This window comes from Pinus tabuliformis, chromosome 4_1, assembly GCF_031772625.1.
Source record: "Pinus tabuliformis cultivar Carrire ecotype Pingquan chromosome 4_1, CPIR1, whole genome shotgun sequence".
Taxonomy (NCBI): Eukaryota; Viridiplantae; Streptophyta; class Pinopsida; order Pinales; family Pinaceae; genus Pinus; species Pinus tabuliformis.
In genome coordinates this window covers 167632131-167776309 of record NC_142303.1, presented here as the reverse complement: position 1 = coordinate 167776309, position 144179 = coordinate 167632131, and positions in this window count along the sequence as shown.

Genomic DNA, 144179 nt, shown 5'->3' with positions numbered 1-144179 from the left:
GAGGACTTATAGGAGGGAATCCCCCTCATTTATTACTCCTCACTTCGGATTCCCCTTCATTCAGCTCGGAGTACAAGCAGCCGAATCATGCACTAGAAGGCAGCCGAGCAAGTGAAAGATGATTGATAGTTATCTTGAGTTTCGGGAGCCAAGCATCCCTGATTTTAAGGAATTTATCGGTAGCTTCATTTGTATAAGTAGAGAGGCCTAGGGCCTCATTAGGGTCAGATTTTTGAGCTTGTGTAAACTCTGCTCAAATTTTGAGCTTATTATTTTGTGATAGCTTCATGTAATCTTGCTATTATTTTCATAATGAAGATGGAATCCTTTTTGAGCTAGCACTGATTTATCACAGAGGGCTGAAGCTCTTCGGTTAGGGCCCAATCCAAGTAGCTCAACTTCTCTTTACTTATATTTGTATGCTTTACTTCAGTTTGTAGATTAATTTGCTATTAGATGTATTTCTTTTATGGTTAAGAATAGGTTGCTTTTGATGATTTAGTAGCTTGATGTCATTTGTGCTTTCTGCAGCAGATTAAGTAGTGATCAGAGAAGATTCAAAAGGCTAGCAACAATGCCTTGGCCTCTCTTCCTCCCTTTGTGACCATGATTTGAGGAAAAGACTCTCTTGTTGCCCCAAAAAACAGATTTTCCTCATTCCTAGGACTTCTAGTGTTTGCAGCGCTTTAGTATATTCATAGTCCAGTTTTTCTTTTCTTTAGATCTTCTTCATCATGTTCAATTCTTGCTTTACAATAGTCCTTTTGCATGCTTTCATTTCTTACAACATTTTCCATCATTTCCTTCTATGCATCATAGTTTAGACGATTTTAATGCAAAACTCTGTTTTTCCTAGGATGCACTCATTTCATTGGTTTCTTGATTTTCTTGGTTGACTATCAGTTTCTATGTAGCGGATCTCTTCCAACGATAGGCCAGCTTACCAGAAATCACACCCTCCATTTGATCCATGCCCTATAGGTCTCCCAAACCTCACTTCAATTCTACCCTAGTTTCTTTCATTTTTCATAGAACTTCTTCATCTCTCCTTGAGAAAACCCAATCATATTTCCCTCTCCTGGTGACTCATGGTAGACTGTAGGCACCCTAACACGTCACTCCAACCTTCACCCACCTTTTCCACCCACTATCACACCCTTAAAACAGTGAAAATTTCTCTCGGCCTCCTCCTGTAGGCCTCTTGTAGTTTCCCTGTTTTCCTACTATAGTTTTCCTATGTCCTCTTGTAGTTTTTCCTGTAGACTTTCTTTTGAAGGTTAAGTGTGGGAAAAGCCTCTAGAAGGCCACCTAAGACCTCCTAGGACCCATCCACACAATCCTACATCCTCCCAAGCTCCAAACCCACCCTCTAACACCACCTGTTCGCTGCCACATTCACACATAATAAATTAGATGCATGTTGAATTCACATAAAAACACATAAAAATCCAAAAATATGTTTCTTTCTTATTTACTTCTAGAAATAGCATGGTTAGATGTTGTTTACTTCCTTGAGTAGGTAATGGAATTTCTTTCATGGTTTTCATAGTATTTTTGGCAAAAGTAGAAATAGCTTGTTAGTTATGGTTTACTAGGTTTTGATTTACATTCCAGTCTTTCTCCTTTCTGCAGTTAGAATAGCATCTGTAGAGTAATATTTCTCTCCTTTCATCACACATAGAGCTTCTTTTGAAATCTATAGAAGTTTCCTTGAGCTCCTAGTTATCTTGCGTCAACTGACCAAGTGACAACTTGCAGTGAAAACTAGCACTTGTGCATACAACACCGACGCTTCCAAGTTTGTTATGAACTACCGCGTTGATAAAAGTAAAGTTGGAAACCTAGGAGTTGCAGCATTCTTGCTGCAATAATGTGCTCACCACAGGTGTCATGTCCATCATTAATTCGTACCTCCGGCAACTACACCCATCATGACCCACTGATTGACAGAAGTTGCAAAAGAGTTGTTGCCGTGTCTATACGAATTTTTACAACAAATGGCAATTGTCTGTCGCATGTTTCCCAGTGCCCTGACAGATAGCACATCATAGTGTGGGCCCTGTACTTAGCCCTGCTGTAGCTTATGGCCTCACACTCATTGTTCACCCTATTGCAATATAACTTGTAAAAACTAGATAGTGATATTTGTCATGCCCCTGGCTTTTTCATTTCAGGCACCAATCTTCTTCACGTGCCTCAGGCCAAGATGTTCTATCTTTCTTCAAACTCTACATTTTGAGGCAAAGCTTCTAGAACTGTGCATGAATCTATTGAACACCTAGATTAGAATCTTGCACTTGCGTCTCATGCAATCTCATCATGATTTCTATAGCTTCCGCCTGGGTCCCAATCTTGCTATGATAGTGTAGGAGCGAGGCCACAAACCATTTACAGTGCTACCCATCAGTCAGATTCATGTTAGCCTCACAGATCATACACTTCAATCTCTGATCCAAATCCCAGGGTCTCTCACTAGGCTTCATCATGATCTCTCTGAATCCCACAATTTATTGCACTTCAAACTTAGGTCTACTGAATTCCTTATTCAGCGCAGTTTGGATATCTGCCAATGTGGACATCGGGTTATTCATGTGGTACTAAATGTACCACGTTAGTGTGCAATCCTGAAAAGCACTAACCAATGTTGCTTTCTTCATTTGATCATACATGATACACTGATCTTCCCATACAACATTCGTAACAAATGAAAACGGGTCTAGATCTTCATTTCCCATGCCCTTGAACATAGGTAGCTTTACGGAGTTTTCCATATTGAATGGTGGCAGAGGTGGTGGTGGTGTAGGCGAAGGCATATGTAGCAGAGATAAAGATGGAGGTGGTGTGGGTGGATGAGGTATTCGCAGGAACCCTTGCTTTATCAACTAAACATCACTCTGCAGAGATGCATGTGCTGCTTCCTCATCATCACTCAGAGGGGGTTCAATTAGCGAGCTATATTCAGGGCCTGTTCTTCCCTTGTTCCTGAATTTCCTTCCACTTCGCATAGCCCCAAACATCAAGGTAGTTGCATAACCCACTTTTCACACAAGAGAATCTTAATCCAAGTATTTAACCATTTTAAATACTTACCTCGCGACTCCTTGAAGAAGCGACACTCTGCTTTGTTGTAACTAATCGAGGTATTGACCGCAAACTCTGTCACAAACCCTCCTTTGATACAATCAAGCCAATGGTTGACACTGCAGACAATATTATCCTCAAAGGTTTCTAATCCTCACACTAACTCCAAGGTCGACACTATTGGACCTTCAAGCCTCCACCTCCCTTGGCCGTCTGCCAACTTCACAATCCACTCATATAATTAAACTAGGAAGGAACATAAGAATATTTCATGTATCTCTGTGTACAGATATACATCCAACCACTATTCTTTCGTCAATCACAGATTCCTATTTTCTTACGTTGCAAACTCATGAATCTTTCTATCCAACCAGTCTTCGATCTCTTTCTTAGTTGGATTCCAATGATGCGACATCACACATCTCATTATGTAGATCCTAGTCCTAGCAATGGAACCATTTGTTGGCTTGATGGGCCCTGACCTAGGTTCAACGTTAAGTAGCCAAGAAAATCCCTACACTACTGGCCCTTTCGGCATCAATTCACGGAGCATGGACTAAAGTCTCACCCGAAGCAGTATGGGGGGAATACAGGAACTAAGTTTCCACACCCTTAGATGGTAGCGATGTCGCTTTTAGACTTGTTGAGGCCACGAAAATCGCTGCAACAACATAGGGGAAACCACCCGGTCCGGACCTTAGTACAGCTCCTTTTCCGTTTGGAATAGTGGCTCCGACTGGGGATAATGGGACCAGTTTCCCAAAAATGGATAAAAGTGGGATGGATGAGTGACTTATGATGTATGATGGTGATAAGAGAACAACTAAAACTATCGGCGAAATATACTAACTATAATCTAATCCCGGGACTTATCAATTTTTAAAGCGTAGCGTTTGATAATCTGTGCTTTAAGGCAGGCATATAGATGACTCTAATGCTAAAGCATAGATGTTTAAACCATTTAAGATTGCTCTGCATAATTAGTTATGCAGAGCGATAATAGCGAATTACTACACTTTTTCATTCATATCATTGCTACATGCATGATTAAAAGAGAGGGCATATCACAAAACATCCAATAGTGGAACGAAATGAAGATTTGTTGTTAAAGCGCATACATGTATTCAACAATAGCAAAAATAATAACACAGCAATTCATATAAGAGGAAAGACACAGATGCAGATAAAAGTACCATGTAAGCTGCTTATCAATCCAGTATATTAATCGCTATGTCGCAGTCCTTCCTTCAAACCAGAAAGCATTCCAAACAAGAGACAATAGTTCGCAATTGTATAAAACAACCTTCTCGTTAAATTAAGAACTATCGGTCGAGTTTCACAAAAGAATATAGGCTGAAGCACAGTAGTGCAAACTTCAGCCTTTAAGTCTATTACAAAATTTTACGACCCTTTCCAAAACAATGAAAGGGTCTATAAATACTAAGCTAATCTAAATATCTAAGAAACTGAAAAGCTATTAAATTGGCATTAATAAATATTTCTTCCATCTTTCTTGGTGATCTGGCAGTCGGCAGCAATGCTTCATCAGGTGGCCTCTTTGCCTTTAAACCTTAGCTGACATATCGCCAGCATTGGCTCTACTTCTGGTGGAGTGTTGAGACGCGAAGTGAGCTGGGCATCATATGTGGCGTCCTGAATGTCGGGGATCAGGCATCCGAGAGCATCTGTTAAACATTTGAGAGCTGATCTTTGAGTGTGTGGCTTGATTAGAAAGAGCCAATATGCCTCGGAGGTTAAAGTATTTACTCCAGCGATTAACCTTCCCTTTTCCTCCAAGTCATGATAACTTGTTTGTTCAATCATGTTTGCTGTTGTTATGCTTCCAGGTGTGCACTGGGAAATCATGTTTGCCAAATAGAGTGTGTTGTTGACTAAATCAATCATATTGTTGGAAATCATTTTACACCTTGAAGCTGCCCTTTCCGCTTTCATCATCTGAGTGTTCCATTCCATGAAGAGTATGTCCTTGTACGTCTCATAGATTCTGGGCAAGTTCGCTGCCTTCCCCACATCAGTATCTTGCCACTCAAGATATCCGGTTATGGTTTCTTCGGCCTGATCTAGCTCATTTCTAGCTTGCTCTATCCGCTGACATACTGTTGTAGATATTTCGCATAATGGCTCAGCCTCAGTAAGTTGCTGGCATAGGAGTCTAATCTGAGATATTAATGCGCCATTTATTTGAGCTGCTTCTGCTCTGAAATCCTCCACTTTCTGGGTGCCCTTGATGTCTTCGAGCTGTGCTAATAGTTTGGCTATTTGCTCGTCTTTTGATTTCATCATCAGCTCATTCGCCGCTCTCAACTGTGCTAATGCTTCCGACAATTCTTTCTGCTTCTGGATTGCGCTCTGGTCGATTCTCTGTTTTTCAGTCTGCAGTTGCTGGGTTAATACATTGTTTTCTTGCTGTTGCGCCAGCAACTGTTCCTCTACCTGCGCTGCCTTGTTTTTTGCCTCGGTTACTTCTGCCTGTAATGCACAAATCTCCTGGTCCTTAGTCTTCAACAGAAAACTTACCTCCGATGCCTTGTCAATAGTCGCTGCAGAATAAGCTCCCGCATACTGCGACAGCTTTGTTAGATCATCGGAGGGGTCCAATTCCTCCTTCCAGACTACATTGCCCGTGACTGTTTGCTCAGGAAAGATAGAAGGTTGATCAAGCCTTCGTCTCTTCCTTGAGCGCTTAACAACGGCTTTATGCTTTGGGCTGTAGAAAACATCCAGGGGAGGAATATCTTCCACCTGGAGAACAATTTGATCGGAAGGGTCTTTAGTAATTACTTCGACATCCTTTGAAATGGGTGGGCCGCTGGTTCCGCTTAGAACCTAAGAAGAAGTGGTATCTGGTGCATCGCTTGTCTTAGAGGTGTCTGTATCTTTGGAGCCTTCCTTTCCACTGATAATGGAATCGAATTGGTTCCATTGTTTAAGCAATTCAAGATCAATGGAGGTCTGTTTATGTTGCTCTGTCTGGGATTTGCTCCGCTCTTTTTCTTGTTCTAACCTCTGCTGCTCCTCTAGTCCTTTTCGCTGCTGCTCCTCTAACTCTTTTCTTTGTCTCTCTTCTTGCTCCCTTTTCTGCCTATCTGCCAATTCCTTTTTCTGCCTATCATCCAGTTCTTTCTTATGTTTCTCCTCTTCTTCCTTCTTTCTCTGTTCCTCTATCTCTTTCTTCTTTCTCTGTTCTTGATCCTTCTGCGCCTTTTGCTGTTTTTCTATCTGCTCCTTCTTCTGCCTCTCAGCTTTCTCTTTTCTTTGCTTTTCTGCCTGCAGCTTCTTTTGCCTTTCCTCCTGTTGTTTCTTTTGTTCCTTAGTTGTAACAGGAGGTTGGCTCGTCTGTTGCCGACCAGGCTCGCTTGAGGAAGACGCTGGGGTTGTTGTCAATAAATCTAGAGGCAGAGTTTGCAACCTCTGCTCTCTAAGTTTATTGAACTCAGTTAACGTCTCATCATTGTATTTCATTCTAGCAAGCTCTTTGGCACCGCCTATTGTTTCGGCGGCGATGAACATGTCATCAAACATATCCTCTTGATGGTCAACTTTTGTTAATTTGGCCTGTTCTAGGGCAGTGTAGGCAGTTTTATGTGGATCATAGAGTCTGCTTGGGATAGTGGCCAGGGATAAAGCTTGCATCTTTGTTGCCTCTTTTTCTGCATGCTTGAGATCATGCAGAGTAAAAACACCAATTCTCAAGGGAAAAGAGGGCCAGCCCCTCTTCTTTTCTTTCTTGAGAGTTTGTGTGACACTCTCGGCCATAATCTGGTAGGAGATTTCTCGGGCCAACAATTTGTCTGGAACATATAAAGGGAGAACATGCGGCTTGGCCTGGCTCCCAAAAACCCTAATATAGGTAAAACGCTCTTCTCCGAACCAACTTGCTACAGCTGGTAAGTCGAAGGAAGCCAGATAGGAGATTTTGGGAATAGGCCGATCAAAAATGGAATAATGAATGGGAACCATAAAACCATTGCAAATTTGATACAAATGGTCCTTGTAAAAGGACTTCCACAATTTCTGATGGTACAAATGAATGGGTGAAGGGTCTTGGGTGGTCCACCTCCAACCGAGGATAGGAAACTCAGAATTAAAGCACAAGGTATCCATAATGTAAGCACTATAATAAAATGGTGGGATTTTCCTTTCGGTAACTCTGGATTTGGCTCTAAAGTCACGAACAGCTACGGCCAACTTATCGAAAAGAATGGTGGCCCAATCCATGATTATACTATTAACAGCTGCTTCCATCAGGGGAACCATTTCTATGTCGAAATTAGCAGAGTCATGTAACCCCCATAGTCTACACATCATAATCCCTGCATAGCAATAGGGAGAAGCCAAAGAATCGACGGAGTACTTACCCGAGCTTTCGTGCTTGTGTTTGGCCGGATTCTGCCTCCAATCCCGGATGGGTTTAGATTGTACTTCATTTTCGGCTGCAAATTTCTCCACGAAGGCTTTGTTATAGATTTTCTCCGGCTCGGGCAAATGATACATTTGCCTTAGGTGCTCTGGCTTGAACGACCCGAAAATCCTTCCATCCCTTGTGTGAAACGTTCTATCGACGATTGGAATTTCCTCGATTGCCCAGCGCACTACATCAGTGTAGGGAAGGACCTTCTCTCTGGCTGCTATCCTGTGAAGAAAGGAGTCGGCCAAGTCTTTGAGAGTAGCATCGGACTTCTTTAGTACATCCACACTAGCCTCTGTCACTGTCACTTCTGGTTGCTCAGCCTCTAATAGATTATATGTGCCCTGCCATGAAGTCCTAGTGAGACCAGTGCACGTAGTGTCTGAAATTAGGCCTTTCTTCTTATCTGCGACAGCTTTTCCTGCAACAAATATAGCAGCGGAGCCCGCGGTCCTCTTGGATTTCTTCCCCATCATGCTCAGGCTTCTCTCAACAGATGAATTCTACACAAATGCAAGAGAAATCGTAACAAGGAAATAACAATGACAATCCATAACGGGAAAGATATATCATTTGAAGCGTGGTGAAATTAATTCTCAAAAGTGGCTGCGGATCCAATCACTCGGAAGATATTGCAGATGCATTAATGGTGATTTAAGGCCTTCTACCCATTAAATGACTATTACACCATTATCCGGCTGAATGACCCCCTTAAGCGTGCAACAGATATTTTGGCAGTTAAACGCAAGTGTTTGTTAATCGAAGGGGCAAAGTTTTAAATACACATGCATTACCTTATCCCTGCATTTAACGGCATTTTGAAATTTGCGCTTTATCAACCGGATATCAATATAACTTTAAGGCTTCAAGCGATGACTTTTTGAGAATGCCGACCGCCGATGAGCGATATCGCATCGGACTAGCATGTGGAAACATTACAAAGTGCATATAAAGTGATTTGCCAATTTCCGATTGCGATATCGCATCGCATCGGGGGTAAGACCTGAGCGCCTTATCAAAGTGCAAAGGATTTTGCCGACGGCCGATAGCGATATCGCATCGGGTCGGGATTTATAACTTAAATCATTTTTTTCCCGCATGAGGTAGCGCCGATAGCCGATCGCCGATATCGCGTCGCGTTGGGGCGTGAGTTATGTGCCCTTATTAGGTGTGCATGGAATATCGCCGATCGCCGATAGCGATATCGCATCGGCGGAGAACAAGGTGCCGTTTTAATATATTTCTCATGTCATTGCGATATGCGATCTTGCGATCGCTTTATCGCAATGACAAAAGATTGTTTTATTATTGGAACACTATTATTCAAAAAGGCTTAAATACATAAACTCATTTGATTATCATACCTTTTTGAACACAAAAGCATTGATGCCAATTAAATTTTAAAAGGGACCCATTCCATATATTAATTTTTTGTGTGAATGAAAATGTTATGAAATGGGGGGTTGTTATAGAGCACAACAATTGGCGATTCGCTGGAAGAACCAGTTATCTCTGAAATTAATACAAACACTTAAGCTTTTCCAAAATAGAAACTCAATCAGAAGGGGAAACTTTTAATATAACTGGATATTCATACGTTCTGAACAAAGTGAACATATTCTGTTAACTTCTTCCCATTTAGTTTCAAGAAAATAAATACATTCTAAGTTTTTAAAATAGGCCTTTATTGGTTTATAATGATAAAACAGAAAACTTTCCCAAATCAGCTTTTATAATTAACCCCTCTGTCATAGGTAGAGCCTCTGTTGCCAGCAAACGTTTATAGTCTCGACAGGGATACCTTTTAACCATAGTATTGTCCACTTTTCCATTCACATAAGAGTGTGATTAACAGAATGAATCCAAAACATGTTCTCATATTTTATTTTTCATCTGTTTTTGATAAGATAAAAAGCCATTGTCCTGGTTTGGTGGCCAGCTGTTGACAATGCCATTCACTGGTAATAATTTAACTGAACAAGCTGGCTCGTGATGAGACCTCTTGTCTTGAAATTTCAAGCCATTACCCTGTTTTGGTAGGCAGTATTGGTAATGTCAGTCAAACTATTTTCCTATGAACATGGTAAGCAGGCTTGTAATAAGACCTCTTATCTTTAATCTTTTATATTTTAGAATTACACTCTGAGTAACCATAAACTTTAGTGAATGGGGTGAACAATCTTCTCCTTAAGAGCAAATGGATGACAGGTGAAGAGTTGAAGATGCTGAAAATGGGTTAGTTTCTATCTTAGAATGGATAACCTTTGGAGACCAGTTTTGAAAACAGAAAATGATTCACAGAACTTTTACTTCTTGAGAAGAGTCTTCAAAAGTTAGATTGTAGTTTCAGAACACAAGGATATCTAATTTCCTAAAAATTATTCCTTTTGATTGAGGGTTCTAGTATCTAAAAGCAAATATTCTTATTATTTTTGTGAGACAGCTTCTTCAAACACAGCAAAAGGTCAATGGGGATACTCTATAGTTTTATTTCCTACCGATCCTACAAACTACGCAAATCTACAAAGAGGAGAAGGGATTACCTTCTCAATTAAAGAATTTCTTCAGGATCAGGCCATTAACAGGGAGAGAATCTCTCAACCCTGATAAGTCTTGCAATATAAAGGTTGACTGGCCTATCTTCTCACAGATCTGAAATGGTCCAAGCCACATTTTCTGAAATTTGGTATGCTTACCTTTATCTTCATGGGCCTTGTCCCATTTGAGAACTAAGTCACCAACTTGAAACTGTTTGGAAACGGATGAGGCTGAGTCAAAGGATGCTTTGATGATTTGTTGATGTTTGGCATGAGTGATTCTGGCTTTTTCCCTTTCTTCTTCTAATTTGAGAATTTGGTCATGTCTAAATTGGATAGAAGAAGAAGGGGTCTCTTCAATGTACTGTACTAGGGCTAAAGAGGGTAGAACAAGATTCGTAGGCAATACTGCTTCTTTTCCATATACCAGATTAAATGGGGAGGAACCTATAGAAGCCTTTTGTGTTATTCTATCAGCCCATAATGCAAACACTAAAGATTTGTGCCAGTTTCTATGATTCTGTTCAACAGTTCGCTTTATGATTTTGATGAGATTCTTATTAGTAGATTCGGCTAAACCATTTCCCTGGGGATAATAATTAGCAGAATACTTCAGTTTAAACCCCCTCTTAATAGCGAAATCATATATAGCATTTCCTGAGAAATAGGAAGCATTATCAAAAACGAGAGCGTTTGGGACACCAAACCTGGTAATGATGAATTGGTCTATGAACTCGATGATTGCCTCTGAATTCGCTGCCTTCAAAGGAATAGCCTCTACCCATTTAGTAAAATAATCGGTAGCAGTGAGGATATACCTATGTTGTTTGGAAGATGGTGGAGTAATTTCCCCGATGATATCTAATCCCCATTGTTCAAATGGCTGTTCAATGTTGACAGGTTGCAGAGGGAAAGCTGATTTCCGTTGTCTTCCACTAGAAGTTTGGCAATTGAAACATTTTCTTACGTATTCATGAGCATCTCTAAACAGAGTAGGCCAATAATATCCAGCATGAATAACTTTGTGAGCAGTTGTGTCTACTCCAAAATGTCCTCCTGCTGGTCCATCATGTAGCTCCTGCAAAACCTTTTGATCTTCAGGTTTCTCAAGACATCTTAACAGGATAGAATCATAATTTTGTCTAAAAAGCACATCATCAATGAGAGTGAAATTCTTTGCTTTTAACCTAATGGCCCTTTTATTTTTGTAAGATAAATTTGGAGGAGCATAACCGTTCTTCAAATAAAATATTAAATCTGCATATTGAGATTCAGAATCAGTAACACTTATCTGATTGATTGATTCAGTCTGATCCATATCGCTTGATTCAGGAATGTTTGATGCTCCTACTAATATCCTGCAAAAACCTTGGCCCCTAACAATCTTTGCTGGCTTTATTTCTAAGTCATACTCTTGAAGTGCGGTGACCCAATTTGCCCTTTTTTTCACCCAGCTCTTTTTGAATTAATAGTTGCCTTACCGCTGGGAAAGGGACTATAACTTTTGTGTGAGTTTTCAAAAGGAAGGGTCTGTAATGTTTGACTGCTTTGAATACAGCAAAGGCTTGTTTCTCCACATCGGAATAATTTAATTGGGCACCCTGAATATTTGAGCTAAAAAATGAAATGGGTGCTTCTAAGTTGTGAGCATTTGGCTGCGTGAGAACTGCAGCATAAGATACATCGGACGCGACGGTATACAATGTAAAATGATTAGAAAAATTTGGAGTATTCAAGGCTGGGGCATTGATTATTGATTGCTTGATAACATCAAAAGCTTGCTTTTCTTCTGATCCCCACTTGAAGACCAAATTCTTCTTGATCATTGTCTGAAGTGGTAATACAATTTGAGAAAAATCTGGAACAAATCGTTTGACAAAATTAATCTGACCCAAAAATGACTGCATCGATTTTTTATTGTGTGGGAAAGGGATTTCAGAAATTTCCTTGATCCGATCAGGATCAATATAAATGCCATCTTTGGATACTATAAAGCCTAAGAGTTTTCCTTGATCAAGAGCAAAGAAAGACTTCTTTGGATTTAGAGAAATACCATATCTTTTGCATCGCTGAAAGATTTGATTTAAGTCATGCAAATGATTATATCTCTTCTTAGAATATACAGTAATATCGTCTAGATAGACGACTGCTGATCGATTAATCAACCCTTTAAAGGCTATATCCATGGCTCTCTGGAATGTCATTCCCGCATTTATGAGTCCAAAAGGCATTTTCTGATATGCATAGGTTCCCCATTTTGTTCTGAATGTGGTTTTAAGTTGGTCGTCAGGATGAACCAAAACTTGGTTATATCCTGAGAATCCATAAAGAAAGGACATCAATTCAGAGCCTGCTACTGATTGGAGGATTTGCTCCATAGTAGGTAATGGGAAATTATCTTTCAAGCTCGCTTTATTCAGGTTCCTGAAATCAATACAGATTCGAATGTCGCCATTTTTCTTCCTGACTGGCACCATATTAGAGACCCAGTTTGAATGTCGGACCGGAAAAATAATCTTGGCTTTCAAGAGCTTGTTAAGCTCTGACTTTATCTGGCTCTCCAAATTTGGATGTATTTTTCTTAACTTTTGCTGAATCGGTTTCTGATCAGGAAGCATAGGAATGGTATGCTGGATAATAGATGTATCATATGTCTTCAAGTCATCATATTTCCAAGCAAAGACCTGTTTGTTTTTTCTTAATAGTTTAATAAATGCTTCCTTTTCTTCCTGAGAAAGTCCTAATCCTAAGTTGATGTTTTGAGGAGCATCGTCAGTGCCTAGATTTATCAATTCAAACCTAAGGGTAGAACTTTGAAGCTTTGGATTAATTAGAGGTTTAAATCTGTCTTTGATATCATAAAGGTCTTCAAGATTCACCACTGGTTTGGGAATTGAATTTTCTTGAGGCATTTGTTTCATCTGTAGATCATGATCATCTTCCTCAATAACTTGATTGTCATAGGATTTTTCCGAAGTTAGAAACTGCAAGATATCTTCGTCATGGTTAAATACTCTCCAATTAGTGACATTGTCAGGAATTGAAGGCCTAAAAAGTAATTCTACAGAAAATCTATCAAGGCTGTAGTCTTCAGAAGGTAGAAGATTAGAAGCTACATTGGCTAGTAGGTCGGCTGTTGAATTTTGTGACCTAGGAATGGAAGAAATGTTGAATGCGGAAAAGTGTGAGGAAAGATCCTGTACTAGCGATTGATAATGCTTGAGGTGACTTGAAAGACAATGAATTGCATTCCTCACCTATTTGACAATGATTTCCGAATCGCCGAACACTTTTAGATATCGCACTTCAAGGCCGATTGCTTTATATAATCCCTGGACTAAAGCTTCATATTCGGCTGTGTTATTAGTGCACTCAAATTCTAACCTACAAGACAGCATTGTCTTATCTCCTTGCGGACTAACCAAAATGCAACCTGCTCCTGAGCCTTCGCTGGACTTAGAGCCATCATAATATAAAGACCAAAATAAAGGAGTATTAACAAAAATATTTACATTTTTCTCAGCATCATTAAAACATCTGGACTTATCAGTTTGTGAAAAATTTTCAATCTAAGATGTAAAATGATTGACTGAAAAAGGAGATGGTTGGGCAACAAAGTTGCCAAAAAATGATTCTGACGAATAGTTCCCCAAAATGTTGTTGTTGAATGCCACAGGTTGGTTTTCTTGCTCAAATTCAGTAACTGTGTGGGTCATATGCTTCTCTCGATCGATCCTTATTTGATTTGGCTTTCCCTTGTAGGGAAGCCACATATGTGACCAATCTGTGGAAATATACCCATGCAGTTTTTCGGACCAATCTCTGCTCAAAATTAAACCATAAAATTCAGGTATGTCTGCAATTAAGATGTCAATCCTCTGTACAATCCTGGGGTCGGCAGACAACCTAATGGTTACAGAATTAATTTCTCCCACAACCTGCACTTTAGTCCTATCCAACTGTATAATATGAATGGCAGACTTCTGGGGTTCAATGTTCAGCTTAGAGCAAACTGAAGCTGGCATTATATTAGATGAGGCCCCTGAATCAATTAAACAGTTGTGCAGGTTTCTATTATAAATCTCATAAGTCAGCAGGAAGGGTGGAGTGTGAGAATTTGATTTATCTCTAATTAGAACTGAATCGGTAGCTTCAACCATACCTGCAGGAGGTTGGCCTGAATCGTTGGCAGCTCTTGCACTGGGAAGGGGAGTAGAGGGAACAACATTCAATTCTTTAAGAAGTAACTTTTGTTGATGCTTTAATTTGCTAAGCTCAAACATGGTTATATTTGCCTTAGTTTTCTTCATGTCATCAACAATGTTATATTCCATTGAATCAGATACCACTAATGTCTTGGATGTTGAAGGAGAATTAGAAGTTGAAGGCTGGTTTTGGGGAACTACTACAGGCGACTTCTTTGGGGGGATTTTTTCCTTTGCTGTAGCAGCATCTGCGCTCCTCTTCTTTGAAGTTGCCTGGGCAGGTTCAGAAGTACTTTTACTTCTTGTAGTGACCGGAAAGGCTTCTTCTTCATTCTCGATATCAGAGTTTGGGAGTATAAAATCCCACATTCCGTGGCATTCAGCTATTTCTTCTTCATCATCGGTTTGTGAAGTTGTTTCCTCTTCCTCTTCTTCTTGCTCTGAATCTGCGTTAGATATAACATTGGGCGGCTTTGATTCAGTTTTCTTATAAGTTCTAAATGGTCTTTTGTTTGAGGTTTTAGCCACCTGCTTCTTTATCTCGACCATTTCGTTAGACAATGTTTTAAGGACCTTTTGCAAACCTTCCATGTCATACGGGTCCTTTGGGGTTTTCTTCTTGGAATCTTCTTTAAATGAGACTTTTTTAGCTTTTCTATCTTCCAAAGCAGCTTTCTTTTCTAGAGCATTGATGCGCTTTTCAATAGCAAGTGCTTCTCTCATGTTTTCAGCTAAGGTAGGTTTCCCAGCCCTGTCTACAAAAATAGCTATGTTGGCAGGTAGGGCAGTAATATACCATTCGCTTCGGATTTGTTCACTTGGTTTAGAAGCGGTAGGGATTTTATTCAGGAGTTTATTAAATCTTGCATTAAACTACTTTATTGGTTCCCTGTGCTCTATTCTCAGATTGGAGAGGTTGTTTATTAAAGTGGCTAAGGACCTATCATCTCCATATTTGGTAAGAAACTGCTCTTGGCATGTGTTCCAACTGGTAATTGAACCAGAAGGTAAGGAAAAATACCAGGATCCTGCTGATCCTTGTAAGGTGTAGGGGAAGAGTCTTACAACAACATCTTGCTCTGTCACTCCTTTTAAGTTAACTGCTAACATAAAATTGTTAATGTTTTCTTCAGCCTGGGTTCCGTCATCTGGATTAAATTTAGGCAGCCATTTTTCGGGAGCATCTGGTAGATCATGCAATGGTGCAGGCATGTTGACTGCACCTGGCCTAGTCCATGGGTCTGCCATTATGATAGCGACAGTGGTTGACACTACTGTTGGGATTCCAGATGTATGGGAAGGGATCAAAGATGAGGAGTGAATAGGTTGGGATATTGAGGCTTCTGATCCCTGATGAACGACAATTTGTAACGGGGGAGTGGATGGTTGACCTCGCAGGGGAGAAAATGCAATGGACGACGTGGATGAAAGCTCTTCACTATCAGATCCTTCAGTAATTTTCTTCGCCTTTTTCCTTTTAGGTAAAGGAAACTCAGTGGGTTCAATACCGATTTTTTCGCTCTGAAGTCTAGTGAGAGGGTGAGTGAGGTTGAACTGCGAAGTCGCACTGCTTTCTGATACCTCAGATTTCTGTGGTGAAATCGAGAAGCTATGAAGTTTATGGATTAGAGACTGGACTTCAGGTGATTCAAGACTTAATTGTTCTGTGGTATGATGGGTTTGAGCAGTGGTAGTTGATTCCCCTTCTCCTTGTTTGGATACCGGCGAACCAGTATGCAAATGGGAAGGTCGAGGGGATTCGGAGGGGGAAATACTCTTGGAACGGCTTATAGGTTTGGACTTATGTGCCATTCACAGTTGAGGTCCTCCTTCTAGCGCCAATTATGTTGAGGCCACGAAAATCGCTGCAACAACATAGGGGAAACCACCCGGTCCGGACCTTAGTACAGCTCCTTTTCCGTTTGGAATAGTGGCTCCGACTGGGGATAATGGGACCAGTTTCCCAAAAATGGATAAAAGTGGGATGGATGAGTGACTTATGATGTATGATGGTGATAAGCGAACAACTAAAACTATCGGCGAAATATACTAACTATAATCTAATCCCGGGACTTATCAATTTTTAAAGCGTAGCGTTTGATAATCTGTGCTTTAAGGCAGGCATATAGATGACTCTAACGCTAAAGCATAGATGTTTAAACCATTTAAGATTGCTCTGCATAATTAGTTATGCAAAGCGATAATAGTGAATTACTACACTTTGTCATTCATATCATTGCTACATGCATGATTAAAAGAGAGGGCATATCACAAAACATCCAATAGTGGAACGAAATGAAGATTTGCTGGTACAGCGCATACATGTATTCAACAATAGAAAAAATAATAACACAGCAATTCATATAAGAGGAAAGACACAGATGTAGATAAAAGTACCATGTAAGCTGCTTATCAATCTAGTATATTAATCGCTATGTCGCAGTCCTTCCTTCAAACCAGAAAGCATTCCAAACAAGAGACAATAGTGCGCAATTGTATAAAACAGCCTTCTCGTTAAATTAAGAACTATCGGTCGAGTTTCACAAAAGAATATAGGCTGAAGCACAGTAGTGCAAACTTCAGCCTTTAAGTCTATTACAAAATTTTACGACCCTTTCCAAAACAATGAAAGGGTCTATAAATACTAAGCTAATCTAAATATCTAAGAAACTGAAAAGCTATTAAATTGGCATTAATAAATATTTCTTCCATCTTTCTTGGTGATCTGGCAGTCGGCGGCAATGCTTCATCAGGTGGCCTCTTTGCCTTTAAACCTTAGCTGACATATCGCCAGCATTGGCTCTACTTCTGGTGGAGTGTTGAGACGCGAAGTGAGCTGGGCATCATATGTGGCGTCCTGAATGTCGGGGATCAGGCATCCGAGAGCATCTGTTAAACATTTGAGAGCCGACCTTTGAGTGTGTGGCTTGATTAGAAAGAGCCAATATGCCTCGGAGGTTAAAGTATTTACTCCAGCGATTAACCTTCCCTTTTCCTCCAAGTCATGATAGCTTGTTTGTTCAATCATGTTTGATGTTGTTATGCTTCCAGGTGTGCACTGGGAAATCATGTTTGCCAAATAGAGTGTGTTGTTGACTAAATCAATCATATTGCTGGCAATCATTTTACACCTTGAAGCTTCCCTTTCCGCTTTCATCATCTGAGTGTTCCATTCCATGAAGAGTATGTCCTTGTACGTCTCATAGATTCTGGGCAAGTTCGCTACCTTCCCCACATCAGTATCTTGCCACTCAAGATATCCAGTTATGGTTTCTTCGGCCTGATCTAGCTCATTTCTAGCTTGCTCTATCCGCTGACATACTGTTGTAGATATTTCGCATAATGGCTCAGCCTCAGTAAGTTGCTGGCATAGGAGTCTAATCTGAGATATTAATGCGCCATTTATTTGAGCTGCTTCTGCTCTGAAATCCTCCACTTTCTGGGTGCCCTTGATGTCTTCGAGCTGTGCTAATAGTTTGGCTATTTGCTCGTCTTTTGATTTCATCATCAGCTCATTCGCCGCTCTCAACTGTGCTAATGCTTCCGACAATTCTTTCTGCTTCTAGATTGCGCTCTGGTCGATTCTCTGTTTTTCAGTCTGCAGTTGCTGGGTTAATACATTGTTTTCTTGCTGTTGCGCCAGCAACTGTTCCTCTACCTGCGCTGCCTTGTTTTTTGCCTCGGTTACTTCTACCTGTAATGCACAAATCTCCTGGTCCTTAGTCTTCAACATAAAACTTACCTCTGATGCCTTGTCAATAGTCGCTGCAGAATAAGCTCCTGCATACTGCGACAACTTTGTTAGATCATCGGAGGGGTCCAATTCCTCCTTCCAGACTACATTGCCCGTGACTGTTTGCTCAGGAAAGATAGAAGGTTGATCAAGCCTTCGTCTCTTCCTTGAGCGCTTAACAACGGCTTTATGCTTTGGGCTGTAGAAAACATCTAGGGGAGGAATATCTTCCACCTGGAGAACAATTTGATCGGAAGGGTCTTTAGTAATTACTTCGACATCCTTTGAAATGGGTGGGTCGCTGGTTCCGCTTAGAACCTGAGAAGAAGTGGTATCTGGTGCATCGCTTGTCTTAGAGGTGTCTGTATCTTTGGAGCCTTCCTTTCCACTGATAATGGAATCGAATTGGTTCCATTGTTTAAGCAATTCAGGATCAATGGAGGTCTGTTTATGTTGCTCTGTCTGGGATTTTCTCCGCTCTTTTTCTTGTTCTAACCTCTGCTGCTCCTCTAGTCCTTTTCGCTGCTGCTCCTCTAACTCTTTTCTTTGTCTCTCTTCTTGCTCCCTTTTCTGCCTATCTGCCAATTCCTTTTTCTGCCTATCATCCAGTTCTTTCTTATGTTTCTCCTCTTCTTCCTTCTTTCTCTGTTCCTCTATCTCTTTCTGCTTTCTCTGTTCTTGATCCTTCTGTGCCTTTTGCTGTTTTTCTATCTGCTCCTTCTTCTGCCTCTCAGCTTGCTCTTTTCTTTGCTTTTCTGCCTGCAGCTTCTTTTGCCTTTCCTCCTGTTGTTTCTTTTGTTCCTTAGTTGTAACAGGAGGTTGGCTCGTCTGTTGCCGACCAGGCTCGCTTGAGGAAGACGCTGGGGTTGTTGTCAATAAATCTAGAGGCAGAGTTTGCAACCTCTGCTCTCTAAGTTTATTGAACTCAGTTAACGTCTCATCATTGTATTTCATTCTAGCAAGCTCTTTGGCACCGCCTATTGTTTCGGCGGCGATGAACAGGTCATCAAACATATCCTCTTGATGGTCAACTTTTGTTAATTTGGCCTGTTCTAGGGCAGTGTAGGCAGTTTTATGTGGATCATAGAGTCTGCTTGGGATAGTGGCCAGGGATAAAGCTTGCATCTTTGTTGCCTCTTTTTCTGCATGCTTGAGATCATGCAGAGTAAAAACACCAATTCTCAAGGGAAAAGAGGGCCAGCCCCTCTTCTTTTCTTTCTTGAGAGTTTGTGTGACACTCTCGGCCATAATCTGGTAGGAGATTTCTCGGGCCAACAATTTGTCTGGAACATATAAAGGGAGAACATGCGGCTTGGCCTGGCTCCCAAAAACCCTAATATAGGTAAAACCCTCTTCTCCGAACCAACTTGCTACAGCTGGTAAGTCAAAGGAAGCGAGATAGGAGATTTTGGGAATAGGCCGATCAAAAATGGAATAATGAATGGGAACCATAAAACCATTGCAAATTTGATACAAATGGTCCTTGTAAAAGGACTTCCACAATTTCTGATGGTACAAATGAATGGGTGAAGGGTCTTGGGTGGTCCACCTCCAACCGAGGATAGGAAACTCAGAATTAAAGCACAAGGTATCCATAATGTAAGCACTATAATAAAATGGTGGGATTTTCCTTTCGGTAACTCTGGATTTGGCTCTAAAGTCACGAACAGCTACGGCCAACTTATCGGAAAGAATGGTGGCCCAATCCATGATTATACTATTAACAGCTGCTTCCATCAGGGGAACCATTTCTATGTTGAAATTAGCAGAGTCATGTAACCCCCATAGTCTACACATCATAATCCCCGCATAGCAATAGGGAGAAGCCAAAGAATCGACGGAGTACTTACCCGAGCTTTCGTGCTTGTGTTTGGCCGGATTCTGCCTCCAATCCCGGATGGGTTCAGATTGTACTTCATTTTCGGCTGCAAATTTCTCCACGAAGGCTTTGTTATAGATTTTCTCCGGCTCGGGCAAATGATACATTTGCCTTAGGTGCTCTGGCTTGAACGACCTGAAAATCCCTCCATCCCTTGTTTGAAGCGTTCTATCGACGATTGGAATTTCCTCGATTGCCCAGCGCACTACATCAGTGTAGGGAAGGACCTTCTCTCTGGCTGCTATCCTGTGAAGAAAGGAGTCAGCCAAGTCTTTGAAAGTAGCATCGGACTTCTTTAGTACATCCACACTAGCCTCTGTCACTGTCACTTCTGGTTGCTCAGCCTCTAATAGATTATATGTGCCCTGCCATGAAGTCCTAGTGAGACCAGTGCACGTAGTGTCTGAAATTAGGCCTTTCTTCTTATCTGCGACAGCTTGTCCTGCAACAGATATAGCAGCGGAGCCCGCGGTCCTCTTGGATTTCTTCCCCATCATGCTCAGGCTTCTCTCAACAGATGAATTCTACACAAATGCAAGAGAAATCGTAACAAGGAAATAACAATGACAATCCATAACGGGAAAGATATATCATTTGAAGCGTGGTGAAATTAATTCTGAAAAGTGGCTATGGATCCAATCACTGGGAAGATATTGCAGATGCATTAATGGTGATTTAAGGCCTGCTACCCATTAAATGACTATTACACGGTTATCCGGCTGAATGACCCCCTTAAGCGTGCAACAGATATTTTGGCGGTTAAACGCAAGTGTTCGTTAATCGAAGGGGCAAAGTTTTAAATACACATGCATTACCTTATCCCTGCATTTAACGGCATTTTGAAATTTTCTCTTTATCAACCGGATATCAATATAAATTTAAGGCTTCAAGCGATGACTTTTTGAGAATGCCGACCGCCGATGAGTGATATCGCATCGCATCGGGGAATAGATGCTACACAATCATTAGAAAAATATCCTGCCGAGTGCCGATAGTGACATCGCATCGGACTAGCGCGTGGAAACATTACAAAGTGCATATAAAGTGATTTGCCAATTTCCGATTGCGATATCGCATCGCATCGGGGGTAAGACCCGAGCGCCTTATCAAAGTACAAAGGACTCTGCCGACGGCCGATAGCGATATCGCATCGGGTCGGGATTTATAACTTAAAGCGTTTTTTTCCCGCATGAGGCAGCGCCGATAGCCGATTGTCGATATCACGTCGCGTCGGGGCATGAGTTATGTGCCCTTATTAGGTGTGCATGGAATATCGCCGATCGCCGACAACGATATCACATCGGCGGAGAACAAGGTGTCGTTTTAATATATTTCTCATGTCATTGCGATATGCGATCTTGCGATCGCTTTATCGCAATGACAAAAGATTGTTTTATTATTGGAACACTATTATTCAAAAAGGCTTAAATACATAAACTCATTTGATTATCATACCTTTTTGAACACAAAAGCATTGATGCCAATTAAATTTTAAAAGGGACCCATTCCATATATTAATTTTTTGTGTGAATGAAAATGTTATGAAATGGGGGGTTGTTGTAGAGCACAACAAGACCTTCACTTTGCCTTCATGTAGATCAATAATCCCTTTGGGGTTTATCAATGTACTTCTCTCATTCGTCCTTGAAGCCCCCACGAAAGTCTCTGATTGTCCTTGATGGACCCTAAATAGCCAATTTAGACGTTTACGTGCCTCTTTAATTACTCTTACTTTTGTATTTACTTCATATTATCTTAATTTCGTACAGTCTTAACATGTAATTATGATTATCTTTGCGTAAACAAATATTCTTACTTGTGTTCATATGACAAAGAGAAAAATATAGATTCGTGCATCATAATAGCATTAAAACATAAACCCAGTGTTCAACATAACATAATTGTAACATTCATAACAGAAGTAAAACTACTCATACACAGATATCTATAGAATAATTCTCTTTATTGATGGTTCAGATCTCTAGTACAGACTCTAACTTCCCTGCAAACACAGTTGCAAGGGTCCGCGCACTCAGCTACAGAGCCTGTTCCTACACTAATATTCTTCAATCTTAGCTCACACAGACCAAAAAATTACTTAGAAATCTCCCAAAAACTTCTTAAACACTTCTAAGACTCCCTTTTTATACATTCCCATGGCCCGCGGACCAAGGGCAGATCTCATCAAGCTGACACAAACTATCTGAACGAAGGGCGGAAACCCTTTCTAACTGTTTACATCTTTGTGCTCTGTAACCACAAAATGTAGAGAATTTACATTATTTATACAAAACTTGGGCCTTTAGCCCCAAAACTTGGGCTTTTAACCCCAAAATTGACCCCAGGGACCTGTTCCCAACACGGGGTCGCAAATTTGGCATACGATCTTTGTTTGATGCCCATAATACCTCATTAGAAAGATCTATCCAAGCACTACAACTTTCGAGTAGCCAACATCGGTTGATGACCGATGTTGGCCCCCATTTTCCCAAAATAAGTTCGTTTAGGGCCTCAAAATGGCTCCGAAAGTTCAGGGCCCAGAAAAAATACGAAAACTACGAAATTGTGCTATAATTAAGGAAACGGAAAAAATAAAAGAGACAGTTGTGGGGGCCCAAGTGCGATAGGTGGGTGGCCACCAACGTCCACCTAGATCATTGCTCCCCCCTTAGGAAGCAATGGTTCCCATTGTGTTGAGTGCCTCCATGAGATGGGGAAACTTCTGTTGAACTTGGTCCCTGGTGAGTTGTTCTGCAATCTCTGGTGTGTCCAGTAATGCTGGGAAGCATGGTCAAGGGTGGTCCAAATTGAGCACTCGGCACAAGCAAAGGAATGGGGGAATGTTTTTCTCCAAAGAATTGTTTCCCACAGCCTTGGTAATGGTGCAAGACCTATCAGAGTCGTCTGAGCTTCCGATGGACTCTTGTAAGGCATTCTTTCTACAAATGCAACCAGGCTTTGCCACCCACCTAAAACTTGTGTGGCACCCAATGTTGATCATGTTGCTACTTGTACTTGGAATTTTCCAGAATGGAGAAGCGATATATTGACAAGTTGGCTAGAGGTGCTCTGGGAGTCAGATCAAATGAATGCTTGACCTGACAGTGTAACTGTGCCCCTGTGGGTGAGGAGAAGATGTCCATGTATTCTTTCATGACCGTATCCACCTACTTTTGCTATGTGGAGGAACCCTTCCCAGGGTCCATGGATGTGGCTATGATATTCCCCTTACATTGAGAGCGAGCCAAAAAGAAAATAAATTTCCTAGTCTTGGAGATGATCTTGCTGCATTTCTTAGCAGAGATCAAAGAGTTGGCGATAGGTGGGGCTACCTCTAGTATTCTATATAATGTATTACCCAAAGAAATAATAAGAGAGTGAGGTCTCAACTCATATACATCATGTCAATTCCACAAGTATGGTTGTCCTAATAATACATCACAAACTTCAAGAGGTGCAACATCACACAATACCTCATTTGTGAAGGGCTTCATGTTGTAGGGAAGGCGACACTACCGGCGGACTTGGACATCTCATCCTTCGTGAAGCCACCAGATGATGTATGGATGTGGGTGTGGTATGGTCAGTAAGCGCAGTGACTTCATGACCTCTGCTGAATTGAGGTTCTTTTGGCTGCCACTGTTGAAAATGAATTGTAGCGGCAAACCCTTCACCCACATTTGTAAGTGGAAAAGATTCTCCCCCTCCTCTAGATCTTCGAGCTCATTCTTCTGGATCTTGGTGGTGGAAACGGTGGCGCTGGGCTCCACATTAATGATATGCTTCCCTTTTTCAATCCTCTTATCAGGTATTGACTCAGGGTTGGAACATGAATCTGATTGTGAAGCCTTCAACTTGGCCACTAGTGACTGCTTGGCCCGACACTCACTTGTGTTATGAGTGGGGCTCTTATGGAACTCACACCACTTTACTATGTTATTCTTTGACTTCATGGTGTTTTTATTTTCTTGCGGCTTCTACAGGTTGTCTTGGGTCACACCGTCTTGGATTTTTCCTTTGTTCTATGGTTTGGGGAAGCCTTTCCCTTGCTTCGGATTCATGGATCCTGTTGTAGCTTCCATTGTTATTTTCTTCTCATTTTCATTTTTATCACAAAAAGAAATAAAAATCAAAAGAGAAGAAAAATAAAACCTTTGTTTAAAGGTGCATTGCGGGAAAACAATAAGTTTGAAGGTTAATTAAGTCTCAACCTCGCAGTTGACCGCGATATGAGCATGGTTGACCACAACGTGTGGCCTAGAATCATTTTGGGGGTTCGTTCTCAATGTAGTTCCTTTATATGCTTTACACCCACAAAGTCTAAGAGAATTTTGTTTGATTTCACATAAATTAATTTGAACGGGTTTTCTTTCAGAAATACGATGCGTTGATGTACCTAGGTCAGCTAGAATGGTAATCGCATAAGTCATCTAGAATGGTTTTGTTTAAGAAATTTGATACGAAGGTATATTTGTGAGAAGATTTGGGTCATTGATCGACAAGCCACTGATCCAATAGTAATCAAGCGAAAACTTATCAGATGCAACAGTAAATCAAATATAATTCAAGCATGTTGAAGTCCAAGTTAATCACAGCCATCCATCCAAAAAGACGAGATCCAATGGATATCGGGCAAAGAAATGATCAAGTTTTAGCCCTAAATTCAGACCCGATAGATTGTAAATTGGTGATATATATTTCCCATCAGGTCTGTATGGCAGTCAACGGAGCATTGAACAAGCAGACTCGATAGGATTTATTTCAAATGAGTTTAAAGTTTGATGAGGTCCAGAAGATCAGACCGTTGATTGAGCGAATGATTAGATGGCTCACGTATAGCAAAGACAGACCTGACGGGTTTATGAATCAAATTGTTAAATCTTTTTAGCTCCGTGGAAAAATAATATTTCGCGTAAAATGGCCAATTCTGTTATTTAAGTGAGATAATCAGAATTAGCGGTGGATGATTAAAACTTCAAAGGAAGGTGATTGGTTGGGTTTTCTTGTGTTTTGGCCAATCAAAACGCACCTAATACATATGCAAGCCCAAGTTCATGCACGGGGTTTTGTCAAAGTTTATAATAATTAAAATGGTTTAATCATTATTAAGCTTCTACAGAGAAACTCAGTATCCGAACAACAGAGCCGAAAATCTAGCAGTTATCATTATTGTCTAACTTCTGTTACTTCCTGTTATTCTATATTCTTTAGAAGGAGGTGGCTTATATCATCTGTGTAATGTTTTGTAATAGTTTTTTGATCCAGGTGGATGTTGGTGGCCACCCACCTATCCCATTTGGACCCCCACGACTGTCTCTTTTAGTTTTTTAGTTTCCATCATTGTAGAACAATTTACTATTTTTTGCAGTTTTTCACGTCCTGAACTTCCAGAGCCGTTGTGAGGCCCTAAACGAAGTTTTTTGGGAAATCTAGGACCAACATCGATTCTCTAATAGATATTTATAACGAGTTATTGTACGCATCAAACGGAGATCAAGTGCCAAAGTTACGACCCTGGGAAATTGATGTACCAATTTACCCAAACGGGGCCCACAATTTGGCGTTTCATCTTCTAGGGTTAGCTTTTGGGATGTTAAGGGTTTTCCATTGTTTCTCAACAATAAATAGGCCTTCGAGCCTCATTGTAACACAGTTTAGAGGCATGCAGCCGCCACATCTCTTCTCAAAGATAAGCTACCATCGCCCTAGCTAGTTTATTTCCATTGTTGTTTGTAAGCATATTTCAGTATTTTACATTAATGAAATGAAGTATTATTTCTGCTACATCTCTGTGTTTATGGTTATCTCTATAATTTGTTGCATTCCTGTTTAAATCTGGATCATTTTTACTCTAGACAGTTAGGAAAATAATTAAGCAATTTGACAGTTTTGGTGATCACCAACTGTCTTGTAATGTATTAAAAGAGGTAAATTTAGAAAGAAGGGGTTGGAATTTTGGAGAACCTAGAGACTAAGCTACTAAATTCCTAATACAACTGTTGATTAATGAAGAATCAAAAGTTTTCCATACGTTGTTGGGTATGATTTTGTATTTTATCTTTTATGTGTCATCTTATGTTTTCTTCCTTTGAGTATAGTAATTGAAGTTGTAGGTCTTTATTTGCCTATGTAAATAAAGTTAAATTCCTTAAAGAGCTCTCCTATACTTGAAGTTCCCATCTCTGCAATTCTTCTAAGTTACAGATAGTAGTTTATGCATAAAAAAGAATATTATCTATAACTTCTCCTAGTGTCACAGATAATAGATCATGTGTTAAACAACATATTGTTTATGACTTATTCAATCTTTCTTCATTCATCATTTATATTCCAAAATCAAATGGCATTTTGATGTTATCATGTCACCTAAGTATTGAGGATCGAGAACCAAATTTCCCAGGTCCTTCATCTGAGAACGCAATATATAATTGAGTGAAAAACAAGTGACAATCTTTGTAATTATTAATGTCCTAAGCACAATTTCTATACAGCAAGGAAATTGGTTTCTTAAGGTACAACATTAATTAGCGACATTGCCGAGGAGAGAAGACAAGAACACTTTTCCCTGGGTTTTCAATATTTTCCTCTCGTTGTTTAGTGAACATGAAATATTTTGATGTTGTGAATAAAACCAATATCTCTGGCTCTAAGGAGACCCCATAAAAGGTCAGATACTTCACAGCAGAAAGTTCAAGCCCTTTCAGACCCTGAAAGGCTAGTTTCCAAGAGGGTTAGAAGGCCTAAAAATCCACCTACACCAAGTCCTACACTGTCTACACCAGGAAGCAGTTCATATATTTCGCATTAATCTTTTATTGGCCAAGAGTCACCTTTTACATCTAATTCATTTCAAGAGCCCATCTTTCAAGAACAGTCTTTAGAGTGCATTTCTTTTTCAGTATCTGCTATAGTTATTCAGCCCGAACCTATAACTTCATTATCACCTTGGCACACTTAATTTACTCCTCAGTCAGTTTCTACATCTACTGGTAATCACGATTCAGTAAAATTGGGAGAAAACATGGTAGCTCCTGCATTCTTGATGAATAGATATGCACCTCTTCAACTGCCACTGCCGTTGAATCAAATGCCACAACAATACCTCAAGATTCTTCCTCACTTGACAGGGGAAGATGTACAAACAACGAAGAATCATGTATCAGTATTTTGTGACTTTGTAGAAAACTGAAATGTTGAACATCTGGATGTTGTTCTAAGACTTTTTGTTCAATCCTTGGATGGAGAATAGAGAAAATGGTTTAAAGGGCTTCCTAATAACTCTATTCCTTATTGGGAAGAGATGGAGCACCTATTCACCCAAAGATGGGGAGATAAAAGAGACCATGGGTATTCATTAACAGAGTTTAACGCTATAAAGAAAAATTCTGATGAAACTATAGTTTAATTTGTTAGAAGAATTAACAAATTGTACAATAGCCTTCTAGTAGAGATTAAGCCCCCTCTTGCTGGTGCCAAAATGAATTTTGCAGGGGATTTTGAGTTAGATTTTGGATTTACATTGAGGGAAAGGAGATCCCCAACCCTTAATCAAATCCAAACAGATGCATTAGAGATTGAATAAAATCTGGTGGCTGCACGCAAAACACCCAAGACACAGCCTATCCAAGACAAGGGAAAGGCTAAAGTAGAATCCTCTCAAGATCAAAAATTAGAGGATATGAATAATGTAATTAGAAATTTGTCAAATAAATTGGTTAAATTAGAATTAGAGAGTAAGAGTTCTCAGAGACAAGTGCAGCAAAGTAGAAATTTTAATCCTCAATATAGAAGACAACCTCTACAAATTGTACAGAGGGAGAGAAAAGATCAAGATCAGATTCAAGCACCACTGTATATAGAGGCAGATCTTGATGGAATACCAGGGCATCCCAAGGATCATGATGACCATATTTTCACATTGTATGCAGAAGATGAAGATGAACTAGGTGTTGAGGGAGGAGAATGTAGTGAAACAGATGTCATATATGATGATAATGACATTGATGAATGTTGGAATTGGTTTTCTAATTTTATGCAGGTAGAACTACATAAAAAATATGACTTGAGATCAAGGAAAATATCTAGAGGTCAAGAAGATGAAGGTGAGCAGCAAGTTCCAGCTCCCTTACAAAAGGTGACTCCACAAAAAAAAGAATCACAACCTACTAAACAGTTGAATAAAGGAAAGTAGTAGCAGGATACAAGTAGCAAGACTCAAATGCTTCAAGGTGAGTCCTCTCAAGACAAAGGTGAAAAATTTCCTTTAGAGAAACTTGTTTCCATTCCACAAGAGATTTCAGTCATGACGAAAATTGAATATGAGAATGAAAGGAATACTAAACAGAGCCATGTGTTTAGTTTCACCAAAGAGTTAGAAAAGATCAGAATTCAAGTACCCCTCACAGAATTAGTCAAAACACCAGCCTATCAAAGAGAAATTACAGAGTTTATCAATCCATCTCAGAATGTGAATATAAACGACAATGTGAGTTTGCAAGAAGATAAACTAGTAGTGGTTTTTGGTTCACATGTGGAGGAGGTAAATTCTTCAACACCTCCTTTCTACATTTCTTTATTGTTCCATGATTTACTCTTGCACATTTGTATGTTTGATTCAGGAGCCTCACATAACCTTATGCCATTATCAGTGAAGAAACAACCAAACTTATAGGTTACTAAACCTTACAAAGACTTGTATTCTTTTGATTCACATAAAGTCAAGTGTCTGGGGAGCATTAAAGTTATGGTGGTGTCACTGGCCCGGATTCAAGCCAAAAGTTTGGTAATGGATGTAGTGGTAGCAAATATCCCTGCTAGGTTTGGAATGTTGCTATCTAGGTCATGGGGGGCTAAATTGGGTGGCGTTTTGAAACTAGATTCTTCTTATGATGTCATACCAATTTCAAATGGGGATGAAAGGATGCTATACAGAGAAACAAGATTTATTAGACCAATTACAGATAATGAAGCAAGTAATTCACCTATATATAACCAAGAGAAAGATGACTTTTCTTACTTCATGCTGCATGATAATGCGGAGTTGGCTGATAACCAGAGGCAATTTACTTCAACCTATGTAAATACAGAGTTACAAACTGAAGGAAGGTGGAAGTGCTTCTTTGGTGGATCCTATGTCAAAGAAGGAACAGGTGTTGGTTTCCTTTCAAGATGAACAGACTCAATATCATAACATTGGAATCTAGAAGGAGCCCAATCTGGTCAAATTGTTCAAGGAAATTTCACTCAATTATAAGGAGAGATATATTAAATTTTCCAGGCAATACACTAATGTTTTGGCTTGGTCTTACGAAGATCTCAAAACATATGAGGAAAACATGTTCAGTAGAATTAGATGCCCTATTGAAGTCATAACAGTCAATGCTCAAGTGTTTAGTTCAAAGAATCTTGATGGTGAAACTCTACATCTGCTTGTCAATGGGCAATACCTCAAGCATTTTTTCTAATTCAAAATCATAAGCATTTTATCATTATAAATATTGGAGTGCATTCAGTGTACAAATGCCATAGAATTTGAATTGTTTGCAATATATGAATCCATGCTCAAGGTGAAGGCACTAATCTATGGTTCTTAATGCTTTTGTGGCAAAAGCACTATCCCTAGGTGGAGCCAGATGTTGTAGCTTCAATTGTTATTTTCTTCTTATTTTCATTTTTATCACAAAAAGAAATAAAAATCAAAAGAGAAGAAAAATAAAACATTTGTTGAAAGGCATGCTGTGGGAAAACAATAAGTCTGAAGGTTAATTTAGGCTCAACCCCACAGTTGACCGTGATGTGAGCATGGTTGACCACAACGTGTGGCCTAGAATCATTGAAGGGGTTCATTCTCAATGTAGTTCCTTTATATGCTTTACCCCCGCAAAGTCTAAGAGAATTTTGTTTGATTTTGCATAAATTAACTTGAATGGGTTTTGTTTCAGAAATGCGATGTGATGGTGTACCTACGAGAATATCTGGGCCATTGATCGGCAAGCGAGATCCAACAGTAATCACACAAGTCAGCCATAATGGTTTTTCTCAGAAATCTAATGTGAAGGTATATTTGCAAGAAGATATGGGTTGTTGATCGACAAGCCACTGATCCAGCGACAATCAGGCAACAACTTATCAAACACGACATTATATCAAATATAATTCAAGCTTGTTGAAGTCCAGGTTAATCACAACCGTCCATCCAAAAAGATGGGATCCAACGGATATCGGGCAAAGAAATGATCATGTTTTAGCGCTAAAGTCAGACCCGATAGATTATAAATTGGTGATATATATTTCCCATAGGGTCCATATGGGAGTCAATAGAGTGTTGAATAGGCAGACTCGAAAAGATCTATCTCAAATGAGTTTAAAATTTCATGAGGTTCGGAAGATCAAACAGTTGATTGTGCGAATGATCAGATGGCTCACATATAGAAAAGGTAGACCCAATGGGTTTATGAATCAAATTGTTAAATCTTTTCAGTTCCATGGCAAACTAATGTTTCATGTAAAATGGCCAATTTCGTTATTTAAGTGAGATAATCAGAATTAGCAGTGGATGATTAAAACTTCAAAGGAAGGTGATTGGTCGGGTTTTCTTGTGTTTTGGCCAATCAAAACGTGCCCGATAGACACGCAAGCCGAGGTTCACGCACACGGTTTTGTCAAAGTTTATAATAATTAAAATGGTTTAATCATTATTAAGCTTCCACAGAGAAACGCAGTAGCCGAACAACAAAGCTAGAAAGATAGTAGTTATCATTGTTGTCTAATTTCCGTTACTTCCTGTTATTTTATATTCTTTAGAAGGAGGTGTATTTTACCATCTGTGTAATGTTTTGTAATAGTTTTTACTCTAGACATTTAGGAAAATAATTAAGCAGTTTGACAGTTTTGGTGATCACCAACTATCTTGTAATGTATAAAAATACTTAAATTTAGAAATAAGGGGTTGGAATTTTGGAAAACCTGGAGACTAAGCTACTGAATTCCTGATACAACTGTTGATTAATGAAGAATTAGAAGTTTTCCATACATTGTTGGGTATGATTTTGTCTTTTCTCTATTATGTGTCATCTTATGTTTTCTTCCTTTGAGTATAGTAATTGAAGTTGCAGGTCTTTATTTTCCTATGTAAATAAAGTTAAATTCCTTAAAGAGCGCTCCTATACTTGAAGTTCCCATCTCTGCAATTCTTCTAAGTTACAGATAGTAGTTTCTGTATAAAACAACATATTATCTATAACTTCTCCTAGTGTCACAAATAGTAGATCCTGTGTTAAACAACATATTGTCTATGACTTATTCAATCTTTCTTCATTCATCATTTATATTCAACAATCAAATGGCATTATGATGTTATCATGTCACCTAAGTATTGAGGATCAAGAACCAAATTTCCCAGGTCCTTCATTTGAGAACGCAATATATAATTGAGTGACAAACAAGTGACAATCTTTGTAATTATTAATGTCTTAAGCACAATTTCTATACAGCCAAGAAATTGGTTTCTTAAGGTACAACAGATCCAAAGTCTTGTTTCTTTTGCTTAAACTTCTGCTCAATTTTGATAGCGTATCAGTACGTCGTGCTGAGTGAGGAGATGTCCAGGAAATCCACATCATCCTGGATGTACCTATGTAGGTAGCCACGATATTTGAGTACCAAATGACGCTCAGAATCCTTGATACCCAACTTTGTGCGAAGGGTATGAAAAATATTGGTAAACTCTGGCACGTCTTGGTCCCTTCCCTACCACAACATGGTCCACTTTATGTATTTATCCACATAGCTTCTGACAGGGTAGTGCTTCTCCTTGATGGCATCTTGGAATGAATTTCAAGTGGGTGGGGCTAAAAATAGTGAGGTCGTACTTTCATCCTTCTGCCTGCAGTAGGTTTCCCACCAGACCTTGACATGGGGGGTGGCTTAGAGAAGAGCGAAAGTAATATTTTCTCGGCTGGAAAAATCATGAATAGAAAAATACCCTTCTATCATATTTAACCATTTATCTATAGCATCCACATCTATCTCACCCTCGAATAAGGGGATTTCAAACTTAACTTGTACCTTAAAGGGTGTGACATTTCTAGAGTAGCTTCTGGAAGTAGATGTGTTGCCCCTGGGTAGCCGCTAAAGGATCTGGGCAAAGTTGTCCATCATGGCATTCCTTTTTCACTCGAGGGCTTCTTTAAGCAAGGTTTTGATAGGATCTCCTCCCCCTCATATTTCGTGTTTTCTGCCATGGGAGGCCATTGGGATTTCCGAGGTTGGTCTTGCAAAGGTTCGACCAGTTGAAGCCCTAACTCCTTATAACTTGATCCTAATTGGATCCATGAAAATTATCAGAGTTCTATGACTATATCAAATCACGACAAACTTCCAAAACTTGTGAACAATGAGCTATCAGGAAGACCTTTGTCAGTGGCAGTTTCTAACTAGCATGGAACGACGAGGACCTCAGTCAAAGTGCGCTGACCGAGGCCCATGGAGACCGCGCAGTGGCACAAACTAGCAGTTAGGAAGTCCGGATCAGAAAACAAAGGCCGTTTCTGATGCATCAGTGGGAAAAAACCCTCGAGAAGGAGAAGCCCCGAGTGCACGGTCACAAGGGAAGCCAAAAACCGTGGGAAAAGCGCTAAACTGAAAGGCCGGTCCCGCACTCCAAAACCGGCAGAATATAATAGGCGTTTTGGGCAGTAAGCAGAATTGTCAGAGGACCCAATGATTCCATACGATGGATGACGCGTGTTTGGCAGATGAGAGAGAAAACTGCTCTCATTGTTGGCTAACATCCATGTAAGTCAACTGCGCGATAAGAGCCATAACCATCAGATCTGGAGGCCCCAAATCTAATGGAGGAGATTGTGCCCGATGGGAAATCGGATTTGACGGCAGAAATAAGTTATGACATATAAAGGTTGAAGTCCAATTGGGCCCCTGAGGTGGCGGATGAATAATTACACGGAGTAACCAAAATACTGAACCATTTGAGGAAAAGCTGGTGTTGTTCGTTAGAGGACAAGTGGCCACTTCCCTATGAGACATTACACAGTGCTGATGATGCAGAGGTAGGGAATTCCAAGCGGAGAGCAGCAGGCAAACCAAAGAGATGGAAGAGGAAGCGAAAAGTCATGAGACGGATTAACTTTAAGCCATGAACAGACAGAGAACAAGACAAGAGGAGACAAGAAGAAGAAGGAGAAAATGAGAAAAAAGAGATAGAAGCAAAGAACAGAGAGCCGAGCTGACCTTCAAAGTTAAGACAACATCGAGCAGATAGAACCAGGCTTGAGAGGTTCAAGCAATCCCTGTGAGGATATCTGTCGGGAACAGAGTACCAATTTGGACTCACCCCATTAAAGACCAAAGAGGTCGAGACTTGGTAAGGGAGAGTCTGTGCACTCTAGTGGCTTGGGGAATCCAAGAACCACCCTACTAAGCATCCTCTATTGCAGGAGACTCAAATTGAGCTCCTCATTGTAAAAACTCTTCTTAAAGACACAATAAAAGAAGGCCACCACTGAAAGCTGGACCAGAGACGTAGCCGAGGACGATTGGGTGAACTCCTTGTTAAATACTTTTGTGTTTTGTTTTTCTTGGTGTGTTTCTCTTATTGTTTTCCAGTGTATATTTATTTTGCAATCTTATCGATCCGTTTGTTGGGTGTGGAGCCTGATTATCTTCTATATTCAAAGGTATCGCCACATAAAACCCTAGTTCGTTGCCGCTCGTAAAATATTCGCTGCAAGGGGGGTCCAGGGGGGGGCGGCTGCGACCTTTGGGAGCCCCCCCCTGGTGGGGGGTTTTGGGGGTAGCACCCCCGAAGCTAAAAACAACTATAAAATTGCCTTGTAAAAGTATAGCAATTTGTAGTCAATCTGGGCCATTCATTAGGCAGATGATCTGATGGTAGAACTTATGTTTAGTTTAGGGTTTTTTTCCCTAGAAGGCAACCCCTCTCTTAGGGATGAGGGTATTGTATTTGAGGCTGTGTGATAGATGTGTATTCTATGAGTGAGAAACAGAGAGGTGAGACTGTGAGAGAAAACAAAGGATATTACATCGGATTTGCAGGTTGTGTCTCTTCATTTTGCTGGATAATAGAAAGGAAGGACTGGCTGTTCGGGTGGACGTAGCCCAAACTGGGTGAACCACGTATATCTATGTCTCTCTTGTTTTGTGCATTTTCTGTGTTTATATTTATGCAATATTTTATGTGTTCCATTGCTCCGTAATATATAATTTTCTAACAACTGGTATCAGAGCCGAAGGTCTATTTGGCTGATAAACTCGCAGGAAAGAAGGGTTCCTGGTTCAAGTGGGAGCAATGGCGGAAGATGGTAAGTTTAGGGTCAAGAAATTTAATGGCCAAAACTTCTCGCTGTGGAAGATGCAGATGGAAGATTATCTGTATCAGAAAGATCTGTACCTACCATTGGGCGGAAAAACAAAGATGCCGACGGGTATGACAGATGAAGAATGGAACCTTCTCGATAGAAAGGCACTCAGAACAATACGGTTGTGCCTCGCTGCATCAATCGCCTTCAACATCTCGAAGGAAACAACAACAGAGGATTTGATTCAGGCATTGTCGAAACTATACGAAAACCCTCGGCCTCAAACAAGGTATTTCTCATGAAATGGTTATTTAATATGAAGATGTCGGAAGGTGGATCTGTTGCAGACCATTTAAATGATTTTAATACTATTACAAGTCAGTTATGTTCTGTAGGGGTAAACTTTGATGATGAAGTTAGAGCTCTGTTATTCTTGTGCTCATTACGAGAAAGTTGGAATGGTTTAGTAATGGCCATTAGTAACTCTGTGTCTGGATCTAGTACTTTAAAGTTTTATGATGTTGCCGGTGCTATCCTTAGCGAGGAAATGCGACGGAAAAGCTCTGGTGAGACATCAGGTAATGCTTTAAGTGCAGAATCTAGGGGAAGAAAAATGGAAAGAGGAAAGAGCTCAGGATATCGCAGTAAATCAAGGAAAGGTAGATCCAAGTCCAGATCGGGGATAGTGTGCTAGAAATGTGGAAAGAAAGGACACCTAAAGAAAGACTGTAGATCTCGAAAGGGAAAAGAAGGAGATGCATAGTAAGAAAACAATCACGAAGCAAATGTGACAGGTGAGGTGTTACAAGATGCTTTGATTCTTTCTTTCGAAAATATTACTGATTCTTGGGTGGTAGATTCAGGGGCCTCATTCCATGCCACACCTGATAAGAAATACTTTCATGACTATGTTCAAGGAGATTTTGGAAAAGTTCGTTTGGGTGATGATAAACCCTGTAAAATTGTTGGAATGGGTAAGGTTCTTGTAAAATAGCATAATGGAAACCAATGGCTACTAAAGAAGGTAGGCATGTTCCAGATCTAAAGAAAAATCTGATTTCAACAGGGCAATTAGGCGGTGAAGGTTGTGTGACAATTTTCACAGATAAAGCTTGGAAGGTCACCAAAGGAGCCTTGGTAATAGCAAAAGGTGAAAAGGTTGGTACATTGTATATATGCAATGGTATTTCTAACTCTGTTAATGCTTTAACTTCCAAAGGAGCAGATGTAGCATTAAGGCATCATAGGCTCGGACACAGGAGTGAAAAGGGGATGAAGATTCTTCACTCAAGGAATTTGTTGCCAAGTTTGAAGAATGTTGATTTGGACTTCTGTGAGAATTGCATTTATGGAAAACAGAAGAGAGTCAGATTTCTCAGAGTTGGGAAAGAAAAGAAGAATGAAAATTAGAGCTTGTGCATATAGATGTATGGGGACCTGCTCAGTTATCATCTCTCAGTGGCTCTCGTTATTATGTTACTTTTATTGATGATGCAACTAGAAAAACTTGGATTTATTGTATTAAGAATAAATCTGATGTATTTGATACTTTCAAGAAATGGAAAGTTTTGGTTGAGATTGAGACAGGAAAGAAATTGAAGTGTCTTAGATCAGACAATGGAGGTGAATATTGCAGCAAAGAGTTTGATAGGTATTGTTCAGAGCATGGATTTCGCAGAGAGAAGAAAGTTCCAAGAACACCACAAGGAAATGGTGTGTCAGAAAGGATGAACAGAACAATCATGGAGCGTGCAAGGTGCATGAGATTGCATGTAGGATTGCCTTTACAGTTTTGGGCAGATGCTATAGATATTGTTGTCTATCTAATAAACAGAGGCCCTCCAAGTTCCTTACATGGTGGTGTTCCAGAGGAAGCATGGACAGGAGAAAAGGTAAACTACTCTATTTTAAAGCCTTTTGGTTGTGAGGCCTTTATCCATATTGATAAAGAAAATAGAACAAAGCTTGAGGCAAAGTCAAAGAAATGTACCTTTATTGGATATGGTGTTAATGATTTTGGTTATCACTTATATGATTACGAAAATCACAAAATCATTAGGAGCAGAGATGTAATATTCAATGAAAAGGTCTTGTATAAGAATTAGTTGCAGGAAAAGAAACTATAAAAAAAAACAAGGAATATGCAGTCCTTGATGAAATCACTAAAAAAGTAAAGGTGCTTGAAAATAACAATAATCAACAACCACAACAACAGTAACAACCACAACAGCAACAGGCACCCCAAACACCTGAAAGTGGTGTTAGAAGATCTACCAGGATAAGTAGACCCCCTGAACGATACTCTCCTTCATTATATTATTTATTGTTGACTGATTCTGGTGAACCTGAATGTTATGAAGAAGCAATGCAGGTTGAAAGCAAGAAGAAGTGGGAGGTAGCCATGGAAGAAGAGATGGACTCCTTAATGCATAACCAGACTTGGGACTTAGTCAAGTTGCCTGTAGGAAAAACTACATTGCAGAATAAATGGGTTTACAGGCCAAAGGAAGAAGATGGAGGAAAACAAAGGTACAAAGCTAGACTTGTGGTGAAGGGGTTTGCACAAAAGAAAGGAATTGATTTTGATGAAATATTTTCTCCTATTGTTAAAATGACTTCAATTAGAACTATTTTAAGTTTTGTAGCAGCTAAAAATTTGCATCTTGAGCAGTTAGATGTAAAGACAACCTTTCTCCCTGGGGATTTGGAGGAAGAGATATATATGCAGCAGACACAAGGATATGAGGTGAAAGGGAAGGAGAAACTAGTGTGCAGGTTGAAGAAGAGCTTGTATGGCTTAAAACAGGCTCCAAGGCAGTGGTATCTAAAATTTGACAAGTTTATGTCTAAACAAGGTTATACTAGATGTCACTCTGATCATTGTGTTTATTTGAAAAAGCAAAATGATGGCAGCTATATTATATTGTTATTGTATGTAGATGACATGCTTGTTGCAGGATCTAACATGCAGGAAATAAACGTGCTCAAAAGAAAATTGGCAAATTCATTTGCAATGAAGGAATTGGGAGCTGCAAAACAAATCCTTGGTATGAGAATAACTAGAGACAGGAAAAATCGCAAATTAACATTGTCTCAAAATGAGTACATACAAAAGGCGTTGAAAAGATTTAACATGCACAATGCAAAACCAGTTAGTACACCTTTTGCTAGCCATTTCAAAATTAGCAAGGAAGTGTGCCCAAAGGCCCAAGAAGACATGGATTATATGTCTAAAGTTCCATATGCATCAGCAGTTGGAAGCTTAATGTATGCAATGGTCTGCACAAGGCCTGATATTGCACATGCAGTGGGAGTTGTAAGTAGGTACATGAACAATCCAGGAAAGGAACATTGGATGGCAGTGAAATGGATTCTCAGATATTTGAAAGGTACCACAAATCAAGCATTATATTTTGGTGGTTCAAACATCTCCCTACAAGGATATGTTGATGCAGATATGGCAGGTGACAGAGATAACAGGAGGAGCACTACAGGATATGTATTTACTGTTGGAGGAACAGCTGTCAGTTGGGTTTCAAAAATCCAAAGTGTTGTTGCACTTTCAACAACAGAAGCAAAGTATGTTGCTGCTACAGAGGCTAGTAAAGAAATGATTTGGTTACAAAGGTTTATGGGTGAATTAGGTAAGGAGCATGATATGGGCACGTTATACAGTGATAGCCAAAATGCCATTCATCTTGAAAAGAACTCATCATTTCATTCCAGGACTAAACACATATAGCTCAAGTACCATTTCATACGATCAGTGTTGGAAGATGGAGAGTTGAAGCTGGAAAAGATACACACTAGCCAGAATCCTACAGATATGCTAACAAAAGTTGTAACCAGGGAGAAGCTGAGAATATGCTCAGCTTCAGTTGGTCTTCAAGGATGACGATGAAGATGAGAAACAGCCAGGTCCAAAGAGGAGTCATTTTCCAACAAATGGAGCAGCGGGGGAGTTGCTACAATCAGTCTCCAAGTGGGAGATTGTTGGGTGTGGAGCCTGATTATCTTCTATATTCAAAGGTATCGCCACATAGGACCCTAGTTCGAAATGGGGGTGGCAATGCCGCCCGTAAAATATTCGCTGCAAGGGGGGTCCAGGGGGGGCGGCTGCGACCTTTGGGAGCCCCCCCCTGGCGGGGGGTTTCGAGGGAAATGCCCTCGAAGCTAAAAACAACTGTAAAATTGCCTTGTAAAAGTATAGTAATTTCTAGTCAATCTGGGCCATTCATTAGGCGGATGATCTGACGGTAGAACTTATGTTTAGTTTAGGGTTTTTTTCCCTAGAAGGAAACCCCTCTCTTATGTATGAGGGTATTGTATTTGAGGCTGTGTGATAGATGTGTATTCTGTGAGCAAGAAACAAGGAGGTGAGACTGTGAGAGAAAACAGAGGATATTATAGCGGATTTGCTGTAGGTTGTGTCTCTTCATTTTGCTGGATAATAGAAAGGAAGGATTGGCTGTTCGGGGTGGATGTAGCCCAAACTGGGTGAACCACGTATATTTGTGTCTCTCTTGTTTTGTGCATTTTCTGTGTTTATATTTCTGCAATATTTTATGTGTTCCATTGCTCCGTAATATATAATTTTCTAACACTGTTGCCTAAGATAAGCTAGACACTCACACCAGCACATAAGTCTATAATACCTTCATTTATTAATTAATCAACTAAGATCACAGACAAGTGATTTTCAGATCAAGTGGTACCAGAGCTCTACGCTGTTAAGGTTAGACAAGCTTGTGCTGGATTTAGCTGTTGAATGCTAACTAGATCAAAGCTCAAATTAGGAGAAGGAGAGTTGGCCGAAACCAATCCTGAAATTCGGAGAGTCTATACTCGAAAGACAATGTCAGAGGAAGGTTCTATGGGGCCAAACCCTCAATTCATAGATAGTTTCCTAGCCATAAGGTCCATGGTAGAGGAAATGTATAAGGACTTTAGAAAACATAAAGATGAAGACTCATCAGGCTCCAAACAAGATAAAGGAGAAGAAGAGTCTCACTTCCATGACCACTCAAAAGGCAAAGGGAAAGGAGAAAGATTTCTCGCACCTCCTAAGAGCCCTGAACACAAAAATAAGGCATCTTTGATTAAACTAGATGTTAAATTTGATTTACCTATATATGATGGAGAGTTGAATGCAGAAAAGCTGGACAATTGGATTAGACAAATTGATGTTTATTGCAGAGTGCAGAGTATCGACTCAGACAAGAGCAAGATTTAGCTGGCCAGCCTATGCCTTGGAGGCATTGCCTTGGTTTGGTGCGAAGGTAGGACCCAAGCTGACATGAAGAGACATGGTAAGACTATTTCTTTCTGGAGTGAATTTGTTTCTGCAATCAAAAAGCAGTTCTATCCATTAGCCTACATGCAGCAAGCCATGATGAGCTGGAAAACTCTTCGACAGTTGAAAGGGAAAAGTGTGCAAGGATACACCCAAGAATTTAGAAAGAGAGCATTGATTCTAGGAATCTCATTAGACTCACCTGAGACTTTGTTGAAGTACATTGGTCGTCTACACAGCTACATGAGGCACGCTATCCTCATGTTTAATCTCACTAGTATAGATGAGGTATCTATACAAGCTACTCATCTAGAAGCTAGAGGAAAGAATGGAAGTCCAGAAGTTGGGGGATTATCCCAACCCACTGCAAGAAAGAATAAGGAGAAAAGAAAACAGAAGTGGAAAGCAAGGAAGGCTAACAATGCACAGAAAAGCAAGGCCTCATGCACTCACTATAAAAAGGATGGGCATGATGATGAGCACTATTAGATTCTGCATCCATAGCTAAGACCTAAGAAGTTCGAGGGCAAGAAGAAGAAGACTGCTTTAGCTATTCAAAAAGATTTGGGGTCAGACTCAGGAGATGAAACAACTATTGCAGCCACAGGTATAAAAGGTAAGAATTCTGAAGCATCTACTAGTAATTCTGCACAATCTACTATTGATGAAGAAAATGAGAGAGAACGACATGAGCTTTTCCATATTCGAGTTATTTTCAAACAACAAAAGATTGATACTTTTTTTGATAGTGGCTCACAAGTAAATTTAATTTCTAAAAAATTGTGAACAATTTGGGATTACTGACTACACCTCACAAGAAACCATACCCATTAGGATGGTTAAATGATAAAGCACAACTACAAGTGACTAGACAATGCAAACTCAAGTTTTCCTTTGTGTCAGCATTTGTAGATGAGGTTGAGTTAGACATAATCCCTTTGGATATATGTGGAATTTTGTAGTGGCATGATCCGGATTATCCATAGTTTTGTGTTCATTTTGTCAATGTTTCAAACCCCAAGGGGGTCCATCATTAAGACTTAAATTAGATAGAATATGAATGAAAGTTCTTTGAGAGAAGAGTCTTTCGAGTTGAGTATAAATAATTGCAGGTCTGCAGTTCTCCTCTCAATTTTTATCCTTAAGATTTCGAGAAGACGGATCTCTTTCCATGTATCCCCTACGTACAGGGAAGTTATGTTAGATTTTAAGCTTCTGTGGTAGTTTTTTGCCATGATCCAGATTATCCACAGTTTTGTGTTCATTCTGCCGACGTTTCAAACCCCAAAGGGGGTCCATCATTAGGACTTAAATTAGATAGAATATGAATGAAAGTTCTTTGAGAGAAAATTCTTTCGACCTGAGTATAAATAATTGCAGGTCTGCAGTTCTCCTCTCAATTTTTATCCTTAATATTTCGAGAAGACAGTTTTCCTTCCATGTATCCCCTCCGTAAAGGGAAGTTATGTTATATTTTAAGCTTCTGTGGTAGTTTTTTGCCATGATCCAGATTATCCACAGTTTTTTGTTCATTCTGTTGATGTTTCAAACCCCAAAGGGGGTCCATCATCAGGACTTAAATTAGATAGAATATGAATGAAAGTTCTTTGAGAGAAGAGTCTTTCGACCTCAGTATAAATAATTGTAGGTCTGCAGTTCTCCTCTCAATTTTTATCCTTAATATTTTGAGAATACAGATCTCCTTCCACGTATCCCCTCCGTACAGGGAAGTTATGTTAGATTTTAAGCTTCTGTGGTAGTTTTCTGCCATGATCTGGATTATCCACAGTTTTTTGTTCATTCTGTCGATGTTTCAAACCCTAAAGGGGGTCCATCATAAGGACTTAAATTAGATAGAATATGAATGAAAGTCCTTTCAGAGAAGAGTCTTTCGACCTGAGTATAAATAATTGCAGGTCTGCAGTTCTCCTCTCAATTTTTATCCTTAATATTTCGAGAAGACAGATCTCCTTCCATGTATCCCCTCTGTACAGGGAAGTTATGTTAGATTTTAAGCTTCTGAGGTAGTTTTTTGCCATGATCCGGATTATCCACAGTTTTTTGTTCATTATGTCGATGTTTCAAACCCCAAAGGGGGTCCATCATCAAGACTTAAATTAGATAGAATATGAATGAAAGTTCTTTGAGAGAAGAGTCTTTCGACCTGAGTATAAATTGCAGGTCTGCAGTTCTCCTCTCAATTTTTATCCTTAAGATTTCGAGAAGACAGATCTCCTTCCATGTATCCCCTCTGTACAGGGAAGTTATGTTAGATTTTAAGCTTCTGTGGTAGTTTTTTGCCATGATCTGGATTATCCACAATTTTGTGTTCATTCTGTCGACGTTTCAAACCCCAAAGGGGGTCCATCATCAAGACTTAAATTAGATAGAATATGTGGAATTGTTTTAGGAAGTCCTTACTTGTATGATAGAAAACTATTTTCTATAGAGCTGAGAACAAGTATCTACTCGTTAAAGATGGAATCGAATACTTTGTAAGAGCTCATAAGATCAAGAACAATTATACTCTCATAAACTAAGGGCAGATGAAACGAATGATAAATTCATGCAAACAATTCTTACTGATGGTTGTAAAGGAAAAAAAAAATTGATAAAACCAATGTATTTGAGGGCTGTGATGCTAAACAACAAGCTAATTTAGAAAAAGTTGTTTCAGAGTATGATATCTTGTTTCAAGAACCTAAAGGTCTGCCACCCAAAAAGGAAATAGTGCATGATATTATTTTGCAGCAATATGCTCCATTGCCTAACATTGGAATGTACAGGTTGTCTGCTTTAGAGAATGTAGAAATCAAGAAGCAAGTGCAAGAGTTGCTCGAGAAGGGGTTCATCAGACCTAGCACATCACCATGTGGGTCACCAATCATTTTGGTGAGAAAGAAAGATGGTTCGTAGAAAATGTGCATTGATTACCAAGCACTGAATAAGATAACAGTCAAAAATCATTATCCCCTTCCTCACATAGATGATCTGTTAGATCAATTGAAAGAAGTTGTTTATTTTTCCAAGTTATAATTGCATAGTGGATATAATCAGGTCAGAGTTACAGAACAAGATGCATGGAAGACTGCTTTCAAAACAAAGCAGGGATTGTATGAGTGGCTGGTTATGCCTTTTGGCTTAACTAATGCTTCTACTACTTTCATGACATTAATGAATGATGTACTCAGACATTTTCTTGATGATTTTGTTATTATGTATCTGGATGACATTCTGATATTTAGAAAAACATGGGAAGAACATTTAAAGCATGTTAAGCAGACACTAGATGTTTTGAAAAGAGAAAAACTTTATGTTAAACTCTCAAAATGTGAATTTGGCAAAACATCTTTGAATTATTTGGGACATATAGTAGGGGGTGGTGAATTGAAGATAGATCCCTCTAAAGTGGGAGTCATTGTGAATTGGCCTAAACCCAAATCTGCTACAGAATTTAGGGGCTTCTTAGGAGCAGCACAATACTGGAGAAAGTGCATTTCTAACTATTCCTTAGTTGCAATGCCCTTACATGCTTTAACAGGATTGAACAATGTGTTTCAGTGGGGAGGCAAATAGCAGAAAGCCTTCGACACCTTGAAAGAAAAGATTAGTACAACACCTGTACTAGAACTGCCTAATCTTCTAAGACCATTTGAGATCCAAACAGATGCCAATGACTATGCCATGGGAGTAGTGTTGACACAGCATGGTAAACCCATATGTTATCATTCTGAGACATTTAATTCTTGTAGTAGTTAACTATCCTACATATGATAAAGAATTGTATGCATTAGTACAGAGTGTGAAAAAGTGGAAACATTACTTAATGGGCAAAGAGACAGTAATACATACTGATCACCAACCACTTCAATATCTACACTTCCAAACTAAGTTGCAGCAATCAAGACACTATAGATGGATGGGTTTTCTACAACAGTTTCATTTGGTCATTAGATATAGAAAGGGCATACACAATAAAGTTGCAAACATGTTATATAGACCCATTATAAATGAATCTACTATACTTAAGCATAATTCTGTGTTACATGAGAGCTACATTGAACAATATGCTCAAGATATAGACTTTAAAGATGTATATGCAACTTTAAGTCAAGGAAAACGAGTAAAAGAATTGGACTATCATGTAAAGGACCGAATCCTATATCATTGTGGGAACTTATGCATTCCACCAACCGAAAGAGTAAAGATAATTTGAGAAGCACACACTTCTCTAATATCAGGTCACTTTGGGATAAGTAAAATAGTTTCATAGCTGCAAAGATTTTGTTATTGGCTGAAATGAATGAGACAGTTTCTAGATATGTAAGAGGGTGTACTATGTGTGCCAAAAGCAAGCCCAACAATAGAAAACTAGGCTTGTACACTCCATTACCAGTTCCTTCTCACCCTTGGGAAAGTGTTTCCATGGATTTTGTTAGCAACAGGAAGAGTGAGCAAAATTTTACGTAAAGAAAAGGGTGGATATGAGATAACTATCGATAATACATCAGATGGTGGGCAAGTGGTTGAAATTGTACCTCCAGGACTGGAGCTTCTTATTTTAGAAGGCGAATTGATCAAGGTCGATCAGCCATTAAGGAATAACCCTAATTTGGGTGGATTTGGTCAAGGAGATGTAGAGATAGTACTTCAAGATCCATTACGTGTTAAAGGTATTTTATTATTATTAGAATCTGAGGCTACCTAAATCTAGGAAAGGTCATGATTATCTGTATGTTGTTGTGGATAAGTTCAGCAAAATGTGTATTTTGATACCCTGTACTAAACAGATTACAGCTGAACAAACTGCAAAATTTTTCTTTCAACATGTATGGGTTCATTTTGGATTACCCACTTCCATTGTATCTGATCGAGACACCCGATTTGTGGGGAATTTTTGGTCAAGTCTATGGGAACTGATGGACACCAAACTAAAGAAAAGCACAGCTTTCCATCCACAAACTGATGGCCAGACAGAAGTAGTCAGCAGGACAGTGATCCAGTTGCTCAAGGGATATTGCAGTAAACTTCCCAAACTCTGGGATGAACATTTATGTTATGTACAACATGCTTACAACCGAGAAAAACATTCTTATACACAGAGATCTCCTTTTCAGACCTATTTTGGTTTCACACCAAGGTCTCCTTTAGATTTTGTCTTTGGTAAAGACACCACAGTTGAGGGACACAGTGATGTGGACAGGGCAACTAGGTTCATTGAACAAATCCAAGAGATCCACTAGGCAGTACAGGAACAGCTAGAAAAGAGCCAGGCCAAATACAAGGCAAGGCATGACAAGCATCGGATGGAGCCTAGTTTCCAAGTTGGTGACCAAGTCTGGCTGTATATCAGCAAGGATAGGATGCAAGGTGAAGGTAAAAATCTAAAGCCTATCAGGTATGGACCTTTCAAGATACTTGAGAAAATTGGTGCGAATGCTTTTCGCCTTGATTTACCAGCTTACATGCACATCTACTCAGTCTTGAATGCAGATTGCTTGATATTGTTTGAACCTTCACTAATTGAGGATCCCGAAGAGCAGAGTCAATTTCCTTCTATTGATGACCTGTTACCTGAATATATTAATGAGTTGCAGGAAGATAGAGTTATGGATAGGAAGGTGAGGATGATGTGCAAGGGAGATGTGGAGTACCTCAGAATTGGGCTCAAGGGTTCAAAGTCAAGCAGTGCAAAGTGGATAGAGATTGGACAAGTGAGACAATCGTACCCTCACTTAGTCGATGCTTGAAAACCAACTTTTGGTGGTCCAAAAGCTTTTTCAATGGGAAGGTTGTGATCCAAATTGGATTCATGAAAATTATCAGAGTTCTATGACTGCATCAAATCAGGATAGACTTCAAAAATGTGTGAACAATGAGCTATCAGGAAGACCTCTAGACAATGGTAGTTTGTAACTAGCATAGAACGATGAGGACCTCGGTCAAAGCGCGTTGACCGAGGCCCATGGAGACCGCACAGTGGTGCAAACTAGTAGTTAGGAACTCTGGATCAAGAAACAGAGGTTGTTTCTGATGTGCAAGGGAAAAACCCCTCGAGAAGGAGAAGCCCCAAGCACACGGTCACAACGGAAGCTGAAAACTGTGGGAAAAGCGCTAAACTAAAAGGCGGGTCCTGCGCTCCAAAATTGACGGAATATTAAAGGTGTTTTCGGTGGTAAGTGGAATTGTCAGAGGACTCAGCAATTCCATACGATGGATGACACATGTCCGGTAGATGAGAGAGAAAACCACTCTCATCGCTAGCTAACAATCGAGCAAGTCAACCGCACAATAAGAGTGATAACCATCAGATATGGAGGCCCCAGATCTAACGGTGGAGATTGCACCTGATGGGAAACTAGATTTGATGGCAGAAATAAGCTACGGCATATAAAGGTTGAAGTCCGATTGGACCGTTGAGTTGGCAGATGAATCATTACATAGAGTAACCAAAATACCAAACCGTTTGAGGAAAATTTGACGTAGTTCGTGAGAGGACAAGTGGCCACTTCCCTGTGAGACGTTACATAGTGGCGATGACGCAGAGGCAGGGAATTCCAAGCGGACAGCAGCAAGAAAACCAAAGAGATGGAAGAGGAAGCGAAAAATCATGAGACAAATTGGCTTTAATCCATGAACAGATAGAGAATATGACAAGAGGAGACAAGAAGAAGAAGGAGATAGTGAGACAGAAGAGACAGAAGTAGAGAACAGAGAGTCGAGTTGACTTGCAGAGTTAAGGCAGCATCGAGCAGACAGAACCAAGCTTGGGAGGTTCAAACAATCCCTATGAGGATATCTATCGGGAACTGAGTACCAATTTGGACTAACCCCATTAAAGACCATAGAGGTCGAGACATGGTAAGGGAGAGTCTGTGCACTCTAGTGGCTTGGGGAATCCAGGAACCACCCTATTAAGCATCCTATGTTCCAAGAGACTCAAATTGAGATCCTCATTGTAAAAACTCTGCTTAAAGACACAATAAAAGAAGGCCACCACTAAAAGCTAGACCAGAGACGTAGCCGAGGAGGATTGGGTGAAGTACTTATTAAATTTTGTTATGTTTTGTTTTTCTTACTGTGTTTTTCTTACTGTTTTCTAGTGTCCATTTATTTTACAATCTTATCGATCTGTTGCCTAAGATAAGCTAGACACTCACACCAACACATGAGTCTATAATACCTTCATTTATTAATTAATTAGTTGAGATCACACACAAGTGATTTTCAAATCATATCTCGACCTCGTTGGGGACATGCGAAGAAAAACAAAGAAAGAGAGGATCCCTCTGATACCACTGATCTAGACTGATAGAGAGATAACCATAAATATAGAGATACAATATAAATAACACTTCATTTCATTAATATCAAATACTAAAGTATTCTTACAAACAAAATGGAAATAAGACTAGCTCAGGCGATGGTATCTTATCTCTGAGAAGAGATGTGGTAGCTACATGCCTCTAAACTTTGTTACAATGAGGCTTGAAGGCCTATTTATTGTTGACAAACAATGGAAAACCCTAAACATCCCAAAACCTAACCATAGGAGATGAAGTGCCAAACTATGGGCCCCATTTGGGTAAATTGGTACATCAACTTCCCGGGGTCGTAAATTTGTCATATAATCTCTGTTTGATGCAAACAATACCTCGTTAGAAATATCTATTCGAGGGCTACAAATTTCGAATGGGCAACATTTGGTGATTACTCATGTTGGCAAGAATTTTCCCAAAAAACACCGTTTAGGGCCTCAAAATGGCTCTGGAAGTTCAAGACATGAAAAAGTTGCCTAAAATAGTAAATTGTGCTACAATTAAGGAAACTGAAAAACTGAAAAAGATAGTTGTGGGGTTCTAAGTGGGATAGGTGGGTGGCAACCAACATCCACCTGGCTCATCAAAGAACCCACGCACATGGGATGAGAGCCTCCCGTATGTCTAACACAGCTACAATATGGCTCTCTATAGTTCATCTAGCCATAGCGCCTTTCAAGTGTGACTAGGATTCTATCCACTATGTCCCATTGATGTTTCCATACCATTTTTAGACACTCAATAACTTTTTCTCATGTCCACTCTAAAGCTAACAGGGCTAAAAACTTCATTGAGCTCATTCAACACATTCACGTGGAGGTCCATGACATATTGGCCATAGAAAATTCTAAGTACAAGTAGCATCATGATTAGCATCGGGTGCGACACAAGTTCTAAGTGGGTGACAAAGTTTGGTTGCATTTGAAGAAGGATTTCCTCACTGGGCCCCATTTCAAGCTTCGCCCACTTTGATATGGGTCTTACACCATCATTAATACTATGGGGGACAATGCTTTCGAGCTCATCATTTCACCATTCCTTAGCCTGCACCCATTATTCAATGTGGACCGGTTGCAGCCATACATTGCCCCATTGTTGCACACATCCAACATTGTTGAGCATCTCACACTAACAATGCTCAACCCAAGCTATATTGAATAGGCCACAACTAATAGGATCATGGAAACACATATCAATAACACTCAGCAACAGAGGATCTAGCTATATTGACTTGTCAAAACAGGCCAACTCCTCCACCATCACAAGTGGCTCACTAGGGACTAGGTTTAACAAAAATGTCCTTGCCTCATGGATGCTATGCACGCAATGGGGACCATTGTTTCCTAATGGGGGAGGACTGATCCAAGTTGATATCGATGGCCACCTACCTATTCAACCTATACTTCTAGTCGGTTTCATCAAATTCCTTGATTATAACGTCATTTACTATCTTTAGCAATTGTTTGGGTCCTGAACTTCCAAAGCTATTTTCACACCCTAAACTATCTTTCTTGGGTCCATAGCAAGCATATTCCTAGTCACAAATCCTATAATACTCAGAGATAATGAGGTATCATATGTGCCAAATGAAGATCATATGACCAAGTTACGACCCCCGGAAGTTGGTTGCCTAACTAACCACAATGGGGCACACAAACTCTTGGTGTTCCATATCCTAGAATTATGGTTTTGGTTGTTTAGGGTTTCCCTTTGCTGTTCAATAATAAAAATGCCATTGAGCCTCATTGTAACACACTTCAGAGGCATGTAACTACCACATCTCCTCTCATAGATAATCTACCATCGCCCAAGCTAGCTTATTTTCATTCTGTATGTAAGCATCTTTCAGCTCTTTGATATTAATGAAATGAAGTTTTATTTCTACTACATCTCTGTGTTTATATTTATGTTTGTATTTTGTTGCGTTTCTGCATAAGTCAGGATCATAGGTTCACTTGGAAGGGCATCAAGGATGATGTATTGATATATGTAAAGGAGTGTATGACTTGTCAGTGAAATAAGTTGGAAGATACTCATCTCACAAGTTTGTTGCATCCTAGCCTATTCTAGAGTAGAAATGGGAGTGTGTCCATGGAATTTATCATAGGCCTTCCTAAGGTACAAGGAAAAAATTGCATCTACATAATGTTCAATTGACTAACCAAGTTAACACACTTGTTCCATGAGAATGAAAAACAGCATAGGTGTCCATGCTATTTTTAGACTCCATGGATTGACTAAATACATTGTTGTTGACTAGGATAGTAGATTTCACAACACATTTTGGCAGCATCTATTCAGGATGGTTTCCACATAATTGAAACCCAACACCAGCTATCACCCACAGAGAGATGGTCAAACAATTATTGTAAATATATGGGTTGAAGGATATTTGCATAACTACATGTCTGAGCATCAAAATTCTAGGATTGAGTGGTTACATATGGGTGAGCACTATTACAACAGCACCTATCATGTGTCCATTGATATGACCCCATTCTAAGCATTATATGGCTATGATGCTTCCTTCATTTGTGGAGTTGGATTTTGGGGATAATAAAATTCCTATAGCTAAGGATTGGATATAAAAGAGCCAAAATATTCTCAAGGCTCTCAAGGAGAACCTACAAGTTGCCTAGAGTAAGCAGAAAAATGTATGCAAAAATGCATAGGACTAAATGGAATTTTGAGGAAGCAGACTTGGTTTTTCTATGATTGTAGCCATACAAATAGTCTTCGTTGAATCATAGAGGGATAGAAAAAATACAACTATGTTTTTATGGTCCTTACAAGGTTTTATGGAGAGTTGAGGAGGTAGTAAGAGCTCTATCTACAAAAGAAAGTAGGAGACATAATGTATTTCATGTATCGTGCCTAGAAAAGTCCTTGGAGTAGCTACTATTGATTCCAAAGGAGATCTTAGATGTCAAGAAAAGGAAGTTGAGAAGCAGGAAAATCATGGAATATTCTGTTTGGTGGATGAATTTTCCAGTGGAAGATGCGACACAAGAGGGAGATCATAGCTTATAGCATCCAAACTTATAATATCTTGAGGACAAGCAATTTCAGGAAGGGAGGATTGTAATGTCCCTTTCCAAATAGCGACTGTAGAGGGGACAACTTAGTAGTCTATATTTATTCCTACATGCTATTGTCTTAAGAAAAAAGGGATCAATTAATTATTTAATGTTACTAAGGGGAAAATGAAACATTTTAAAGTGATATTATATAATTACAATAAAAAGGTTGGTTTTGTCACTATGATAAACACCCTCCGAAATTTTGTGTACACTCGAATTTTGGAGCCTAATATGGATCTTACAATCGGTCATTCCATAGTCATTTCTTGGTTCGCTAATTCTTTGAGCTCCCTTCTTGGATCAGAAGTTTTGAAGTCACTTGCTCACACATGCTCAGTGTGCAACAAGTTCATGATTTCATTATTTTACACAATCTTGGACAAGCATAGCACGTTCCATCAAGATTTTTCCTATGCGATGTCCAATCCATGTCGATAATCAGTGCACACTGACAATGATAGTTTCTCACATTCTAGCTGCGTTTGTACTTCCATTTTGGTGAGTTTTGCAAATTGTCGCCTTCGCACACCTTTGTTTTCATGAGTGTCTTTTTCATGTTTTTGGTTGTTTCTTTCACTTTCCTTCACTCTAATTAGTTTCTTTTTCATGTTATATTTTATCTTGCATGTGTTACTTTCACTGTCATCCATGTATCTCAAGAGTCGTTCACACTTTAGAAATTGGCGTCTTTTTGCATGTTAGTTCTCATGCAATGTATGTATGTTTATTATGGTGGTTTCAAGGAGTTATCTCTGTGTGAATAATTTGGTCTAACCATGTAAACACTAGTCGCACTCATTCCCAAATTTTTAGGCATTGTCGCACAAGTGCCATTGCAGTCATCGCAAAGTGTACCTTTAGTGTCGCACTTGTCGTGAAGAGGTAAATATGTTGTTAACGTATTAATGATCTATGTTGTTGTGTCATCAAATTGTTTCAATTGTGTGATCATAGTCAGTTCAACATCATTGTTCACATCAGTCTCTTTAGTACCACACTTAGCCAATTTTTAGAAATTCCCTAGCAACCTATCCTCATCTAGCATTCCTCAAATGTGCTCAGCATAGTTCCAACCCACAAGTTTCATCCTTTTCCCTTGATGCTGTGAAATCCAAATTTCCTTCTTCCTACTAGTTCTGCATTGCAAAGCTCCAGTGCTCGAGCCCAACCTTGCATCCCAAAATTGCGCAATTCATCTTCCCAGCCTAGACTCAACTATGAAATGCACAATCTCTAGCTTCAATTTCATACATTGAGCTCCTGAGCTACACAATTATGCAATGTGCCAATCTCCTATGCCTCCCAGAACTACACACTTCTCCTAGGAAGTGCAAAACACCACATCTAAGCTCACTGAGTCTAGAATATGCATAGTTTATATCCCCAGTCGTCAAGCTTCACCACTGACTCACTAAGCTATGCAATTTTGCAATCACCTAGGCTCATATGTACTACAAAAATTTTCAATAGGCCAATCCAATGCCCATCCCCTCATCTTCTCTCACTGAGCTCCCAAATTGCATAGATTTCTTCCTTAATCCATCCTGAACTACGCATTACATAGTCTCAGGGCTCAAGATTCATACTTGGCTACCTGAGCTATGCAATTGGGCAATTATTGAGCCTCTTTCCCAGCCTATCACCCAGTTCTGGCGTAGTTAATGGATCAATATGCACCATATTAGACTAGGTGTTTAGCACACTGATGTCCTCTTGTCATGAGTGGATTACAGAAGCAGGTACTCTATCATTCTATAGCAAGATGATGAAGAAGGATATGGATAAGGAGGACATGATAGAAGAAGCATATGGAGCTAAAGAGATAAAATGATCATTCGGTGAGAAGATGAAAGAACACCAAACTCTAACAGTAGATGAAGATCAATATCACATAGAAGACTCCTCATCTTCAAGTCATAAGGATGAGGAAGAAGAAGAACATGTACCATCTTTTTAAGAAGACAAAAAGAAAGAAGCAGCAAAAAGGATAGCTTTGCACTATCACATAATCATGCAGTCCATGTCATCAGTGTCATTTCATGTCCTATCACAAATCATCATATGCCAGATCATTATTGTGGATTATGTAGTTAACTATTCAAAATGTAATGAAAAGTGGAAGTCTAAAGGACACATTCAAAATATTAAGAATCATGTAATGTCGAAAAGTCAAAGGGAGTCAAATAGTGATGAGGGTAGTCAAAGAGTCACAAGGAAGGTGAAGCATCACCTCTCGGTCATATATACACCCTCATTGTATGAGAAAAGAACTGTTCACCTTGGCTCCTCCCACAAGGCATTAGAGAGACAAACTAGTTCTTTTGAGGAGCAAGGAGCGACTCCAATGCTCCACTATTGGAGCTAGTGATGTTCATTGTATGCATGTGTCTTGGAACTTTTACTTAATAACAGAAGCCTTCAGAGTAGGCACAATATTCATGCATGTATTATGAATACTTTATTGGATATCAGATAAACCAATGCTCCCCGTGTGTTTCACGACATGAATTAATCGCCTCTCATGGATCCTTATCTCTGGAAATTTGATTGTTCACTGAAACCTATGTGTTTTGGTATAATGGAAACCATCATTCCCAACAAGTGGTATCAGAGGATAGGTCACAAGTTTAATATACACTAGGCTCGCATTGGGGGCAAGATTGTTGGACATTGGTAAAACCAACTCTCCTCATGTGTTTTGCGACATGGACTATGTTGGGTCCCTATAATACTAGTGATTACCCCATTACTACTGTAGTTATACCCCTTATTAATATTTTTGTGCCCCTATTGCCCCCATATTGTTATTACTGTGCCCCATAGAATCCCTCTATTGTTATTTTTGTGGCTTTAAATTATTATTGTTAGGTCGGCTAGATTATATTGTGACTCCTTAGACTCCTATATATAGAAAGGAGGTTTTGTCATTTGAATAAGGAAAGAATTGTTCATTTATGTAATGTAAAGGATGTTGCCCCCTCGAATAGGCTAAATTCTAAGGCATTGATCTATCTTTTCTATCTTTTCTTGAGTTGGTTTCATAACATTTGGTATCAGAGCTTTGGATTCTAGGGTTTCGCTGCTCCAAACAAGTCATCATGGCATTTTCGCTATAAATTTTTTTTTGCGATGTTTCAAAATTTGAAAAAAAAAACCCATTTGAGAAGAAACCACGTTGAACCTCGGTTCCTAATTTCAGATCTTTTTGCACTATATTTGCGGAGAGATGATCTGAGGAAGTTGGTCTTTTTGCAGACTCCTTAATTACATTCCAAACAGGTGACCTAGGGAAAATCGTCATAACTTTCTCTCTGGGGATCGGATTGAAATTTTGTAAGAAGATACAGAAAGAGGACGGACTCTAGTTTCGTGTATGCATTTTTCAGATCCAAAGGTCGAAACAGTGACTCGTGGCACATCGTACAAGTTCGCTCTACTGAACCAGTCTATAATCAAATCACTGTGGGAGATTTCACATAACTCTTCCTTGGAGAATCCAATTTGGGTCAGACTTGTGGCATTGGAAAGAGGACACAGAGGGCTACTGTAGCTCACAAATTCAAAACTAGATGATCAAAAATTACAGAGATACATCAGAGGCAATATCAAGCTCCTACAAAGTGAAAAATGGTGTGTAGATTTTCTTAAATTTTTTCTTAAGCTTGGTTTGAAAATTTATTTTGAAGGAATTCAAAGGGCATAATAGAGCATTATTATCAGTAAATGATGCCCTGAGGAAAGAAAATTCAAACACCTAGTAAGGAACCTGAAAGCTCTAGCATGACTCATGAAGAAGAAGAAGAAATGCTATATGATATATCAAAATTACAAGAACAAGTGCAACAAGTGTCACTTGCACAAAAAGAAACAGAATATAAGATGGATGGTTTAAGGAAAGATGTAGAAGCTAAGATGGATGGTTTAAAGAAAGGTGTAGAAGCTAAGATGGATGGCATGGTAGCTAAGGTGAATGGCATGGACACTAAAATTGATGGCATGGATGATAAGATGGAAGAATTGAAGATAAATATGAATAAGTTGCTACAAGAAATGGTCACTAAGGGTGAAAGGGTAATAAAGGAAACTCATGATGAGAAAAAAAGAAATGTTAATCATGATTCCATAGACTCTAATGTTGGATCGAAGACTCACCATGTTCCAAAAATCGATATGAGGAAGTTTGATGGCAAGGATCCCGCCACATGGATATTACAGATGGAGCAATTCTTCGATCTCAATAATGTGCAAAACACACAAAAGGTATGTATGGCAACTTTATATTTGGAACCAAATCAGTTTGTATGGTATCAATGGCTTTGCTCTCGTAAACAATTTATCACTTGGGCAATTTTTACGGAAGAATTGATAGCACATTATGAGGATACAAAAAGAAACACTTTTTTTAGCCAATTGATAAGTATCAAACAAAAGGGTTCAATAATGGAGCACATTGAGGAGTTCCAAAAATTGAACATAAGGGTAAAAGATACTCCATAGGAGCATAGGATTGATGTGTTCATAGGGTCTTTAAAGGATAATATCCAACATGATGTTCGCCTTTGGGAACCTGATTCATTAGAGAAGGCATTCAGGTTAGCAAGAAAAATGGAAAGCAAAATTATGGCAACCAGGAAGCATACCACTCACAACTATAAAGACGGAAGTGTTGTTGCCCCTAGTCTTCCACAACCTATAAGGTTGACACCACAACAATTGGAAGAAAAAAGAGCAAAAGGGCTTTGTTACAGTTGTGATAGCAAATACACTAAAGGTCATAAGTGTGCTGAGAAGAAATTATTCTACATAGATTGTGAAGAGGAAGAAGAAAAGGAGCAAGAAAGGTCAAAAGAAGAGGATATACTCCAGGAACAAAGCCTAGATGAAGAAAAAATAAATCCGACCATATCTTGTAATGCATTGGCAGGAATTATCACTCCTCAAACCATCAAGATAGAAGGACGAATCAAGAAGAAAAAGGTAATAGTGTTGATTGATTTAGGAAGCACCCACAATTTTATTCATTGTAAGGTAGCAAAAGAATTGAATTTCTTCCTATATCCAGCACCAAAGTGTCAAGTGATGATTGCAAATGGAGGAACAATAAATTGCTCTTGAAAGTTCCATAATATCAAGCTATCCATGGGAGAATATGTATTGACTAGCCCAATGCTTTCCATTCCAATGGGAGGTGCTGATGTTGTATTAGGAGTACAATGGCTACAATCCTTGGGTACAATAGCTTTTAATTTTCAAGAACTTTTCATCTAATTTTCTACGGAAGGAAAGGAAGTTGAATTTGTTAGGATATTCCGACACATAGGAAATAGTTAAGTATAACTTGGTCTAGTATAGAGTTAGGTAAAGTGTGTTTCTTTACTATGTACATTTTGTAACTTACAATCCGACGGTCACGATATGTAGTGATCTGACGGTTCATTCTCTCCTCAGTATTATTGACACTTGATCCCTAGCTTAACACCCGATTGGTCCATGATCTCTATTTAAAGAGCATGGAGGGTAATTTGTAGGTTCACCGTGCATGAGACAAGCTTATGTAAACTTTCATTCTTTTATTAATAAATTGCTTGAAGTGGCCATGTTGGCTCATGACGTGGACTGTTTCCCTCTTTGAGGGTTTTAACCACGTCAAAATTATTGGTGTATTGATCTGCAATCTTTTTTTGAGCGGTGTCCTTTGATGTTCTGTTTGAGGAACTTACCCTGTAAATTCCTACATGGTATTAGAGCTATTTGAGGGCCGCGTCCATTGGTGATCCAAATCTGAAGCCAGTAGAACTGCATCCAACTACCGTTTCCTAGATCTACTGTTTCTGACTACTTTCGGGCCGAGAGGACCGCTCTGTTGTGTTGGGAGCATCTGTTCCAGTGAGGAACCCCTTTCGTTTCACGAGAAAAGGTTTTCGGTAGCCCTAGCTGCGTCATTTTTAAGATCTGGAGGTATACGGTGTTTATTTGCAATTTACAGTTATTTTCTCTCTGTTTATTTTGGTTTCAGTTTATTTAGCTTTTTTTATTATAGGATCTGAACCTTTTCATTTCTGCATATGCTCTTTGCCCCGCGACTCTGTGCGATCTGGGCAAATCAGAAACAGAAAGGAAGGATTTTTCTCATGCGTATGCTCTTTTACGCTGCGCCTTAGTGTGATCTCAGAAAATCAGAAACATTGAGAAAAATATTTAGTTTCCGGCTAAAGCTAACTTCGAGGCGCAAGGTTCGTTTTTTTTGTATGTCCGTGTTGGGTTTTGTGTTTTTTGTTTTGTAGGGAAAAAGAGCTTTCTCAAAGCAAGCACGCAACCCAAAGCTTCAACCCCCCCCCCCCCCTCTCTCTCAAAATTTTTGTATAGCTCACTTGGTCCAAAGCTAATTTATGAGAGTAGAGGTCTTGAGTTCAAGTCTCCTTTTTGTGGGGGCGGATGTTTCATTTCCGCACATTCCCACACTTCGACGGTGACTTCATCAAATTTTCTTCAAAAAGCCATAACTTCTTCATTCGGAAGCCATTTTCAGAACTGTTTTTTTTGAAACAACCTAATTTTTCGAGATATTTCCATTGCAACACTTAGTTTTAGCATCTATAGCTTCAGTTTCTGTTAAAATGGAAAGTCCATGCCAAGTTATTCTTGACAACACCAACTACTTCCAATGGTGGTCCTACATTGTGGATTTACTTAGAAGTAAATGTCTCTACAGAATAGCCACAGGCCAAGAAACCAAACCGAAAGATGAAGATAAGGCAGCTAAATGGGAAAATAGGCAAGATTAAGCACGTGGGTTGATAGGGATGTCTATTTCTCCAGATCTTAGATTCCATATTGCAGAACTTGATGCTCCTAATGAAGCAATGAAACAGATTACTAAAGTCTTTGGAATTAAAAATGAACTTAGAGCCCATCAACTTGAAAATGAGTTGCTTACATTGGACCCCAATAATTTTTCTTGCATTGAATATTTTTTGTCCAAGTTCAAGACCCTTAGACTTCTCTTGGAAGGTGTTAAGGTTAAGAAAGAAGATAGTAACCTTATATATTCCATTTTTACTAAGTTGGGACCAGCCTATTCTGTGGTTGTTTCCACCTTCCATTCTACAAGAGAAGCCTTCATTTCTCAAGGACAAGACTACAAGTCCCCTTCCTTTGATTCTTTAATAAGAGAACAAGAAAAATTCTTACACCTTGGTCTTCTTAATCTTGGAAACTCTTCTAAGAAAGCGTTAGCCGCCCAGCAGCAACCAAATCCAAAGAATCCTAAGAAGTTGTATCCTAAAAAGAATGGTCCTAAACCAAACAAGGGTCCTAAGCAATTTTAGCCTCAAAATAAAAAATCATTTCAACAAAATGATAAGGCAAATAAAAACAAAGGGAAGAAGATTGATAGACATTGCAACTTTTGTAATCGAGATGGCCACTTAGAATCCAAATGCTTTAAGAAGATGGAAGCCTTGGAAGCAGCAATGAAGAAGCATAACATCCATTTGGAGCACTCTTCAACTTCAACTTCATCTTGAGGAATGACACTTTCTGCATGTGGTTGTTGATGAGCCCCAATTTTTGGTACAATTTGGGCTCATTTGGCCTACTTGCTCTGCTCAAACCATTCATTTTTTATTGCTTATGCATTCATTTCTTGGTTTATTCGTGTTGTTTGTAGGAAGAAGGGTAGGCATTCTATCTACGTGACTAATGCATGATAATTTCAGGTTTTTGGCATTAAAAGGGAGCAAAGATCACGAAAAAGGAGACAAGGAGACAATGAGGTGGCACTGCTGGTTTTTAGGAGAGGATGTCCACGGTCTTGGGACCTTCCTCGTGATTCCCACCATAGCTCCGAGCTCCAATCCATCTCCCCGCCGAGCTTAGAAGCAGCCAACTGTTCTACAGGAACAACAGTTATAACCGTTCTACAGGAACATCAGTTATGACTGTCCTACAGGATCAACAGTTTAAACTTCAGTTGGAAAGCCGAGCTCCTAAAATCAAGGACACCTGTTGGATGATCATTTGGCATAAATACTGAGGCCCTAGCATTGGATAGGGGCTTTTTGAACTTTCGTATTGCTCTTGTAATTTGGAAGTACGAGCTACAGCTCGGTTTTGTAAGCCAATTTGGGCATGTCATCAGACTTTCGTTTATGAATAAAGGCAGGCAGATTTTGATCTCATCCTGAGTTTCTAAGGGAGCTATAGCTCTCAGGTTAGGGCCCAACCTGAGAGCAATAGATCTCCTCGGTGTTGTAATGTGTTTGCATTTCGTTCCAACACTTTGAGTTTTTACTTTCACATGCAATTCGAATTTACAGTCTGTTAATTTAGTCTTTTTCATGAGCTTAGATAGGATTAGTTTATGGTGAATTTGTTTCAGTTGCTTAGATTTGATAGGAGGATAGTTATAAATTATTGGAGCTCCAGCAAAAGGTTGTTAAGGCTCACTGCCATCTCTCTTAGGGATTGGGGTGCAGTCCATAACCAACCACCCAAAAAGAAACGCAGTTCTTCTCACTTCCATGCAAGCTGCAACATAGACATTTTCGTTGAAGATCCATCCATGCACTTTTGACATTGAACCATACTTCTACATTTCACTTCCATGCACAAGTTTCATTTCTTGGTTTTCCATTGCTGTTCATAGGTTTCATAGCACAGTTATCATAGGTTAATGAATTTCTCGTTTTTGGGTGCATAAGTCATTTGTTTCATTTACGCTGCTCCTCATCATTCCACTTTCTTCTTCTTCTTCTTCTTGATCTCTCCTCAATCCACCTACTCAACCTCTGTCCAACTCATTTACCCTCCAACTCATCCATTATTCACTTAGCTCCATTCACTTCAACTTTCGTTGATCACCATCCTTCCAACCATCAAACCACTGCATACACTCTTCCTCCATCTGATTTCTCTGCTCCTGAGCCATCACCAGCTCCATCTCCATCTCACCTATCCTTCCACACCACTCCAACACTCCTCCATCTCCAAAAACCTCCACGGCCAAACATCCTGTAGAATTGCACAGACTTCCTGTAGAAACCCCTGAGTTTCCTGTAGGATCCCCTGCAGACTTCCTGTAGAAACCTGCAAACTCGGTTTCTGAGCATCCGAACGTGGTAGGCTTCTGTGGACTGATGCTGGAGACCCCCTGGGACCTCCCTTAGCCATCCTGACCTTGCCCATGCTTTCCTTCCATTCCAACCGCTCCTGCACAACCAAACCCTAATCAAAAGCATCATCGCAATAGATCCAACCACTTAATGAAAAAATACAAAAACATGATTTTTCAGATGCAAGTAGCTTAGATGCATGTATTTCAGTTCACTGCAAGTAATGGCATTAGTGTTAGTAGTTTCATTCACAGTTTTGCATTGTAAGGGTCTAGCTAGTCAAATTAGGGTTTACTAGGGTTTTCATGCTTTATTGGCTTTCAGTTTCTTTCTGCAACTAGATTAGTCTTCTTTCAGTTAGCTTTCGTCCATCATTCATAAAGCTTCTTCTGTGAGCCTATAGAAGTTGGATTGAGCCCTAGCGGACTTATGCCAGCTGACCAAGTGACAGCTGCGACAAGAGCTAGTACTTGTGCATACAGCATCGTCGCTTCCAAGTTTGTACGAACTACCGGGTTGATAAAATTAGAGATAGGAAGCTCCAGGAGTTGTAGCATTATTGCTACAATACTGGAGCCCACCAGTTGTCAAGCATCTCGGTCTGGCTATGCACTAAATGTATCTTCTTCTTCTCATTCTCATGAGTGGCTCATTGATTCTGGAGCTTCTTATCACATGGCCAAAAACAAAGCCATGTTTTCTTCTTTAAATGATTGTAACACCAAAAATATATATGTTGGTGATGATAGATGTCTTAGTGTTGTAGGGATTGGAACTGTTCATATAGACAATGGTCAGTTTAATGACGTATTATGTGTTCCAACCTTATCCTACAACCTTCTATCTGTATATCAAATAACCCATTCAGGTGAAGGTAAAATCGTTGAATTTTCACCTCACGATGTTGTAATTAAGGACTTAAGAGATCCTAGACAGATTTTAGTTACTGGCATTGCTAATGATTCTACAAGGTTGTATAAGTTTCACAACTTTGGGTCATCAAATCTTCCCTCAGTATTTGTTGCTCATAATGATGATGTGAGCAAACTTTGGCATGAGCGATTTGGTCACTTAAACTATCGCTCTCTTCAGAATCTATGTAAAGAAAATATGGTGACAGGTCTTCCAATGGTATCTTGCAAAGATGGTGTTTGTTCCGGATGTGTACTCGAAAAATATCATCGGGACAGTTTTGAAAAGCATGCCTCTTGGCATGCCTCAGCCCCTTTACAGCTTGTGCATAGTGATTTATGTGGTCCACTTCCAGTTGTTTCCTTCTCTGGCTACAAGTATTTCTTAACTTTCATTGCTGATTTCTCCAGATGCACTTGGGTATACTTCTTAAAACTCAAGAGTGAAGTATTTAACATGTTCTTGGCCTCTAAGGCCTTTGTTGAAAAACAATCTGGACATCAAATTCTTAAGATAAGATCTGATAATGGCGGAGAATATGTTAAAAACAACTTCATCAACTTTTGCACTGAGCATGGAATTCAAATGCAACATACTGTTCCATATACTCCACAACAAAATGGTGTAGCTGAAAGGAAGAATCGCACCTTAAAGGAAATGGCTAATTGTATGCTTTAATATAAAGGACTTAGTCTTAATTTTTGGGCAAAAGCAATTAACTGTGAAAATTACATAATAAATCACACTCCTACTAAGGTTTTAAAGAATATCACTCCAGAAGAAGCATGGAGCTCAATTAAACTAGATGTAAGTCACTTTTGTGTTTTTGCAAGTGAAGCATGGGCCCATATTCCAGATGAGAAACATAAAGCTTTAGAACCTAAGAGTGAAAAATTTATTTTTGTTGGATATTATGAATATGTCAAAGGATATAGACTTATTCCACTTAAGTCCAAAAATGTTATCATTAGAAGAGATGTAAAGTTTGCTGAAAATATATTGGCCTACGAGCCTAGTACGGCGGATGTGCCACCTCTCCCTATCTCTTCTACTTTTGAAAATATTTCTTCTTCAAATGATGAAAGCGAGGATGAAAATCCTCCCCCACCTTCTCAAGATTCTCCTTCAGCTCCTCAGCTTCCAAAATGGGTCCGTGCTACTCGGGATGCAGCAGGTGACCTTGCCAGTGATCCTACAGATCAGCGATGTACACGTTCTCAGTTTGATAGAGCCTCTTCTTTACTGGCTCAAGCTTCAGTGAATTATGATACTGACACCTTTGCAGAAGCTTCAGGCCATCCAGATTGGGAAGCATCTATGAATGAAGAATATCATTCATTATTGGCAAATGATACATGGGATCTTGTTCCTCTACCAAAGGGACGAAAACTTGTTAGATGCAAATGGGTTTACAGAACCAAGTATGGACCATATGGGAAAGTTGATAAACATAAAACTCGTCTTGTTGCTAAGGGTTTTTCACAAGTTGAAGACATTGACTATACTGAAACCTTCTCCCTTGTTGCCAAAATGAACTCTATCCGCCTTGTTCTTTCCCTTGCTACCTCTTTCAAATGGGAAGTCCATCAGATGGATGTTAAATCCGCCTTCTTGCATGGGGACTTGCATTAAGAAATCTATATGGGACAACCTATTGGCTTTATACAAACAGACTCCAACCATGTATGTCGGCTTAAGAAATCCCTTTATGGTCTCAAGCAAGCTCCTCAAGCTTGGTATGCCAAAATGGATAACTTTCTTTTAGAAAATGGCTTTTCTAGGTGTCATTCTGACAATACTGTCTACACCAAGAAAGTGGGCAAGTCTCTTATCATTCTTGTTCTTTATGTTGATGATCTTATCCTAACTGGTAGTGATCCGAACCTTATAAACCATGGGAAGAGTAGCCTTAAAAGAAAGTTTGAAATGACAGACTTAGGACACTTACATTATTTTCTTGGTCTTCAAGTCTTGCAATCCAAGAAAGGTATTTCCCTTTCCCAATCCAAGTATTCCTGTGATATTCTACACCATTTTCACATGGAAGACTGTAAGCCAGCCCCTTCTCCATTTCAGTCTGGAGTCAAAATTTTAGTCACTTGTACTTCTCCTGAAGTTGATGCTACCTTCTACCATCAACTTGTAGGAAAACTTTTGTATCTAACCCATACTCGTCCTGACCTTTCCTTTGTTGTTGGCCTTGTTGCTCAGTTTATGCAAAACCCACGTGAAAGTCATTGGAAAGCAGCTAAAAGAATACTTCGTTATGTTCGAGGTACAGTTCAGTTTGGGATTCATTACAGTGCCAAAGCATCTCCTCTATTGGTTGGTTTCACTGTTTCCGATTGGGCTGGTGACCCTGATGATCGGAAGTCTACTGCAGGTTATGTGTTCACTCTTGGTTCAGGACCTATTACATGGGCTTGCAAGAAACAAGGTGCCATTTCTCTTTCTTCAATAGAAGTAGAGTATTGTGGTGCCGTAGAGGCTAGTAAGGAAGCCTTGTGGCTTCGTCAGATCCTGTCAGAGTTTGGCTTTCATCAGCAACATCCAACTACACTTTGGTGTGATAATCAAAGTGCCATTCAACTATGCAAAGATCCAGTCCAACATCAACACAGTAAAAACATTGAACTGCACATGCACTTCATCAGAAAGCTCATTCACGACCATGTTATTGAAGTGCAATATTGTTCAACAGATGATCAAGTTGCAGACATATTTACAAAGGCTCTCACAGAGGCTAAGTTCACTAAACTTCGATTTATGGTTGGAGTTCAGGAAGTTGTCACTAAGGGGGGATAGGCTCTAGTGACTCCTTCCTTCTCCTATTGTGTCATATTTGTAAATCCTTCAATCCTATCCCAAGTTGTTCTTAAGGGGGAATGTTAGGATATTTTGACACATAGGAAATAGTTAAGTATAACTTGGTCTAGTATAGAGTTAGGTAAAGTGTGTTTCTTTACTATGTACATTTTGTAACTTACAATCCAACGGTCACGATATGTAGTGATCCAACGATTCATTCTCTCCTCGGTATTATCGACACTTGATCGGTGGCTCAACACCCGATTGGTCCATGATCTCTATTTAAAGAGCATGGAGGGTCATTTGTAGGTTAACCGTGCATGAGAGAAGCTTATGTAAATTTTCATTCTTTTATTTATTGATTACCTGAAGTGGCCGCGTTGGGTCAGGCCGTGGACTGTTTCCCTCTTTGAGGGTTTTAACCACGTCAAAAGTATTGGTGTATTAATCTGCGATCTATTTGTGAGCAGTGTCCTTTGGTGTTCTGTCTGAGGAACTTACCCTGTAAATTGCAGGGAAACCAGGAAAGATAATCAGCTCTAATGGTATGACAAAGCTTCTAAAAAAGGAGCAAAGACGTGTAATTGCACAATTATGTTCACTAGATGTTTCCACATCGAAATCATCTATTTCTCCAGATCTCCAAAAAGTCCTGGACAATCATTCCAAGGTATTTGAGACTCCCAAAGGTCTCCCACCTATGCGTGATCATGATCATGCTATTCATTTGATTCCAGGAAGTGTTCCTCCAAACATTAGGCCGTACAGATATCCCTATGTCCAAAAGAGTGAAATTGAACGTATGGTTGCAGAAATGCTAGACGCTGGTATAATTCAACCGAGTCAAAGTTCTATCTCTGCTCCAGTAGTATTGGTTCACAAGAAGGATGGATCATGGTGCATGTGTCCGAACTATAGGAGCTCAACAAGCTCACTATTAAAGATAAGTTCCCCATTCCTGTCATTGATGAATTACTGGATGAATTACATGGATCAATTTACTTCACCAAGTTGGATCTTCGTTCAGGATATCATCAAATCAGATTGAAGACTGAAGACATTTTGAAAACAACATTTAGAACTCATGAGGGTCATTATGAATTTTTGGTCATGCCTTTTGGCCTTACCAATGCACCTTCAACATTTCAAGGTTTGATGAATTCAATTTTCGAACCATTCCTTAGAAAATTTGTGTTAGTATTTTTTGATGATATACTAATCTACAACAAGTCTTGGAAGGATCATGTTGAACATGTTGATAGGGTGCTACAACTATTGGAGGAGAAACAATTATATGCAAAAAGATCCAAATGTTTCTTTGGAGTCGAGGAGGTGGAATATCTGGGTCATATTGTATCTCATGAAGGAGTTAAGGTAGACCCTAGCAAAATTAAAGCCATTAAGGAATGGAAAATCCCCACATCCATAAAGCATCTGCGAGGATTTCTCTGGTTGACAAGGTATTATTGCAAGTTTGTTAAGAATTATGGGAAAATAGCAACACCTCTAACAACATTATTGAAGAAAGATGCATTTTCATGGACTCGGAAGCAACAAAGGCCTTTGAACATCTTAAATAGGCAATGTGCCAAGCACCGGTCTTAGCTACATCGGACTTCACAAAAACCTTTATTGTGGAATGTGATGCTTCAGGAAATGGAATTGATGCTGTTCTAATGCAAGATGAAAGACCCATTGCTTTTGAAAGTTGTCCAATCAAGGGAAAGTTTTTAAGCAAAGCTATTTATGAGAAGGAAATTTTGGCAATACTCCATGCACTTAAGAAATGGCGACCCTACCTAATGGGAAGACACTTCAAGGTAAAAACGGATCATGATAGCCTTAAATACTTTTTAGAACAAAGATTATCCTCTGAAGAGCAACAAAAGTGGGTCACAAAGATGTTGGGTTATGACTTTGAAATCATCTACAGAAAAGGGAAGCAAAATGTGGTGGCAGATGCACTCTCAAGAAAGGATGAGGATGTGGAAGCATTGTTGTGCGCCATTTCTATTATCCAACCATATTGGATAAACGAAGCAAAGGAGGAATGGAAGAATGAAGAAGAAGTGTGGGCACTTATTCGAAAGTTAAAACAATATTCCAGTACGTCTGATACATTTAGCTAGCAAAATGATTCATTATGGTACAAAGATCGCTTATACCTCTATAAGAATTCCCAGCTAAAACAAAAGATTCTTATGGAATTGCACACTTCTCCCTTAGGAGGGCACTCAGGATTTTTAAAAGCTTACCATAGGGTTAAGAAGGAATTTGTTTGGGATGGCCTTAAATCAGATATTCAAAAGTTTGTGGCGGAATGTTTGGTTTGCCAACAAAATAAAGTTGAAACAATTAAGACACCGGGTCTATTACAACCTTTATCCATTCCAAGCCAACGTTGGGAGGAGGTTTCAATGGATTTTATCACAGGTTTACCCAAGTCTGAGGGAAAGAGTGTCATCATGGTGGTAGTTGACAGACTTACCAAGTATGCACACTTTTGTGCATTATCACATCCATTTAAAGCCAGTATAGTTTCTATTGCATTTATGGAAACAATTCAAAAGCTACATGGAAACCCAAAGATTATTGTAAGTGACAGAGATCCCATTTTCACTGGAAATATTTTGACAAAATTATTTTCTTGTCTTGGTACTCAGTTAGCTCATAGCTCATCTTATCATCCTTAATCTGATGGGCAAACTCAGATAGTAAAAAAATGTTTAGAAGGATATCTTCGTTGCTTTGTATCTGATAAACAGACACAATGGGTCAAATGGTTGCCTCTGGTTGAATGGTGGTATAACACTTCCTTCCATACAACAACAAAAATGACCCCATTTATGGCACTTTATGGGTATCAACCACCATCCATCACATCATATTTAAGATAAAATTCTAAGGTTCAGGCAAGTGGAACATCACATCAAACATCAACAACAAGTCCTCCAACTCTTAAAGGATAACCTCATGTTGGCACAAAATAGAATGAGACAACAGGCAGATCAACATCGCAGTGAAAGAAGTTTTGATGTAGGTGATTGGGTATTCCTACGGCTACAACCATATAAGAAAATGTCCCTCAAGCAAGCTAAGAAGGATAATAAATTATCACCAAAGTATTATGGTCCGTACATGGTGTTGCAAAATATTGGTACTATGGCATACAAATTGGAGCTTCCTGTAGCTTCTCGATTGCACCCAGTTTTCCATGTTTCATGTTTAAAGAAGGTTATAGGCGACAAGCTCCCAGTTCAAATAATATTGCCAGAACTTTACGAGGAAGGAAAAATTATATTGGAACCAAAAGCACTCACAGAAACAAGAACTTGACAGCTACGAAATCGATCAATTTCAGAGTATCTTATCGAGTGGAAGAAATTATCTATTGAAGATTCCACATGGGAGGATGAGAATTTTATGAAGAAGTATCCAAAACTACTCAAGAGTTGAGGACAACAATTTTTTGAAGGAGAAGGGCATGTTGGGTTCCTATAATACTAGTGATTACCCCATTACTATTGTAGTTATACCCCTTATTAATATTGTTGTGCCCCTATTGCCCCCATATTGTTATTATTGTGCCTCATAGAATCCCTCTATTGTTATTTTCGTGGCTTTATATTATTATTGTTAGGTCGAGTGGATTATATTGTGACTCCTTAGACTCCTATATATAGAAAGGAGGTTTTGTCATTTGAATCAGGAAAGAATTGTTCATTTATGTAATGTAAAGGAGGTTGCCCCCTCGAGGAGGCTGAATTCTAAGGCGTTGATCTATCTTTTCTATCTTTTCTTGAGCTGGTTTCATAATAGACTAACCAACTCTCATGGAACCTTATCTCTGGTGATGTGATCATTGATTACACCTACAAGTTTTGTCTATCGACAATCATGATTCCCAACATATTTGTAAGATTACTTTGTGGATGTTTGTATTTCATGTTTTCTTTCATCTTTGCTAAAGTTGTTCGGTTACCTTAGTAGGCTTATATTATTGAGAATATACTGTAATGGGTTTTATTTTTGTCCCATCCTTGTGGACTATTCCACAAAATACTAGACATATCTTTGTCATTTATTGGTTGGAATGACTGTCGCATCTTTTGTGGACTATTCCACTAGATGTCAAATGAATATTTCTTGTTCGCGTGTGTCTCTAATTGGGTGGTACTATTACCTCTCCCTTAGAGGCTCACTTTACTCTTTTCCTCCATAGTAGAATAACTTTGACACACCTCCAACCAAACACTCACTAGGCACACCTTGTTTCTTTTGAAGGCACCATGTGTTCCTCTCTTACTGAAAGTTAGAGACAAGGCAAATCTATATGAATACATGACAACCAGGATGATATTCTAGATGGGGCTCCCATCCCAAACGGTGTGAGGTCTAACTCGCACCACATATCAGGGAGACCACTTGGTTGAAAATTTTCCAACACCATTAGCAATGGCGCATGAGGGCAGCTAGACTACAAGCTGAGCCTTTTGAGTCTATTTTGAATCCCTTATTGTAAATTGATCATCTTCAAATCATACTCCTGGGGTGCTTTTCTAACCTATCCCCTCATCGAAATTTCAATCTTCGATGAATATCTTCATGACTTGTCTCAATTCAAGTTTGATGGTGTGGATGATACATCTGTTACCAAGAATGCATCTATTTTTCTTAAGTTCTATGAATGCTATGAAATTGGTTGTGAAGATGTGGTTTATATTGTTTTCTGCCTCACCCTTGAAGGTCAAGTTAGAAGATGGTGTCACACTCTACCACCTACTTCTATTTATTATCTTAATCATCTCGTCGAGGAGCTTCATTTAGCATTTGATAGGTATGATTACCAAGATGTTTATAAAATAATAAATAAAATTAGAATGTAGCCTGATGAATCACTTGAGGATTTGTCTAATCGATTCCTTCACCTGTGTTATGAATTTCTTGAAGAAGATATAGAATTGGATTTCTTGAGATGAAAGTTTGAGTGTTTGGTTCATATCTCTTTGCACAGTGAATCCAGACCACTTGATGTTTCTTCTTCCCCAACTCTTGTAAATCATGAGACACCTTTGATTTTAGAGGAGGAACTTGTTATCTATTTTGTTCATTGTCCTCCTCCTTTTCTGGTTCCGATGAGGGTTCCTCCTTGTGATGATAATAAAGTTGGGAATTTTTTTTATCAAATTCCTAATCTATATTATCATCTTACTTCTCATTTTCATGACTCACAACCCATGGAGGAATATAGGGGTGGTTCATGGAGTCAACGGTGAAGATTAATCTTTTCATTCTTCAAGATGGTATTAACACTCACAACTTTAGTCTTCAATCTGAATTGTATTTCTATTTTCCTCTATCATCTACATTCCATAACTCTTTCTACTATGATCTGCTTGATCAATATGCTCCACCAACTAATTCTCACTCTCTTTTGATTTTCAAGTTGCTGGTTCACATTGTGACCTTGTATAAGGGAGTCACATTGTAGAGTTAGAGGAGAAGAAAAGTGAAGATTCTTTCAATCTATCTTCTCTTTTTCAAAGTCCACTTTGTGAAGATGGTGTCTCCTCATTCTTTGCTAATATTGAATTTGTTAACCATGGTAATGAATTAACTAAAATTAAATTTTTTTAGACCCATAGCCTTGGGAAACAATCATTCTGATGTTGATAATTCTATTGATGTAAGAAATGATGAATTCCTAAGTGCATCAAGTGATATTTCGGTTTCTCATGAAGATTTCAATTTGGAAGTTTCAGATTTAAAATATCATCTGGTCAAAGAAGATTTTCTTTTCAAAACTTCTTGTTCATCCCACTATCCCTTGCAATCTACTAGTTATGATGTATTTCACGCGATGAAGATATTCAATGCTCTTCGAGTTCTTTATTGGATGAGTTCACTTTGTTGAAAATGTAACAAGAAAATCCTAATTTAATTATCCTGGAATTAAATTAATAATAAAATTGCAATTTCACAACACATGACAACTTGTATTAGTTAACTAAGTTAATTTGACTGAGTTGGCCTAGTTAATTCGATTTGAGGGTCTAACTTGAGTCATGTAGAGTGTCTCCTACATTATAGGATCCTTGGTTGAGTTTATTTTGAGTTGTAATTAATTAATTCAGTCTAATTGAATTAAAGTCAGTTAAACTACTTCCAACTATTGGAGGAACTAGTGGGAGGTCTAGTAGTGTGGTGCTACCTATTTTGATCAACCAGTGAACTGATGATTCACTCATAAATAAGTCATGCATCTTAGATTTGAGAGTTACCCAGTTTACATTGGAGTTCAAGGACAATGTACTATCAGTTCTATAATCATCTGAATTGTACAAGTGGCGCATGCAGTCAGAGGAGGGCCTATGAGGATTGTTCAATTCCAATTGAGGAATTTCCCTAATTAATAGGGCCTAATTCCCAAGGAAACAACACAAGGAAATAGGAACTTTTGCAAGCGAGAAATTGGTTAGGTATTGGCCTAGGCTTGTCTAGGAAATTGTGAGACAAATAGAGATAGTGCAGAGGTTTCTCGGGCTTGAGAAAAGCACTGTAATCTTCTCAAATTTTCTAACTAATGAAATATACAAATAGTATGGATTTTTAGTTGTGGTTTTCCCAAGGAAATCATTGTGTATTTTGTTGATTGAATTCTTTCTCTTGTATTCTTTGTGATTTCACGATTGTTTAATTGTTTCCGCTAATGAGTAGAGTAGATTCAAGCCTTTTGCTTTAGAAAATTACATAAGCAACTTGAATCTACAAGGAATTTCAACATGGCATCAAAGCAGAAATCACTCTACAAGGGGAGAAAATGAGTTAGTCTTTTGTAGGTGAAATCGAATTTGTAGTATCATACTTCAGATTCAATAGGATTTCATTCTACTGATTGAGACTTGAATATTCCCTTCAGGGTATTTCGAGCAATATTTCTTGGAAAGACAGGATGGAGGTAGTGTTGGAAGAAAATGAGCTTAAATAATTCACAGACAAAGGTATTCCTAAGCCTCCAACAACTCATGCTCAATATCTAGCAGAGTAGAGAAAATGTGTTACAAAGGAGAGAAGGATTATCCTAGAATGAGTTCGAGATCATATTGTCTCGAACCTCCAAGGTAAGGAGACTCCATATGCAATGTGGAAGGCCTTAAGAAACATATTTCAAAACAACAATGACCAAAGGAAGCTGGCACTAAAGGTTATGCTCAGAATAATCAAGATGGAAAAGGGTGATGCAATACCAAAGTACTTGAACAAGTTCACCCAATGTTAGGATGAGCTTGGAAGTGCCAGTGTTACAGTTGTTGAAGATCATCTAGTCAGCCTAGCACTTATAGGCCTTCCCAAGAGTTGGCATAGCTACCAAGACTGAGTAAATGGGTGGGAGAAGCTACAAGAGTGGGAGCGTTTGTGGTTTTTGGTTTACAAGTGGAGGAGGTAAATTCTTCAACACCTCCTTTCTACAACTAAGCTCATTGAGTCATATTTTGGATTTACATTGAGGGAAAGGAGATCCCCAACCCTTAATTAGATCCAAAAAGATGCATTAAAGATTTAATAAAATATGGTGGCTGCAGGGAAAACACCAGATACACAGCCTATCCAAGACAAGGGAAAGGCTAAAGTAGAATCCTCTTAAGATCAAACATTAGAGGATATGAATTATGTAATTAGAAATTTGTCAAATAAACTGGTTAAATTAGAATTAGAGAGTAAGAGTTATCAAAGACTAGTGCAGCAAAGTAGAAATTTTAATCCTCAATATAGAAGGCAACCTCTGCAAATTGGACAGAGGGAGAGAAAGGATCTTGATCAGATTCAAGCACCACTATATATAGAGGCAGATCTTGATGGAATACCAAGGCATCCCAAGGATCATGATGACCATATTTTCACATTGTATGCACAAGATGAAGATGAAGTAGGTGTTGAGGGAGGAGAATGTAGTGAAACAGATGTCATCTATGATGATAATGACATTGATGAATGTTGGAAGTGGTTTCCTGATTTTATGCAGGCATAACTACATAAAAAACATGACTTGAGATCAAGGAAAATATCTAGAGGTCAAGAAGATGATGGTGAGCATCAAGTTCTAGCTCCCTTACAAAAGGTGAATCCACAAAAAAAAGAATCACAGCTTGCTAAACAGTTGAATAAAGGAAAGCAACAGCTGGATACAAGTAGCAAGACTCAAATGCTTCAAGGTGATTCCTCTCAAGACAAAGGTGAAAAAATTCCTTTAGAGAAACTTGTTTCCATTCCACAAGAGATTTCAGTCATGACGAAAACTGAAGATTAGAATGAAAGGAATACTAAATAGAGCCATGTTTTTAGTTTCACCAAAGAGTTAGAAAAGATAAGAATTCAAGTACCCCTCACAGAATTAGTCAAAACACCAGATTATCAAAGAGAAATTATAGAGTTTATCAATCCATCTTAGAATGTGAATATAAATGACATTATGAATTTGCAAGAAGATAAACTAGTAGTGGTTTTTGGTTCACATGTGGAGGAGGTAAATTCCTCAACACCTCCTTTCTAGATGTCATTATTGTTTCATGTTTTACTCTTGCACAATTGTGTGTTCGATTCAGAAGCCTCACATAACCTTATGCCATTATTAGTAATGAAACAACTAAACTTACAGGTTACTAAACCTTACAGAGACTTCTGTTCTTTTGATTCACATAAAGTCAAGTGTCTGGGGAGGATTAAAGTTATGGTGGTGTCACTGGCCTGGATTCCAGCCAAAAGTTTGGTAATGGATGTAGTTGTAGAAAATATCCTTGCTAGGTTTGGAATGTTACTATCTAGGTCATGGGGGGGATAAATTGGGTGGCGTTTTGAAACTAGATTTTTCTTATGTTGTCATACCAATTTCAGATGGGGATGAAAGGAAGCTATATGGAGAAACAAGATTTATTAGACCAATTATAGATAACGAAGCAAGTAATTCACCTGTATATAACTAGGAGAAAGATGAATTTTCTTGCTTCATGCTGCATGATAATGTGGATTTGGCTGATAACCACATGCAATTTACTTCAACCTGTGTAAATACAGAGCTGCAAATTGAAGGAAGGTGGAAGTGCTTCTTTGATGGATCCTATGTCAAAGAAGGAACAGGTCCTGGTTTCCTTTCACAGGATCAACAGACTCAAGATCATAACATTGGAATACAGAAGGAGCCCAAGCTGGTGAAATTGTTCAAGGAAATTTCATTCAATTATAAGGAGAGATATATTAAATTTTCCAGGCAATACACTGATGTTTTGGCTTGGTCTTATGAAGATCTCAAAACATATGAGGAAAACATGTTCAGTAGAATTATATTCCCTATTGAAGTCATAACATTCAATGCTCAAGTGTTTAGTTCAAAGAATCTTGATGCTGAAACTCTATAGCTGCTTGTTAATGGGTAGTACCTCAAGTATTTTTTCTAATTCAAAATCATAAGCATTTTATCATTGTAAATATCAGAGTGCATTCAGTGTACAAGTGCCATAGAATTTGAATTGGTTGCAATATATGACTCCATGCCTGAGGTGAAGGCACTGATCTATGGTTCTTAGTGCTTCTGTGGAAAAAGCACTATCCCCAGGTGGAGCCAAATGTTGTAGCTTCCATAGTTATTTTCTTCTTATTTCCAGTTTTATCACAAAAAGAAATAAAAATCAAAAGAGAAGAAAAATCAAACCTTTGTTTAAAGGCGCACTGTGGGAAAACAATAAGTTTGAAGGTTAATTAAGGCTCAACCCCGCAGTTGACCGCGATGTGAGCACGGTTGACCACAATGTGTGGCCTAGAATCATTGCAGGGGTTCGTTCTCAATGTAGTTCCTTTATATGCTTTACCGCTACAAAGTATAAGAGAATTTTTTTTTATTTCGCATAAATTAACTTGAATGGGTTTTGTTTCGGAAATATGATGCGATGGTGTACCTGCAAGAAGATCCGAGCCATTGATCGGCAAGCCAGATCCAATGGTAATCACACAAGTCAGCTAGAATGGTTTTGTCTAAGAAATCGTATGCGAATGTATATTTGCGAGAAGATCTAGGCCATTGATCGACAAGCCACTAATCCAATGGCAATCAGGTGAAAAATTATCAAACGCAACATTATATCAAATATAATTCAAGCTTGCTGAAGTCTAGGTTAATCGCAGTCGTCCATCCAAAAATATGGGATCCAACGGATATCGAGCGAAGAAATGATCATGTTTTAGTGCTAAAGACAGACCTGATAGATTATAAATTGGTTATATATATTTCCCATCGAGTCCATATGGCAGTCAATGGAGCATTGAACACGCGGACTCGATAAGATTTATTTCAAATGAGTTTAAAATTTCATGAGGTCTGGAAGATTAGACCATTGATTGAGGGAATGATCGGATGGCTCACGTATAGAAAAGGCAGACCCAACGGGTTTATGAATCAAATTGTTAAATCTTTTCAGTTTTGTGGCAAACTAATATTTCATGTAAAATGGCCAATTCCAATGTTTAAGTGAGATAATCAGAATTAGCAGTGGATGATTAAAACTTCAAAGGAAGGTGATTGGTCGGGTTTTCTTGTGTTTTGGCCAATCAAAATGCGCCCAATACAGATGCAAGCCCAGGTTCACACACGTGGTTTTGTCAAACTTTATAATAATTAAAATGGTTTAATCATTATTAAGCTTCTACAAAGAAACTTAGCAGCTGAACAACAGAGTTGAAAAGCTAGTAGTTATCATTGTTGTCTAATTTCCATTACTTCCTGTTATATTATATTCTTTAAAAGCAGGTGTTTTTTACCCTCTATCTAATGTTTTCTAATAGTTTTTACTCTAGACATTTAGGAAAATAATTAAGCAATTTGACAGTTTTCGTGATCACCAATTGTCTTGTAATGTATAAAAATAGGTAAATTTAGAAAGAAGGGGTTGGAATTTTGGAGAACTTGGAGACTAAGGTACTGAATTCCTGATACAACTGTTGATTAATGAAGAATTAGAAGTTTTCCATACATTTTTGTGTATGATTTTGTCTTTTCTCTGTTATGTGTCATCTTATGTTTTCTTCCTTTGAGTATAGTAATTGACGTTGCAGGTCTTTATTTTCCTATGTAAATAAAGTTAAATTCCTTAAAGAGCGCTCCTATACTTGAAGTTCCCATATCTATAATTCTTCTAAGTTACAAATAGTAGTTTCTGTATAAAACAACATATTATCTATAACTTTCCCGGATGCGGGTGCAGCGGCTACGTGTTGATGGCGTTAGCCATCACGTGGGCAGGCGGCAGGCCCGCGTTGTCAAGGGGTACCATACGAGGCGGGATATTAACCCGCATGAAATTCGACAGCCGAAGGCATTAATGGCTGTCTTCTCAGCTCGCGCGAGGGGCATGGCGATCAATGCAGTGGAGCGATTAAATGGGAGAGTGCTCGGTTTGCAGAGGAACATGGGAGAGCAATGTGTTGAGGCCCTGCTGCGCTCAGAGGGGAACGAGAGTGAGGATTTGAAGTGCGCTCCGCCGGTTTCAGGGCAAGGAACGAGCACACCCTGCAACTATGCTGAGACTGAGTTTGTCTTCATAGCGGGAGGAGCTCCAGGTGCTTGTGTAAGGCTGCAACTGGAAAATTCATAAATGCCGAGGGAGAGGCCGCGTATGGGCAGCAGACGAGGAGGAACCAGAGGCAGGGCCTTCACACAGCGGCAAGACCACAATTCGCCCTCCTCCAACATTGAAGTAACGTCAATGCCTCAGAGGTACCAAGGCAGCAATGAGGAGGATGGTGGTTATGATAGCAGAAGCCCACGTTCAGAGGAGGGTCAGATGGAGCTCCCCACGCTCAGGTATCGGCTCCCCTGCCCTCAAGCTAATTCTACTCTGGTTGTTTCCATTACGATTGAGCCTGGCGTTTCTCAAAACACGGAGGCAGAGCCTTTACCGGAGGGGCAGCGCTCCAGCAGAGAGGAATCCCCCATTGCATGCCTTCCGGTTGGGGTAGGAACTAGTTGTTTGGCCCCTGGACGTGAGCTCGGATCTGACCTCGCGAGCCCAGCTACCAATTGCGTCTATGCTGCCGGCCCTTCAGCGCTTGCTGGTCCAAGCAGGCCAGCACAGGAAGGGAGCCCTGACGCGGTCATCCAGCTCTCAGACTCCGAAGATTCTCTCCGTTTCAGGTGCCGAGTCGAAGAGGCGCCCCAGACCACCGATGACGAATGAACTCGCTCCTGGTAACCTCAGCTGTTTTCTTGGGTTTTCTGTGTATGACTCTGCCAAGTGGCATCTACATCTTTGTCAATGTGTCGGATGTAATTATTCATGTGTCGGATGTAATTGTTCAGGTGTCTGTCTGTCTTTGTCCGGGTCAGTCTATGGCCCTGGTGTCTGTTCAGATTCTATGTGTCATGTCAATGTGTCTTCAGTGGTCAAGCATCAAATTCCAATTTTGAATCTGCTCAATTTTGGAACTGGAATCAGGGCAAGGAAAGGGCTGATTGGCAAAACTTCTTAGCCTTGCCCACTGTACTCTATATGTATCTCTGTTTTGTATGATAATAGAATTAGTCGCATTCAGAAAAAAAAAACATATTATCTATAACTTCTCCTAGTGTCACAAATAGTAGATCCTGTGTTAAATTCATATTGTCTATGACTTATTCAATCTTGCTTCATTCATCATTTATATTTAACAATGAAATGGCATTCTAATGTTATCATGTCACCTAAGTATTGAGGATCAAGAACCAAATTTCCTAGGTCCTTCATTTGATAATGTAATATATAATTGAGTGACAAACAAGTGACAATCTTTGTAATTATTAATTTCTTAATCAAAATTTCTATACAGCCAGGAAATTGGTTTCTTAAGGTACAACCGATCCAAAGCCTTGTTTAGTTTGTTTAAACTTCTGCTCAATCTTGACAGCATATCAGTACGTTGTGCTGAGCGAGGAGATGTCCAGGAACTCTACATCATCCTGGATGTACCTATGTAGGCAGCCACAGTATTTAAGTACCAAAGGACGCTCAGAATCCTTGATACCCAACTTTTTACGAAGGGTATGAAAAATATTGGTAAACTCCAGCACGTCTTGGTCCCTTCCCTACCACAACGTGGTCCACTTTATGTTTTTATCCTCATAGCTTCCGATAGGGTAGTACTTCTCCTTGATGGCATCCTGGAATGAATATCAAGTGGGTGGGCTGAAAATATTGAGACCGCACTTTCATCCTTCTGCTTGCAGTAGGTTTCCCACCAGTCCTTAACATGGGGGGCGGTTTAGAGAAGAGTGAAAGTAATATTTTCTTGGCTGGAAAAATCATGAATAGAAAAATACCCTTCTAGCATATTTAACCATTTATCTACAGCATCCACATCTATCTGACCCTCGAATAAGGGGATTTCAAAATTAACTTGTACCTTAAAGGGTGTGGCATTTCCAGAGTAGCTTCTGGAAGTAGATTTGTTGCCCGTGGGTAGCGACTAAAGGATCTAGGCAAAGTTGTCCATCATGGTGTTTCTTTGTCACTCGAGGGCTTCTTTAAGCAAGGTTTTGGTAGGATCTCCTCCCCCTCGTATTTCGTTTCTTCTGCCATGGGAGGCCATTGGGATTTGCGAGGCTGGTCTTGCAAAGGTTCGACCAGTTCAAGCCCTAACTCCTTATATCTTGACCTCATTGGGGGCATGCGAAGAAAAACAGAGAAAGAGAGGACCCCTATGATACCACTGATCTAGACTGATAGAGAGATAACCATAAATACAAAGATGCAGTAGAAATAACACTTCATTTCATTAATATCAAATACTGAAGTATTCTTACGAACAAAATGGAAATAAGACTAGCTCAGGTGATGGTATCTTATCTTTAAGAAGAGATGTGGCAGCTACATGCCTCTAAACTTTGTTACAATGAGGCTTGAAGGCCTATTTATTTTTGATAAACAATGGAAAACCCTAAACATCCCAAAACCTAAGCCTAGGAGATGAAGCGCCAAACTATGGGCCCCATTTGGGTAAATTGGTACATCAACTTCCCGGGGTTTTAACTTTGGCATATGATCTTCATTTGATGCACAAAATACCTAGTTAGAAAGATTTGTCCAAGGACTACAAATTTCGAGTGGACAACATTCAATGAATACCCAGGTTGGCAAGCGTTTTCCCAAAAAACATCGTTTAGGGCCTCAAAACAGCTCCAGAAGTTCAAGACCCAAAAAAACTACCTAAAATAGTAAATTGTGCTATAATTAAGGAAATCGAAAAACTGAAAAAGACAGTTGTGGGGTTCCAAGTGGGATAGGTGGGTGGCAACTAACATCCACCTGGCTCATCAAAGCACACACACAAATGGGATAAGAGCCTCCCCTATGTCCAACAAAGCTACAATATGGCTCTCCATACTTCATCTAGCCATAGCCCCTTTCAGGTGTGACTAGGATTCTATCCACTATGTCCCATTGATGTTTCCATACCATTTTTAGACACTCAATAATTTTATCTCATGTCCAGTCTAAAGCTAACAGGGCTAACAACTTCATTGAGCACATTCAGCACATTCACCTGGATGTCCATGAAATATTGGGCATAGAAAATGCTAAGTACAAGTAGCATCTTGATCAGCATCGGGTGTCACACAAGTTCTAAGTGGGTGAAAAAGTTTGGTTACATTTGAAGAAGGATTGCGTCACTAGACCCCATCACAAGCTTCACCCACTTTGATATGGGCCTTACACCATCACTAATATTGTAGGGTACAATGCTTTCGAGGTCAACATTTCACCGTTCCTTAGCTTGCACCCATTATTCAATGTGGACCGGTTGCGGCCATACATTGCCCCATTGCTGCACACATCCAACATTGTTGAGCATCTGACACTAACAATGCTCAACCCAAGCTATATTGGACAAGCCACAACTGATAGGATCATGGAAACATATATCAATAACACTTAGCAAAAGAGGATCTAGCTATATTGACTTGTGAAAGCAGGCCAACTCCTCCACCATGGCAAGTGGCTCACTAGGGACTAGGTTTAACAAAAATGTCCTTACCTCATGGAGGCTATGCACGCAATGGGCACCATTGTTTCCTAATGGGGGAGGACTGATCCAAGTCGATATCGATGACCACCCACCTATTCAACCTAGACCTCCAGTCACTTTCATTAGATTCCTTGATTATAACATCATTTACTATTTTTAGCAATTTTTTGGGTCCTAAACTTCCAAGGCTATTTTCACGCCCTAAACTATCTTTTTTTAGGTCGATAGCAAGCCTATTCCTAGTCATGAATCCTATAATACTCAAAGAGAATGAGGTATCATATGTGGCAAACGAAGATCATATGACCAAGTTATGACCCCAGGAAGTTGGTTGCCTAACTAACCACAATGGGGCACACAAACTCTTGGTGTTCCATATCCTAGAATTATGGTTTTGGTTGTATAGAGTTTCCCTTTGTTGTTCAATAATAAAAAGGCCATTGACCCTCATTGTAACAGACTTCAGAGACATGTAGCTGCCACATCTCTTCTCATAGATAATCCACCATCGCCTGAGCTAGCTTATTTTCATTATGTATGTAAGCATCTTTCCGTTCTTTGATATTAATGACATGAAGTTTTATTCCTACTACATCTCTATGTTTATATTTACGTTTGTATTTTGTTGCATTTCTGCATAAGTTGGGATCATAGGTTCACTTGGAAGGGCATCAAGGATGATGTATTGATGTATGTAAAGGAGTGTATGAATTGTCAGCGAAATAAGTTGGAAGATACTCATCTCACAAGTTTGTTGCATCCTAGCCTATTCTAGAGTAGAAATGGGAGTGTGTCCATGGAATTTATCATAGGCCTTCCTAAGGTACAAGGAAAAAATTGCATCTACATAATGTTCAATTGACTAACCAAGTTTACACACTTGTTCCATGAGAATTAAAAGCAGCATAGGTGGCCATGCTATTTTTAGACTCCATGGATTGTTTAAATACATTGTCATTGACTAGGATAGTAGATTTCACAACACATTTTGGTAGGATCTATTCAGATTAGTTTCCACATAATTGAAACCCAACACCAGCTATCACCAATAGATAGATGGTCAAACAATTATTGTAAATAGATGGGTTGAAGGACATTTACACAAATACGTGTCTGAGCATCAAAATTCTAGGATTGTGTGGTTACATTTGGGTGAGCACTATTACAACAACAGCTATCATGTGTCCATTGGTATGACCCATTCTAAGCATTATATGGCTATGATGCTTCCTTCATTTGTGGAGTTGGCTTTTGGGGATAATAAAATTCCTATAGCTAAGGATTGGATATAAAAGAGCCAAAATATTCTCAAGTCTCTCAAGGAGAACCTACACGCTGCCTAGAGTAAGAAGAAAATTGTATGCAAAAATGCATAGGACTGAATGGAATTTTGAGGAAGCAGACTTGGTTTTTCTATGATTGCAACAATACAAATAGTCTTCGTTGAATAAAAGAGGGATAGAAAAAATAAAACTATGTTTTTATGGTCCTTACAAGGTTTTATGGAGAGTTAAGGAGGTAGTAAGAGCTCTATCTACAAAAGGAAAGTAGGAGACATAATGTATTTCATGTATCATGCCTAGAAAAGGCCTTGGAGTAGCTATTATTGATTCCAAAGGAGATCTTAGATGTCAAGAAAAGGAAGTTGAGAAGCAGGAAAATCATGGAATATTCTGTTTGGTGGATGAATTTTCCAATGGAAGATGCGACACAAGACGGAGATCATAGCTTATAGCATCCAAACTTATAATATCTTGAGGACAAGCAATTTCAGGAAGGGAGGATTGTAATGTCCCTTTCCAAATAGCGATTGTAGAGGGGACAACTTAGTAGTCTATATTTATTCCTACCTACTATTGTCTTAAGAAAAAAGGGATCAATTAATTATTTAATGTTACTAAGGGGAAAATGAAACATTTTAAAGTGATATTATATAATTACAATAAAAAGGTTGGTGTTGTCACTATGATAAACACCCTCCGAAATTTTGCGTACACTCGAATTTTGGAGCCTAATATGGATCTTACGATCGGTCGTTCCATAGTCATTTCTTGGTTAGCTGATGCTTTGAGCTCCCTTCTTGGATCAGAAGTTTCGAAGGCACTTGCTCACATATGCTCAGTGTGCAACAAGTTCATGATTTCATTATTTTACACAATCTTGGACAAGCATAGCACGTTCCATCAAGATTGTTCCTATGCGATGTCCAATCCATGTCAATAATCAGTGCACACTGACAATGATAGTTTCTCACATTCTAGCTACGTTTGTACTTCCATTTTGGTGAGTTTTGCAAATTGTCGCCTTCTCACACCTTTGCTTTCACGAGTGTCGTTTTCATGTTTTTGGTTGTTTCTTTCACTTTCCTTCACTCTAATTAGTTTCTTTTTCATGTTATATTTTCTCTTGCATGTGTTACTTTCACTGTCATCCATGTATCGCAAGAGTCGTTCACACTTTAGAAATTGGCGTCTTTTTGCATGTTAGTTCTCATGCAATGTATGTATGTTTGTTATGGTGGTTTCAAGGAGTTATCTCTGTGTGAATAATTTGGTCTAACCATGTAAACACTAGTCGCACTCATTCCCAAATTTTTAAGCATTGTCGCACAAGTGTCCTCGCAGTCATTGCAAAGTGTACCTTTAGTGTCGCACTTGTCGTAAAGTTGTCGCAAAGTTGTCGCAATGAGGGATATATGTTAACGTATTAATGATCTATGTTGTTTTGTCGTCAAATTGTTTCAATTGTGTGATCATATTCAATTCAATATCACTGTTCACATTAGTCTCTTCGGTACCAGACTTAGCCAATTTTTAGAAATGCCCTAGCAACTTATCCTCATCTGGCATTCCTCAAGTGCACTCTACACATTTCCGACCCTCAAGTTTCATCCTTTTCCCTTGATACTGTGAAATGTGAATTTCCTTCTTCCTAGTACTTCTGCATTACACAGTTCCATTGCTCAAGCCCAAACTTTCATCCTAGAATTGCGTAATTCATCTTCCCAGCCTAGCCTCAACTATGCAATGCACAACCTCTAGCATCAATTTCATACATTGAGCTCCTGATCTACACAATTATGCAATGGGCCAATATCCTTTGCTTCCCAAAACTGCACACTTCTCCTAGGCAGTGCAAAACACCACAACTAAGCTAACTGAGTCTAGAAACTGCGTAGTTTATATCCCCAGTCCTGCCTGAACTACGCACTGCATAGTCTTATGGCTCAAGCTTCACCACTAACTCCCCGAGCTATGCAATTTTGCAATCACCTAGGCTCATATGTACTCCAAAACTTTGCAATAGGCTGATCCAGTGCCCATACCCTCATCTTGTCACACTGAGCTCCCAAATTGCGTAGATTTCTTCCTTAATCCATCCTGAACTATGTATTACATAGTATCAAGGCTCAAGATTCACACCTGACTACCTAAGCTACCCAATTGGGAAAATATTGAGCCTCTTTCCTAGTCTGTCACCTAGTTCTGGCATAGTCAATGGATCAATATGCACCATATTAGACTAGGTGTTTAGCGGACTGATGTCCTCTTATCATGAGTGGATTACAGAAGCAGGTACTCTATCATTCTATAGCAAGATGATGAAGAAGGAGATGGATAAGGAGGACATGATAGAAGACACATATGGAGCTAAAGAGATAAAATGATCATTCGGTGAGAAGATGAAGGAACACCAAACTCTAACAGTAGATGAAGATCAATATCACATAGAAGACTCCTCATCTTCAAGTCATAAGGATGCGAAAGAAGAAGAAAATGTACCATGTTTTTAAAAGGACAAATGGAAAGAAGCAACAAAATGGATAGCTTTGCACTATCACATAATCATGCAGTCCATGTCATCAGTGTCATTTCATGTCCTATCACTAGTCATCATATCCCAGATCATTATTGTGGATTATGTAGTTACCTATTCAAAATGTAATGAAAAGTGGAAGTCCAAAGGACACATTTAAAATATAAAGAATCATGTAAGGTAGAAAAGTCATAGGAAGTCAAACAGTCATGAGGGTAGTCAAAGAGTCACAAGGAAGGTGAAGCATCACCTCTTGGTCATATATACACCCTCATTGTATGAGAAAAGAACTTTTCACCTTGGCTCCTCCCACAAGGTAGTTCTTTTGGGGAGCAAGGAGTGGCTCCAATGCTCCACTATTGGAGCTAGTGATGTTCATTATATGCATGTGTCTTGTAACTTTTACTTAATAACAGAAGCCTTTAGAGTTGACACATTATTCATGCATGTATTACGAATACTTTGTTGTAAATCAGATAAACCAATGCTCCCCATGTGTTTTGTGACATGAACTAACCTCCTCTCATGGATCCTTATCTCTGGCAATTTGATTGTTCACTAACACCTATGTGTTTTGGTATAATGTAAACCATGATTCCCAACAAGTGGTATCAGAGCATAGGTCACAAGTTTGATATACACTAGGCTCACATTGGGGGGGAGCTTGTTGGACATTGGTAAAACCAACTCTCCTCATGTGTTTTGCGACATGGAATAACCAACTCTCATGGATCCTTATCTCTGGCGATGCGATCATTGATTACACCTACAGTTTTTGTCTACCGACAATCATGATTCCCAACATATTTGTAAGATTACTTTGTGGATGTTTGTATTTCATGTTTTCTTTCATCTTTGCTAAAGTTATTCGGTTACCTTAGTAGGCTTATATTATTGAGAATGTACCGTAATGTGTTTTATTTTTGTCCCATCCTTGTGGACTATTCCACAAAATACTAGACATATCTTTGTCATTTATTGGTTGGAATGACTATCGCATCTTTTGTGGACTATGCCACTGGATGTTAGATGAATCTTTCCTGTTCTTGTGTGTCTCTACTTGGGTGGTACTATTACCTCTCCCTTAGAGGCTCACTTTACTCTTTTCCTCCACAGTAGAATAACTTTGACACACCTCCAACCAAACACTCACTAGGCACACCTTGTTTCTTTTGAAGGCACCATGTGTTCCTCTCTTGCTGAAAGTTAGAGACAAGGAAAATCTATATGAATACATGACAACCAGGATGATATTCTAGATGGGGATCCCATCCCAAATGGTGTGAGGCCTAATTGGGACCACATATCAGGGAGACCACTTGGTTGAAAAATTTCCAACACCATTAGCAATGGCACATGAGGACAGACAGACTACAAACTGAGCCTTTTGAGTCTATTTTGAATCTCTTATTGTAAATTGATCATCTTCAAATCATACTCCTAGGTTGTTTTTTCTAACATATCCCCTCATGAAATTTCAATATTCGGTGAATCTCTTCATGACTTGTCTCAATTCAAGTTTGATGCTGAGGGTGATACATTTGTTACCAAGAATGAATCTATTTTTTTTAAGTTCTATGAATACTATGAAATTGATAGTGAAGATGTGATTTGTATTGTTTTTTGCCTCACCCTTGAAGGTCAAGTTAGAAGATGGTGTCACACTCTACCACATACTTCTATTTATTCCTTCACTTGTGTTATGAATTTCTTTAAGAAGATATAGATTTGGATTTCTTGAAATGAAAGTTTGAGTGTTTGGTTCATATCTCTTTGCACGGTGAATCCAAACCACTTGATGTTTCTTCTTCCCCAACTCTTGTAAATCATGAGATGCCTTTGATTTTAGAGGAGGAACCTGTTATTTATTTTGTTCCTTGTCCTCCTTTTCCAGTTCCGATGATGGTGCCTCCTTGTGATGATAATAAATTTGGGAAATTTTTTCATCAAATTCCTAATCTATATTATCATCCTACTTCTCACTTTCGTGATTCATGACCCATGGAGAAATATACGGGTGGTTCATGTAGTCAACGGTGAAGGTTAATCTTTTCCTTCTTCAAGATGGTATTAACACTCACAACTTTAGTGTTCAATCTAACTTGTATTTCTTTTTTCCTCTATCATCTACATTCCATAACTCTTTCTACTATGATCTCCTTGATCAACATTCTCCACCAACTAATTCTCACTCTCTTTTTATTTTCAAGTTGTTGGTTCACATTGTGACCTTGTATAAGGGAGTCACATTGTACAGGTAAAGGAGAAGAAAAGTGAATATTCTTTCAATCTATCTTCTCTTTTTCAAAGTCCACTTTGTGAAGATGGTGTCTCCTCATTCTTGGATGATATTGAATCTGTTAATCATGTTAATGAATTAAATGAAATTATTTTGTTTAGACCCATAGTCTTGGGAAACAATCATTCTGATGGTGATAATTCTATTGATGTAAGCAATGATGAATTCCTAAGTGAATCAGGTGATATTTCGGTTTCTCATGAATATTTCAATTTGGAAGTTTTAGATTTAAAATATCATCTGGTCAAAGAAGATTTTATTTTCAAAACTTCTTGTTCATCTCACTATCCCTTGCGCTCTACTAGTTATGATGTATCTTCATGCGATGAAGATATTCCATGCTCTTCGAGTTCTTTATTGGATGAGTTCACTTTGTTGAAAATGTATTAAGAAAATCCTGATTTAATTGTCATTGAATTAAATTAATAATAAAATTGTAATTTCACATCACATGACAACTTGTATTAGTTAGCTAAGTTAATTTGACTTAGTTGGCCTAGTTAATTCAAGTTGAGGGTCTAACTTGAGTCATGTAGAGTATCTCCTACATTATATGATCCTTGGTTGAGTTTAATCTGAGTTGTAATTAATTAATTCAGTCTAACTGAATTAAAGTCAGTTAAACTAGTTCCAACTATTGGAGGAACTAGTGGAAGGTCTAGTAGTGTGGTGTTGCTGTTAGAAAATTATATATTACAGAGCAATGGAAAACATAAATATTGCAGAAATATAAACACAGAAAATGTATAAAAAAAGAGAGACACATATATACATGGTTCACCCAGTTTTGGCTACTTCCACGGAGAAACAATCAGTCCTTACTTTTATATTATCTAGCAAACTGAAGAGACACAACCTACAATAGATCCACTGTAACTCCCTCTTCCCTCTCAATCTCCTCTCTCTTCCTCACTCAGAATAAAAATATAGATAGACACCATACAATTCCCTCATATATAGTGAGGGGTTGCCTTCTAGGGAAAAAAACCCTAAATTAAACATAACTTCTATCATCAGATCATCTGCCTAATGAATGGCCCAGATTGACCAGAAATTACTATACTTTTACAAGGAAACTTTACATCTGGTTTTAGGTTCAGGGGCGCTGCCCCTGAAACCCCTGCCGGGGGATCGCTGGCCCCCAGACCCCTCAGCCGGGGGGGATTAGCGCCCCCCCCCCCCCCCGCACCCCCCCACATGGAGGTGTTAACAATCTTCCTGGGGTATACATCCGACTAAAACCTTTGAATACAAAAGATAATCAGGCTCCACACCCAACAGCTACCTATTGTGATCAACCAGTTAACTGATGATTCACTCATAAATAACTCATGCATCTCATATTTGAGAGTTACCTAGTTTACATTGGAGTTCAAGGAAAATATACTATCAGTTCTATAATCATCTGAATTGTACAGGTGGTGAATGCAGTCAAAGCAGGGCCTATGAGGATTGTGCAATTCCAATTGGGTAATTTCCCTACTTAATAGGGCCTAATTCCCAACGAAACAACACAAGTAAATAGGAACTTTCGCAAGTGAGAAATTGGTTAAGTATTGGCCTAGGCTTGTCTAGGAAATTGTGAGACAAATAGAGATAGTGCAAAGGTTTCTCGTGCTTGAGAAAAGCATTGTAATCTTCTCAAAGTTTCTAACTAATGAAATATACAAATAGCATGGGTTTTTAGTTGTGGTTTTCCCAAGGAAATCATTTTGTATTTTGTTGATTGAATTCTTTCTCTTGTATGATTCGTGATTTCATGATTGCTTAATTGTTTCCGCTAATGAGTAGAGTAGATTCAAGTCTTTTTCTTTAGAAAATTACATAAGCAGCTTGAATCTACAAGGAATTTATACATGGTATCAAAGCATAAATCACTCTACAAGGGGAGAAAATGAGTTAGTCTTTTGTAGGTGAAATCGAATTTGTAGTATCATACTTCAGATTCAATAGGATTTCATTCTACTGATTGAGACTTGAATATTCCCTTCAGAGTAGTTTGAGCAATATTTCTTGGAAGGACAGGATGGAGGTAGTGTTGGAAGAAAACATGCTTAAATAATTCATAGACAAAGATATTCCTAAGCCTCCAACAACTGATGCTCAATATCTAGCAGAGTAGAGAAAATGTGTTGCAAAGGAGAGAAGGATTATCCTAGAATGAGTTCGAGATCATATTGTCTCAAACCTCCACGGTAAGGAGACTCCATACGTAATGTGGAAGGCCTTAAGAGACATATTTCAAAACAATAGTGACCAAAGGAAGCTAGCACTAAAGGGTATGCTCAGAAAAATCAAGATGGATAAGGGTGACGCAATACCAAATTAATTGAACAAGTTCACCCATTGTTAGGATGAGCTTGGAAGTGTCGGTGTTACATTTGTTGAAGATGATCTAGTCAGCCTAGCACTTATAGGCCTTCCCAAGAGTTGGGATAGCTACCAGGACTCAGTAAATGGATGGGAGAAGCTACAAGAGTGGGAGAATTTGTGGTTTGACTTGGTGCAAGAAGATATTCAACAGAACAATAGAGATATATCATCATCCAAGCATCATGATGAGGATAATTGTGCCTTAGATGGAAAAGAAAAGAAAGGGAAAGGGAGGTCATCCTATTCAAAACAAGATTCTAGTTAGGGTGGCAAGAAGAAGGACTTATCAGAGATTAAATGTGTTCAATTTCATGAGTTGGGACATTATTCCACAAAGTGTACACACAAGAAGGCTAGAAATAATCCCTTGGGAGGAGCGGCAAGTGAAGGTCTTACTTCAAAATTTGAGATGTATTACACCCTCATCACTTGCATGGTGACATCAATGATGGGTAGTGTGTCATATTTGGATAGTGGAGCCTCATTCCATATGACTGGAAACAAATAATTCTAGTGACTTGGAGGAGAAGAACCTACAGATGCACATTAAAATGGGAGATGATGGAAGGTATAGCGCAACTGGCATCAATACTATTACTTTTGAGAGGGAGTCTAGTTCTCCTCTCACACTAAAAGATGTCATGTATGTTCTGGATTTGAAGAATAATTTGATTTTAGTTTGTATGTTGGAGGACCATGGCTACGATGTGATATTTAGAAAAGGAAAGGCTTTCCTTTGTCACATAGCCTCAGGACAAGTGAAGCCGATTGTGGTTCGAGTTAAGAACCTCTACAAATTGGATGTAGAAGATTTTGATGCTTTGAACACAAAAGAAGAGAAGGTGCAGAGTCAAGGCATCAGTGATTTGTGGCACAGAGGATTGGGTCACCAACATCACAGAACTTTGAAGATCATGTGGCATATTTATATAGGACTTTCCAAGGGTGTACTAGAGGAGAGAGATACATGCAATTGGTGTACATTGGGGAAGTACACCAAACCCACCTTTCATGATAAGGTCACTCAAGTGCAAGCGATCCTTGAAAGAGTTCACTCAGATGTGTGTGAACCATTCTCTACAACCTCCACAACTAAGCACATGTATTATGTAATATTTGTAGATAATTTCTCACCTAAATGCTTGATTTTCTTCATGCAGAAGAAAGATCATACATTTGCTAAATTTTGTGAATTTAAAGCACTTGTTGAGAAAGACACTGGTAGGAAAGTGAAGGCTCTTAAGAGTGATAATGGTGGAGAATATGTGTTGAATGAACTCAAGAATTTATGTGCACAGGAGCTTCAGTTGCATAGAGAAGAGGAGATTTTAGATCAAAAGGAAGAACCTCAAGATGGTGTGGAGTAGCCACATGCAGAGGAGCAAAAAGTGGAAACACCCACTCATGCAAATACTTCCAAATATGGAAGGAAGCCCACTGGAAAGGCTGACATATTGATGCATGATGCTAGAGAGAATTCCAGACCACCCACATCACACCGCAGGCAGAGGAGGTCACCAAATTAGTATTTTTGTTATGAAACCAGCTCACAAAAAAATAGAAAAGATAGATCAATGCCTTAGAATTCAGCCTCTTCGAGGGGGAAACTTCCTTTACATTACACAAATGAATGATTCCTTGATGATTAAAGTGAAAAAACCTCCTTTCTATATATAGGAGTCTAAGGAGTCACAATATAACCCAGCCGACCTATCAATAATAATATAAAGCCACAAAAATAACAATAGAGGGATTCTATGGGGCACAACAATATTAATAAGGGATACAACTACAACAGTAATGGGGTAATCACTAGTATTGTAGGGACCTAGCATGCCCCTCTCCTTCAAAAAAGTGTTTTCCTCAACGCTTGAGTTGTTCTAGATGCTTTTGTATAAAATTCTCATCCTCCCATGTGGAATCTTCAGCCGATAAGTTCTTCCACTTGATGAGATACTCCGAAATTGATCGATTTCGTAGTTGTCGAGTTCTTGTTTCTATGACTTCTTCCGATTCCAATATAATTTTTCCTTCCTCGTCAAGTTCTGGAAATATTGTTTGAACTAGGATCTTGTTGCCTATAACCTTCTTTAAACATGAAACATGGAAAACTAGGTGCACTTGAGAAGCTGCAGGAAGCTCCAATTTGTATGTCATCACACCAATCTTTTGCAACACCTGGTATGGACCATAATACTTTGGTGATAATTTATTATCCTTCTTAGCTTGCTTGAGGGACATTTGTTTATATGGTTGTAGCCGTAGGAATACCCAATCACCTACATCAAAACTTCTTTCACTGCGATGTTGATTTGCCTGTTGTTTCATTCTATTCTGCGCCAACAAGAGGTTATCCTTTAAGAGTTGGAGGACTTGTTGTTGATGCTCGATGTGATTTTCCACTGCTTGAACCTTAGAATTTTCTCTTAAATATGATGTGATGGATGGTGGATGACATCCATAAAGTGCCATAAATGGGGTCATTTTTGTTGCTGTATGGAAGGAAGTGTTATACCACCGTTCAGCTAGAGGCAACCATTTGACCCAATGTGTCTATTTATCATATACAAAGCAACGAAGATATCCTTCCAAGCATTTGTTTACTATCTCAGTTTTCCCATCAGATTGATGATGATAAGATGAACTATGAGCTAACTGAGTACCGAGACAAGAAAATAATTCTGTCCAAAAATTTCCAGTGAAAATGGGATCTCTGTCACTTACAATAATCTTTGGGTTTCTGTGTAGCTTTTGAATTGTTTCCATAAATGTAGTAGAAACTGTATTGGCTTTCATTGGATGTGATAATGCACAAAAGTGTGCATACTTGGTAAGTTGGTCAACTACCACCATGATGACACTCTTTCCCTCAAACTTGGGTAAACCTGTGATAAAATCCATTGAAACATACTCCCAACGTTGGCTTGGAATGGATAAAGGCTGTAATAGACCCAGGGTCTTAATTGTTTCAACTTTATTTTGTTGGAAAACCAAACATTCCGCCACAAACTTTTGAATATCCAATTTAAGGCCATCCCAAAAAAAATCCTTCTTAACCCTGTGGTAAGTTTTAAAAAATCCTGAGTTCCCTCCTAAGGGAGAAGTGTGCAATTCCATAAGAATCTTTTGTTTGAGTTGGGAATTCTTACAGAGGTATAAGCAATCTTTGTACCATAACGAATCATTTTGCCAGCTAAATGTATCAGATGTACTGGAATCTTGTTGTAACTTTTGAATAAGTGCCCACACTTCTTCATCATTCTTCCATTCCTCCCTTGCTTCGTTTATCCAATCTAGTTGGATAATAGAAATGGCGCACAACAATGCTTCCACATCCTCATCCTTTCTTAAGAGTGCATCTGCCACCACATTTTGCTTACCTTTTTTGTAGATGATTTCAAAGTCATAACCCAACATCTTTGTGACCCACTTTTGTTTCTCTTCAGATGATAATCTTTGTTCTAAAAAGTATTTAAGGCTATCATGATCCGTTTTTACCTTGAAGTGTCTTCCCAGTAGGTAGGGTCGCCATTTATTAAGTGCATGTAGTATTTCCAACATTTCCTTCTCATAAATAGTTTTGTGTAAAAACTTTCCCTTGATTAGACGACTTTCAAAAGTAATGGGTCTTTCATCTTGCATTAAAACAACACCAATTCCATTTCCTAAAGCATCACATTCCACAATAAAGGTTTTTGTGAAGTCTGGTGTAGCTAAGACAGATGCTTGGCACATTGCCTCTTTAAGATGTTTGAAGGCCTTTGTTGCTTATGGAATCCATGAAAATGCATCTTTCTTCAATAATGTTGTTAGAGGTGCTGCTATTCTCCCATAATTCTTAACAAACTTGTGATAATACCCTGTCAACCCGAGAAATCCTCGCAGATGTTTTATGGATGTGGGGATTTTCCATTCCTTAATGGCTTTAATTTTGCTAAGGTCTACCTTAACTCCTTCATGAGATACAATATGACCCAGATATTCCACCTCTTGTACTCCAAAGAAACATTTGGATCCTTTTGCATATAATTTTTTCTCCTCCAATAGTTGTAGTACCCTGTCAACTTGTTCAACATGATCCTTCTACGACTTGCTGTAGATTAGTATATCATCAAAAAATACTAACACAAACTTTCTAAGGAAGGGTTTGAAAATGGAATTCATCAAACCTTGAAATGTAGAAGGTGCGTTGGTAAGGCCAAAAGTGTTATAGATCTAACCTGAAAATATATGATAATGCAAACAAACCCATAAACAATAAGAGAGAATTAGATAGAAATGCTTCTTTATTGATATCAAACCCTTAAGGTAGGGAAACACCATACATTCACTCCTTAAGGAAGGAGAACACTCCACAAGCCATATGCCTGTTCATACAAAATTCCTTGACTCTCTTCTCCATGTGGAGTCTCTAGCCTCTATATAGGCCCCATACATATATTACCATGGTTCCCTCATACCATCAAACTAATACCATGGGCCCATTACATTATTATTAACTACTTGTGGTCCCTTACATGATATGGGTTAACCACCTTATTTATTACTATGGCCCATCCCATTATTACATTATTACCTTGGGTACCTCCCTTAGTATCCCATATTATCCCCCCTAGGTATATAACATTCCACCCCCCTAAGCATGTTTCGTCCCCGAAACATGGGAAGAACACAAATAATAAGATCTACTCAAAAGAGTAGTCCACTGGTACCATGCACGTGCATCTAGTCATCTAAGAGAAAGGTGAACCCTTGATCTCGCTGGTGCCTCGCTCGCTTGAGATGGAAGTTGACCGTGGCAGCTCTTCTGTGTTGATGTGTAGTAGGTGGATCTAGGCTCCTTGCTATCCATCATACGGGGGTTGTTGTCCTTGTGGCTAGTTGGTTGCCATCTTGTTGGTTGTTTTCTTGCGGGGTGATGTGGGTGATGATATGTTGAAGTTTTAACCCACGATGTCTTTTTCTTTAATTCACCTTGCTGTGGTGCCTGTTGTCGTGTCTTCTTTTCCAATATGACTTCAACCACTGAGCCCTCCTCTAATGTATCAGCACTTGTAACCTTTTCTGCTTCAGCCTCTGTTTGTGTTTGATTATCTATCATTACTAGCTCATCATCTAATATGTCAAACTCTGGAACATCTTCTGCTTCAGCCTCCTTGGACTCTACCTGTTTATTAATGGAAATATCCTGTAATGTAATTTTCTTCTTTTTATACCAGAGCTTCAGGAATTTCTTCTACACATTAATATTTACAGTATTCACTGATTCCATCCAAGGGTATCCCAAAACAACATCCATGTTATCCATATCTGAAGCATAAAAATCACCATGAAACACATACTTATCCATAGAAAGCTTCAAATCCTTATAAATTTGAACATCCTTATCATCAACCTGTGTATTTTCAATTTGTTTTGCTGGGACTTGCAATTTTTTTGCCAAGTTGACATTTATGAGATTTTGCTTGCAACTCGGATTTATAGACATAATGATTTTCTCCTTCTAAATCAATCCATGAACCTGCAGTAAGGAGACACCCGTAGCAATTAACCCCTTATGTGTCTCATTCTCCTTTTTTCTAGCCCGAGACCATTTTTCCAAAAAGACTTTTTCAAATTCTGCATCTGGAAGTTTGGTCAACTGCTTGTAGTCAAGTTATAAATTCCATTTTTGAGCCTCATCTCTAATATTAAGCACCACTAGAATCTTCCAATGTGTCCCATGTGTGGACTTGTATCTTTGTATGAATTCTTCAATAGTAGGACCATCACCTTTTCCTGTAAAATATAGAATCGCCATGAAGAGGGTTTGAGAAAAAATTCGCTTACTTGGCGAAAATTTGAAAGGGCCACAATTTCATCAATATTTCTTAGAACCCCTATTATGACCTGTTTTTGGAAATGGAACAACCATTCTGAAGCTGCCCATGTTATAGAAATCTTGATACAAGCACTAAAATTTCATATCTGCGCTACAACTCACCCGTCGTCACCAAAATTTCAGCAAAAAGAGCTGATTTTAAATCAGCGATATCTCCCTCATCCGGACTCCGATTCGACTGATGTTTTTTTTGAAATTAGGTATTTTGTCACAAATATTCCCGATCTGCAATTAGATTTTGCAGATCTTGCACCCAAACGTTCAGATCTGCGCCGCAAACTCTCTGCCCTGAAAAATTGTTTGCAACCCCACTGATTTTTAGATCACCGATATCTCCTTCATCCGAACTCCGATTCAACTGATTATTTTTTGAAATCGGCTATTTTTTCACAAATAATCCAGATCTGTAATTATTTTTTTCATATCTTGCACCAAAATGTACAGATCTGATCTGCAAACTCGCCGCCCCCGAAATCCCTGCAACAAAAAAAAAAATAAAAAAAATTCTCAACTTTTGTGCCCAAGAAAGTGCTCTGATACCACTTGTTATAGATCTAACCCAAAGATATTATGATAATAGAAATAACCCAAGAATAACAATATAGAAATAGATAGAAATGCTTCATTATTGATCAAACCCTTAAGGTAGGGCAACACCATACATTCACTCCTTAAGGAAGGAGAACACTCCACAAGCCATATGCATGTTCATACAATAATCCCTTGACTATATTCCTTGACTTGGAGTCTCTAGCTTCTATATAGGCCTCATACATATAATACCATGGGTCATTACCATGGTTCCCTCATACCATAACCTAATACCATGGGCCCATTACATTATTACTAACTACTTGTGGTCCCTTACATGATATGGGTTAACCACCTTATTTATTACTATGGCCCATCCCATTATTACATTATTACCTTGGGTACCTCCCTTGGTAGCCCATATTATCCGCCCTAGGTATATAACAAAAATGCATGACCAGAAATTCATAATGACCCTCATGAGTTCTAAATGTTGTTTTCGGAATGTCTTCAGTCTTCATTCTGATTTGATGATATCCTGAATGAAGATCCAACTTGGTGAAGTAAATTGATCCATGAAATTCATCCAGAAATTCATTAATGACAAGAATGGGAAACTTATCTTTAATAGTGAGCTTGTTGAGCTCCCTATAATCCAGACACATGCGCCATGATCCATCCTTCTTGTGCACCAATACTACTGGAGCAGAGAAAGAACTTTGACTAGGTTAAATTATACCAGCCTCTAGCATTTCTACAACCATACGTTCAATTTCACTCTTTTGGGCATAGGGATATCTGTATGGCCTGATGTTTGGAGGAACACTTCCTAGAATCAGATGAATAGCATGATCATGATCACGAATAGGTGGGAGACGTTTGGGAGTCTCAAATACCTTGGAATGATTGTCCAAGACTTTTTGGAGATCTGGAGAAATAGATGTTTTCGATGTGGAAACATCTAGCGAACATAATTGTGCAATTACACCTGTTTATTCCTTTTTTAGAAGTTTTGTCATACTGTTAGAGCTGATTATCTTTCTCGGTTTCCCTATAATACCCCTTAATTCAACTTCCTTTCCTTCTGCATAAAATTTCATGAAAAGTTCTTGAAAATTAAAAGCTATTGTAACCAAGGATTGTAGCCATTGGACTCCTAGTACAACATCAGCACCTCCCATTGGAATGGAAAGCATTGGGCTACTCAATACATATTCTCCCATGGATAGCTTGATATTATGGCACTTTCCAGAGCAATTTATTAGTCCTCCATTTGCAACCATCACTTGACACTCTAGTGCTGGAAATAGGAAGCAATTCAATTCTTTTGCTACCTTACAATGAATAAAATTGTGGGTACTTCCTGAATCAATCAACACTATTACATTTTTCTTCTTGATTTGTCCTTCTATCTTGATGGTTTGAGGAGTGGTAATTCCTGCCAATGCATTACAAGATATGGTCAGATTCATTTCTTCTTTATCTAGACTTTGTTCCTAGAGTATATCCTCTTATTTTGACCTTTCTTGCTCCCTTTCTTCTTCCTCTTCACAATCTATGTAGAATAATTTCTTCTCAGCACACTTATGACCTTTAGTGTATTTTCTATCACAACTGTAACAAAGCCCTTTTGCTATTTTTTCTTCCAATTGTTGTGGTGTCAACCTTATAGGTTGTGGAAGACTAGGGGCAACAGTTCCATCTTTATGGTTATGAGTGGTATGCTTCCTGGTTGTCATAATTTTTCTTTCCATTTTTCTTTCTAACCTAAATGCCTTCTCTAATGAATCAGGTTCCCAAAGGTGAACATCATGTTGGATATTATCCTTTAAAGTCCCTATGAACACATCAATCTTATGCTCCTCTGGAATATTTTTTACCCTTATGTTCAATTTTTGGAACTCCTCAATGTGCTCCCTTATTGAACCCTTTTGTTTGAGACTTATCAATTGGCTAAAAAAAGTGTTTCTTTTTGTATCCTCATAATGTGTTTTCAATTCTTCTGTAAAAATTTCCCAAGTGATAATTTGTTTACGAGAGCAAAGCCATTGATACCATACAAACTGATTTGGTTCCAAATATAAAGTTGCAATACGTACCTTTTATGTCTTTTGCACATTATTGAGATAGAAAAATTGCTCCATCTGTAATATCCATGTCGTGGGATCCTTGCCATCAAACTTCCTCATATCGGTTTTTGGAATATGGTGGGTCTCTGATCCAACATTAGAGTCTATGAAATCATGATTAACTTTTTTTTGTTCGCATCATGAGTTTCCTTTACTACCCTTTCACCATTAGTAAGTATTTATTGTAGAAAATTTGTCAAATCTGACTTCAAATCTATCTTCAAATCATCAATCTTAGCTTCCATGCCCTTTATCTTAGATTCCACACCATTTATCTTAGCTTCTGTAAGCTTTTGTGAGAGTGAAATTTGTTGCACTTGGTCTTGTAATTTTGATATATCATGTAGCATTTCTTCCTCCTCTTCATGAGTCATGCTAGAGCTTTTAGGTTGCTTACTACGTGTTTGCAATTTCTTTCCTTAGGGCATCAGTTACCGATAATAATGCTCTACTATGCCCTTTGAATTCCTTGAAAATAATTTTTCAAACCAAGCTTAAGCAAAAATTTAAAAAAAAATATACAAACCTTTCTTCACTTTATAGGAGCTCGATATTGCCTCTGATGTATCTCTGTAATTTCATATCATCCAATTCTGAAATTGCAACCTACAATATCCCTTTGTTTCCTCTTTCCAATTCCACCAGTCTGATCCCAATTGGATTCTCCAATGAAGAGTTATGCCAAATCTCCCATAGTGACCCCGCTATAGACTAGTTCAGTAGAGTGAACTTGTACAACATGCCATGTGTCCCTGTTTCGACCTTTGGCTCTAAAAAATATATACAAGAAACTACAATATGTCCTCTTTCTATACCTTCTTACGAATTTTCAATCCAATGCCCAGAGAGAAAGCTATGACGATTTTCCCCAGGTCACCTGTTTGGAGTGTAATTGAGGAGTCTTCAAAAAGACCAACTTCTTCAGATCATATCTCCACAAATATAGCACAAAAAGATCTGAAATTCATACCCAAGCTTCATTGCAATCTCGTCTAAAATGGGTTTTTTTTTAGCTTCTGAAACATCACTGAAAAAAGTTATAGCTAAAATTCCACGATGACCTATTTGGAGCAGCGAAACCCTAGAATCCAAAGCTCTGATACCAAATGTTATGAAACCAGCTCACAAAAAGATATAAAAGATAGATCAACGCCTTATAATTCAGCCTCTTCGAGGGGGAAACCTCCTTTAAATTACACAAATGAATGATTCCTTGATGATTCAAATGATAAAACCTCCTTTCTATATATAGGAGCCTAAGGAGTCACAATATAACCCAACCGACCTATCAATAATAATATAAAGCCACAAAAATAACAATAGAGGGATTCTATGGGGCACAATAATAACAATATGGGGGAAATAGGGGCACAACAATATTAATAAGGGATACAACTACAATAGTAATGGGGTAATCACTAGTATTATAGGGACCTAACAATGTTAGTGCTCAAATCATTCCCACATATAAATGACTCAAGTATGCATTGACCGAGGACTAATTAATCCTCCCCCTCTAGGTATCACTGTTGACCTCCGGCACACCACAGGGGGTAGCCCTGGAATTTGAACTATTTAATTTTCAATTTGAAAATATAATTAGGTTAGATGGAGATAATAGGTTGTAATAAATGATGGTTTTAATAGAAGAGAGGAACACAACTTAATGGGCCTCAATTCTAAGATCCCAATTCAAGCGATCAGAAAGGGTAATGATAAATTTGAACATAAATAATAATAATGATCATTAAGGAAAGGAAATAAAGAAAAGAAAAAAAATAAGAAAATAAAAGTGTGGAAATTGGTCACCAAGTTTAAACCATAACATGTGCATCAAGTGAAAACATATCAATATTTTTCTTTGATTTGTAAATGAAAGAAGTTAATAGTAAATATCATGGCCGGAGTTGCTAAGAGGAAAGAAAAATATCATGATTTGGAGAACAAATAAAACACATTTAGCATAATAAAGAAATAAATAGACAAATCTACAATCACAATTAATACAGGGATTATTGTAAAATGAATGTTTGACCTTCAGTTATCATTAATTCATGACTGATAATTTAGCATTTGTGTTGATAGTATAAATATCGGAACATGAAAACCAAACAATCTAATTCCTAAATGAGGGTAAGCCTCAGATTTAGTTCTTTGTGATTGTAAATCAAAATAACAAGGAAAAGAGAAAGAACATAAGATCGCCTGAATAGAATTTCATATTTAAAAACAGAAACCCTGTAACATGTACAGTCAACTTCTATATAAAATAAGTTATCACTTCTGCCAATAACCCCCCTATGATGGGAAACAGGGCTTTAAATAATAGTCATAAAAAATATAACTATTTTTTGTAACTGTCTTTACATAAACAACTGACATTCAAATTGAGTAAACTAAATCAAATAAAATAAAATTCTGGGAAATAAATTATTTATGAATTATTTAGGAATCCTTCTAACCATGTTACTTTTTTGTTATACTATCACATAGGTTAAACTATGCAAGGTAGTTATTTTCTTGCTCTTTAATGCTTGAACAATTTTGTTGGAGACTTTCTAGATGATTGTAGTAATTTGTTTCATAACACACGTCGTCGCGACTTTGGAGCCTTAGTTTTCTTAGTGAGCCCCGTAGGAGAGAGTGTGTGTGCCCCCCACATCCTGATAGTTGGCACGTGTGTTGCAAGGAAAATTTTAAGGATGGAAGTTTATCTTAAAGTTTAGAAACGTTGGTGAACCTTAATAGTCCCTAACATGCAAATTGTAAAAAATTTGGTGATATTTGTGTAGAAATATTTATATTTTCAATGATCTTATATTAGTGGATATAATATTTTATTGATTTTTTAGGGTAAAATAATGGCATACTTTAAACTTTTCACGAATCATTTTACAAAAACGTGGAAATTGGCAAATATTTTTTTTTGAAAAATCATGGAAAATTAGCCCACCTGCGAATATTAGCCCCTAAAAGTTTCCTTGGTGTGTTGTAATCAACGGGATTTCATCCCAACCCTCAAGCTTGTCTGTAACGGGTTGCATAGGTAGAACAAGCTTAATAGACTATGAGGTAGTAGTGAGTTTCTCAACTACAACATTGCATTTGAAACTATTCTTTAACTTTACTAGCTTGTCCCATTCAGGAGTAGGTAACCAAGGCACACTTTTGTATTTGGTGATCACTACTACCAAACACGGCCTTATATAGAACCTAGTGGTGGGAAGGCTTTGTATAATTTTGTTTATCCCAGCTAGAATAGTAAAGTCTCAGCAAAGAGCGTTGACAACTGTGGAAGGGCCAATCGTCTCTTCTCCCAACATGTTCAAACAACCCAAATCATGCTCTGTTAATTTCAGTTGATTAAAGAAAGTCTGCTAGGATATCACCCAATTTTCTTTATTCTAGAATGAAATCACACTGAATCTTCCCAGATAGTTCCACTTGGTTTTGAAATGATTTATCTCCTTGATGATTTTATCAAATTCACCTCCCATAACTTGGATGGCAATCTATTTTTTCTCTTAACATGCATAGAGAATAGATGTAATTATCCCTAGTAGGTAATCCCATTTGTTCTAAGGCATCATCCTCTAAGGTATTGACCACATCTATAATGGCATCAAGGTCCTCTTGTCTTTTATCTAGAGCTTCATTTGTAGATTTGGCCTCCAGTCTAGCACTTTGTATTAGAGCTTTTTTGTAGTCCCCTAGAATCTTCACGTATTCTTCGACCGTAGTGATCTTCTGCCAAATTTCTCTCCATATATCCTCTTTGTCTCATACAAGTATATTCTTGTCCATCATAGTGGTGCAAAGGTCTTCCTCCAAATATTTGACCTCGTTATGTTTGTCTCTCAGAGAAGCCTGAATTTGCATAATTTTGACATTCTTTCGCCTTACTGCGAGTTCGGCCGTACGGTTCACCTATGCCTTTTATTTTGTGAGTGTTCATAGCTCTTGTTCTAATTGAGTGATCTTGACATGCAATAACTTGGGATGTTCTGACTCAAAAGTTGGGGCCGAACTAAGGGCTTTATCAATTGTCGCCTTATACTTTATCAAGAGCTTCAGATGTTTCTTCTCTTTTTCACACGATTTTGTCTTGAGCATATCTAACTATTTGAAAGCATCTTGTCGCTCTCCTTCCTTAAACCACAAAGTCACCTCCATTTCTTGGCGACGAGTTTCGATCTCCTCTCTCCTCTCAAAATATTTTTTTAAGACATGAGGATCATGGTCGAGGATTTTGAGGATCGTCTATAGTGCTTTGATCTCCTTATCCTTCTCCTCCACTAATTTATTTAGAGGAGTAGTATCTAGGGGATGTCCAAATTGACGCATGATAATATCTTCCAATTCTTTGATCTTGTTGGTCTTCATAAGAAACATTACTCGAGTTATATTCAATTTTTCAGAGACCTTTTCGATCATGGCTTGCATTTTCTTGTTTCCTACTGATGAATCCAACAATCTCCACACCAAAATTTCACCTTCCTGTGGATGTAAATTTATCATCTCCATATCTGATATCTTGGCAAGGTTTATAGTTAAGGCAACAGTCCTCACTCTGATTATCTGTTAGTTCTCCCATAATTCAGACTTAACCACTGTAAGATTCAAGGCATTTTCCTTGAAATCAAAAGTCAAGACAAAATGGGACCTGCTTACAGGCAACACCTCTCTAAGTGTTGAGGTGTCTATAGATTGGGATTGTTATAGAACTACAGTCAATTCTTCTCCAGAAGCTATCACTTCCCTTTTCTCCATGAATGAGTGTTGGATGTCCAGGGCTTGTGCCATCGAGTATTTTAGTTCATAACTCTTCAAATTTTGTATGATTTCTGCATCCAACTGCTCGACCTGTTGGTCAAACACATCAACATATACCTGACTTTCCTTGGGCTTCACCCACCGAACCATATCAAGCTAAGTCATGCCATCAAATTTTCATTTGATGAAGGAAAAAACAAAACACAATGTTGCAACTTCGATTTCTTCGACACATATTTAGTTTGGGGCTAACTCGAGTCGATTTGTGCAACTACCTCGGTCATCCTTGTAGACGACGCTAGTTGTAAATTCTCCTTAGTTAGCACTCGTAAGTTCGCTAGCTTTTCCAAATTGGGTCTGCTTTTGTGAACATAGGTAGATAACCCAACCTACTTCTTATCTCACGAAATGACACCCAATGGGTCATAGTGCCAACAGTCATCTTGCATGAATCCAAAAGAAGAGATATCCATTTCCAAAGTATCAATGGCATCATTTTTCTTAGCGATTAAAGGAGAAACAACATAAGGATAACTAAATAGTGCTCCTTTCTTTTTAGAAGAAAAATGAAATTCATTAACTGTAATTTTCTTCCTTAAAACTTTATATAAGAACAGAAAAGGAGATACATACTTAGGTAACCGATAAGGTGGCTTGTCAAATGCATACAGACATATCACTCTATAATAAAGAAATAAGAACCAGCTCTTGATGCTTTCTTGTTGAGTCAATCTCAAAATTTTGGTCTATTCTTCAGAAATTCTACCCACATTTGTTTCCGTTATTTTAGCCTTCAGGGGGTAAGAAAAACAATCAATATACTAAGAATAAGATAAAGGGAGGCATTGAGGGTACATTGTGTCTATCCATCGAAATACCTACTTCTCTTTACGATCAGTGTTGGTGATGCTCAGAAGAAGTTTAAGACTCATAAAATATGAAGGATAATTGTAAAGGACCAATTGTATAAGATAAGAACAATGGCAGCAGGAACTAAAAGGAAAGGCAGTAGATAAGTCTACTGTAAGGGCACAAGCTAAGTATTTCAGAAAATATATGGTTTCCTGGGTAGGATGAAGGGTCATAAGACAAATTTCAAGAACACTGACTTGTCCAACTTGGAATCGTCAATGAGACCAAAAATGACAGAAAAGAGGGAATTCAAAGTTTGGTAGAAATTTTTAAGTAACCAAGTAGATATTGGAAAAAGTAATTTCAGCTCAAGGTCAGGGGTTTTGAAGAGGGTCCTAAGGAACTTGAGCTTTTCCTCTTCAGCCCAAGTGATAAATTCCCTGTCTAATCCTTTCTCTGTTATGTTAGCACCTTGGGCTAGGATACCTAACATCTTAGCCAATATCCCTTCGTCTACCCTAAGAAACAATGCGTGACTATTTTTAAAATAAATCACCTTTTGTTGTGACTCGAAATGCTTAGCTAATAGCAAAATTGAGTTAGGGTCGAAATGAACTGGAGGGAGAGCTTCATGCAGAATCCCGGTTTTGAGCAGGCACAAGTCGTCAGTTGTCATGGCAGTTGAAGGAGTAAGGGTCATTTTCAACAACATGATGTCAAAAAGGCACACCTTAGTGTCCTAAACCCCAACCAACTCATTTACAAGGGCTTCCTTTCCTGTTGGCCTGGCCATAGTTGTTCAATAGGGTCAAATTACAGGTGTAAAAGCAAGCATATAGAAGGAATGACTTATCGTCTAGTAATAGTGAGTCCGTCGACCAGAGATTTTCCCTGCAACTTCAAAACTACCATGGTCATGCTTTGTGAGAGAGCATGCGGAAAGCTAAACCAATAGGGAGAATCAAAACAAGATGTCGACCGTGAGGTTTAATGGAAAATTAGTAAGTTAATTAATTTAGTGGGTAAGTTCCTTATTCTCATTATTTGAGCCAGTAACTACGAGAGGCAGGTCCCACTAATCACATGAGGGTCGATGGTTAAATGACGCATAGGTTTAAGTGAGATGACCATTGATTTAGAGTCGATCAATGTATGTCATGTCATCTGGTCTACAAGGAAATGTTAATGCACTCGCATGTCTAAGCATGATGGGTCCAAATAGCCATCATATCGGAAGGGATCGAATGACTGAGGAAGGTCAGGTTATACAACCACGTTTAAAATGCGTGCTACTCATGCTGTGAGCGCCCTTGTGAGTTGTTGGATCGAATATTTGTTGATGATCGACCAGGCAATAGAGCGAGTGTTAAACACATCAAGGATTTTTCGAAAGGAGGAAAAACATGCTAGTTTGGATGCGATGGACGATTGTTGGACGTAGATATTCAATTAACCAAGATCCACCCAGCGCACCTAATTGTTCTTTATGAAGGGCCTCTTACCCTACTATTTAAATTCGAGAGAGAGGAATAGTTGGGAAAAAAATTGAATAGGGGGTGGGATTTTATCCCAACATTTGCTCCATCTAGGGATGGCTTCTTAGTGCGAGGAGCCAAGAACATGGGCCAGGTTCCTTTTCTGGTTAGGCTATGGAGTCACAATTATTCAACGGCATAGAATCCCGACAAGGCAACTCTATACTGATACAACACAAGTGAAATATTTTCGATGCGATGGATTAAATAAGAATACTAATGCAGAAACGACAGGAGTTATTTAAGGGATATAATTACCACCGTAAAAAAAAATGCAATTATTTCTGAGACCATCCGCGACAAAGAGTTAGCTGCAATGGTGGGTGTTGAAAGTAGTAACATAGGTCATCGTGATACTCTTCATGAGAAACTATATAGGGTAATGCACCTTCTAACATTGTTGGAGGAGCGTATGGAATGAATTGAAGGTTGACGAACACTGCTGCCCAAAATTCATTAGGGAATTGAAGGTATTCGACCATGGGAGCCAGCTGGGAGTGTTCATCTTGCAGGCTCCTCCAACCCTACTAAGGAAATAATCCAGGTTTCTGATAGCTAGTTCTAATAGAGTAATCGGCTCAATTTTGAGAAAATGTTGGTTAGATGTATAATTTTGTATAACTTTTAATTATTACAAAGCGCAAAGGCTCTATTGCTACGTTTGTGGACTAAGTATTACTTGTGTTTATATAATTAACCGTATGAAACGCAAGGGTTTCAATGTTATTAAAATGAAAGGGCTAATACTCATTTTTCTTTTTTAAAAGTATGTCAGATGAAGGGGAAACTTGAGATGCAATCTTATATCATCGTTTCGTTTTCTTTTCAATGTGCATGGACATAAATAATTATCTAATTTGTTTTAAAGTATATTTTCTTTTCCCATTATATATATGTGTGTGCCAAATGAATAAATATGTTGTTATAGGTAACCTCAAAGCCCTTCCCAAATCATCTTTTACATGTTAGGTGATGAAACACAAAATCTAAAGAGATAAAAGAGGGTGCAAGAGGGGAATTTTGTCTCTTGAAGATTTTATAAAAATATATGTAATAGGATTTCCTTTGAGTGGCTATCATATTGCAAAGACAGATATCGGGACGAGAAAAAAATTAAGATACAAGGTTTTAGGACACCCCTATACAAAAGTTACTATCGAACGTCGCTCTACTCTTAGCAAGCATCCATAGCCCTGACAGAGTCATTCACTGTCTTGCTAGTAAGATTTGAATTTTCTTATTATTTGTCCAAATTGTTAAGCTTTTTCGCATTCTCAATTGATTTCTTTTTTCACAACACAATGGGGAAGAACCACATCAAAGCCTTCCAATGTCACTGATGTCGTTTCGCTTCCAGCGAGCATCTATAGCCCTAACGGAGTCATCAACACACCCCGCTTTAACCAAAACATAGGGGATGGGTAGGTTACACATTGAATGCCTCAATGCCACTGACCTTGCTCCACTGCCAGCAAGCTTCTATAGCCCCAACAGAGTTATTAGCATACCCCATCCTAAGAAGGTAGGCTAAATATTAGTGAGAATAGATTGTGATAACTCTTTTTCATAAAGGAGGAAAACCTTTTGCTTTACTGACTTGAGTTATAGATGTTTGTAACATAAAAGGGTCTCATAGGGTTTACAAATATGCATAGGTGTAAGATGATCTCTGGGACACGAGGCAAGGGATCAACTGGGATCCAGATTTGTTTTGTGTATGGATCACATAACCTCAAAGCTAATTGTGTTTGAGAACTACATAGGGAACCGTGAGCAAAGTTCCAATATAAAATTCAACACTCAATTAATTCTAAATGGGAAAAAGAAAACTCATATGATTTTAAAATTCTCTTAGTATTTTTTTGATTGAGCAAGGTTTACAGTTCATTCCTACACCTCAGTTATTATTTAGTTAAGCATTTCCTAGTTATAATTATTTCATTTCCAAATTATTTCTTGTTATTGTATTTAATTTGGTTTATATACATATTCTATCCTAATATATACATCTTGTATCATAAATCATTTCTTATTGTTATTATCATTTTTTACTTTTAGTTTCTTATTTATATATTTTCTTCTTCTTCTTATTTTTAACACAAAGTCTTTAGTAGGTAATGTAATGTTTGAGGAATTGACCATTAATGGCATGGCCAACTTCCTCTCCTTCAAATTTCTTGAGGGAAAATGAGTTTTCTTCCTCAACTCTATCAATGAAAAATGGTCCTATCCACAGATTGTCAAACTTTCTGTGTTTACCAGGCTCTTCATTCCTCTTGTCCCATTTAGAACCTAGCCCCCAAGGTGGAAAATTTTGTTCTTAGCCCGTTTAAGAAAAATATCGTTTAACTCTATATTGGTGTTGATTTATTCTTTCAAAGACCAGCTCTCTCTCTTGGTGCAGTTGGATCACTTGATTAATCTGTCGTTGCAAGTCATTGGGTTCCTCATTAATCATTTGTAGGTTTTTCATAACTTTAGTACCTAGGTACAAGGGGAACAAAACATCCAACCCGTAAACAAGATCAAAAGGAGAAGTACCAACAAAATTTTTGGTGCTTATCCTATCAGCCCAGACCACATATTTTAGTCCCATGTGCTAGTTTCATTTTTTTGAATGTAAAGACTTCTTCAGAATTTTAACGATATTCTTATTGGTGGATTCAGTGAGCCCATTCCCCTTAGGGTAATAAGTTGTTGAGTGTCCCAACTTAACTTCATAGTTATTGCAAAAGTTTTAAAATGTGGCTGAACAAAAGGGCTTAGCATTGTCAGCTATAATTTTCTGGGGGCAACCAAAATGAGAGAAGATATTCTCAGTTAAAAATCCATTATGGCCTTATCATTAATCTTCCTCAATGGTGCAACTTCCACCCACTTTGTAAAATAGTCGGTTGCGGTGATGATCCAATGGTGTTGACTACTAGAAGGGGGGTGGATCTCCCCAATGAAGTCTAAACCCCATTGCTAGAAAGGTACCTCAGTTACAATGGGCTTAAGGGGTAGCGCGGCGAGGTTTTACTTTCTAGTGAAAATTTGGCATTGGTGGCAAGACCTTACTTTTCTATTTACGTCACAAAAAAGGGTGGGCCAGTAAAGGCCACTCCTTAAAATTTTATGGGTCATAACTCGCCAAGAATAGTGGCTACCACACACCCCATTGGGATGTTGAGCGATCAAACAATCAACCTGAGACAAGAGGACACAGTTCAAAAGGATACCTACTGGACCTTTCCAATATAATTTTCCATCTATAATATAATAGCTAATAGCTTTTAATTTAAGAGAACATTTTGAAGCTTTGCTCAAGGAATTAGGTAGCTGCATAGTCTAAAGGTAACTAATAATATCCTTGTACCACTCAGCTGATAAAAAATCAGGATGAATGGTAGTGGGATTTGGTTGAGGTAGCAGCAACCATGACTGCTTATCCTGTTGACCTTCCCTTTTTGCAACCGAACTCTCAAGAGAAATTAAATTGATGCCAAATGCATCAAATTTTTCCTTTGTTAGTAACTTAGCTAACCCCTATCCTTTGATGATTTTAATAGGTTTTAATTCCATATCATATTCTTTGGTTTTAGCAATCCATTTTCCCCTTCACCCCTCGGTGTCATGCTGCAAGAGTATATCAGGGTGAGGGAGATACACTATCGATTTAGCTAGCAGAATGTATTCTTTGAAAGCTTTAAGGGTTTTTACTAGGGCGTAAGCCTGCTTTTCTATAATATTATATTTCAACTCAGCATTTTGGAGAGACTTACTGAAAAAGGAAACAGGTTTTTCATACCCATCTTGGTTCTTTTGCAGTAAGACTACAATGATGGTATGCTCGGAGGTGAATGGAAAAATGATGAAATCCTTCGTGTAATTTATGATGATAAGGACAAGAGATTCCATTATAGATCTTTTAATTTCTTGGAAATAATGCTTTGATGCTTCATCCCATTGGATATCATTACCCTTTTTCAGCATACGAGTAATATTTTATTATAATTGGGAATGAATCTTCTCACAAAATTTATTTTCCCTAGAAATGCCTAGACTTCTTTCTTAGTGTGAGGGAAATAAATTTTGAATTGCATATACCCTTTTAGGATTAATTCTAATGCACTACATGGATACTATATGTCCCAATAACTTCCCTTCTGTCATTGCAAAGAAATAATTTGTTGGGAACACGATCCCCCAAGGACATTTTTGGGGCTAAAAGACCATGTTTGGGTCGAATTTTGTAATAAACTTGTAAAGACTCCGCATTTTCTGGTCGCAAAGTGCGAAGGTGTCATGAGTCATAAAGGGTTTTCTGCCCTTATTTTTGTAAAGTAAAGTCGGTTGTAAAATATCTACCCATGGTCTGTGAACGATGGGATTATATAAAAAGGGCTAAGTAAGTAAGCTCTAAATAGTTTAGATAAGTCTTAGAGGGCCATATCTCTTAAGTATGAAGTCTCAGTTTCAGTTTGTAGAGTAGGTAGAGGCTCTGCAACTGAGTGCATAGAGGCCTACGGTGGAAGTTTGCAGCTGAGTGCGTGGACCCCTACAGCTGTGTGCGCCGGGTGGATAAAGTCTGGAATCACTTGAAGATATCAGTAAAGAGAAGTATTCTTCAAATTCTGTGTCTTAGTTTCGGTTAATGCATCTTGTCATATTGTGTATGAATTTCATTTATAATTATTATATGATGTGCAAATGTATGTAATTACATTGGTTAAGTGAATGCAAGTAAGAACATCTGTTTATGCGGTGCTAACTAAGATTGATTAATAAGATAGGTAAGGCAATTAGACTAGTTTGGGACTCTGCATGGTACATTGCCCTGGCAGCGCAAAAGTACTTGAGCCATAGGTTAGGGATGCGCGAAGGTCAATCGTACCTTTTTGTGGAGGTATTGAAGGGTGGAATAGAGGGCTAGTCTGCAAATCCCTTGAACTAAGTGACCTGGGCGAAGGAAATAATAGAAGTAATAAACCGACATCATAGCCATCTTAGGGTAGGGAAGCTTGGTTCCAACATCCCCCCATAATGTGGTGGGTGAGACTTCGGTCTGCGCTCCATGGGCTGATGCCGAAAGGGCCAGTAGTGTAGGGATTTGTTTGACTAACTAACATTGAACCTGGGTTAGGCCCCAACCAGCCTGGTTGGCTAGTCGGGGCCTGACCTGGGTTCAACATTAGTTAGCCAAACAAATTCCTACACTACTGGCCCTTTTGGCATCAGCCCGTGGAGCGCGGACCGAAGTCTCACTTGAAGCAATATGGGGGGATGTTAAAACCAAGTTTCTGCACCCTGAGATGGTCGTGATGTGGGTTTATTACTTCTATTACTCCCTTCGGGTAGGTCACTTAGTTCTAGGGCTTTCCAGACTAGCTCTCTATTCCACCCTTCAGTACCTCCATGAAGAGGTACGATTGACCTTCACGCAGCCCTAACCTATAGCTCAGGTACTTTCACGCTGCCAGGGCATCATACCATGCAGATTCCCAAACTAGTCTAAGTGTCTTACTTATCTTATTAATCAATCATAGTTGGCACCACATAAACAGATGTTCTTACTTGCATTCAATTAACCAACATAATTATATACATTCGCACATCATATAAGAATTATAAATGAAATTCATACACAAGATGACAAGATGCATTAACTGGAACAAAGACAGAGAATTCGCAGAATACTTCTCTCTATTGATATCTTCAAGTGATTACAGGCTCTATCCACCCTGTGCACATAGCTACAGGGGTCTGCGCACTCAATTGCAGACTTCCACCCCAGTCCTTTGCAAAATCAGTTGTAGAGCCTCTACCTACGCTACAACCTGAAACTTAGACTTCTTACTTCAAAGCTATGACTCTCTAAGACTTATCTGAACTACTTAGAGCTTACTTACTTAGCTCTTTTTATACAATCCCATGGTCTGCAGACCATGGGTAGATCTTTTACAGCCGACTTTACTTTACAAAAATAAGGGCGGAAAACCCTTTATGACTCATGACACCTTCGCGCTCTGTGACCACAAAATGCAGAGTCTTTACAAGTTTTTTACAAAATTCGACCCAAACATGGGCTTTTAGCCCCAAAACTATCCTTGGGGGATCCCATTCCCAACAGGCCCCCAACATAAACATCGTGACTCGCCCTCGAGTCACTCAGTAAGTGCAGTGATCTTAGCGCGAAGACCTTCCAGCTCGACTCATATGATTGCAACCTTGGCAGTGCACTGAGCTGTCACCTTCTTCGTTTCTTCGACCATCTGCTTGGTCACTATTCCTGAATTGCTAGCCTGAAGCTTTTACTGAGTTGCTTGCAGAGTTGAAATATTTCCTTCAATAGATATTGTTACCATGTAAGTCTCATCCAACCAGGGCTTCAATCTTACCTTCACCACTGCTTCCTTGTGTAGCACTACATCCACCTGTTCTTTCAGCTGCTTGGCCTCTTACAGCTTTTCTAGTCTTTGTGTCAATGCGACGGTTCGTGTTGTGCCCTTGACCTCAGCATAGCATTTTTGTAGCTCCTGTGCTTCTATCTCTAGTCGCTATACATTGGGGTCCTCCTGCAAGCTTGTCAGGACCTCAAACAACTGCTTAAAAAGTTGCTTGTAGTCTGCTACTACACTATCCACCGTCTCTACTGCTTCTATGGCAGTAGTCGCTCACTGCTCCTTCACTTCTGATGGAGTTGAAGGTTGGGCCTTCAATTGTAACTCTGTGATCTACAGGTTCAACTCCAAGAGAACCCTTTCCATCTTAGTATGAGTGTCATGCACCCCCGTAGCTAGCTTATAGATGTGCACGTCGACTAGCTCCTCCTCAAGAATGGCTAACTCTGGGACCATTTGGCATGCCTGTTACAGGGAAAAGTGTCTACACAGAACTTCTTATCCCACTAAGGTGTGGTAGCTACCTTAGAAACAAAGTAAAGTTACTCTCATTTTTCCTTTATGAAATATAGATGAGAGAAGAACAAATGAGACCAACTTCTGTCTTGCCCTTATCTCCTAGTTCGATTCCTCTCTCTCCTGATAGTCCTTCGCTACTTGCTTCCTTGTATGCCTAGCTTCACAGAGTACGTGTAGGATCAAAGTAGCATAACACTATACAAGAACATGGATCTATAATCATAAACAATCTAGGATCAGATGTAAATTGACCATACAAATGCATAAAACATAAATGACACAAGAGTATGGAGGAAAACTTGAATAGCTTTTATTGATAATCAAGAAAGAGCCAAGGGAGTTACAACCAGTTGTTTTGACCTAGCATCATCCTCTCAGCAAGTAAGCCCTTCTTCACCTCATACCAAGCTTAGATCACCCAACACTATGATGTTGTCTCAAGAAACCAATAGCAATTCCTTACAAGATGCAAAATTCCAGCCTCTGGATCTCTGGGATGAGGGATCCATATATAGATATCTGTAAGGGAGATGAGTCAGCTTATGATTTGATTAGTGTCTTCCCTCTGATAGTTCTTGCTTCCACTTGGAGATTGATGATCTCTTACTCATCCTTGGTCGAATTCAGAGAGGCAAGTGTCACAGGAGAAGTTTCTGGAAGATTCCATGCCTCTCCACCTTGCGGAATGACACTGCCATTTGTCACTTCTCGCCCATCACACCCAATAGAAGGGATTTTTGAAATGCAACGTACCCACATAGTGTATTTAGGTGAGATGCAACGCACTTTGTCTATGGAGCAGCTGAAATGATCCTGTTTTGACCAGTTCTGAGCAGTTTTTCTTGGAGAACTTCTGGGAGAAGCTGTAATCAGTTGACCTTGTTCCTTTAGGGGTTAGAACAACACTTTTAGGGACTTAGGAGCCCTTGGTTTATGGACATTTTATGCTTCGGGTTGTAGTGCCCAAAAATGTCTATAACAATTGCCCCCTAAAGCATGAGGTCGTTAATCTTTTGATGTCGGGTGAAATGCTTTATTATGAGGATCCGAAGTTCTTTCAAGCTGAGAGGAGACCTATAATAAGATACAATACAATACATTATCTTCATAATATTTTCATGATCTAGCTGAGGCGGGCATTCCCATGCTCAGCTTTATAAATTCCTTTTCATGTACATAGGACAGACAATCGTCTGAGTGTAGACTGATGATTCTGGTGGAGTCATCATCCCTTTGATTGGATGATTATCTGTGCAGCAATAATGTACATTTGATGTCTTTATTGCCCTGAATATATATCGCAGCCCAGATGGATGAAACTAGATCTGGGGTCTTCAATCTTGTTCGATCTTCACTCGAAGTACAAGTCTATCCATGTGAGATATGTTCTGGAGTCGAACATGGAAAGACATCGCCTGATTACCAGCCAATGATGTAAGCTATTAACAGGCGCGAGAGGAATCACCGATAATGATAATGACCCTCAAGGTACTGCAGTACAATTCACGTGGTGTGAATAAAGGACTTGGCATCGAACACCACGCAAAATCTTTCGGTTGAAGGCCATTGATGTAAACCTGTCGCCGGAAGTGAGAAACTTGCCATTGAGGCATGCAAGCTTCAAAGAACTGAATGGGGTGTTCCTAGATCGACTTCTTGGATAATGAGCTGATGTTGACAAGAAGCGATCTGTCACAGGAGGGCCTTAATGAATCCCACATCAATGACACAGAACAGAGTAAATGATTTTAATGGAGGTGAAAACGATCTGATGACATATGGTTCAGGGTGGCGGTCATGAAAGAATGGAGTGTAAATGTATTGTAGCAGGTGAGACACAGGTGAATTCTCTTAATGACTTCTCTTGAACATATCGGTGACACTAACGTGATGGATCAGTAGCATTAACCCCAAATGTGGATGGTGTGACGAGATCATGGTGATGTGACCGGTGAATGAAACAACCCAACCTGACTTGGATGCGCAGTGAAAGTGTCATGTTCAAGAGCGACTTTCTACCAACAAAGTTTCTTCAAGTTTTCTTCCAATTTTTCCCCAGTCATTGCTGACCAGTACCTCTTTATTTTTGTCAAGCTTGAGGAGGATAACATATGCTTGTTCTATAATTTGCCCTTCGGGAAAACCCATCGCTATGTTTTAACGAGCCTAGCGATAGTGAAACTCGTTCTTGTCTGCTATGGACAAGTTTGTCACTATTAAGTTTTAACGAGTTTAAAGACAAAGATAACTCGGTCCTTTTCAATTTTAGAGAGTCTGAAAAGGAACGTAAAGGAAACTCCAAAATTCCTTTTCGTCATCTAATCCCTTAAGTCCGAAAAAGTATAAAACAATATAGAAGGGATGAATTTTCGATACCTTTAACGAGCCGAACAAAACAAGCGCTCGATCTTTTTGTGTAATAATCCCTTAGGTCCAAAAAGATTAAAATCTAAAGGAGGGCTAGCACTTCCGGTCCCTTTAACGAGCTGGAGAGGCCAATGGCTCAGAAATCTTTTCATATTTTACGAGTCAGTTGAAAAGAGCTTAAAGGAGACTCTTCTTTTGAGTAACGAGTGATAAACTTGGGTAGCAACTGATTCCAGGTAAGGTTTGGAATTTTCCAATCACAGCAGTGTTACAAGGATGGCTAGTGGGATCACTTTTCGTAGCTGTTCCTCAAAAGGGGTAAACAATCAAATGGAGGTGAATGATCGGCCAATACAGAGTGGAGGAGATGATGAGAACACGACCAAGGCTTTAAAGGCTGAAGTACTACATTCACGATGGTTATTTACCGGAAAATAGTTCATTTTTTAATGAGCTTAAATGCGGGGGGAAACATTTGCTCATGGCTTATGTTTATTTTTTAACGAGCTTGAACTATGCGCTAAAACTGCTCGATACAACGGTCATTTCTTGATTTTACCATAAATAGCTTTGTTCTTTCAAAGATTGTACTGCATTTTCAATTGCTTCATCAAACTAGTTAGAAATGAACAAAACATGTTTGAGAAATGTGTTAGAAAACTAATATTTTACTCGAATTACGTAAAAAGTAATGTAAAAGTGCTTTTACCTCTCATTTTACCATTTCATTTGAACTTTGGTTTGTTGGAGCTTTGGAGGTGCCTTTTCCCCCTTGATTTTCATCAGCTGATTCCGGGAGATTCTGTGGACGATTCTCGGCGCCGTCTGGACCAGGTAGGAGCTAAACCTGAGCTCTTTCATTTCATGCTTTCCATTTTGCATTCTGAGCTTGATTCCGAGTTTTTCTGAGCCTCTGGGGTTTGAAAAACTCGCTCTGGCTTCAGCGCACCCCCAATGTATCGAAAGGTGCATTGGATGTTGGCCTATCTATTGGCCATCTGACATGCAATGCACCCAGAGCACTAGTGTAGGTGCGATGGGTGCTAGGAAGGAAATTTATGCACAGTTTTTGATGGAAAATTTGCCTGTTTCTCACCAAAATCAGGATTTAACTCTTCTCTTGTTTGTTTTCAGAGATTTTTGGAGCAAGATGACTATTACATGGCGAGAACGTGAGCATAAAGAAGAGGACATGCTTCTTTACATGATCCAGTTACAGTAAATGCACTGTGGAACTGTGGCTTGCTGAAGTTTTTCCGCATTTCTAGCATGAGACAACAAATCAACTTGCTGCAGTATTTGCTCGATGCTTGGGATCCTGCCAGCCAGGTGTTCCAGATTAGGGGCAAATCCATCCCCTTGACTGTAGTGGACATTTATTTCTTGACTGGCTTGTCGAGGCGGGGTGCCCCCATCTCTTTATCAGGTTCGGCCCGAGGAGGTGAATCTATGAGAGATTATGTTCGCCGGTATTGGAGAGAGGGATCTCAGCCGAGTAAAGACGGCAAGATCATCATCCATGATGTCACTGATAGGTCCCTCGAGACTATTCTGTTCACTTTTGGTAGGATGGCTGGAGGTGCGGCTCTTCATGTAGCCAACCGATCTTATATGCAGTATGCCTTGGAATGTCTCCAACTGAAGGTGTTCAACTGGTGTGACGCAATACTTCTTGTGATGAAAGAACAGTTGACCAAGGTGAAGAGTGGGAGGTTGAAGAACTTTGGGTATGGTTCTATCTTGACCATATTTGCCTTGGAAAAGATACCACTGATGCAGCCGCAGTACATTACACTCGATTTACCTTCACCGACTGAACCACGTATGCAGAGATGGGTCGACCATATGTCTAGGCATGCTGGTCAGTCTCAGATTTCCTTTTCTGATACCTTCTTTAGGTGGTTTTATCATCAGGAGATGGTTTATTCTGAGTATCCATATCCTGGTATGGACTTCCGGGGTGACCTAGATTTAGTATTTCCGGCTGGCGAACAGTGGGGTGCCATTGGTAAATTATTTGACCATATTCATGTTTATCGTTTTTCTTTTATAATGTCCTTGTGCTTTATTCTATCAAGATTTAATCAAACTCATGTGTTCATGTAGATGTCGGTCCCGTTTGGCCAGTAGTACGCCTGAGAGTGCCAGCTGCCACCCTAGCAGGAGAGGTTGTTGGAAGGGCTATCCTTCACGACCTCGATGTGGCCGAGACTCTCACAGCATTACAGGACCAGGTTGAGGGCCTTACTCTTGGTATTCTAGATGTGAGGACTGACGAGCTGCCCTTGAGGTTGCAGCGGCATACTATTGGTGTGCCAAGACGATGGACTCGCCTCTTACGCATGATCGCACAGGCTGTGACTTGCTATCACGAGCACCATTAGACTAGGGTGCCCCCTATAATTTTGATTTTTGGGTCATTTGACCAATTTTGTCTTGGTTACAGGACATTATGTGTAAACCATAGATAGTTATATATATTTTTGATTTTCGAAGTTTTATTTTGGTTAAGTTACATGATCAAAATGCAAATATTGATGGTATGCTTCTTTTTATAAATGTTGCAAATGTCTATCTAACACATAATTTGCCAATGAGTCAGTTAATGTGTTTAAGGTTCTGGAAATATGCTGATGTTGAATAAAATCAAATTGCCTTCCAATATCTTAACCCTTAGGAACATGCGATAAATAGCTGGATTTCAGACAAAGTAGATACCAGTGAGTTGTAGTATGACGAGTTGTGAGTCTAGCTTGACAATCAGTCAGCGTATACCATGTGTGATGGAATCAGAGAGAAGTTCTATCAACGCGCTATATTCAGCGATGTTATTCGTTGATCGACCAATACATACCCCTCTGAAACTTACTAACTCGCCGCTTGGATCAAAAATGGCCCAGGCTACGGAAGAAAGGTTCCGTGAACTACGACTCGCTCCGTCGGCATATCCAACATATGACTCCAATAGGTTTGACATCTGCAATAAATGTAAAAGGTGGATTACTTGACCAAAACAAATACTTTAGCGAAAACAAAAACATAACAAAAGCATATAGGTTACTATACTGAATCACGCATAGTAACGCTTGAGGTACAACCCGTTACGAGGTTGTGCCAGTGGAATCCCATCATAATCCATTAACTCGTAGGCTCCTTTTGCTAACACTCGCTTAACAATATAGGGGCCCATCCATAAAGACTTGAATTTACCTGTCCCCAACTTATCGGATTCTTGGTCATAAAGCAAGACCAAGTCACCTTATGAGAAGACACGGGGTTTAACATTCTTCTCGAACTGTGCCTTGAATCGTTTCTTATGGGCTTCGTTAGCCAAAGCGGCATCACGACGGGTTTCATCAAATTGGATTAGTTCCAAGAAACGAGCCTCCTCTTCTGAATTCCCGGGGATAAGGTCAATTGTGAGTTTGAGGGATGAGATTTCACACTGGATTGGTAAGACTGCTTCCAGGCCATATACCAGTTGGAAAGGTGTAAACCCAGTTGCATTCCTTACAGATGTTCGGTAAGCCCACAAGGCTGAGTACAGGATTAGGTGCCAACTTATTTTGTGAACTCCAATCATCCTTTGCAGCATGCGCTTCAGGACCTTGTTGATTGCTTCAACTTGTCCATTGGCTTGCGGGTAATATGGAGTATAGCTGTCGTGAGACAATCCTAATTTGGCAGCTAATTCGACCATCATATGATTGTGAAAATGCGATCCATAATCTGTGACTATAGCTTGTGGGACGCCGAATCTGGTGACTACATGATTGAAAAAGAAGAGGGCAGTTGTTTCACCAGTATTATCTAATGTAGGCATCGCCTCGGCCCATTTGGTAAAATAGTCAACTACGACTATGATATACCCATGCCCCCCGATCGAGGTGGGGTTACATGTCATGAAATCAATGCCCCATTTGGCGAATGGCCCGACAACAACTATTGGCTGCAGAGGTGCGGGTGGTCTTCTAGTTTTGCTATCGAAAATTTGACAAGCATGGCAACTTCTGACTGTGGTTATGCAATCTTTGAACATTCTTGGCCAGAGGTATCCTGCTCGTAAAAATTTTTTCGTTGTAGCATAACCGGATTGATGCCCCCCACACGTGCCTGAATGGAAATCATTCAGGACTTTTTCGGCCTCCTGATGGGTGAGGAACCTTCTTAGAACCGTATCGATACCACGATGGTAAAGTGTATCACCGACAATCATGTAGTCTTTTGCTTGGTATCGAATACGTTTTTGTTCGGAGCGAGAGGTATTTGGCCTATATTTCTGGGTTTGGAGATAAATGATTATATCCCCATACCACAGATTGCTTGAAGATATCAGAAACAAATTTTCGTCCACAATCGTTTCTTCGAATGTTTCATCATTGGACGACGATGGGAGATCGCATAATAATTCTGCAAAAACCAGAGCTTTCTTTGACTTGGATTTTACAAATTCCAGATCAAACTCTTGTAGAATTGCTATCCATTTTGAATACTTGGCCCCCAGCAACTGTCGCAACAATATATAAGTCATGGGGTTGCAATCTGACAGAATGGTAGTTTTTTGAAAGAGGATATAGTGTCGAAATCTCTGTATCGCTTGAACAGCTGCGAGCGCTAGCTTTTCAACATAAGAATATTTGCTTTCTGTATCATTTAAGTTCTTACTTAAATAATATATAGGATGTTCAATTCTGTTGTCTTGTTGAACTAAAACCATTGCGATGGTTGTATCCACTATAGCCAGATACAGGTTAAAGTCTTTTTGATAATCAGGGGCATACATTAATGATGCTTTCATTAGGGATTCTTTTAAAGCATCAAAGGAAGCTTGTGCAACCTGATCCCAGACAAAGGGCACTTCCTTTTTCAAAAGATGCGTATAACCTTTAGCAAGTTCGGCGTAATTTGGAATGAACCTCCTCAGAAAGTTTGCTTTCCCTTGGAGTTTTTGAATCTGAAGCAAATTCGAAGGTGGAGGAAAATTTATGATTGCCTGAACCTTACATGGGTCGAGACGAATCCCGTCTTTCGAGACTACAAAGCCAAGTAAGCAACCAGAACTGACACAAAATACACATTTATGTGGATTGAGTCGTATCTTGTAGTGTCGGCAACGTAGAAATATCACTCTTAAATGCTGTGGATGATCAGTCCGCTTTTGTGAATGAACTGGAAGGTCGTCGAGGTATGGTTGAACGATGTTTTTGATGTCATGGAAGGAATAATTCATTGCCCTATGAAATGTTGCCCCTGCGTTCTTTAAACCAAAGGGTAATTTTCGATATGCGAATGTGCCCCACAGACAAATAAATGCAGCCTTTGACTGGTCCTGTAGGCGGATATTTATTTGATTATACCTGGAGAATCCATCCATAAATGAAAAGATTTCACATCCGGCGCATTCATCAATTATCTGGTCGATGAAGGGTGTAGGGTAGTTGTCCTTTGGACAAGCTTGATTTAGATCCCTATAATCGACACACACTCTAATTGTTCCTTGTTTTTTCATAACAAGGACAATATTCGATACCCAATCGGTTAGAGGAACCGGGTAAATGAAACCAGCGTGGAGGAGTTTTTCAACTTCTGCCTTGATGGCAGTGGCTTTCTTGGGGTGCACCTGCCGTAGCCGTTGTCGTACTGGTTTGACATCTGGATACATCTTGATTTCGTGTTCAAAGATACTTGAGTCAATGCCTGGCATTTCATTATATGACCAAGCAAAGACATCACTGAATTCGCGAAAAAGAGCGTTATATATTCCCAGATCTGAAGGAGAACAACATTTGCCAACATAAATATTCTCTACAACATCTGTTTTGGTCGAGATATTTATGGCGATAGTCTCTTCAATATTGGACAAGTTTCACTCTAAATCCACCGTGTTTACATTATTTGATAGAAAATCAAAAACTGAAGGATGGTAAAGGTCATCAGGAGTATTTTCTTCACAAGCCGGAAGAAGGGAACGATGGTGGTAATCATCCCATGGTGCCCCTTCAATTACCATTGATTGAACAATTCCTTCATCGGTGACATGCACTCGCGACCAAGGATTTGAAGGGGTTCCATATTCCTTAGACCTATCTATCCAAACGCTTGATGAGCGTTCATTTGGGTTTGCCTCCCATGCTAGGAACATTGATTGCTAAAATATTTCTGTTGCGCTTGGAGGCAATACCCGCTCATGATCCATGTTGATATCGTTTTCTGAGATCTTCTTAATCGAAGATATCATATTGCAGGTTCCTACAGACGCTACTTCCGCCAAATTGATTGGAGGTGGAAGAGAGAAAGTTCCCATTAATATAGGGTCTTTTAGTAGGCCTACTCTGATATTTTGAAGCAAATGGGCGCTTCCATGGATCATTGGAATGCTTCCCGTAACTTGAGAACCATTTGGGAGGAAGGTTTGTTGATCGACGATTGTAATCCCTCCTTGAAAGGGAAATGCAATCTTCCTAAAATAGGTCGACACAACAGCAGCCATAGCATATATCCATGGTCTTCCCAGTAGGATGTTGTAATCGAGATTTCCGTCGATTACTTCAACATCTATTTCTACTGTTTTCCCTCCTAGTTCAACCTTCAAGTTACTTATAATACCATATGGGGTATATGCTCATCCATCAAATGCTTTTAATGTCATCGAAGATCGCGACAAGGTTGGAGATCCTAAAGTTTTCCAGCAACTCATCGATATAATACATGTAGATGCCCCCTCATCAATAATTGTTCGATGAACAGTTTTGTTGAGGGCTTTCACTTGAACGAGGGAAGCTAGTTGAGCTGGTAACTGAGGATCATATCCTTTATGATCAAAGGATACAAGATTGGAATCCTTTGGGTCTATCCCACTGATGGCTGATAATAAAGCTTGCTTTTGGGATGGGAAATTTTGTAGTACCTCAAGAGTCGACATAGCGGATGGCGATTGGGCCAAATCTTCCACTATATTATAATGTTGTGCCACTCTAGCACGAGGATTAAACGTCGACTTGTGTACTACTCCCTTTGGCAGTTTTATTGTCAACTCAGGAATGATGGGTGGCGCAACTTCTGTCGAAGTTGTTGTCAAACTACTAGGTTGATCTTTATCCTTGTTGTTCAACAGCTGTGGATTCCCATAATCTTTGTTCCTTGTCGATATCAAAGCATCATTTTGCTGTTTGGAAACCAACAACATCAGCACTTGAGATAGCGAAGCATTTCCACTGTCAACCAGATTTGTTCCTGGATTCAGAAATGGATTAGTTAATACTGCCGAGGTCTTTGTATTCTTGAAGAATTTTTTAAGCTCAGCTTTATACAGACAATTTGATGTCCAATGATCCTCATCGCATATAAAGCATGGATGATTTGGTTTCCTATTTCCAGAAGGGTTTGAAAAATATTTTTCAAGTGATGATTCTTCCTGTTTCTTCTTCTTCCCTTTGCCTTTCTTCTTGCCCCCTCGTTGCTTGGTTTCTTTGCCCTTATCTGTCGATACGGCATTTACTTCTGAGGCAAGAAGTTCCTCTTTTGCATTTTGATTGGAAATCTTACGGGCCTTTTTAGATGTAGCCTTTATCGATTTCGTGTCTATTGCGCCAATCACGCCATCGCCAGCATGAGAGTCATTGTTTAATTTAGGAGGAGGAGGGACTGAGAATTCCAGTCTAGGAGCGTCAGGTATTTTATCGTAGTGCGTGCCAGACTGAGTGTAAATCAAGTCCAAATATTGTGCACGAGCGATAACCTGCTCTTTGGTGACGACCCCCCTTTTGCCACATCTTCTGTGGTGGAAGGCAATAATGACTTAATAAACCATTCAACTAAAAGCTGATCAAGAACATACGTTTTTACCATTCTACGATGGCGTCGCCACTCATGTATATGACCAGATATGTGAGTGGCCGTTGTTTGTTTGAAATTGGTAAGAAGTTCCGTTCCCATTTCGTACCTTATCGGTAACTGAAAATGGGTTAAACAGGTTGTGGCTAGGGTACTGATGTTGTCAAATGAAGCTCTGGGCAATTCGATATACCATTTTGCTGCCGGACCAGTTAACGTCCTCTGAAAAAGGCAAAGCCTCATCGAATCATCGTTTAGGGTGTTTGATGAACACCACAGATGAAAGGTCATTACATGATTCGACGGATCTTCACCCAGATTTCCATTAAATTTAGGAATATCTGATGGAAGTTTATGCGGAATTGCTGGCCACCAAGGTGCGTAAGCGATTGGATCGTTTGTTAACCGATTTAAATCAGGTAACTCTAAAGTCACCACGAAGGGTAACTGTTGATTCAAGTTAGGTGAAGCATACCCAGGATAAGATGGGATTGCCTGAGCAGTTGGTCTCTGCATACCAGCATAATGCATTTGATGCTGGTAACTTTGGTAAGGTTGGTGGGCATGACCATTGTAGAATGGTTGATTTTGACCGTTTTGAATATACGGCTGCCCACTATTTGCAAAGATTTGTTGCTCAGAACCGTGGTATACTTGTTGGAACTACGGTTGTTGGTGTTACACTAGCCATGGTTGTGAAGCCATGTGCTCTTGCCCGATACTAACTGTTTGACCAAGATGAGGGGTAATTGTACCCGTTTGAATCTGTGTCATTCCACTAGTCGGCGATTGTGGTTGAGTTGCAGGGTCAAGAGGCTGTTGCATTACAACCTGAGAAACCTGAGGTTGGCATACAACAGGTAGCGCTTGAACTTGCGACACCATCAAAATAGCTGGCGTAGTTGGTATACTTGACATAGGTAAACATTGTTGCATCGAATATACAACTCTTGGTTGTTGAGGTAGTATTGGTACCCAACCGCTTGACGTAATTCCAGCATAACCCGAATTTTGTTCTGAACTCCCGTATGGCTGTCCTCCCGGAGGGGACAATAAAAGGGCATACTGCCCCCCATATGGCGGTAATCCAGTACTTAAGGGAATGGTTTGCCCTTGAGGACTGGACTGCCCAAATTGACCTCTAAATGGATCAATTTGTTGAGACTCAACATAAGAGTTCCCAGATATTACTCCGGATGAACAAATAGGAATGGACCATACCGTCGAAATAGCCCCTGAGTGGGCTCCTTCTAGCGATTGAGAGCTAGTTGGGACAGATGGTATACCGGCGAACATTGTTGGAGTGATAGCAGGAAGTTCTGCCGTCGCTGTGTCAGATGACATAGTCCTAGATGTTGACGGTTGTTCAAACATTTCTAGTCTATCCAAAAGATTACCTAGCGATTCTATAGGAGCTTCCGCTGGCGGTAGACTAATTTCTGATGAAGAAGGATACAGAGTGATTCTGAATCCAAATTGCGATGGGGTACTAGATGGAGGATCCTCCACAATCTCTTCTATAACAATCAGACTAGGTGGAAGAGGTCGACCGTCAGGTCTGTAGAATATTTCTGGTGCCGAAGAAGGTATAGAATCTACAGCGATAGATGTTTGGGGAACAACACTCTTCGAACCGGTTGTAGATGGAACTGGTTCAGTGATACAAGTGTTTACCCTCAGACTAGGATCAGTACTACTATCCTTCAGTGGCTACTGAACTTCTTCTGTAAAGGGAGGGATACCAGAAATGTTTGGAGTAATCGGAGTCTCTGATGTTGTTGGAAAACTTGTTCTAACTTTACCAGGAGATTTGGAACCGGTTAAACGAGTTCGCTTTGTCCATACTATTTTCGATTCCGGAGACAAAGATGGTTGACTCATAAGCCTCGGCGAACGACAGGGTTTCAATTGACTTTCTTCCACGATTGCGGATTACTTGATCAACTAAAAATCAAGGGGAAGTATGTTTCTGAATTAGATGAATTTTAGATGCTTTGACACAACTTGTTTTTTCAACTTTTAAGAGTCGAGAAAAAACAAAAGATGACTCGAGTCGCCTTCGATTTTTAATGAGCCTGAACTGACAAGTGCTCAGATGGACCTTTTCCTTTAAGGAGTCTAAAAAGGAACGAAAGGGACTTCTCTAGAAATCTAGGTAGAGGGATTACCAAACCAATCGCAAAACTGCAGAATACTTTTTACGGTACGGTAGTCAATCTTCCCGAATGCTGTGTTCAGTGCATTGCAATTGATAGGGTGGCAGACACGGCTTCCTATGGATAAAGGATTAAGCCTATTGTGGTCTCCCAAAATATACTCGACAGTATGTGGGAGCACAAGTCCGTACTGGCACTTATCATCTCAAAGTGGAGGAATCACCCAACCATCAGTGAGAACAACAGTTACCAGGCTTTACGACGCCGAAATACCTCTCTAGCCTAGACTTCTAGATGTTGTGCGTTAGGTTCCAAAGCGTTGTTAGATTCATTAAATTTATTTTAGAGTTGATCTTGCTTAAGAAATTTGCCTTTCAAGTTCACTGCGAGATGTAGATGTACAATTCCTAAAATGCAATCTAAGATGATAAACAGTCTTTTATCTTCTTTGTGCAATGAAAATCCTAGCTACTAAGGAAAGAGAGATAGTATTCTTTCACAAAGAGCAAAGAGCACACACTAAATGCAATGCCATAAATCAAACCAATCAAACAGTCTAAATGCAAATGCACATGCATGTATTTGTTTTCAGCTTTCTTAGTATGTGAATGATAAAAAGAAAGCTAATGCGCAAAATCTGAATTACTTTTCAAGCGACAGTTACTAACAAGTTTCTTTTCAAAATCAAAATGAAGACAATCACAACACTTTACGATTCGGAAATGAATACTTGCTTTTGACACTAGAAAAACTACAAATTCAGACCAAATACAATAGTAATAGGGTAATCGACTATCAAGAGCAACCAAACTCTCTCCTATGACTGAAAACGACACTTGCGACACTTTCAAATCAAGAAACGACAGTACAATTACGTTACTTTTTGCAAAGGAGAACTGAAAATGACTCAACAAATACACAAAAACATTTACAGTTCTTTTGCACAATGGAGGCAGAATATCAGCAAGGAAAGGGGTTTCAAACAGAGATATACTGATTATAAATAGAAAAACTCATGAATAGAACTGAAAAGAATGAACAAAGAAACCAAAACTGAGGAACAATGCCTAGTCTGATTAGCGCACCTGTAACACAGTGAACTTGAAATGCAACGCACCTACTACACTTGGGAAGTGCGCTGAATTTCATATTCACAAAACAGAGCCTGCGCTGGGCTAGAGACAAGACTTTTCTTGGGTTCCAGGTCACAGTTTGCAGTTCAGTTCAGGGGTTTTGGCCGAGCAAATGGTAATCAGCAAATCAACAATCAGGGGTAGATCTAAGGAGGTTACTGGAACTACCACAGGGGCAATTAGAGAGTTTGTAAATCAGTTGTTTAATTCATAAAAAAATCCCAGAGATTGACTGAAGCGGCATTTATCTACTTTGAATTTGCATATAAAATGCAGTTCGAAAGCTACCTGGCTCGACTTCAGGCTCCGTCTGTAAGTTTATAAAATAAACAACAAGGAAGATAAACAAACAACCTAGTCGCTCCCCAGTGGAGTCGCCATTTTGTTACAGGGAAAAGTGTCTACACAGAACTGCTTATCCCACTAAGGTGTGGTAGCTACCTTAGAAACAAACAAAGTAAATTTACTCTCGTTTTTCCTTTATGAAATATAGATGAGAGAAGAACAAAGGAGACCAACCTCTGTCTTGCGCTTATCTCCTAGTTCGATTCCTCTCTCTCCTGATAGTCCTTCGCTACTTGCTTCCTTGTATGCCCAGCTTCACAGAGTACCTGTAGGATCAAAGTAGCATAACACTATACAAGAACATGGATCTATAATCATAAACAATCTAGGATTAGATGTAAATTGACCATACAAATGCATAAAACATAAATGACACAAGAGTATGGAGGAAAACTTGAATAGATTTTATTGATAATCAAGAAAGAGCCAAGGGAGTTACAACCAGTTGTTCTGACCCAGCATCATCCTCTCAGTAAGGAAGCCCTTCTTCACCTCATACCAAGCTTAGATCACCCAACACTATGATGTTGTCTCGAGAAACCAATAGCAATTCCTTACAAGATGCAAAATTCCAGCCTCTCGATCTCTGGGATGAGGGATCCATATATAGATATCTGTAAGGGAGATGAGTCAGCTTGTGATTTGATTAGTGTCTTCCCTCTGATAGTTCTTTCTTCCACTTGGAGATTGATGATCTCTTACTCATCCTTGGTCGATTTCAGAGAGGCAAGAGTCACAGGGGAAGTTTCTGGAAGATTCCATGCCTCTCCACCTCACGGAATGACACTGCCATTTGTCACTTCTCACCCATCGCACCCCATAGAAGGGCTTTTTGAAATGAAACGCACCCACACAGTGTATTTAGGTGAGATGCAACGCACTTTGTCTATGGAGCAGCTGAAATGATCCTGTTTTGACGAGTTCTGAGCAGTTTTTCATGGAGAACTTCTGGGAGAAGCTGTAATCAGTTGACCTTGTTCCTTTAGGGGTTAGAACAACACTTTTAGGGACTTAGGAGCCCTTGGTTTATGGACATTTTATGCTTGGGGTTGCAGTGCCCAAAAATCTCTATAACAATGCCTCCTCGACAACATGCATAATGTGTTTGTTCTGATTGGTCGCCTCGATCATAGCGACAATGGAAAAGTATCGCTATAGTTCCATCTACTCGTTGTTGATCTGCTATTCACTGATCACCTGGAGGGCGCGGTGCTCATGGGCCCTCAGCTCTGCAATCACTCCATCCTACAAGAGGTGGAGTACTTCACGAGGGAGTGATGCCAGATTCAACCCTACTCCCTTTAGGGCACTGACAGTGGGCATGTTAGCTTTTCTCTCTTTGGTAAATGCTCCATCAGGCAACACTATCGCACCAGAGGCCTTCGCGTGCAGTATCTCGGGAGCCTCTGAAATGCTGATAGAAAGGCTGGTGGACACCGTGCTAGCCTGAGACGCACGGGTCTACAAATCCTGTAAACCTGTCTGGATAGCCCCCAAGATTATTTTCTGCTGCTACTCAAACTATTGCAGGGCCTCCATGGTGACATCTCGCACTGTGTCCCTCATGTTGTGAAGATCACCCTTTGTCAGTGTGATAGGGTTCAATGATGTCTTGGTAGCCTTTGATTTCTTCCTGGACCCTCCTTTCTCCTACTCCCTTGGGCGCTTGATACGGTCGAACGTCTCTTAAGGGTCCGCGCCATGTTGTTCTTTCTGCTCTTCTATCTCCTCCTTTGTCTCAGGTGAAGGTGACTTCACCCCTTTGTCATAATCTCACTTTGTCCCACATGTCTTCTTTGTTGTCTGCTGCATGGCAGGGCGCTCCACCTTGGCCTTGTCAGCTGCCTCCTTTTTCGTCTTTTCGGCCAGCTGTGTTAACTTAAGCTTGGCCTCCTCCTTCTTTGTCTACACAATGGACTTGCTTCATCCTACCACCAAGTCCGTTGTAGCGCACCACTCTGCTAGCCATTGATCAAGTACCGCATCAACGACATCATTCGTTGCTAGGTAAGGCAAGTCATACCATTTCTACATAGGGTCCTTACATGCCCTGATGGACACATGGTGAAAGTCTACTTTAAACTCTGCATAGCCCTATAGGTAGGCATACACCATAGGTGATAACCGCAGTTTACAATTCATGGCCATGTGGATGTTGATGGCCATGCAGATGTTAAGTATTTGTAGATCTATACGCTGGTTCTCTTTGATGAAGCTGCTTGTACACGCCGATTTGGCTCTTCCAAGTAGCATATGCAAAATAAAAGCTTGATGTTCAAGGATGACTGATCTATCAGATCAGTGCTGTTGTTTTACTGCTGTCTGTCAATGAAGTCTTCTTAGATCTGAATGTAAAACTGAATGCATAAGGAGGCTGGTATTTGATTGATTGATTGTATAAGTGAGAAGAAGTGATCTCTATTGCTGCCTATGTAAAGCTCTGTAAGTTGACAGTAGATATTCAGTATATTGCTGGTTGGTATAGACTTGATTCAAAAGTTTATGTTTGTAGTAGTTTTGAAGGTATACGCAGGCTTGATTAACGGAAGTAGCATATACACACAATTTTGGTTCATTCAAGTAGCGTATACACTCTGATGCATGGTTTTTGAGGTTATAGATGGTTCTGAATGATGATGCAAGTTTCTAGGTTCAGCATAGTGTTCTGGTGTCAGTGGTCTGATTGTTTAGATTAACTGAATGTTGGTCGGTGCAGTTTAAGTTTAAAAGCTTTTTATGGGTCCAGCATGAAAATTGGATGAAACGTGGCCTTAAGATTGTGGTTTTGTGATACAGGAGTATCCAGTCTAAAAATTCATGAAATGTGGTCCCTGGAGGAAGAAATAAGGTCGTAGCCTTTTGCAGGTTGGCACCTACGTACTAGTAAACAGATCGGCTAGTACAAGAGCTCAGGGATTGTATCTCCCTTCCAGAAGAAGCCAGAGAATGAGAGAATGTGTAGCCTTCCGCAAGTGGGTGCCTATGTACTGGTATGAGTCTGTACTAGTACAAGATTGTAAATAGGTTTTTTTATTATTAAAAGAAGACAGAGACAACAACAGCAGGTGGTTTTCACCCACATTGGCTTTCCACCTTAAATCCTGGTGTTCATCTATGTTGCTTATGTGTGATGGTTTATTCTGTTATTATTGCACATGGTTACTGTTTAATAATTAATAAATCACTGATGCGCTGATTAAACATCAACATATGATGAATTAATTGAATCATAAGTTCACTAGATATACATTGGTTGCCTTAAGAATAGTTGTGTGCACACGCGAGTTCCCTTCTCTAAAGTAGCGTATATAAATATGATTATGGAAATGAAAAGCTTATTGATTTGATAATACTAATTCACACCCCTCTCAGTATTATTTCCAACAATTGGTATCAGAGCAAGCCCTTCAGAAGAAGCTTGTTCGCTTGAAGGAATATCGATGAAGATGAGTAATCACAAAAGCATGGGATCCATCAGACTGCCAATCTTCGATGGGATAAAATTTGTTTATTGTAAAATAAGAACCACAACCTATCTACAATCTCTTGGAATAGATGTCTGGGAAATTGTGGAAGGAGGATATAAATTTCCAATATTAATTCCTACAGACACGGCAGGTAAAAAGCGATATGAAACCAATGCCAAAGTTTTCAATACTTAATTGGGAAGTTTGTCACAATCAGAGTTTGTCAAATTCATGCAGCTCAGATCAACCAAAGAAATATGGGACAAAATCGTTCAGAGCTACGAAGGAGACTCTCAGGTAAAATGTGCTAAGCTTCAAACTCTCAGAATTCAATATGAAACTCTTAAGATGAAGAGTGATGAGAGTATAGCTAGTTGCTTCTTACATATAGATGAGGTTGTTAATTGTATGAAGAATATGGGTGAAGAAATAAAGGAAGTTACCTTAGTTGAGAAAATTTTGAGATCCTTGTCTACTAAATTTGAATCAAAAGTGTCTACCATAGAAGAAAAACAGGATCTGCAGAATATCACTATGACACAACTTCACGAAATCCTAACTACTTTTGAGATGAGAAAAGGAGGTCCATCAGATATGAGAGAATCTACATTTAAAGCTTCAGCAAAAGGAAAGTGAAAGGAAAAACACAATGAATCAGGACACATTTCAGAAGAAGAAGATGAGGTAAATTTTGTCAAGAAGCTTCAACGGGGTTCTGGAAGGTTCAGAGGTAAGCTACCTTTCAAATGCTTTGCTTGTGGTAGAGTCGGTCATTATGCTGCTAGATGTCCTCATAAAGATAAATATGAAAAAGGAAAGGAATATGCAAAAGGGAATAGGAAACAAGTTGTGAATAGAAGGAGTTACTATACTCACGAAGATAGTGATGGTTTATCTAATAGTGATGAAGATGAAACTGGTAAAGATTATAGACTTCTCATGGCTTTTGATAGCGATGATTGTTGGGATAGTTCAGAAGAGGATAGTGATTGTTTATCTAATAGTGATGATTATAGACTTCTCATGGCTTATGACAATGATGAATTTTGGGATGCTTTAGAAGAGGAAAACGTTCATGAAGAAATATCTAAACTCAAAATCTGTTTAGAAGAAAAGAATATAATCATAGATACCTTGACATAACAACTTGCTGAAAAAGAAAAACACAATGAAAAACTAGAATGTGAAATTGTGGGTCTACGAAAAGATCTTGAGGAAACAAAATCTCTCAATCTTAGGTTTGCTAAAGGATCTGAAACTTTAAATATAATTATCAAAGTTCAACGTTCTCCTCTGATAAAGATAGGTCTCGGATATACTGAAGAAGCATCTCAATCACAGAAGCCATCAACCTCCACCAAAAGCTATCTTGATGTAGCAAAGACCAGTGAACAGTATGCCAATCATCAACAAAGGCATAAAGCTGATCACAAGGTAAATCATACTCAATTTTCTCCAAGGATGAATATCAATAGGGGCCACAACCAACCTCAAAAAAGTCATACTCAATATGCTCCAAAGATGAATATCAGTAGAAACTACAATCAATAGGTAAATAGATTCGATAGTCGCAGAAACTTCTTTAATGGGCAATGTTTTCATGTCATAATTTTGGGCACAAAGCTGCTTAATGCATTTCTTACAAAATGATCATGACTAGAGAAGCACGAAATCAAAGGAATATAACAGGGATAAAGAGAAGTTCCTATAGTAACTTTTCTCCTCTTAAAAATGAAATAGAATGCTCAATTTGTAACAACTTTGGTCATGAAGAATCTGAATGCAGGAGAAAATTTCGGTAAACACATCAAAAGGAGAAAATGCCATTAAATCCCAAGATATGGAGAAGGAAATAATCTCAAATAGAAAGATGTGGTATAGCCTTATATGCAGAAGGACAAGGAAATCAGTGGTACATTGACAGTGGATGCTCCAAACATATGACAGGTGACAAAGAGAAACTTCACTCATATAATGCCTTAGCAAAAGAAAAGAATGTCTCATTTGGAAATGACACTCCAGCTGTCATAAGAGGTAAAGGTTTTGTTTTCTTGAAAGAAAAGGTTAAAGCTGGAAATGTTCTGTATGTAGATGGTTTAAAGCATAACCTGTTGAGTGTCAGTCAAATGTGTGATCAAGGAAATGAAGTAGTGCTTCGATCAAACAGATTTGTTGTTCGTGATCTTGATACAAGAGAGATCATGATAAAAGGTAAAAGAACTCCAAACAACTTATACATACTCAAAGGAGGACAACAACAATGTTATCTAAGCAAAAATGATGAAAACTGGCTGTGGCATAGAAGATTGGGACATCTAAGCTTTTCTCAAATAAGAGAAACATGGAGACTCAAGGATGTTCATGATCTTCTAGATATCAGCATCCCAGAAAATACAACATGCAAACCATGTCAAATCGGTAAGAAAATTAGAGTTCACTTCATGCAAAAAGAAGGGTCAGCTAGTAAGCCTCTTGAACTTATCCATACTGATTTATGTGGACCAACAAGGAAAAAGTCACCTCATGGAGAAGAATACTTTATTTTGTTCATTAATGATTTTTCCATAATGTGTTGGATAGGTCTTTGAAAGCATAAAGATGAAACATTTGAAAATTTCTAAGCCTTCAAAGCTTTGGTTGAAAATGAATTAGATCGAAAAATCAAATGCCTCAGATCTAATCGAGGAGGGGAATTTATATCGGATTAATTCTTTGACTTTTGTGAGCAACATGGAATAAAAAGGAAATTCTCCACTGCAGCAACTCCTCAGCAAAATGGTGTGGTAGGAAGGATGAACATAACAGTTCAACAAATCGCTCGAGCTATGGTAGATGAATTTGGAACTCCTGCAACATTTTGGGGTGAAGCTGCATTTGTTGCCATGACTATTCTCAACAAAGAAAATGTTCGGGTAAATAGCATTCAAACTCCACATGAACTTTTTTATGGTAAGACTCGTACTGTAAAATACTTTAAAGTTTTTGGAAGCAATTTTTTTATCAAAAGGACTAATGAAAAACTTCGTAAGTTTGAACCCAAAGTAGATGAAGGGATCCTTCTTGGTTATTCTTCCAGAAGTAAAGGATATAAATGCTATAATAAAAGAATTGGGAAAATGGTTGAAAGCATTTATGTTGTAGTTGATGAAGAATGCATAAATCCAAAACAGATAAAATCAACAGAAGATTATGACAATGAGGAAGATGGGAATTACTTTCCCACATCAAATCAAAATTATATTGAAGAAGAAACCAATGAAGCACCAGAAGAAGATATAATGGTAGAAAAAAAAGATTTCGTCTAGGTATGTCCAGAAAAATCATCCAAAAACTAAAATTTTAGGAGAAAGGGAGGCTGGTGTACACATAAGAAGAACTATTATAGGGGCCTCAAGCTATCTAGCATTACTATCCTCCACTGAACCTCAAAATGTAAATGAAGCATGCAAAGATGAATGCTAGGTCAAGGCCATGGATGAAGCACTTGAGAAAATTGAAAAAAATGACAGTTGGTAATTAGTTCCTAGACCTCATGATAAATATATTATAGGAACTAAATGAATATTCAAGAACAAGCTGAATGAAAATGGAGAAGTCTTTAGAAACAAGGCCAAACTTGTTTGTAAAGGGTATGCTCAACAAGAAGGTATAGATTTTGAGGAAACTTTTGCACCTATTGCCAAACTTTAAGCCATAAGAATGTTTCTTACTCTTTCAAGTTTTCGGAAATTCAAAGTATACCAAATGGATGTAAAATCAGCCTTCCTTAATGGAGATTTAGAAGAAGAAGTTTATATTTAACAGGCAGAAGGATTCATTCTTGGAAATGATGCAAAACTTGTATGCAGACTCAAAAAGGCTCTCTATGGTATGAAACAAGCTCCGAGGGCTTGGTATTACTGCCTTGACAAATATCTACACCAACAAGGTTTTACAAAATGTTCTGCAGATAGAAAATTATATACAAAGATTGAAAATTATAAATTGCTAATTATTATTGTTTATGTTGATGATATCATTTTTGGTAGCAATAAAGAATCCATGAGTCAGAATATTTCTACAGTAATGCAGCAAGAATTTGAAATGTCCTTGCTTGGTGAACTTACTTATTTTCTTGGTCTACAAGTTTAACAAACTAAAGATGGTATTTTTCTTTCACAAACCAAATATCTCAAGTAGATCCTGAAAAAGTGTGGAATGGAAGATTCTAAACCTGTATGTACTCCAATGGTAACATGATGCAGTGTCAGCTCAAATGATGAATCAACAGCAGTAAATCAATGTACCACTTGGCCGCAAGACCAATGAGCGTACGCTGGAAAAGACGTAAGTGGATCGAATCATCTAAGATGGAATTTGAAGCACACCAGAGGTGGTAAGTCATCACATGATTTGACGGATCCTCTCCAGACTTACCTTCAAACTTGGGTATATCACTGGGCAACTTATTTGGCATTGGCGGCCAGAACGGAAGATAATTTATTGGATCGTTCGTTAGGCGCGACAAGTCTGGTAAATCCAAAGTTTTGATAAACGGTAATTGCCGATTAGGATCCCTAAAACTCTGGGTCACAAGACCAGTCCCAGGAGGAGGATATCCAGGATAACTTGGAATAGGAATCGCATTCGGGATATTATATCCTCCTGGAAAACCAAGATTAACCGGACCGTACTGGGGTTGCTGAGGTTGTTGATAAGTGTACCCAGGATATGGTTGATACTGGTAAACTGGTTGTTGGACAGCAGGCCCGTATTGGTACTGTCCTTGGTACGGTTGATAAGCGAATTGTGGTTGACTTGTGACAACCGTACTTAAACCAGGCTGTCTTACAGGCATCTGAACTATAGTTTGAATCGTAGATCCAGACAATGGTAAAGATGTCTGAGGAGTAGTTGGAGAGACTGTAGAAATCGGAGCTGTCGATACTCCAGAAGCAAGTGTGGTGGAAGGAACAGATGTTGTGGTAGTTGCAGCAGTCGTTTGTGATGGAGTACTAGGTGCAATTGGCGACTAAGTAACTACCGAAGGTACAGAAGTTTGAACATTAGACTGGACTGGTTGCTGGGATGAACCAGCAACTAAGGGTTGTCCAGCTTGAGATGACAACTGTACACTTGGCTGCAATACCTGTTGAGCTTGCGATGGATCCCACACTATGTTCATTCCGGGGTATTGACCCATGACAGGTTGAGGATATTGAGATCCATAACTGGATTGAGGGTAGGATTGATAACTGAAAGGTACATTTCTCGTACCTTGAACATAAGATTGACCTTGAGGTGGTTGATAACCTTGACTCGAGTACTGACCTTGAGGTAGATACCCTTGAGGTAAGTACTGATACTGGGGTTGACCTTGAGCTATGAATTGATACTGAGGTTGACCTTGGGGTACATATTGAGGCTGGGGTTGACCTTGAGGAATGTATTGTACTATGGGTACATACTGTCCTTGAGGTTGCCCCCCAGACACAATTTGTGTACCTTGAGGTTGCCCCCCAGGTGTTAATTGAGGCTGCCCCCCAGGTGGTAATTGGCCACCTTGAGGTTGAGAACCGGGAACTGAACCTGACATCATGTAAATGTCTCCTACACCCAACGGTTTATTACCATTGTTTCCAGCTAATAACCCATGTTCAATGGGTTGAGGAGATGCTCCCGCAAAAGTACCAGAAAGTGACTGATACCCAGAGGGAACAGAAGGACCGCCGTACAAGAAAGATTCAGGAGATTGAGTGAACACGGACGACTGACCAGACATATTTACAGGAGTATAAATACCTCTAGGTGGATAAGGAGTACGAGGTGGAGAAAAACTTAACCCTGAGTTGTCGAAATAATTGGTTAACGAAAGGTACCAAGTAGTACTTCTAGGAGGACTGTAAAAGATGGATTCACGCTCCCTTAGATCAATAGTAGGTTGATCTTCAAGGATAGAGACGCCAAATTCTTCCTCTGGAGCAAGTTCTTGAATAGCTATCAAACCAGCAGGAATATTTTCAGTGATGACTCTTTCTACCCTAGGTGAATCAGGAGCACTAGAAGTTGGAGTAATAGGTTCAGATATTTCAGGTTCTTCGCCTATATCACTAGTAGATGAAAAACTACAAGCAAGCTCGGAAACTGCAACAGCTTCGGGATTATAACCTGTTTCTAGACCTTGGTAATCTGGATGGACTACCAATGACGATTATCCTTCTTCGGGTGAACCTACTTTACTGCCACTAGGAGTTAAAAGGACTTTCAAACCCGTGTAATGACCCGAGACCTCTTCAGGAGGTTCGCCCCGAAGTCTACGGGACTTCCTCAACAAATCGGCCACGGTAACAATCTCAGGAGACTTGCCCCGAAGTCTACGGGACTGTCTCGGTAATTCAGCCACAGTTAAAAACTTTTAACTACTGCACACGCAAACAAAGTAAAATCTCAAAGCAAACCACCTAAAGTCTCTAAAGAACCAAACAAATTTGAATCACACGCCTAAAGAATCTAGGGCGTCAAACCATACACAAACAGTAGCCTTCCGGACCGAAAACACTAGTTGGAGATGAAACCCAACATCGCCGAATTCAGTACAGAAGTGGTGGGTGGAACAGTTACCCCGGCAACCTGCTTAATGAATAGACCGGCACAAGTTCCTCCACTTTAACCGTCTCGAGTGAAGTGAACCCCCCGGAAAATCCAAGTGAGTCTAGCCGACGTCTGCTCCAGGTACAGTGGGATCTTCCCTCCACCGTCACCTCGGTAGAATCCTAAAGATAATGGTCACTAAGGTTACCAACAACAACAAATATACCTGGGGGAACAGTCTACAACCCGATAGCATGCAAGGGCAGAGTAACAAGCTCAATCCCCTTGCCGGTTCCTTGACAATAATCCAAGGTTTACCGACAAGTGACCCCAAGCTCCTCAACAATAATCCGAGGGTTACCGTTTGTAGTACGTGCGTATCTGGCATCTTTCCCAATGAAGGAGGATTGATCCCCTCACTGGTTTGGACACGGTCTCGTGCTTCTCCTTTAAGAGGAGCTTTCCCAGAGTACAAATGAAACAGTTGGATTTATCCTACCACAAGATGAGCTACTTGTTTGGTTTTACTATCTTGGAGAGTTAATTACTCTCCTACTCCAAGACACTAGCCTGATCTAGCCTGGTCTGCGAAACCAGAGATTCTGGGTTCGATCCCCAGTGCAGTCGCCATTTTGTCATGCGGAAAGAGTCGATAATGCGGACAAAACCGACCTCCCTAAAAGCTAAGGCTTTCTAGTGACAAACAAGACAAATAAACACTACCTTTCTCTAAACATGCATTTAGAATACAAGTAATCAGGTGATTGTAACATACCTTTAGTCCAACGTTTTGTAGTAGTCCAGCCTCGCCGATCCGGATGAGCTCCTCCTTCTCTTCGAAACCTGCTTTCACTAACAAGCCAAAAGATTAAATAGCACCTGATAAACTTATAAAATAATACATATCCATCATACAGACCAAGGAGTATATGAAACAAATCATGAATAACAATCTGTTGAGAAAAATGAGTTCATTTGTATTAAGTGGAAACAAAAGAAACCGTTACAACCTGAGCCTTGGTGTTGTGCACGTCCCTCCTAGGGTCTAGCAAGAGTTTTCCTTTACTTTGATCGGCTCACCCACTTCCAAATAAGGCTAGGAAAGGAAGGGAATCTCTCCTCTCAAGCTCTAAATGGGAGTCCTAATTCCAGCAGCATCTACCCTTAGGAATGTTCAGCTTTCAACCTCTCCTCCCTTTGGCCCAATGCCTGTATTTATAGTGCTCTAGAGGAAGTTATTCAGGTCCACCATCAATGGGATAAGCCCCTCTTTGGATGGGATAGCTCCCCTCTTGATGGGATAAGTTCCTCTTTGATAGGGATACATGAACCATCTAGAGGCGCTCCATACACGTCAAACAAGCTTCTAGAATGCTCTAGAAATGACCACAAGTAACTTTTTTGGAGTGAAACTTGCGCCTTTTAACCTTTACAGGAGTACGCACCCAGCCCGTTACAGACAGAGCGTACAAGTACGCAGGTATTGTTAACTTGGGGTGCGTACACACAGGTAAGGCTAAGAGAAACTGCGTACCAAGAGATATATAGATTTTAAAGACTTTCTCTCTTTCTTGGAGTTTGACATGAAGAGCAGAGGTATGAGACTTGCCAAGGAGGATAGTATGACAGTTGATAGAGCCATACTAACTGGAAATAGTCATGGTGACAAATTTTAGTGTAACAGATTGCCCCCTAAAGTGCGAAGCCTGTAGTAGATAAGGGTTTCATATCATCTAGGAAGGGTGAAGTACGTTATCATTTCAAGGATTATCTTGTGGAGAGCCCAGTCGGAACCAGCAAGTATTCAACACAAAATACATATATAAGATCATATCATCGCTGAGGTAGGCATTCCCATACTCAGATCAAAAACTTTTAACTAACAAACTAACTACTGCTCTGATACAGGAATGATTTTGCAGTACATCATAATCATAGACTTTGTAGACACAGTATGGGCGCAGCCATCTGTTTATGATTAGTCTACTGTATAATGAATACAAAACTCCTCGCAGCCTGGATGGTAGAAACTAGATCCAGGGTCTTCATTTCGACTTCCCGAAAAGGTACGATTCTATCTATGCGAATAAATGAGTTGATGTTGAACATGGTAGAAACCACTTGATTACCAGTCAATGATGTAAACTGTTAACAAGCGTGAGAGAGACCACTAGTGATGTCAATGGTTCTCAAAGTACCCAGTACAATCCATGAGATGTGAATGAATGAGTTGATGTCGAACATTTCACGGAATCCTTTGATCAAAAGTCAATGATGTAAACCGTCGTCAAAGGCGAGAAACCTACCATTGATGCATGCAGACTTCAAGGTATTGACGATTCCTAGGTCATCTTTCTAGATAATGTGCTGATGTCGATAGAAAGCGACTCGTTGCAGGCAAGCCCACAACACGAAATCATAGATCAAGTTGAAGAAATGTAGCTGTAAGGACTAACTCAGGGATGGTCGAGATGGATGACGGGTATTTTGCAGATGAATGGTTTATTGCAGAGACCTCTTGAACACATAACGACACAACAAATGGCTTGGTGACATTTGACCCAAAGTTAATACCCGGCTGAATACTTTCAATGTGGTTTGATCAACTGTGAGGCAAAGGATTTCCCAACCCATGTGAACGCAGAAGTGTCGTGTTCAAGAGTGGTGATAAGGCTTCTTCTGAGACAAAGGATAACAAATAGGCTCATTTTCCTCTCTTTTCCCCCACCATTTCTGGCAAGTACCTCTTTATTTTTAACAAGCTTGAGGAGGATAACATATGCTTGATTATAAGCTCATCCTTCGGATGAGTCCAACTTAGTTTTGATTCGAACCCTAAGAAGGAGTGGTCTGTTCCTGTTTGTAATCGAACAGGTCCTTTACTGTGAAATTTTAACGAGTCCAGTATAGGAGAAACTCGGCGTTTTTCAATTTTAGAGAGTCTAAAAAAACTTAAGAAGACTCCAGGTTGAAATTTTTCGTAAAGTTGTGTCTCCCAAGCCCGAAAAAGTATAAAATAATACTTGAGAGAACCGCTTAGTCTTGCAACCAAGGAGTACTTTCATGATTAGTGTCTTTGACCTGAAAAGTAAAAAGCGATCAAGGACACGTCGTTTTATTTCCAGTATCGAATTTGAAACGACAAAAATCCGGCAATCTTTTCCTGTTTTTACGGTCATAAAAGAGCTATAAGGGGATCGTCTTTTAGTTCCGTTTTAACGAGTGTAAAAGAAACGCTCGGCAATCTTTTCATATTTTAGGAGTCAGAAAAGGGCTTAAAAGATGGCTCTGATATTTTTGTTTGTGAAAAAATCACATTTTCCCTGAAAATCCTTTTATCCTGCACAAAAACCAACACATTACTCATACCTGTTTAAAGATAGATAAAAATACTTGAAAAATACCTTTTCATGGTGGAAAATAAACAAATTTGACATTCATTTACTCAAAAAACCTATAAAAAGGGCTTTTACCATTTCATTTTTACCATTTTACTGTTGAGGAGAGAAAAAGGGCTTTTGGCAAGAAACTTCCCGTGGACATTGCGGAGAATCTGACCGTCGAAACCGAACGCCGTCTCATCAGGTATTCTACAACATCCCCCTCTTCATTTCCATCCGTTTAGAATTCGTTTTTAGGCTTTAGTTTTATTTTTTGGAGACCTTGGGGGTTTCAATGTCCGCTTTTCGGGGTACGCAAGTGCCCCATGGGTGACCTGCGTACCCCGACATTTTCTCCATTGGGAAAATGCCGGGCGTACGCAGCTTGCCTTAAGAGAAGGTGCGTACATAGGCCCTGTCTCTAAAGGGCTGGCTGTGTACACCGCGGAGTGGATTTTTAAACTCCACTTTCTCCAAAATGAACCAAAAACTTTCATTTTTATGGACTCTAACAGATGTTTTATGGTGTGTAGATTTCCCACCATGCTTGATTGGCGCAAGAGAGAGCACGAAGATGTTGATTTGGCCACGATTAATCATCAACCTTCATTGATGCTTTGAAGGCATGCAGTATTTACAAATACTGGGCCATACCTGGCATGAGGGCCCAGGTGCGCTTTCTAGAGTGGCTGGTCGAAAGGTGGAACGTTCAGGATCAGTGTTTCTACATTGGAGGGCACCAGCTTGAGATAGAGCCCTCTGATATTTACTTTCTCACTGGTTTGCCCAAGAGGGGCGAACAATTGACTCTGTCTGGGACTAGGCCGGGTGGCTAGTCCATTGCTAGCCTCTGGCTAGAGTGGTGTAATAACCAAAACCAAGATAAGGGGATACAAATCAAAAAGATATCCCGACCTGAACTTATGGTAATTGCCTTTATAGTTACCAGACTTTGCGGGGCTGCCGCTTTGCACATTGCCACTGGATCCCAGATGCGGATGGTGATTGATTGCTATCAGGGCACCATTTTCAACTGGTGCGATGCTGTGTTGGCCACCTTATAGGGCCAACTGACTAGGACCAAAAACGGACAACTGAAGACTTTTGGCTATGGGCCTTTAGTTGTGAGTTTTGCCCTAGAGAGGGTTTCGATGCTGATCCCACAGCATCTCACTGTTGAGGCTGGGCCTCCCCGAGAGCCTAAGTTGATGCGATGGGTTGCGGTGATGGCCCGTCATCCTGACGAGGGCACGGAGGTTGTCCGATTTAGACCGAAGTATTTTCACTGGTTAGAGAACCAGGTCTTCTCGATTCAGGATTTTCCGTAAGCCGGAGTTGATTTTCGTGGAGATCCGAACATGATTCTTCCATCGGGAGAACAGTGGGACGACACAGGTACTTCATTTTCCACAAGTTTTTAAATTATTTACTTTTTTTTTTTTTTTTATATCGTCTCAAAACTGACAGTGACAATTTTCAAAATGCAGATGTAGGCCCACAGCGTCCGGCCAATCTCCGGCCTTTCAAGAGGAGAGTACCAGTTGCACCAGCACTGGCCCCACAGGATGCGGCCGCAGAGACCTTAGCCGAGTTGGAACAGGACCTAGAGCGTCTTACGGCAGACATACCAGAGACGACTATAGACGATATTCCTATCAGACTTTAGTGCTATGTGGTCGCAGTCCCAGGACCTTTTAGGAGGTTCTTGTGTAGGGTAGCGCGTGCAGTGGTGTCGTATAGAGAGCACCACCAGTGACTGGCTGGTCACTTTTATGGACACATGTGACATTTTGGTTTTTGTACTTATCATTTTTGCCAATCATAAGGTGTTTTTCAACCTATGATCGAAGACGATGTATTTTTTGACACACTCCTATCTATATATATCATTATTACCAGCTTATCTTGTTAAATATGTGTGATGAAATGTTTTTAAATTTACATGTATGATTATCGCAAATGTTTGTCTAACATTCGAGAAGCAATTGCATCTGCTAATGTATTTAATGACCTTGGAATATGCTGATATTCAATGTAATCAAATTCACGTTCCAAGAGGCGCACTCTCAAAAATAACCTTAATAACACTGGATTTCTAATGGCATATACTCTATTAAGCTGTAATACAATGAGCTCAGAATCTAACCTCACTATCAAACTCCGAATCCCAAACGAAATAGATTCAGACAATAATTCAATCACTGCACTGTATTCTGCAATGTTGTTTGTTGTTTGACCGAGGCTCACCCCATGCATAGAAACTAACTCGTCAGAGGGCGAATAGATAACCCAAGCTGCGGAAGAGATATTCCGTGTACTACGACAAGCACCATCAGCGAATCCAATGTACGTTTGGAGAGGCGTCGACATCTGCAATATCAAGAGTAAAACCAAGATAAGCCAGAATAACGACGAAAAACACACTCTCTAAGCTAAGCACACTATCTATACTAACAAACACACCACCTAGAAAGAAAAACTAACCTAACTAAATCTCCATACCCATCATTTAAGCATAATACCTCTTTAGGTAAAGTCCATTTCTGGGTTTACCCAAAGAGTCCCCATCAAAATCTACCAGCTCATAGGCCCCTTTTGCTAGCTTTCGCTTGACAATGTAGGGCCCATGCCACATAGGAACGAATTTTCCAGCACCTAATTTATCGTTAGCTTGATCATATAATAGCACTAGGTCTCCTTCCGAAAAATTTTGAGGGGTCACGTTGCGATCATACTGAGCTTTCATCCGTTTTGCATGAGTCTCGATTGCCAATGCAGCGTCACGTCGAGTCTCATCTAATTGAGTTAAGTATAATAGACATTTCTCCTCTTAGGAAGTAGCTGGAAGTAACTCAATAGCCATTTGAAGTGACGGGATTTCACATTCAATGGGCAACACTGCTTCCAAACCATAAACTAGTTGGAAAGGAGTGAACCCTGTTGATGTTTTCACTGAGGTTCGGTACGCCAAAAGCGCGGAAAATAACATGTTGTGCCAATTCGACCGATGAATACCAATGATTCGTCGGATCATGATAACTAAAACTTTTTTGATGGACTCAACCAGGCCATTGGCTTGTGGATAATAAGGAGTTGAGCTATCGTGACGCAAACCAAGCTGGCCTGTAAGTTCTTTCATCATAACGTTTCGAAAATGGCGCCCATGGTCAGTGATTATCGCTTGTGGGACACCAAACCTAGCAATAATGTGATTGAATATGAAAATCGCAGCTGTCTTGCCGTCTGCCTCGAATGTAGGCATCGCCTCAGCCCACTTAGTAAAATAATCAACCCCAAGGATGATATACGCATGCCCCCCGGCCGAGTGAGGGTTACATGTAATAAAATCGATACCCGATTTAGAAAAAGGACCAACGGAAATTATAGGGTGGAGAGGAGCAGGTGGTGCGCGCATCTTGCGATCAAACACTTGACAGTTGTGGCATTTCCAAACAGCAATAATACAGTCTTTAAACAAGGACGGCCAGAAGTAGCCAGCACGCAATATCTTTTGGGTTGTGGCATACCCAGACATATGACCGCCACACGCTCCAGAGTGACAGTCATTCAAAACCATTTCAGCTTCCTCATGAGTTAAGCAACGACGAAAAACCAAGTCCGCCCCACGACGATAAAGAGTATCTCCAATAATTTTGTACTGTTGGGACTGGAATCGAATTTTCCGACTTTCCGACTTTGAAACTGCGGGCCGAAAGGATTGGGTTTGGAGATAGAAAATTATATCCCCATACCACGGATCTAAAGTGCTGATGAGAAACAAAGATTCGTCCGCAAGGGGTTCCTCTACCACAGTTTCTGTGTCAGCACGCGGGAAATCACACATCAACTCCGCAAAAACTAAAGATTTCTTAGACTTAGACTTTTCAAATTCCAAGTCGAACTCCTGTAGGATAACGATCCATTTAGAGTACTTGCCCCCTAGCAATTGTTTAGTCAAAATGTAGATCATAGCGTTGCAATCCGAAATGACCGTAGTTTTACGGAGAAGTATGTAGTGACGAAAACGTTGGACAGCTTGAACAGCTGCCAAGGCCAATTTCTCCACATGTGAATATTTGAGCTCAGTGGGATTTAACGTCCGACTAAGGTAATAGATCACATGTTCCATTCCGAATTCATCTTCCTGGACTAAGACCATTCCAATGGTGGAATGAGCGGTGGCGAGGTACAAAAAGTAATCCTGGTTGTAGTTGGGAGGATGCAGCAACGATGCATGGGTCAACGCGTGCTTGAGCGCATCAAAAGATTTCTGAGCTATCTCATCCCAAGAGAATTGAGCAATTTGTTTCAACAACCGGGTAAAACCCTTGGTAATCTCGGCGTAGTTAGGAATGAATCGGTGTAAAAAGTTTGCTTTCCCCTGCAAACTTTGGAGTTGACGCAGACTCGAAGGAGGAGGCAATTTGATAATAGCTTCTACCTTCGAGGGATCGACGCAAATGCCGGCTTTTGAAACTACAAATCCCAACAATCGTCCCACTTCTATGCAGAAGACACATTTGTGTCGGTTCAACCATATACGATAATGCCTACACCTCATAAAAATCGCTCGTAAATGGACAAGGTGATCAGCTCGATGTAAGGAGTGAGCGGGCAAATCATCGAGATACGGTTGCACAATGTGCTTGATGTCATGAAATGCATAAGACATTGCCCTTTGAAAAGTGGCTCCGACATTCTTAAGCCCAAAAGGTAATTTGCAATAAGCAAATGTCCCCCATGGACAAATGAAAGCCGTTTTTGGTTGATCAGCAGGTAGAATATTGATTTGGTTGTAACCGGAAAAACCGTCCATAAAGGAAAATATTTCACTGCCGGCACAATCATCAATTATTTGATCGATATAGGGTGTTGGATAGTTGTCCTTAGGACAAGCACGATTGATATCCCTATAGTCGATACATATTCTTATTGTTCCCTATTTTTTGTTAACTGGAACAATATTCGATACCCAATCCGTTAACGGGATCGGATAAATGAAACCTGCTTTCAACAGCTTCTCAACTTCTGCTTTAATCGCAGCCGCTTTTCGTGGGTGAATCTGATGCAGATGTTGCCGGACGGGTTTAGCGTCCGGGTAAGTCTTGATTTCATGGACAACAATGGCGGGATCAATTCCTGGCATTTCCTCGTAAGACCAGGCAAACACGTCGTGGAATTCTTGAAATAGGGCCTTGTATGTTTGAATTTCGTCATCTGAACACGAGGCACCTATATGAATGTGTTCAAAAATTCCGGGCTTGACTGAAATGTCAATGGGAATAGTACGAGAAATGTTTCCCAAATTCAGCTCTGAATCAGGATGTTTCATTGGACTCTAAGCGTCTTTGACATATTCAGCTGTAAAGATTGATGAGAAATCGTTTTCAAAACGATCATCCTCGGGTAAAAACGAAGATCTATGATGGAGATCTTCCCATGGTAAATCGTCTACGCATAGGACTTCACAAAGCTGTTCGTCAGATGACACAACTTCGGGAAACGTTATTAACTCTGAGGTTGATGCGAAAAGGGATTCCTCATGGACCACATTCATTTGGTCGATTTTGGTTGAACTCGGGTCGGAAAAAGACTGTTAGGGTCCCACCCTAACCCACTTATTTATGTCTTGGGATCACGTCATAGTCAAGAGTCAATAAAGCCCATATTAATATTTGTAAGTGGTTAACCCGCAATTAATAACGGGACCACAGTTAGTTGCAAATGGGTGGAAGTATTAGATAGATGGTAAATAGGCGGTAGTATTAGATAGATGGTATTAATAAAACCCACGATATTGGCTCGTGGCATTGCATGTATGAGTCATATATAAAGGATAGAGACTCCCTGCGAGGAGCATTGTGTCTTGTTTTGTAATCGAGCTCTGCTCTATTGGAGGTTGCCCCCTCGAAGAGGCCTGTGAACATTTCTCTCTGAATAATAAAATCATTGCTATTCTGTGTTCTAGGTATATTTTCTTCGCATATTTTGTGTTCTCGGTATCTTTTCTTCGCTTGGGTATTGATTTGCAGGTTAAGAGCATAACAAGTGGTATCAGAGCACTTTCCAGGGCTCCGTGGGATCTCCAAATTTTAGCAAAAATTTTTTTAGGCTAGAGACGTGTTCCGGCGTCTTTAAACCACGGGATCTGTCGTTAAGCGCATAAACCTGCGGATTTGGGGAGGCATGCACGCAGGAAATACAAGAGGTGGTCACGTCTGTTGGACTCCCTTGTAACCCTTGTGGGTACCCCTTCGAGTAGTAGCGCATTAGACAGAACTGCGCACGGACTGTCGTCCACGTACCCTCTGGGTATATAGGAAGCCCCCTAGCTCCCTTGAAACCTCGCCATAGATAAACCTTCGGCCGTCTTGTTGCTACAGTACACCGAGAACAGCACTCGGAGAGATTACTCGCCCGTACGATAGGGTAGTCGGGTTGTACGGCTAAGGGTACGGTCGATCCTCCTTAGTTAGAGCCCTGAAACATTGGGCCGAGTACTACTGTCAGACCCTTATGTATATTGTGATCTGTAGCACCTGACACTCCCCAAGACCATAGTTCCCTTTCTATCAGGGGATCACACATAATCTATTCCAGATCAGCAGCAGCAGTTGTTCCACCATTCAGATCTCTCAGATCCACCCGATCGGATATTCCAGATCAGCAGCAGCAGTTGTTCCACCATTCAGATCTCTCAGATCCACCAGATCAGATATTCCAGATCAGCAGCAGCAGTTGTTCCACCATTCAGATCTCTCAGATCCACCAGATCGGATATTCCAGATCAGCAGCAGCAGTTGTCCCACCATTCAGATATCTCAGATCCACCAGATCGGAGTAGTTGTGAAGGGTTTCTGTACCTAGATATGATTTTCGCAGGACTTTTGGCGGCATTGACAGTTTGAGGATTTGGCGACTGCAGTATTGATCAGGAAGGAGTAAAACTCTGTTAGGAGTTTTCCAAAAAAAAAAACGAGTCTGAGATCTTCCAGGGCGCTTATTGGTGACCTATCCCATCAGTATCAGGACGACGAGCTGAGCAAGGTGGTACCATTCAATTTCTTAGTAAAAATTTTTAGGCGGTCCCAATTTTTCATCAGGTTGGTGTATGGTAGAAACTTGCGCTCAAGCGATGGCCAATGAAAGGATCGACAAAATTGAAAACTATGTCAACTCCCTCCAAACTGCGGTGGACAAGATAGCACTTAACCTTCAAGGAATGAGTGACCACATAGAACTTGAGCTTAAAGGAATGAGTAACCAGATACATGAGGCATTCTCAAAGGGAAAGAAGCCAGCCCACGAGGAGGCGTATAATGGCCATGAATACCATGAGGGTGAGTCTAGCCACTCTCCTCACGTTTGGCACTCCCATCCACCACCCAGTCAGCGACCTCCCAAGTTGGATATGCAGAAATTTGACGGTTCTCACACGTTCGCATGGCTAGCACAAATGGAGCAGTACTTACAATTGAATCATATCACAGATGAGTGGACTAAGCTTATGGTTGGCACCATGTACTTGGACAATGAACGATGGCAATGGAAGGAATGGCATCAGCGTTGCAATGGACATTTTCAGAATTGGGCCCAATTTGCCAAAACTCTTCGCAGTCGCTTTGAACAGGAAGACTCTTTTTTGGGGCGTCTCACTAAGCTCCGACAGACGGGTACAGTGGAGGAATATATTACTGCTTTTGAAGCCTTAGCCTTCCGCACTCAGGGTCTCAGAGATGAGTTCTACATGGAATGCTTTATCAGCGGTCTTAAAGAAGCCATCAAAGCTCAGGTTCTACTCCACCACCCTCCCACATGGACAGAGGCTTGCCAAGTAGCCCGTAAGGTGGAGCGTGCATTAACAGCCCAATCCAGCCGCCCCAACTTCCCCGCTAAAGGTCGTCCCTCACAGGCTCCCAATATGACTCAGACACTTAAAATTCAAAAGGTGTCACCTGCGGAAATGGCCGAAAGAAGGAAGAAAGGACTATGTTACTACTGTGATGAAAAATATTCCCTTGGTCATAAATGAAAAGAGCACAAGTTTTTTCAAATAGATGCCAC